At 37.7% G+C, this 118138-nt stretch overlaps 10 protein-coding genes and 2 long non-coding RNA genes across 24 annotated transcripts; 10 read left to right on the top strand and 2 right to left on the bottom strand.

Moving 5' to 3' along the window:
* Positions 1-22821: 22821 nt before the first annotated feature.
* On the bottom strand, positions 22822-46923 carry LOC126620055 (2-oxoglutarate-dependent dioxygenase AOP2-like). Of its 5 annotated transcripts, none has more exons than XM_050288518.1 (4): positions 46677-46921; positions 24998-25200; positions 24443-24776; positions 22822-23251 (listed from the first exon to the last, which is right to left on the bottom strand). In XM_050288518.1, the coding sequence occupies exons 1-4, from the start codon at positions 46833-46835 to the stop codon at positions 23012-23014; spliced, it is 936 nt and encodes a 311-aa protein (XP_050144475.1). In that variant the 5' UTR covers positions 46836-46921; the 3' UTR covers positions 22822-23011. The 5 variants fall into 5 exon arrangements, with proteins under 5 accessions (XP_050144475.1, XP_050144476.1, XP_050144478.1 ...); XM_050288521.1 differs by lacking the exon at positions 22822-23251 and adding an exon at positions 23575-24177 and having other exon boundaries at positions 46677-46922; XM_050288519.1 differs by lacking the exons at positions 24443-24776; positions 24998-25200 and adding an exon at positions 45919-46252 and having other exon boundaries at positions 46474-46922.
* Positions 28017-29850, top strand: LOC126620057 (uncharacterized). Of its 2 annotated transcripts, XR_007622231.1 has the most exons (5): positions 28017-28206; positions 28626-28737; positions 28839-29064; positions 29473-29734; positions 29770-29850. XR_007622231.1 is itself a non-coding variant. In XM_050288522.1 (4 exons), exons 1-4 carry the CDS (start codon positions 28049-28051, stop codon positions 29649-29651), a joined length of 675 nt encoding a protein of 224 aa, XP_050144479.1. In that variant the 5' UTR covers positions 28017-28048; the 3' UTR covers positions 29652-29850. The 2 variants fall into 2 exon arrangements, 1 of the variants encoding a protein (XP_050144479.1); XM_050288522.1 differs by having other exon boundaries at positions 29473-29850.
* Positions 46924-51146: 4223 nt separating the features above from the next.
* On the top strand, positions 51147-53636 carry LOC126620058 (uncharacterized). The gene is made up of 4 exons (XM_050288523.1): positions 51147-51304; positions 51830-51941; positions 52043-52268; positions 53348-53636. The coding sequence occupies exons 1-4, from the start codon at positions 51147-51149 to the stop codon at positions 53374-53376; spliced, it is 525 nt and encodes a 174-aa protein (XP_050144480.1). The 3' UTR covers positions 53377-53636.
* On the bottom strand, positions 53355-53847 carry LOC126620060 (uncharacterized). The gene is made up of 3 exons (XR_007622232.1): positions 53833-53847; positions 53540-53769; positions 53355-53504 (listed from the first exon to the last, which is right to left on the bottom strand). It is a non-coding gene; the product is annotated as an uncharacterized LOC126620060 (long non-coding RNA).
* Positions 53848-55929: 2082 nt separating this feature from the next.
* Positions 55930-61653, top strand: LOC126620053 (FRIGIDA-like protein 5). Of its 2 annotated transcripts, none has more exons than XM_050288515.1 (4): positions 55930-58147; positions 58988-59530; positions 60543-60715; positions 60800-61653. In XM_050288515.1, exons 1-4 carry the CDS (start codon positions 56146-56148, stop codon positions 61403-61405), a joined length of 3324 nt encoding a protein of 1107 aa, XP_050144472.1. In that variant the 5' UTR covers positions 55930-56145; the 3' UTR covers positions 61406-61653. The 2 variants fall into 2 exon arrangements, with proteins under 2 accessions (XP_050144472.1, XP_050144473.1); XM_050288516.1 differs by having other exon boundaries at positions 55932-58135.
* Positions 61654-64740: 3087 nt separating this feature from the next.
* On the top strand, positions 64741-70364 carry LOC126620051 (FRIGIDA-like protein 5). Of its 2 annotated transcripts, XM_050288513.1 has the most exons (5): positions 64741-66745; positions 67491-68048; positions 68736-68908; positions 69002-69733; positions 69869-70364. In XM_050288513.1, the coding sequence occupies exons 1-5, from the start codon at positions 64918-64920 to the stop codon at positions 70058-70060; spliced, it is 3483 nt and encodes a 1160-aa protein (XP_050144470.1). In that variant the 5' UTR covers positions 64741-64917; the 3' UTR covers positions 70061-70364. The 2 variants fall into 2 exon arrangements, with proteins under 2 accessions (XP_050144470.1, XP_050144469.1); XM_050288512.1 differs by having other exon boundaries at positions 69002-70364.
* Positions 70365-73970: 3606 nt separating this feature from the next.
* Positions 73971-79122, top strand: LOC126617697 (FRIGIDA-like protein 5). The gene is made up of 5 exons (XM_050285738.1): positions 73971-74142; positions 74477-76053; positions 76768-77346; positions 77635-77807; positions 77917-79122. Exons 2-5 carry the CDS (start codon positions 74493-74495, stop codon positions 78592-78594), a joined length of 2991 nt encoding a protein of 996 aa, XP_050141695.1. The 5' UTR covers positions 73971-74142; positions 74477-74492; the 3' UTR covers positions 78595-79122.
* A 1554-nt stretch (positions 79123-80676) lies between these two features.
* On the top strand, positions 80677-84910 carry LOC126617803 (FRIGIDA-like protein 5). 2 transcript variants are annotated; one of them, XM_050285862.1, is made up of 5 exons: positions 80677-80780; positions 81010-82671; positions 83134-83706; positions 84102-84262; positions 84403-84910. In XM_050285862.1, the coding sequence occupies exons 2-5, from the start codon at positions 81030-81032 to the stop codon at positions 84676-84678; spliced, it is 2652 nt and encodes an 883-aa protein (XP_050141819.1). In that variant the 5' UTR covers positions 80677-80780; positions 81010-81029; the 3' UTR covers positions 84679-84910. The 2 variants fall into 2 exon arrangements, with proteins under 2 accessions (XP_050141819.1, XP_050141818.1); XM_050285861.1 differs by having other exon boundaries at positions 84102-84286.
* An 894-nt stretch (positions 84911-85804) lies between these two features.
* On the top strand, positions 85805-89991 carry LOC126618006 (uncharacterized). Of its 2 annotated transcripts, XM_050286081.1 has the most exons (4): positions 85805-85880; positions 86108-88320; positions 88608-89180; positions 89655-89991. In XM_050286081.1, the coding sequence occupies exons 2-4, from the start codon at positions 86118-86120 to the stop codon at positions 89738-89740; spliced, it is 2862 nt and encodes a 953-aa protein (XP_050142038.1). In that variant the 5' UTR covers positions 85805-85880; positions 86108-86117; the 3' UTR covers positions 89741-89991. The 2 variants fall into 2 exon arrangements, with proteins under 2 accessions (XP_050142038.1, XP_050142037.1); XM_050286080.1 differs by lacking the exon at positions 85805-85880 and having other exon boundaries at positions 85981-88320.
* Positions 89992-90832: 841 nt separating this feature from the next.
* Positions 90833-95409, top strand: LOC126619856 (uncharacterized). 4 transcript variants are annotated; one of them, XM_050288273.1, is made up of 6 exons: positions 90833-91016; positions 91258-92475; positions 92614-93058; positions 93329-93853; positions 94629-94801; positions 94916-95409. In XM_050288273.1, the coding sequence occupies exons 2-6, from the start codon at positions 91273-91275 to the stop codon at positions 95195-95197; spliced, it is 2628 nt and encodes an 875-aa protein (XP_050144230.1). In that variant the 5' UTR covers positions 90833-91016; positions 91258-91272; the 3' UTR covers positions 95198-95409. The 4 variants fall into 4 exon arrangements, with proteins under 4 accessions (XP_050144230.1, XP_050144229.1, XP_050144228.1 ...); XM_050288272.1 differs by having other exon boundaries at positions 90833-91009; positions 91253-93058; XM_050288271.1 differs by having other exon boundaries at positions 90833-91009; positions 91250-93058.
* A 1873-nt stretch (positions 95410-97282) lies between these two features.
* LOC126619623 (uncharacterized) lies at positions 97283-98374 on the top strand. Its single transcript, XM_050288037.1, has 2 exons — positions 97283-97586; positions 97815-98374. The coding sequence occupies exons 1-2, from the start codon at positions 97283-97285 to the stop codon at positions 98171-98173; spliced, it is 663 nt and encodes a 220-aa protein (XP_050143994.1). The 3' UTR covers positions 98174-98374.
* A 5639-nt stretch (positions 98375-104013) lies between these two features.
* Positions 104014-105001, top strand: LOC126619744 (uncharacterized). Its single transcript, XR_007622136.1, has 3 exons — positions 104014-104297; positions 104381-104478; positions 104654-105001. It is a non-coding gene; the product is annotated as an uncharacterized LOC126619744 (long non-coding RNA).
* Positions 105002-118138: the final 13137 nt, after the last annotated feature.

Raw genomic sequence — 118138 nt, 5'->3', positions numbered from 1 at the left:
ATGAAATAAAATATCATTAAATTCGGAAAAAAATGTTTAAATCACAGGCTACAATATTAAACAACAATTCCGACTCAAAACGATCTCTTCTATGAAGGCCGCCTTTTCTTGAAACAAAAATGAACGTAACTATTCCAACTGAACTCGCACAGTCAAGTTTCTTTAAGAATTTCAATTATATTCATTGTTACTTTTAACATATTTAAGCAATAGTTCTTTTATGCAATAGTTAGAGATTGGACTATGTCACATAATGAATCAACAATAATAATTACGTATCGAGCTCGTTATCCATGAAAGTCAAACTTAACTTCTCTCACTTCTAAGCGGAGAGAAATAACGGAGTTAATGGCAAATAAGTTCAATTTGAGTGCAAAACAAAAAAAAAAGAAATAGTATACGACGATTGCGTAACCATATAAAATTTGATGGCGAAAATGGTAATAAACATGAATTGGACTATATGCACTGATCCTATAACCCGAACAAAAGGGAAATAAAAATCAATTTAGAAAGGAAAAAATTATGCTACCAAATTAGTTAATGTGCATTTTATTTTTCTTTAAAAAGCGGACCATTTGATTGTGAAGTCCCAGCAGTCCACCATTTTAGAAGCCGAAAAGACACACATAGTCATTTTAGCCTACCAAATTAGTTCATGTGCATTGTGGTTAAAACAAAAATGGTTCATGATTATGACATTTGATTTTTGAAATTATGCGATCATACATATACCATATTATAATAATTGTAAATAGTTTACACTGTACTACATCTAGATGAAATTTTTTCCAATCATTAGACTCGTTGCTATATTTGTTAATAAGAAAATAATGATAATCCTACTATAAATAAGGGTACATCAATCTCCACAATTTTCATCTTGCATCAATCTCCACAATTTTCATCTTGCACTCGAAGTTTCATTACTTAATCACATATTTCGACGCTCAGAAAAAAATAATGAAGAAATCGACACTCGAGTTAACTTTCTTGATGACTCTTCTAGTTTTTATCTCTTTTAAGTCTTTCTCACATTGCATTACGTTAACATATTTACTTGTATAGTTATATGTCGGCAATCCCTACCCGCTTCACAAGCTAGCTATTGATGTCACATTGTTAGTTGATTTTCACACACATTTTCAACCACAAGTGTGTTGACATGATATGGATAACTATATAATTTAAGCATCAATGAAGTGAATAGATGAACACCATGTCGATAGTTGGCAACAAGTTAATATGATTTTTTAATATCTGATGGTCGAAAGTGTTCCGACCCAAGATTTTCCCTATGAATACTCAGAATTATAATATTTATACATTGGCAGGCATTTCAAAAGAAAGTGAAGCAGCAAGAGGCAAAAATGGAGTTGCAAGTTCGCCGTATCAACTGCAAGTGAGGTGCACTTTCTTTTGGGATTGCCGCCACATATGCCCTCCTGGATGCGACGGGGAAAGATTTTTTAGTATGATTGTCACGTGGAACATCACGTGTTTTTATATAAATAGTAGGTTATATGTGTTAAAAGGTTAATAATTTAAAAATTAAAAATTTTCACCACTTGCATAAAAATACGTGGTGAACCGTATTCACGTCACAACTAAAAATTTCTCTACGAGGGAATTTGTTACGACGATGGAGTTTTTGCATGTACTTGTATCTGAACCTATTTGTTTAGGGTTATACTTGTGGAATAAAAAAGATGATATCTGTGGACAAGTATGAATAAATAAAAGAGGCAATTTGATTCACCACCTAACATATCCATTTTACTCTCATGGTGCCTTTTTTTTTCATTTTTCAATTGACCTACGGTTGAGCCAGAATTATAGCTTAGAATGAGTCTAAAAGTTTCAATATGAAATGTTCTTTTGATATGACGAAAATTACTTTGTTGTATGATGAATGTGTCAATATGAAATGTTCTTTTGATTTTACAAAAATTACTTTGTCTTGTGATGACCAATGTCGTTTAGGTCTAGTATGGTGTCGTTCTCATCATTTTCTTTTTTAAACTTAAACCCCCAAGCCTCTCTGACATTTTTTCTCCCTCCACAAGTCACCAGACCAAAGTCTTCCTCAAAACTCACAAGCAACGGATTGTCTGAACTCCATAGGAGGGAGCCATCAACCTCAAATCAAACTCTATGAAAGAAACGTAAAAACGTCGATCGGTATCTTGAGCTTAAAAAAACCCTTGAAAATCATAAGCTTAGCGCTAAACATTTATGTGCGGGAAAAAAGAAGTCAGTGGTCTTTCATGGCTCCGGCGCTGCACTTATCCCCATTTTACGTGGGGTTAAATCTGATTTATTATGACTAATATTATGGATAATCATACAAATTAAATTTTGACAAAAATGAGAAATGCATACTCAAGAAAAAATGAAAATTGTACACGGACCCATGCCAAAAATTGGGTTAAGTCAGCGAACTAATGTCCTGATGTAGTTTTCTTGCTTTTAACGAATACAGCAAACTAAAATCGGAAAAAAACAAAGGAAAACTAATGAAAAGGGCTTGAAAACTTTGAGTTTTAATGATAATGACAAAATAAAGGGTAAAGTGAATAGTACCAAAATTGACTTTTTACTGTAAAAATGTGGTTTTTCGTTAAAGTGAACAGTACTTGGTGTTTTTCATTAAAATTCCCAAGAATAATGATCAAACAATCTTTAGCGAAATAATATCGGGCGTTTCCTTATGAAAATCAAAATGGCCCCGTCTATAACCAAATGTACCAAAATAATATTGGTATGTTTAAAATCAAACGTACTACAAAGACACAGACATACCTAGGGATGGGTTTAAAATATCGAAAACCGAAAAAAATCGAACAGAACACCAAACTATGACCGAAAAAATCGAACTAAATTGAAAAAACCGAACCGAACCGAATTCTTTTGGTTCGATTTCGGTTTCAATGGTCTAGAAACCGAACCGAATTAATTATTAATATTTTTTTATTTAATTATCTTTTTTGGATATTATTTTCTAAACCCAATGTGTTGCCAAACTTTAAGCCCAAAATATTAAAAAAAAAACCTTTAGAAACTCTAAACCCTAACCTATTATTTCTCCCCCTTCTTTTCTTTCACCCTAGCTGCACCTTACCATCTCTCCATCTTCTTTCTTTCCTTTTCTTTTTTGTCGCTCTCTTTTATTTCTTTCTCGTGGACTCCAGCAGCACCTTCATTCTTCTCTCCCTTTTTTTTATCCCCAACCGGACCTTCATTCTGTTTTGCTATCTTATCATCCTCTTCTTTTTTTCTCCCACTTCGTATTTTGCTGCATCAATAGTAGCCCACAAGTCCTGCAAACCCTAAACTTTGCCCACACTTGCCGAGTGAAACCCCAAAGAAAAAGAGTAAGTTAGTTTGCAGATTTTGTTTGATTTTTGTGTTCTGTGGTTGTTAGTTATTTAAATTTCAGCTAAATGAATATAATTGTTGTTGTGATTTGTGTTGTGGGGTTGTTAGTTATTTATTTTTAGTGGTTTTTGTTGTTCCTATGATAGTAATGCTTATGTTGTCAATTAGAAGAGTCTAATTGAAATGTTGTCCTCGATGGGTGGGTCTCTCGACTTATGTTATGATTGTGTTGGAGATGATAAAATTTCATATTTCAATTTTTTTTTCATTTTTTGGAAATAAAAAAAACCAAAATTAAAAAAAAAAAGAACCAAATCAAAATTTCGGTTCGATTTTGATTTTAACAAAAAACCGAACCAATTTAAACCGAACCAGCCTAGATGTACCATAGTTTGTATTTGAGAAAAAATGATGGTAGGGGATTGAAGACCTTATTATGGACTTTATAAATCTAATTTCAATTTTAATTATATGTGCTTATTTGATAGAGAAGTCGATCCCAATGAACTTAGAAGATTTTACTCGATGCATGTTTTTTTTAGATATCTTGTTGGAGAATCAAATTGAGGCTATTCACATATCTTTAACAATCATTGAGTAATATTAGAGAGTTTAAATAAGATTTTGGTTATGATTTGAAGCCAATTCGAGAAAGTTTTCGAAATTCTTATTAAGAAAAAATCCGTGAACAACGTCGACTTGGATTCTAGCGAAGACGATGGAGAAGTCGACGGAGTGTAGAAGGGGAGGAGTTGGTGGCGGAGATGTGGGAATGGGTGTAGGGAGTGGGTGTTTGGCCGGAGGTTTTAGGTACAAGTGGGTGAGTGATTAAGTGTTTGGTGGCTGCATTTTCATGTTTTTACTATTCTTTTTAACTTTTTTTTTTCTGTTTAAATTTTTTATTTTTAAAGTTTTCACTTTTTTTTTTTGTTTTTATAGTTTTTGAAACTTTAACACGTGTGCTTCACAGATGTGCCACGCGAACAAATTAGTAGAAATTATAACATAATTGGGAAACAAAAAACAATTGATTAGTCGGTAGAAGGCAAAATTGATGAGTTTAAAATATAAAAGTCATGAATTTGTGACCTACCTTTAAGTTGGTCACAAAATTTTCATTTCTTCTTTAAACATACATGAATTATGATTTAAACATATAAAGCTTTGAATTTGAGTTATTTTGAGTTCAGGTTTTGCAAAATGGACTACCAAACAAGAAATTTGAATTTGTGATTCAAAACCTGTTTTTGAGTTAGTTTTTTTTTTTTTTTTTTTAACAAATGATATTATCTACACTAACGGGGAGGGGACGGGCTTAGCTTCATAATGGACTAGCAATAATGTGGTTTAAATTCGCCTTTGGCAAGAATTAAACCTAAGACCTCTCACTTACAAGTGAAGACGAATACCACTAGACTATAGTACTAAGTGTCAATTACACGGGAATGAGGTTTGCTCATGTTATTCAAAATTGGTTCCTTAATAACACACATAGTCTTTATATTTGTATTTGTATCTATTAGACTATTACAAGTTGGTCCTAAGTCTGGTGTTATATGGTTAGAGAGAAGTTCAGTTCCTGAATGCAATAGGCTAAACTTATTAGTTTGACTAGATTGTGGATTATGTTATCATGTTGGGCAAAACTTTTAGAAACTTTTGACTTTGCTCGATAAAATCTATTAGTCTTCCTCATTATCGTTGTCTTTGTAGGACTTGAGCAAGTCCAGCGAACCAAGCTGGAGCTCTGCCATAGCTTTCCCTTTTCGGATGATCAGAGGTAGACTTGCTTTCAACTGCTTAAGGGTGACTTCTTTTCGAAGGCAATAAACATGATTGTTTCAGACCCATCTAGAAAATGCGAAGTCTGGACCATCATGTTTGTGGCCCTTACATACTTCCAATGATTTCCTGATAAATGCAATAGTGATTAGTCAAAAAACAGCAAGAAATAAGGCATATTACTCAGAACCTTCATATTACGCGTAACCCAAAAAAAGCCAGAAGCAGGCATAACCCAAAAAAAAGCAAGAATCCCAGAACTTTCAAAAAGGATGAAAAGGAAAGTTTAGGGATTCTTGCTGTTTTTTGGGTTATGCCTATTTCTTGCTATTTTTTTGGGTTATGCGTAATATGAAAGTTATGGGTAATATGCCTGTTTCTTGCTGTTTTTTGACTAATCATTGTTGCATTTATCAGGAAGTCATTATGTAAGGGCCACAAACATGATGGTCCAATCTTCGCTTTTTTTAAACGGGAATTCGAAGAGGGAAAGGTATACATTCTCACTCTAATCACATTAGATACTTAACTTGTTTCTGTTTTGTAGAAACCAACAAATACTTGTTTCTGTTTTGTAGAAACCAGTACTTTGCATCCATGGGCTCCACTATTACATGGTCTATTACGAGGATGGTGACATCACTTGTTCCGATGACGATGACATCACTTGTTTCCTTTTCATTTCCCATGACCCAAACCCTTTTTCCCATTAACCAAACGGTAAAAAATGACGGAAAGGATGAGTAAAACAATTAAAAAAATGACGAAAAGGTGAAGCGAAAGTCTTCCCCATGATCTTCCTTGGTTTTCTTGAAAATCGGGGCATGGTCTTGAAATTGGACTTTTTCAATGCGATGAGTGCAGCAGATAGAGAGCAGATGATTTAAAATGGCCTTACATGTGGGTATTTATAGGACAGAAGACAGATTATACAACTTCTCGCCCCGGACTTAAGTTTTGTTTTAAATTTTTCCCTACAGCAACATAATATTTTTTTTAATTAAACGATAGATTTGTTGGATTAGGGAGTCGATGGGATTAGAACTCACGCTGTGATGCAAGGACAACATTCTTCTCCATCAATGTGGTAGAGGGTCACTTAGCAAAACTAGAAAGTTAGTTCATCGGGAAACAACTAAGTAGTGGTAGATTCAAGACTTTGCCCTCGTTGCATCCCAACGGTAGAGCATCACAAATAAATAAATAAAATTCTAGTTTTTAAAGGTGAGGCATTTCATCGACCTTTTGACCGACCCATATTATTGTATGATTAACGTAAATTCCACCTTTTAGTGCTATTTTAATTGTTTTTTTTCTTTTGTCAATATTGTTATAGTGAAATAAAATAAAGAGTTCAATCATATATGTATAGAGTCGGGAGCTCAAATTGATATGACGATTGAGAGGGGGAAAGTTTAAAGAGGCCTTTATTTTTCTGAGTAATTTTAAACTTTTATAAAAATAAAAAAAAGGGTAGTAATTCGCTAAACGCATATAGACTGGAAACCACTCGCCACACGCTCAGTCCCACCGGCGACAATTCCTCCACTCCTCACCTCCATCCAAGCCTTACTTCATCACTCACTGAAAATTGAAAATAACAACATAATAATGAAACAAAAGAATAAAAACATGTTTCTTCGAGACTATTTATGTCGAAATGATTTTCTTTTTTCCGTCTACGCAAAGAACATAAATTAATAGGGTGCTCAAAAATGGTATAGTAGTATTCCTCTTCACTTATAAGTGATTCGATTATCGTCAAATGTGAATTTGAACCATATTATTGCTAGCTCATTGTAAGGCTTAGCCTACCCCTTATCTCTTAGTGTAAATAATATCGTTTGTTAAAAAAAAAAAAAAAAACCGTTTCACCCAATTGTCACATACCCACAAGCCCATGTTCTATTAAGCCCAATATTCCACTCACAAAATCTATTTTTCTTTCTTCTTTGTTCTGAAAAAAAAATTCAATTTAGAAAGCAAAAATTAGATAATATACGTCATTTGTATGAATGCTGGCATGTCAACTTGCAACTAAGCTCGGTTGGGTGAGTAGAATGGAGGTGGTGGTGGTGTTGAATGCTCTACTAACTTCTGTGCCAAAGCAATTACGCCCGAGAAAGAAAGATGTCTCAGCCTTGGGTTTTAGAACCTGAAGACAATATTACTAGATCATTGCAAAGTTCAACAATTAGTTTCGTTGTGCCTACCAAGGAGTAAACTGGGAACATCTCACTTCGCCAAAGCTGGTGGTTGGATTTTAACTGCCTACCAATTGCTTCGGCATACTACGGACCGCTGCAAGTTGACGGCTCTGATTACTAGAATTCGAAATTAACAAAGATATTCTACAAAACAAATACATCATTAGTAATATAGATAATATTATCAATTTTTTTTAAAGGAGAGCTGGTGGCTTTCCTACAGCAGTCCACTTTTTTGGGGGTCGAAAAGACTCACAAAAGCATTTCAGCCTCCCCTGGCCACCATCGTGCGATTCACCAGTGCTAGAAATCGAACTAAAATGGGCCGTGTAAAATATAGGTCTGAAATTTATCTCCAACCACTGAATCATCCCGTGGTGATTGATATAGAATATTATCACTAGAGTTACTAGAACGTTCAAGAGTTGCGCTGCAATTGTCACTGATACTAGTGGCCCAAGGAGTAAACCACACTACTTTGATATTGTAGTGACTAAAAAAGTAAGCAATGCAAACTGTTCTTTAATTGGTGACAAATAAGTACCTTTGCTTACATTACATGTAGTGCAACTAAATGTTAATTTATTAGAACCAAGGAATAAAAGATCGATGATATCGGAAATATCGGTAGTCCAAAAACAAAAAAATTTCGATGGAAATATCGGGATATTATCGATATCGATAAAAATTGAATAAAAACCACGGAAATTGTAAGAAAAACTTGGAAATTTTTATTGAAACTTTGCAGGATGTTTATTTAGTTAATTATCTATTAGTTTATCACAAAAAAATTGGAAGGAAATGCATTGCATGATAGATATAACTGATTTAAGTTGATTATACAGTAAGCTAACAAACATTGTGAGTGTAGAAAACATGTAGTAATTAATTAAAGAAGTTTAAACACACCATAATCATTTATATATAATGAATTAGTACAATATTTTACATTTTATACATTGCATGGTAAGATACATGAGTGACTTAGCAAGGTCTAAAATATCGATGATATCGGAAATATCGGTAGTCTAAAAAAATATTGGTAGTCCAAAAACACGGAAATTTCGATGGAAATATCGGGATATTATGAATATTTTAGACTATGATTAGAACACTCTAGCTTTGTGTTGTCTCTCATATTATTTTTTGATTAATTATTACTTCTCAACGAAAACAAATTAAATAAAAATATTCATCATTAATTTATTTTTTTAAACAAGTGATATTTCTCTTTTATTGTTTTTAATAAGGGAGCTGATTTTCACACACCTTTTATAGCTTTTTACACACCCATCTTTGTTCCAGGGCATCGGATTGAATAAATCAAACGAAAACAACGGACATGATTAGTCAGGAGTGTGTAGGAAGCAATAAAAGGTGTGTGTTTATCATTTCCCTTTAATAAATGCATTTATGGTTGTGTTTCTTTTATAAGTACTGACTTCAAACCGACTACGTGTAGTTTTTTTTTTTTTTTAACAAATAATATTATCTACACAAAAGGGGTAAGGAAATGGGTTAAGCCTCATAATGAGCTAGCAATAATGTGGTTCAAATTCACTTTTAGTAAAAACTAAATATAAGACGTCTCACTTACAAGTGGAGAATAATACTATTAGCTCGTAATACTAAGTGGCATGAACCACGTGTGGTTAATAATGAACAATCCATTTATGTTTAAATGGATAGAAAATTAAAAAAAGGTTGGCTTATGTTTTCAACTTTACCCTTAAGATCTATTTTCTCTCCAACCCTCTATCATTTACGGAAGTTAGCCCTTAATTTACAAGATAATTAAAGAAGTACAAAACTTATGTCCATTCAATTGTGATTAATGTTTCTTTATTATACAAATATTATAATTAGGACCGTACATTTTCTTTATTATTATCTAAATTAAGACCAAGGAACAACTATAGCACAGACAGAAGTATCATTCAACAAAGAAATATCGTACACAAATTAATTAGTCTCATTTATTGAATCCAAAATATCTTGATTACACAAGGTGATTTGTTACCCGTCTGTTCAGGGTGGGGGCATAAAATATCAATTGTACCACATAACTCCTGGCATGCACAACTCTTATTTACTAATCATGGGAGAAAATACATGTATAAAGATCAATTCATGGTGATTAGATACCACAGTAGGCCTTGATACGATCGGTCATATCCAGGTTGGAGAAAGCAAAAGTAGTATAGCCAAGACCATCACATGGCTTGTAATTAGGGATGAGCAAATACCCATTGGTTATGAATAATCACGGTTACCTGCCCATTTAAATTAAACGGTTACTGTTATGGGTAACCGTTTAAATAAATAAATGGTTATGGGTATAACCGTTTACCCGTGAAATTTAAATGGACGGTTATAGATATTAACCGCGGTTATAAATGGATAACCGTTTAGCCATTTATTTTATATATGTAAAAATAACACAAGTCATGTTCTCGATCCAATAATACTTAGCACTCAATAAATTAGCAAGGAATTCATCGGTCCTTCTCTCAATAACACTATTACAGGAATGATGATTCTTATCATCAAAGAATTGGCCAAATTAATTTAAATTCCTTACGGGTAACCGTGAAATTGAAAGAAATGCTTTGACATAAATATCTTCTAACAATTTTTGTAACCCAATAATACTTAGCAAATATTATATTTACCTTCATTGGTAACAGTTAAAAATATCGTTCGTAAACTATTATTTCAATTATTGGAATGGTATAAGGACTTAAAAATTTAAAATATGGAAATGTATGAGGAATGTACCTATAACCGTATTTAATTGTAAAAAAAAAATTATGACAATTTTTTTTTAATTTTCAAGTTGTTAAAAAACATGTAGACGGGTGAAAAAGGGTAATGGTAAAAAAAAAAGATAAACGGGTTAAAAAGAATAAATGAGTAAACGGGTTAAAAAGAATAAATGAGTAAACGGGTATTAAATGGTTACGGTTAAATAGGTATGCGGTTATGGGTATGGTTAATCGTTTATAAACGGTTATGGGTATGAGTATGTGTATAACCGTTTAGGCAATTACCCAATGGGTAAACGGTTATGCAGGTATGAGCATATACGATTATGAATAAATTAACCATTTTTACCCGCCCGCCATAACAATTGTCTATCCTTACCCGTAACACAATGGGTGCTTCTCATCGGTCACTTCTCATCGGTCACTTCTTCTGGTACTTGTATGGTTCCCCTGTTGAATATGAAAATTCCCACTGAGCACCTTTCTACATTCACGTCCCAAATCCTGACGCGATGGCTGCAAGCTTTTATTTTGTCGTTGCTCCAAATCTGATTATTAACAAATTAATCAATCATTTGTAATTAATTAATGAATAATATACGCTATAAGTTTTAATACTCATGATTTAGGTGTTGAAGTGTGAAGGCGGGGCATGGTTTAGGAGCGTATATATACAAGTTTGCAACATGCGAATTTGAACCACATTATTATTAGTTTATTATGAGGTTTAATCTATTTTTTTCATCCTTAGTATAACTATTATTGTATGTCAAAAAAAAAAATCATATGTCTAAAAAAAAAAAAAGTCTGCAAAACAACATTAGGAAACTTTAAAGTTACCAATTGTTCACCATCAGTGCTTTTAATTAATCTGTAAATTGTCTTTTTTATTTTTTAATTATATTTTGCAGTCGCACCGATGAGGTTAGTTAGTACTCAGTTTCAAGAGAGCAATATACATGGAATGGATTCACCGTCAAGTGAAGTTCCAACCCAATCATACATTGCCAAGTGAAGAAAAACTTGCATACGACAATATCATTGGACATGGACTTAATGTGGTGGTGAACCTATTCCATATAAATTCTTCTCCTTTTTTAGAGGATGTTCTCGTGAGCTAAGCTATTGTTTACATGGATGTCATAATGATATCATCCACGTAGGTCATTTTTCATTCAAAAATATTACTCTTACTACATTTTCCATATCACATTAATATCATCTTTCTAATAGATATGAAACTCACATATGTTGGTGGGCCGTAATTTTATTAGAGAGATTGTACACATGTGATATGAAAAATGGGTAAGTGTAGCATTAGTCTCTTTCAATTGGGGTGTTATCCACACATCCATTTTTACTTATCACACACCCCTTTTAATTTCTGTTATTTGATCTTCTTCAATCCATCCGATCCGACAGCTGAAAATTAGAAGGGTGTGTGAGAAGTAAAAATGAATGTGTGGATATCACACCCCTTTAAGGAAATATCTAATTTGACCCTTATAATGCTAGAGAGACCAAATTTCTAAATCAAGTTTTGTAAACCAAATAATGTGGATGTTGATAATTAGATTATTATTTCAGTGTTGATTAACGTACTTATTTCTTATTGGTGGCACATCACACATCATTTGGTATCTTAATAGGAGTCACCAACCTCAAATCAAACTCTACGAAAGAAAAGTAAAAATGTCAATTGGTATCTTGAGCCTAAAAAAAAACCTTCAAAATCATACGCATAGCGCTAAACATTTATGTGCGAAAAAAGAAGAAGTCAGTGGTCTTTCATGGCTCCGGCGCTGCATTTATCCCCATTTTACGTGGGGTTAAATCTTATTTATTATGACTAATATTATGGATAATCATAGAATTTAAATTTTGACAAAAATGAGAAATACATACACAAGAAAAAATGAAAATTGTACACGGACCCATGCCAAAAAACACAATCAGCAAACTAATGTACTGATGTAGTTTTCTTACTTTTAACGAATACAGCAAACTAAAATCGGAAAAAATGATAAAACAATCTTTAGCAAAATAATATCGTGCGTTTCCTTATGAAAATCAAAATGGCCCCATCTATAACCAAATGTACCAAAATAATATTGGTACGTTTAATATCGAACGTAGCACAAAGACATAAACGTACCTAGAGGTGGGTTAAAAAAATCGAAAAAAACCGAACTGAATACCAAATCGAGACCGAAAAAACCGAACCGAATTCTTTGGGTTCGGTTTCGGTTTCAGTGGTCTAGAAACCGAACCGAATTAATTTTTATTATTTTATTATTATTTTTATTTAATTATCTGTTTTGGGTATTATTTTCTAAACCCAATTTGTAAGCCCAATATGTTGCCAAATTTTAAGCCCAAAATATTAAAAAAAGCCTTTAGAAACTCTAAACCCTAACCTATTATTTCTCCTTTTTTTTTCTCCCCAACCGGACCTGCATTCTGTTTTGCTCTCTAATCATCCTCTTCTTTTTCCCCCTCTTCGTATTTTGCTGCATCAATAGCAGCCCACAAGTCCTGCAAACCCTAAACTTTGCCCACACTTGCCGAGTGAAACCCCAAAGAAAAAGAGTAAGCCAGTTTGCAGATTTTGTTCGATTTTTGTGTTTTGTGGTTGTTAGTTATTTAAATTTCAGCTAAATGAATATAATTGTTGTTGTGATTTGTGTTTTGGGGTTGTTAGTTATTTATTTTTAGTGGTTTTTGTTGTTCCTATGGCAATGCTTATGTTGTCAATTAGAAGAATCTAATTGAAATGTTGTCCTCGATGGGTGGGTCTCTCGACTTATGTTATGATTGTATTGGAGATGATAAAATTTCATATTTCAATTTTTTTTTCATTTTTTGGGAAATAAAAAAAATCAAAATTAAAAAAAAAAGAACCAAATCGAAATTTCGGTTCGATTTTGATTTTAACAAAAAACCGAACCGATTTAAACCGAACCCAGCCTAGATGTACCATAGTTTGTATTTGAGAAAAAAGTGATGGTAGGGGATTGAAGACCTTATTATGGACTTTATAAATCTAATTTCAATTTTAATTATATGTGCTTATTTAATAGAGAAGTCGATCCCAATGAACTTAGAAGATTTTACTCGATGCATTTTTTTTTTAGATATCTTGTTGGAGAATCAAATTGAGGCTATTCACATATCTTTAACAATCATTGAGTAATATTAGAGAGTTTAAACAAGATTTTGGTTATGATTTGAAGCCAATTCGAGAAAGTTTTCGAAATTCTTATTAAGAAAAAAAAACCGTGAACAACGTCGACTTGGATTCTAGCCAAGACGATGGAGAAGTCGACGGAGTGTAGAAGGGGAGGAGTTGGTGGCGGAGATGTGGGAATGGGTGTAGGGAGTGGGTGTTTGGCCGGAGGTTTTAGGTACAAGTGGGTGAGTGATTAAGTGTTTGGTGGCTGCATTTTCATGTTTTTACTATTCTTTTCAACTTTTTTTTTTCTGTTTAAATTTTTTATTTTTAAAGTTTTCACTTTTTTTTTTGTTTTTATAGTTTTTGAAACTTTAACACGTGTGCTTCACAGATGTGCCACGCGAACAAATTAGTAGAAATTATAACATAATTGGGAAACAAAAAACAATTGATTAGTCGGTAGAAGGCAAAATTGATGAGTTTAAAATATAAAAGTCATGAATTTGTGACCTACCTTTAAGTTGGTCACAAATTTTTCATTTCTTCTTTAAACATACATGAATTATGATTTAAACATATAAAGCTTTGAATTTGAGTTATTTTGAGTTCAAGTTTTGCAAAATGGACTACCAAACAAGAAATTTGAATTTGTGATTCAAAACCTGTTTTTGAGTTAGTTTTTTTTTTTTTTGAACAAATGATATTATCTACACTAACGGGGAGGGGACGGGCTTAGCCTCATAATGGACTAGCAATAATGTGGTTTAAATTCGCATTTGGCAAGAATCGAACCTAAGACCTCTCACTTACAAGTGAAAACGAATACCATTAGACCATAGTACTAACTGTCAATTACACGGGAATGAGGTTTGCTCATGTTTTTCAAAATTGGTTCCTTAATAACACACATAGTCTTTGTATTTGTATCTATTAGACTATTACAAGTTGGTCCTAAGTCTGGTGTTCTGTGGTTAGAGAGAAGTTCAGTTCCTGAATGCAATAGGCTAAACTTATTAGTTTGACTAGATTGTGGATTATGTTATCATGTTGGGCAAAACTTTTAGAAACTTTTGACTTTGCTCGATAAAATCTATTAATCTTCCTCATTATCGTTGTCTTTGTAGGACTTGAGCAAGTCCAGCGAACCAAGCTGGAGCTCTGCCATAGCTTTCCCTTTTCGGATGATCAGAGGTAGACTTGCTTTCAACTGCTTGAGGGTGACTTCTTTTCGAAGGCAATAAACATGATTGTTTCAGACCCATCTAGAAAAAGCGAAGTCTGGACCATCATGTTTGTGGCCCTTACATACTTCCAATGATTTCCTGATAAATGCAATAGTGATAAGTCAAAAAACAGCAAGAAATAGGGCATATTACTCAGAACTTTCATATTACGCATAACCCAAAAAAAAGCCAGAAGCAGGCATAACCCAAAAAAAAAAAAGAATCCCAGAACTTTCAAAAAGGATGAAAAGGAAAGTTTAGGGATTCTTGCTGTTTTTTGGGTTATGCCTATTTCTTGCTATTTTTTTGGGTTATGCGTAATATGAAAGTTCTGGGTAATATGCATGTTTCTTGCTGTTTTTTGACTAATCATTGTTGCATTTATCAGGAAGTCATTGGAAGTATGTAATGGCCACAAACATGATGGTTTAGACTTTGCTTTTTCTAGATGGATCTGAAACAAACATGTTTATTGCCTCCAAAAAGAAGTCACCCTCAAGTAGCTGAAGGCAAGTCTACCTTTGATCATCCCAAAAAGGAAAGTTGTGGCACAGCTCCAGCTTGGTTCCTTGGCCTTGCTAAAGTCCTTCAAAGACAACGATGATTAGGAAGATGACTAGATTGTGGATTATGTTATCATGCTCATCGGAACAAGTGATGTCATCTTCCTCGTCATAGACCATGAAATAGTGGAGCCCGTGGATGCAAAGTACTAGTTTCTACAAAACAAAAACAAGTATTTGCTGGTTTCTACAAAACAGAAACAAGTTAAGTATCTAATGTGATTAGAGTGAGAATGTATACCTTTCCCTCTTCGAATTCCCGTTTAGAAAAAGCGAAGTATGGACCATCATGTTTGTTGCCCTTACATACTTCAAATGATTTCCTGATAAATGTAACAATGATTAGTTAAAAAACAGCAAGAAACAGAGCATATTACCCAGAACTTTCATATTACGCATAACCAAAAAACAACAAGAAGCAAACATAACTAAAAAAACAGCAAGAATCCCATAACTTTCAAAAAGGACGAAAAGGAAAGTTTAGGGATTCTTGCTGTTTTTTGGGTTATGCATAAGTCTTGAATCTACCACTACTTAGTTGTTTCCCGATGAACTAACTCTAGTTTTGCTAAGTGACCCTTTACCACATTGATGAAGAAGAATGTTGTCCTCACAACACAGCATAGGTTCTAATCCCATCGACTTCCTAATCCAACAAATCTTTCGTTTAACAAAAAAAAAATTATGTTGCTGTAGGGAAAAATTTAAAACAAAACTTAAGTTCGGGGCGGGAAGTTGTATAATCTGTCTTCTGTCCTATAAATACCCACATATAAGGCCAATTTCAATCATCTGCTCTCTATCTATTGCACTCATTGCATTGAATAAGTCAAATTTCAAGACAATGCCCCGATTTTCAAGAAAACCAAGGAAGATCATGGGGAAGACTTTTGCTTCACCTTTTCGTCATTTTTGAATTGTTTTACTCATCATTTTCGTCATTTTTTACTGTTTGGTTAATGGGAAAAAGGAAAATGACGAAAAGGATGAGTAAACAATTCAAAAATGACGAAAAGGTGAAGCGAAAGTCTTCCCCATGATCTTCCTTGGTTTTCTTGAAAATCAGGGCATCGTCTTGAAATTGTACTTATTCAATGCGATGAGTGCAACAGATAGAGAGTAGATGATTTAAATTGGCCTTATATGTGGGTATTTATATGACATAAGACAGATTATACAACTTCCCGCCCCGGACTTAAGTTTTGTTTTAAATTTTTCCCTACAACAACATAATTTTTTTTTTGTTATACGATAGATTTGTTGGATTAGGGAGTCGACAGGATTAGAACCCACGTTGTGGTGCAAGGACAACATTCTTCTCCATCAATGTGGTAGATGGTCACTTAGCAAAACTAGAAAGTTAGTTCATCGGGAAACGACTAAGTAGTGGTAAATTCAAGACTTTGCCCTCGTTGCATCCCAACGGTAGAGCATCGCGAATAAATAAATAAAATTCTAGTTTTTAAAGGTGAGGCATTTTATCAACCTTTTGACCGACCCATATTATTGTATGATTAACGTAAATTCCACCTTTTAATGCTATTTTACTTGTTTTTTTTTTCTTTTGTCAATATTGTTATAGTGAAAGAAAATAAAGAGTTCAATCATATATGTATAGAGTCGGGAGCTCAAATTGATATGACGATTGAGAGGAGGAGAGTTTAAAGAGGCCTTTATTTTTCTGAGTAATTTTAAACTTTTATAAAAATAAAAAAAGGGTAATATTTCGCTAAACACATATAGACTTTCCCTTGTTCTTCTTAATGATCAGCCGTAACCAAATCTTATGGAATGCGAATTCATGCATGTTTCTTAAATGCAGAGGCTCGAGATCTTATGAAGTCCATATAATAAAAATAATGTGAATTAAAGAAAAAAACTAACTACATTAACAACATTCCAATATAGTGGCATCAATCAATTAAAAATAATTTAGTATCAGTGTAGTTTTTAGATCGCTAGCTAGCTAGTCTTGGTCCATGTCATCGGTGTAGTTGTCTATCAACATCTGCAACGCATTTCTTGTCGTTGGCGTTGGGCATCTTGGCATCGTTGGCATTGGGTATCGGCACAAGGGACACAAATGGCTCCTCTCCAACCATTGAACAATTCAGTCTCCATGATAAAGGTGCTTGCAGGGCATGCGAGCAAGTAGTGGACTTTGATCATCATCAACGTGATCATGACCTTGGCCGTCAACGTTGAAAAATCCCTCCGTGCAAATAACGCAGAACAGCGACGTTGTATCATTAGCTGCTGCTCCTTTTTTTAACAGGCCTTGGAGATCAAGTAATCTCACTTTCTCCAAACCGTCGATGGATGATTTAGTTGCAGGAAGATACTTGATTTTAGTCTCACTAATCCTACTAGGTACAACTGGGTGACGGCGTCTCAAATGCGCAGTGAAGTCCTCCATGTCGACTTCAATAGTCTGGAAGGGGACAACGTCCTGTTCGTCAATCAACTGAAACACTTTGGCGATAATATTTGGTTGTTCTTCTTCTGGGACTTGAAGATCTGTAAGATCCCTAGCAATGCGCTCTGCTGAATATGTTAGTTTGAAAGAGCATAGGCTCACCGTTACTAATTTTTCAGGGCTGTCACGTTGTACAAAACGAAAGCCTCTAACTATCGGTGCACCACCAGTTGTTTCTTCTTCTTCTTCTTCTTCATCTTAGTTGTCTTCTTCTTCTTCATCTTCGTTGTCTTCTTCTCCTTCGTCTTCGTTAATCGGCCAGCCTTCGTCTTCGTTAATCCAACCTCTTCCTGTTGTTTTGTAGTTCCTTAATCTGATCATAACCAAGCCTTCCTGCCCCTTCCTAATCATCATCTCTCTGTGGTATGCATCGTCGTTCACCCACACCCGGCTATCAAAATGGTGTATACATATCTCGCTGGACGATGGCTGCATGATTATTGGATATCAATCAACCAATAATATATGGATCGGAGAATTTAATTGGTTAACGGAGATCGGTATACAAACTCTAGTAACTTGTAATGTACATATATATAGCTAGCTTATGTCCCTAAATTCTAAGTCGAGGAGGCTTAGGTTTCCTAAGCCTGCAAGGAATGGGACTGTATTCTGTTTCTCACAAAAAAAAGGTTTTATATCTCGCTAATTAATTCTACATCCTTCCAATCCTAGTCTGATATGAACTAGGGTTTAGTAAGACTTAGCGGATCGGAAAGTAAGAAAAAAGAGACCTCATCATCTATCTTTATAAAACCAAATTCAATTATAATGTTATATGTGGATGATTTTTTGATAGAAAAGTTGTTCAAATCTTATACATTCAACTTATTGTATGGAGTAGGATTCTTTTCTCTCAAAATTTAATTTCCCTTCAATTTCCTCCTATTTGAACGATCACATTTAAGTCAGTCAACATTTTTTCTTGATTTCTTTATAAAAGGAGAAAAAGAGAAAAATGGTAGTAGGAGACTGGAGGCGGCAAATTTGGAGGAAAATAAATTTCTACTCCCTTACCGTACCACATGTGTGTCAACTTTAATATTAACAAGCTTTAACGAAAAACCATATTTTTATACTAAAAAGTCCATCATGATACTATTCACTTTATTCGTTATTTTGTCCTTATTGTTAAAATTCAAAGTTTTCAAATCTTTTTTTATTAATTTTCCTTAAACGAATATAGACATTTATTTTCAACTTTATTTGCGGCTGACTTGTTATAAAATAAAATAAGTGATACAAACCCCGGCCCAAAAAGGAGCCCAACCACAGCCAGCACTGGAAAACCACTCGCCAGACGCGCAGTCCCACTGGCGACAATTCCTCCACTCCTCACCTCCATCCAAGCCTTACTTCATCACTCACTGAAAATTTTAAATAACAACATAATATTGAAACAAAAGAACAAAACCATGTTTCTTCGAGACTAAATGATTTTCACATCCCCATTTTTTTCAAGGAACATAAATTAATAGGGTGCTAAAAAAATAAGCGTGCATAAATTATTTCAGTTTTTCTTCATCATCAAAATGTCATGTTCGTCACTTAGTACTATGGTCTATTGATATTCTTCTTCACTTATAAGTGAGAGGTCTTAGGTTCGATTCTCGCCAAATGTGAATTTGAACCACATTACTGTTAGCTCATTATGAGGCTTAAGCTTACTCCATCTCTCTTAGTGTAAATAATATTATTTGTTCAAAAAAAAAAAATTGTCGTCACCCAATTGTCACTTACACACAAGCCCATGTTCTTTAGAAAGGGAAAATCAAAGAATATACGTCATTTTTATGAATACGGGCATGTCAACTCACAACTGAGCTCGATTGGGTGAGTAGAATGGAGGTGGTGATGGTGTTGAATGCGCTGCTAACTTATGCGCCAAAGCAATTACGGCCGAGAAAGAAAAAAGTTTCATCCTTGGGTTTTAGAACCTGAAGACAATGTTACTAAATCATTGCAAAGTTCAACAATTAGTTCAACTTTCGTTGTGCCTACGAAGGAGTAAACTGGGAACATTTTAACTGCCTACCAACTGCTTCAACATACTACGGACCGCTGCAAGTTGACGACTCTAATTACCAAAATTCAAAATTAACAAAGATATTCTACAAAACAAATCTATCGTTAGTAAAATAGATAATATTATCATTTTTTTTTTCTTATGAGATTAGCTAATGGCTTTTCCACGGCAGTCCACCCTTTCAGGGATCGAGAAGACTCACAGAGACATTTCAGTCTCTCATGACCACCATCATATGATTCACTAGCGCTAGAAATCGAACCAAAAAGTGTCGTGTGAAATACATACTTGAAATTCATCTCCAACCATTGAATCATCCCATGGTGGTTAATATTAGGGGTGGTTCGATATGGGATCCCATACTGAAACCCTTGTCCCGATTTCCAAACCAAAATTTTTGGGAATCCCAATTTCAATACCGATCCCAAACCAAATTTTCGGAAATCCCGAAATAGTTTCAGGATTTCGGGACAAATCGGGAATCCCGAAATGTTTTGGGCTTTTGGACAAAAAGCCAATATTGGGCCATGCCCAGAATCTGTCCGCCCAGCCCAGTAATGAATATGTCCAATTGTGTAGTCAATTCAACAGCCCATAGCCCATATGGGCTTAACCTGATTCAACAAAAAACAATTTTGAGCAGCTGCTGCTGTAGGATTAAATGAGCAACTGAGTAGATGTAGCAATAGTGAAGTAGAACATGTCAAATCTGTGTACAAATCTATTTTAAAGCAATTTGCCAATCTATGCACAATAGCATCTACCTATTTAATTTCTACCACACATGCATGAATAAAAATAAATTAAGTACCAAATCCAATTGTCTCACTACTTCTACTTCCTCTTCCTCCTCTTCCCCCTCTTCTTCTATTTGTTCTAATGCAATATCCTCCTCCATATCCGGATCATCCTCCCAAGAATCTACATAATAATCATTATGCAAATAATCTTGAGGTGAGGGAGTGCCTAGTTGAAGGGTACCACTAGGTTGGGTTTGTTTTCGTTTTCCTAATACCGAGACCATATGTGTACTAGATTGGCTACTAGACCCGTCTATCCTACCTAACAAATAACATAACAATGCACATCAATATATATCACAACCACAGTTCAGCATATATCCAAATTCCAATCAATAATTTGAGCATAGAAAAATCTGAGCATTCAACATAGAAACATCTGAGCATTCAACATAGCATTCAAAAATCGGAGCATATATCATGTATTTGAACTAGAAAGCAAATAAAATCCAGCTTGTTTCTAAATTAGGAGAGCAAATATGTACGTAGTGTAGGTTCAGGGTGAAAATTTGAAAATCATATACTAACTAATTTTCATAAAACACATACAAAACTTGAAGCATTAAAGCAATCGCGTAGATATGAAAATACTTACACAGTTACACTCCAAGAAGAAACGGCCACACTTCAGCTCGAATACTTGGATCAACACCCTGCATCAGAAAGTAAGTGATTAATATCCAACAGCTGTAAAATATACATCAATTTTAAAGTTAGTTAGACGGAATAATCAGTGAGTTTCCCATCAATTTGTTAGTTTCACAGTGCACAATAAAATCAACCAAAATCCAAACATATACATAAAATACAAAAAATCCAAAAATGATAACCCCAAACAAAACAAAAATTACAAATCTAAGTAAATGCATGATCGGAGAACCAGAGCTGGAGGACCAAATAGCCAAAATAAAGCTTAGAAAATAAGAATTCGAAGAAGGCACGGAGCTAGAATAAAATTACCCAGGATCGCGGGGCAAATTGTAAGTATGCAAAAATTTCAAAAACCTAGAAATGTTGCTAACCAGAGTTAGCTCAGAGATATGGAGATAGAGAGAGCGCTTACTGGTGAATGTATTTTTCGGCTTCTAGAGAGAGAGAGAGCGGGAGCGAAAGTGAGCGAAATATTTGGAGGTAGAGCGGATAGAGAGAGAGAGAGAGAGAGAGAGAGCGCGGTGGCTGTGTGGTGGTAGGCCGGTGGTGGTAGACAGTCAGATTACTTCTAGATGAGAGATGAGGGCCGGTGGTGGTAGATAGTTAGACTCAGATCACTTCGATGGATGGAGGAAACAAATGAAAGGAAAGAAAGAGTACCATTTGGATATGACCTAAAAACAAATCAACGGCACAGATTAAATCCAAAATAATCAACGGTTGAAATAATTCTCTTATAATTAAAAAATAATATATATATATATATATATTTTTTTTCGGTTTGGTATGGGAATACCGAAAAATGAAGATGCAATAACGAATCCCATACCGAAAATTTCGGTTTGGGATCGGGATTTTTTTGGTTTGGTTTGGGATTTTTGGGATTTTTTTTCCAGCCCTAGTTAATATAGATAATATTATCACTAGAGTTGCTATTTGTTTTGTTTAGCAAAAAATAATGTATAATAGTTAAAGAATTGCGCTGCAATTGTCACTGATACTGGTGGCCCAAGGAGTAAACCACACTACTTTGATATTGTGGTGACTAAAAAAGTAAGCAATGCAAACTATTCTTTAATTGGTGACAAAGAAATACTAACCTTTGCTTACATTACTTGTAGTGCAACTAAATGTTAATTTATTAGAACACTCTAACTTTGTGTTGTGTCTCTCAAATCATGTTTTGATTAATTATTACTTCTCAACGAAAACAAATTAAATAAAACTATTCATCATTTTTTTTTTTCAAGAAGTGATATTTCTCTTTTATTGTTTTTAATAAATGCATTTACGGTTGTGTTTCTTTTGATAAGTATTGACTTCAAACCGATCGAGTGTATTTTTTTTTAACAAATGATATTATCTACATAAAAGGGGAATTTGCTTTTAGTGAAAATCAAATATAAGATCTCTCACTTACAAGTAGAAATGAGTACTATTAGCTTGTAATACTAAATGGCATAAACCACGTGTAGTTAATAATGAACAATCCATTTATCTTTAAATGGATAGAAAATTTAAAAAATGTTGGCTTACGTTTTAAACTTTACCCTTAAGATCTATTTTCTCCCCAACCCTCTATCATTTTACGGAAGTTAGCCCTTAATTTACAAGATAATTAAAGAACTACAAAACTTATGTCCATTCAATTGTGACAAATGTTTCTTTATTATACAAATATTATAATTAGGACCGTACATTTCCTTTATTATTATCCAAATTAAGACCAAGGAACAATTATAGCGCAGACAAAATTATCATTCAACAAAGAAATATCGTACACAAATTAATTAGCCTCATTTTTTGAATTCAAAATATCTTAATTACACAAGGTGATTTGTTACCCGTCCGTTCAAGGTGGGGCGTAAAATATCAATTGTATCACATAACTCATGGCATGCACAACTTTTATTTACTAATCATGGGAGAAAATACATATATAAAGATCAATTCATGGTGGCATTAGTATTAGATACCACAGTAGGCCTTGACACGACCGGTCAAATCCAGGTTGGAGAAAGCAAAAGCAATATAGCCAAGACCATCGCATGGTTTGTAGCACAATGGGTTCTTCTCATCAGTTACTTCTTCTGGTACTTGTATCTTTCCCCTGTTGAATATGAAAATTCCCACCGAGCACCTTTCCACATTCACGTCCCAAATCCTGACGCGATGGTTGCAAGCTTTTATTCTGTTATTACTCCAAATCTGATTATTAACAAATTAATCAATCATTTGTAATTAATTAATGAATAATATACGCTATAAGTTTTAATACTCATGATTTAGGATGTTGAAGTGTGAAGGCGGGGCATGGTTTAGGAGCGTATATATATGAGTTTGCTCTGTCTATTAAAAGTTTACAACATGCGAATTTAAATCATATTATTATTAGTTTATTATGAGATTTAGTCTACTTCTTTCATCTCCTTAATATAACGAATATCATATGTCCAAAAAAAAAGTCTACAAAACAACTTTAAGCAACTTTAAAGTTACCAATTGTTCACCATCAGTCCTTTTAATTAATCTGTAAATAGTCTTTTTTATTTATTTTTAATTATATTTTGCAATCACACCGATCTAGTTGGTACTCATTTTTAAGAGGGCAACATACATGGAATGGATTCACCGCCATGTGAAGTTCCGACCCAATCATACATTGTCAAGTGAAGAAAAACTTGCATATGACAATATTATTGGACATGGATGCAATGTGGTGGTGATCCTTTTCCATATAAATTCTTTTCTTTTTTCAAGAGGATGTTCTCGTGAGCTAAGCTCTTACATAGATGTCATAATGATATCATCCACATAGGTCATTTTTATTCAAAAATATTACTCTTACTACTTTTTCCATATCACTTTAATATCATCTTTTAAATAGAGATGAAACTCATATATGTTGGTGAGCCGTACTTTTATTAGAGAGATTGTACAAATGTGATATGACAAATGTGGTAAGTGTAGCGTTAGTCTTTTTCATTCGGGGTGTTATCTGTACTTTTATTAGAGAGATTGTACAAATGTGATATGACAAATGTGGTAAGTGTAGCGTTAGTCTTTTTCATTTGGGGTGTTATCCATATACCATTTTTAATTTCTGTCATTTGATTTTCTTCAATCCATCTGATCTGACAGTTGAAAATTAGAAAGGTGTGTGAGAAATAAAAAAGAGTGTGTGGATATCACACCCTTTAAAGAAATATCTAATTTGGCCCTTATAATGTTAGGGAGATCAAATTTTTAAACCAAGTTTTGTAAACCAAATAATATGGATGTTGATAATTGAATTATTGCTTAAATGTTGATTAACGTGCTTATTTCTTATTTGTGACACATCATTTGAGTTACAAATTTGATCTCCCTAACATTATTCTTCAATCAACTCATGCTTACCTGCAACATATCTCCTGCGAAGACTATGAAGTGGCAAGGTGAGGCGTCAATACCCACAAAGGTTCCATCCTTGGATTCGATTTCTAAACCGCCAATTTGGTGCTGGAAAAGTATTGATATGAAGCTTGCGTCGGTGTGGCTTGGAAACCAAACACTAGTACCAGTGATGTCGATGTCTTTCATTTCTCTATACTTGATTAATCGAAAAATGTGGTCATTGAAAGCAGCAAAGGACTCATAGTGCTTCGCTGCAACACCATAGCTTTCGAACAACAATCGCATCACCCGTTCACCCAACTCTTCTATCAACTTCACATAACTGTGAGTAGTTTCACTGCACATGTACATGCATATATTACACACATTTATTATTAAAAAAAAAAGTAATTAAACCGAAGATAGAAGTCAAACAAATTCAAAACCATATTATGTCACATATACACGAACGAACCAAAATAATTATATATATACACATACATGTTTCACGCGAATGTCTGTAAAATATGTGATAAGAAATTAACACGAACGATAATATATTGATTTGATTAATGTTACCAGAAGTTATCTTTGCCAGCAGGCCACACGAGGTTCATGAAATTCTGCACATCTTGGAAGCTTGTAGCATGACTAATCGCGAAGGTCTCGGAGTAAGGAAGCCTAGGACTTGGTCCAATATATCCACGGAGTACGTCGTCGCCAGTGTGGCTGAGTTTGGTTTCTGTGGGCAGATCAAACAGATCCTTAGACTGGGCCATCACCTTGTCAACAAGTTGAGCCGGAACTCCGTCATACGCCGCCACGAAACAACCGTACTCTTCAAGTGCATGTCTTACTTGGTCGGGCGTGGTGCCACTGCCAGTATTTGTGAAATCAATGATAGGAATTTTTAGCGACGCTGTTTCGGAATCCGATCCCCTACTTGAGTTCCTCGACTGATCGTCACTAACGTGGTGTGTGCGAATGTGAGTGAGTTTAACTGTTTAAGTGAGTCGAATGAGGATGCATGGAGTTGAGATATATATGGATATAGATATATAGTAGCTGGGCAGCGGTATTAGGTATATGAAATTATTAAATAATTAGTTTTATGCTCATCATGATTCACGACACACGATATTTTCTATTACATGTGTGAATCATGTGATATGGCTTTCGGATGTTCAAATGATGGGGAACACGATATTTTCTATTACATGTGTGAATCATGTGATATGGCTTTCGGATGTTCAAATGATGGGGAACGGCGATATGATTTTATTTTTTTATTTTGTTTCTATTTAATAATTTGGAAAATTTGTCTTAGAATTTGGTTTGATTTCTCTCTTTAGGAGAGTTCGCTAGTGTGATTACTTCCAATCAAAATGCCAAAAAAAATAATAATAAATAAAGTCACTTGCTAGTATCATCCAAAACCTACAATTAGGACTTCATGCACGTTACAAGGACCGTAATCATAAACAATCTATCTTCGTTTTTTTTTTTGTTTTTTATAAAAGGGGTTCGCCATGACAATTTATGGCCATCTCCAACCGAAGGCTGGTCAGAAAGTTCGTTTTAACCCTCTAGTTCTCCAATATATTAATATTTTAATGAACAGTATATGGCTATATTTGCCTTCATCTCCAATCGAAGGCCAAAGGGATATATGGCTCATTTTAGCTCTGTCACAAAAAACTGTCTCCAACTGAGGGCCAAACATAATTTATTATTTAGATTTAAAAACTACAACTTAAAATTTAAAAACAACAACTTAAATTTTAAAACTACAACTTATATTTAAAAATGACAACTTATATGTAAAAACTACAAATTAAATTCATAAAAAAAAAAATTGAATCCAACGGTAACTAGCCGTTGTATTTGAAATTTTGGCCTACCATTCTTGTCAGATATAACCGACAGGAATAATGAAAATTCTGGCCCAGCCCGGGGCTGGCTGGCTAGTTGCTTTGGGCCAGCCAGTTGGCCCTTTGATGGGGCCCACAAGCCCTTTGGCCTAGCTCTTGGTTGAAGACGGTTTTCGAACTATTGTCGGTTCTTTGACCCTCCTGACCCTTCGGTTGGAGACGGTATTAGGTATATGAAATTATTGAATAATTAATTTTATGCTCATCATGATTCACCACACGATAATTTCTATTACATGCGTGAATCATGTGATATGGCTTCCGGATATCCAAAGGCTATGGAGCGGCGACATGATTTTATTCTTTTGTTTTGTTTTTATTTAATAATTTTCAAAAATTGTCTTAAAATTTGGTTTGATTTCTCTCTTTAGGAGAATTTGCTAGTTTGATTGCTCTCAATCAAAATGCCAAAAAAAAAAAAAAAAAATTGTCACTCGCTAGTATCATCCAAAACCTACAATTAGCTGTTGGCTTGTTGCTTTCTCCCGAGCATTAAAATAAGAAGTTTGGAGCAGGAATGTAGGACTTCATGCACGTTACAAGGACCGTAATCATAAACAATTTATCTTCTCTTTTTTATTTTTTATAAAAGGGGTTTGCCAGGATAATTTATCCTTTCAAGAGCTAAGAAGATTCACAACTGCATTTTAGCCTTGTTCTGCTACCATCATACAATTCACGAGCAGTAATAATCGAACCTATAACATGTAATGTGAAATATGAGCCTATAATTAAAAGGGAAGACGAGTTGAAGAGAGAGAATTTATTTTGGCCACACGATCTATTATAGACTGTCAAAATTAAGTGATCTGGAAGATCCAATAAAAGTTGGCCTTCAAATCTTATATATCCAACTTGTGAAAAATAGTTTAATTTTTCCTGGAAACTATTTGTATCAAACTTATTTTAACATCTGTCTTTTCGTTTTTTTTCTACACAATCAAATAACATAAATTAACAGGGTGCTAAAAAAATTGAGTGTTTATAATTTTTTTTTTCTTCACCATTAGAACATTTATACACTTGGGAATAAAGCTTAAAAATTTAAGTCATTACCCATAAACTGCTTTTCTTCTCCAATAGTTATGACTTCAAATTTTAGCCCGAGATTATTAAATGATGATTTTAGCCTTATTTTTTTAAAATAAAATTTATGTAGATTATCCTAATTTATCTTTATGAACATTTTAATATAAAATGTTTAAATTTCGGTAAATAAAGTGAATTTTTATTTAAAAAAAATATTTTAGATATTAGATTTGATTTAGGGCTGTCAAATTTTTTTTACTGTTAAATTTGATTTGATTTGATCACATCCGTTGGATTATAAGTAAAAACAAAAGAAAAGTTTGAAATATTACAATTTGGTGGGTCCAGAATAATTTAAGGTAGACTTAATTTCTGAGAGAATCTAACCCAAAGATATATTTTATCTTCAAAGCTTATTTTAGTCCAATAGTTGGAGATGCTTTGAGAAGGGGGTTTAGCGCTTATATTTTAAGTTTTATCTTATGAGATGATCTAATGTTGTATGTTCACCCAATGGGCCAATTATTCCATACCCACAACAAGCCCATATTCTATAAGCCCAATAATCCACTCTCAAAATCTTTTTTCTTTGTTTTTTTTTTTATTTGATGAAAAAAAAATCAATTTACAGAGAAAATACACAGGGAGCGCGAGAGCTGGAGAGAGAGAGATGGGGAGAGAGGTCTCAGAGAGCTGCGTGGATAGTCTACTGACAGAGATGGTCTCTATGTACTGCAATCGGTTATACGCCAACAAGCCCGAGCTCGCCGCCAGTAGGATCGACGCTATTGGCTACCAGGTCGGCCACCAGCTCTCCGAGCGGTACACCTCCCCACACTATTCCTAACCACCCTGCCCTCTCTAGTTCTTCCCTTTATTTCATTGTAATTGAATTGGATTTGTTTGATCTCACAGGTTTTGGGTTTCTAGATCTGAAATGCCTATTTTCGAAATTTGTTCTCTTTTTTCCGTTTGTAATGATTTGGTAGAGTGTTTGGTTGCTGAGAAAATGTGGGATAGTAATTCGAAGTGTTTGATTTCGAAATTTTTTCTCTTTTTTTCGTTTGTAATGATTTGTTAGAGTGTTTGGTTGCTGAGAAAATGTGGGAAAGTAAAGCATATGTGTGTGGCATTGAATCCTATGCTATTCTAGGTCTACTTATAATTTAAAGTTAACAAAATAATGCTCATTGTAAATTGTAGGAATAGGAGTGTGATTATGGATCAATTTCACTTGTTAGGTACACGATGGAGCGGCCTCGGTTTACTGATCATCTGGATGCAATTAAGTTCATCTGCAAGGACTTTTGGTCCGAGCTCTTCAAGAAGCAGATTGACAACTTAAAGACCAATCATAGGGTAATTTGTTTGGAGTCGAGTCAATCGACTAATACTGAATTGGGGTTCTTTGTCAATGTGTGAATTTGATAAGACTAAGATGGGTTTTGTTTGTGTTGTAGGGTACTTTTGTATTGCAAGATAATCGGTTTCGTTGGGTTTCACGCATGTCGCTCGATCCTTCCGAAAATGGAGACTTGTCTAAAGAAAATGCCGAGGCGGCTGAAAACAAGGCAGCAGAAGAACCAAACATGCATCTCCATTTCTCATGTGGAGTCATAAAGGGTGCTCTTCATAACTTGGGGATTGCTTGTGCTGTTTCTGCCGACACGTCCCTCCTTCCTGCGTGTAAGTAGTTCTCTGTTTAGTGCTTTAGAATTATGAATACATTTTCTGTGCCAACACTGTGTATGACATTGTTTTTAACAAATATAAGCTCCTTAATATGTAGAGTTAGAAAATTTGATATACCTGTGATAATTCATTGTTTTTGGAGTAAATCATTCTATAGAATCTATACCCTCCACAATCCACTTATACGTTAAGCATCACTATGCAGTGTTATTACAATGAGTGCAGTGTTTCTTTGCTTCCCATAACCACACAACACATAACCCAATTCACAAAAAGATGAAAAGAAATACCTCATTTGGCTCTCTTTCCATGAATCTGATTAGCAAGTTGTTGTTACTAACTTTAACTAATATCCCGCCACTGACCAACATAATCTTAAATTTATTATTATTTTTCCCACAGTAAACAGACATGTAGAGGAGCTTCAACGAAACAAGAAGGGGGAGGAGAGCAGAAGCAAAGCTAGAAAGTTTGTTCACTGGGGAAACAACCAAGTAATGGCAAATTCAAGACTCTGGCCTCGTTGCACCCTAACGGTAGACAATACATCGCTAAAAAAAAAAATTCTAGTTTTTCGGTGAGGCATTTGTTGATCTTTTGGCTGACCCATATTATTATAGGCTTAGCGTGCATCCCCGTCCTTTATACCATCTCCAACATTTAGGTTAAAACCTAAAATTTTTAACCCAACAAATTTAGGTTTTAACCTAGAAACAACTTTTCTGCTCAAACCCTTCTGGGCTATCATAAATTAATTTTATGAACATTTTAACCTAAAAATATTTAAATTCCGATAAACATTGAAAATTCACTAAATCGACACATGAAAGTCATGAAACACTATGGAAGAATAAGAAATACATGATAGAAATGTATAAATACAAAACACATGAATAAACACATGGTTTTGGAAGATGGTAGAAAGAAAAATTGGAAGAAATGTAAGAGAAAAATGAATTTTGTGTGAATGTTTGAACAAATATATAGGTATTTATAGAGTTTTTCGGTGAATTTTGAGTTAAATAATATTTTAAAATTATTTAGCCGTTAGTTTTAAAATTTGGCCATTAGATTTGTTTTTTCACCGTTAGATTTGATCATGTTCAATCTTAGTCATTGAGTTCACTACATTTATAAATATACAACAACAACAACAACAACAACAACAACAAAGCCTTTTCCCACTAAGTGGGGTCGGCTATATGAATCCTAGAACGCCATTGCGCTCGGTTTTGTGTCATGTCCTCCGTTAGATCCAAGTACTCTAAGTCTTTTCTTAGAGTCTCTTCCAAAGTTTTCCTAGGTCTTCCTCTACCCCTTCGGCCCTGAACCTCTGTCCCGTAGTCACATCTTCGAACCGGAGCGTCATTCGGCCTTCTTTGCACATGTCCAAATCACCGGAGCCGATTTTCTCTCATCTTTCCTACAATTTCGGCTACTCCTACTTTACCTCGGATATCCTCATTCCCAATCTTATCATTTCTCGTGTGCCCACACATCCCACGAAGCATCCTCATCTCCGCTACACCCATTTTGTGTACGTGTTGATGCTTCACCGCCCAACATTCTGTGCCATACAACATCGCTGGCCTTATTGCCGTCCTATAAAATTTTCCCTTGAGCTTCAGTGGCCTACGACGGTCACACAACACGCCGGATGCATTCTTACACTTCATCCATCCAGCTCGTATTCTATGGTTGAGATCTCCATCTAATTCTCCGTTCTCTTGCAAGATCCTAGGTAGCGAAAACGGTCGCTTTGTGATTTTCGCTAGATTGCTCCGGTCATTAGTGTGGATAAATATATAAATGGATAGAGATAGGAAAGCAAACACAAGATGTACGTGGTTCACCCATATTGGCTACGTCCACGAAATAGAAGAGTTCTCATTAATTGTGAAGGGTTTACACAAGTACATAGGTTCAAGCTCTCCTTTAGTGAGTACAAGTGAGTGATTTAGTACAAATGACATTAGGAAATATTGTGGGAGAATGATCTCATAATCACGAAACTTCTAAGTATCGGAGTGTGGGGTCGTCTTGACTTGCCTTATCTGTCTCATAGGTAGATGTGACATCTTCTCTGGAAGTACTCTTCCTCCATCCAGGGGTGGTATCTTTAACTGGTGGAGATGCACAAGGTAATGTATCAATTTCACTTGAAGCTTACTTGTAGTTTCAGGCTTGGTCAAGCGCGATACAAACCATGTAGTAGGAGTCCCCCAAGTCGCCGAGCTAGGGGGTCTGCTGAAAGAGGTGACAGACAAGGTAAGCAATCAGAGCTCCGACTGATTGTTCACCTTCTCCCCATCTTGCAGCAGCATGAAGGATAAAGAGAAGAAAAATGAGAAGAGATGATATGAGATACTTTTGCTTTTGAAGAAGTAACTTTCCACAGGCTTATTCTTGAACTGAGCTGGAGGGTTTTCTGGTTTCCTCCAGAGTATAAGGCCGACTGAAGAATTTGAGGGTCAAAACAAGTCCATCAAATCTAGAGTACGTTCCACCCTGCTGATATGGGATACTTTTGCTTTTGACAGAGTAATGGATGTATCGGCACGTGTGCTGTTACGCTTGTCTCCACATGCTTCCTTGTATCCTTCGCACTTGCCCTATCTGTTCCTCAAGCAAATGCGGAATCTTCCCTGGAAACATAAGATGTTGAAGATGAGTACTCGAGAGCAATGCCAGGTAAGTAATCAGGTAAGGGGTTCCAGGCAGTCAGTTCCTGGCTGGAAGCTTGATTCCAAGTGCTGACTCATTGCTCTCTTTCTCCTTGTCTTGCAGGTAAAAACAAGGCCAAAGGAAAAGACAGGGAAAAAGCATGATATGGGATACTCTTGCTTTTAACCCTGATGATATGAGATATTCTTGCTCTAGTATAGCTTGTTTGCAGAGGTATTATCGGGGGGAAAGAAAGCTGAATATTTCGAAAGGCTTCGTTGGGAGTGCCCTCTCAGATATGATGAAGGGTTGAGCATTTTTGCAGGTCTGCCTGTCCGTTGGGGATGGAGGTCGACATATATAGGAGTCTCCCTAACAAGTAGTAATGCTATTCCTTTACCCTGCTTGGTCATAGCACGGTAGTGGGAGCTGCCAGTTTCACATGTTTTAACTCTGTCAGAGCACTTTGAAAAAGTGGTCTGTGGTATCTGGCTCTCGAGATTCGGAGAACGATGCCTCTTCGATTTTTGAGAAAGCAATCATGCTGGGGGTCTGGCTCTCGAGATTCGGAGAGCAGTGTCTCTTCGATTTTTAAGGAAGTAATCATGTTGGGAGTCTGGCTCTCGAGATTCGGAGGGCGGTGCCTCTTCGATTTTGGAGCAAGCAATCTTGTTGGGAGTGTTGTCTCGAATGTGAGTAAAGGTTGGGCATGTTTGCTAGTCTACCTTGCCACGAAGCACAAAGGTTGACACACAGGGACTTTCTAATTATCCAGCAATGGTATTGTTCCTTTACCCTCTCTTCGATTTTGAGAAAGTAATCATGTTGGGAGTCTGGCTCTCGAGATTCGGAGGACGGTGCCTCTTCGATTTTGGAGCAAGCAATCTTGTTGGGAGTGTTTTCTCGAATGTGAGTAAATGTTGGTCATGTTTGCTAGTCTACCTTGCCACGAAGCACAGAGGTTGACACACAGGGACTTTCCAATTATCCAGCAGTGGTACTGTTCCTTTACCCTTGTGGGTAATAATATGGTAGCTAGACCTTCAAAATTTATGTGTCTAAACTTTGTTAGTGTTGTTTCTTTGCTATTCTTTTACCTTTCTTGGTCAGAGCGATGTAGTGGGAGCTGCAAGCTTCACGTGCTCAACTTTGGCAGAGAACTTTGGCAAAGTTATCTGTGGTACCCATGAGCTATTGTTGCGTGTGCGAAGTGGGTGATTGAACAGTAAGATTCATGTGCTTTCTACTTCACCAGAAGTCTTCGACAGAATGCCCATAATTTCTGCAAAGCTGAGTGTGCGTGTGACAGGTGCTGACAAGGCTAGAAAAGTAGGTGCCTCTTCGATTTCTGAGATCGGCCCTCGTGGTCTCTGAGCAGCCCAGCTTTTGAGAAAGCGAGCGCCTCTTCGATTGATTCGGAGAACGATGCCTCAACGATTTTTGAGAAAGCAATCATGCTGGGGGTCTGGCTCTCGAAGATTCGGGGAGCAGTGTCTCTTCGATTTTTGAGAAAGTAATCATGTTGGGAGTCTGGCTCTCGAGATTCGAAGGGCGGTGCCTCTTCGATTTTGGAGCAAGCAATCTTGTTGGGAGTGTTTTCTCGAATGTGAGTAAAGGTTGGACATGTTTGCTAGTCTACCTTGCCACGAAGCACAGAGGTTGACACACAGGGACTTTCCAATTATCCAGCAATGGTACTGTTCCTTTACCCTCTCTTTGATTTTTAAGAAAGTAGTCATGTTGGGAGTCTGGCTCTCGAGATTCGGAGGACGGTGCCTCTTCGATTTTGGAGCAAGCAATCTTATTGGGAGTGTTTTCTCGAATGTGAGTAAAGGTTGGGCATGTTTGCTAGTCTACCTTGCCACGAAGCACAGAGGTTGACACACAGGGACTTTCCAATTATCCAGCAGTGGTACTGTTCCTTTACCCTTGTGGGTAATAATATGGTAGCTAGACCTTCAAAATTTATGGGTCTAAACTTTGTTAGTGCTGTTTCTTTGCTATTCTTTTACCCTTCTTGGTCAGAGCGATGTAGTGGGAGCTGCAAGCTTCACGTGCTCAACTTTGGCAGAGAACTTTGGCAAAGTTTTCTGTGGTACCCATGAGCTATTGTTGCGTGTGGGAAGTGGGTGATTGAACAGTAAGATTCATGTGTTTTCTACTTCCCCAGAAGTCTTCGACAGAATGCCCATAATTTCCGCAAAGCTGAGTGTGCGTGTGACAGGTGCTGACAAGGCTGGAAAAGTAGGTGCCTCTTCGATTTCTGAGATCGGCCCTCGTGGTCTATAGGGAGCCCAGCTTTTGAGAAAGCGAGCGCCTCTTCGATTTCTGAGATCAGCCTTCGTGGTCTTTGAACAGCCCAACTTTTGAGAAAGCAAACGCCTCTTCGATTTCTGAGATCAACCTTCGTGATCTCTAAGTAGCCCAGCTTTTGAGAAAGCAAACGCCTCTTCGATTTCTGAAGCTCCGTCGAGTGCAGATTTTTATAAGGGCTGGCATTAAGTTCCAAAGCACACTTGAATCTCCACCAGTAGAAGCTTCATTCTTGCACTTCTAAGATCTTGATTTGTCCGACCTCTTCTCTCTTCAACACCTTTGAAAATGTCTGGCCCCTCCGACCGTCGTTTTGACTTGAACCTTGTTGAAGAGGCAGCCCCGCCTTCTCCAGACAACATATGGCGTCCATCCTTCGTCTCCCCTACTGGTCCTCTTACCGTTGGGGATTCCGTGATGAAGAATGATATGACCGCTGCGGTGGTGGCCAGGAACCTTCTCACTCCCAAAGATAACAGACTACTTTCCAAACGGTCTGATGAGTTAGCTGTTAAGGATTCGCTGGCTTTCAGTGTTCAGTGTGCAGGTTCTGTGTCTAATATGGCCCAACGCCTATTTGCTCGAACCCGCCAAGTTGAATCATTGGCGGCTGAAGTGATGAGTCTCAAACATGAGATTAGAGGGCTCAAGCATGAGAATAAACAGTTGCACCGGCTCGCACATGATTATGCTACAAACATGAAGAGGAAGCTTGACCAGATGAAGGAAACTGATGGTCAGGTTTTACTTGATCATCAGAGATTTGTGGGTTTGTTCCAAAGGCATTTATTGCCTTCGTCTTCTGGGGCTGTACCGCGTAATGAAGCTCCAAATGATCAACCTCTGATGTCTCCTCCTTCTAGGGTTCTGTCCAGTACTGAGGCTCCAAATGATCCCCCTCCGGTGCCTTCTCTTTCTGGGGCTCTACCGACTGCTGAGACTTCTCCTAAGCAACCTTTGTGAAGGCTCCCTCTTGTGTGTTTATTTTGACTCATGTATATGTACATATTTGTAGCTTATCGGGGATATCAATAAATAAGCTTTCCTTCATTTCAACGTATTGTGTTAAATACACCAAAGCCTTCTTCGCTAAGTTCTTTGAATTTTCTTTTGTTGAAGCTTATATGTTGAAGCTTTCTGAGTGGAGCATGTAGGTTGGGGTAGTGTTCCCTTAATTTTCTGAGTGAGGAAAACTTCTCGGTTGGAGACTTGGAAAATCCAAGTCACTGAGTGGGATCGGCTATATGAATCTTAGAACGCCATTGTGCTCGATCCTGTGTCATGTCCTTCGTTAGATCCAAGTACTCTAAGTCTTTTCTTAGAGTCTCTTCCAAAGTTTTCCTAGGTCTTCCTCTACCCCTTCGGCCCTGAACCTCTGTCCCATAGTCGCATCTTCTAATCGGAGCCTCAGTAGGCCTTCTTTGCACATGTCCAAACCACCGTAACCGATTTTCTCTCATCTTTCCTTCAATTTTGGCTACTCCTACTTTACCCCGGATATCTTCATTCCTAATCTTATCCTTTCTCGTGTGCCCACACATCCAACGAAGCATCCTCATCTCCGCTACACCCATTTTGTGTACGTGTTGATGTTTCACCGCCCAACATTCTGTGCCATACAGCATCGCCGGCCTTATTGCCGTCCTATAAAATTTTCCCTTGAGCTTCAGTGGCATACGGCGGTCACATAACACGCCGGATGCACTCTTCCACTTCATCCATCCAGCTTGTATTCTATGGTTGAGATCTCCATCCAATTCTCCGTTCTTTTGCAAGATAAATCCTAGGTAACGAAAACGGTTGCTCTTTGGTATTTCTTGATCTCCGATCCTCACCCCTAACTCGTTTTGGCCTCCATTTGCACTGAACTTGCACTCCATATATTCTGTCTTTGATCGGCTTAGGCGAAGACCTTTAGATTCCAACACTTCTCTCCAAAGGTTAAGCTTTGCATTTACCCCTTCCTGAGTTTCATCTATCAACACTATATCGTCTGCGAAAAGCATACACCAAGGAATATCATCTTGAATATGTCTTGTTAACTCATCCATTACCAACACAAAAAGGTAAGGACTTAAGGATGAGCCTTGATGTAATCCTACAGTTATGGGAAAGCTTTCGGTTTGTCCTTCATGAGTTCTTACGGCAGTCTTTGCTCCTTCATACATATCCTTTATAGCTTGGATATATGCTACTCGTACTCCTTTCTTCTCTAAAATCCTCCAAAGAATGTCTCTTGGGACCCTATCATACGCTTTTTCCAAATCTATAAAGACCATGTGTAAATCCTTTTTCCCATCTCTATATCTTTCTATCAATCTTCGTAAGAGATAGATTGCCTCCATGGTTGAGCGCCCTGGCATGAACCCGAATTGGTTGTCCGAAACCCGTGTCTCTTGCCTCAATCTATGTTCAATGACTCTCTCCCAGAGCTTCATTGTATGACTCATTAGCTTAATACCCCTATAGTTCATGCAATTTTGTACGTCGCCCTTATTCTTGTAGATAGGCACCAAAGTGCTCGTTCGCCACTCATTTGGCATCTTCTTCGTTTTCAAAATCCTATTGAAAAGGTCAGTGAGCCATGTTATACCTGTCTCTCCCAAAAGTTTCCACACTTCGATTGGTATATCGTCTGGGCCTATTGCTTTTTTATGCTTCATCTTCTTCAAAGCTACAACCACTTCTTCCTTCCGGATTCGACGATAAAAAGAGTAGTTTCTATACTCTTCTGAGTTACTCAACTCCCCTAAAGAAGCACTCATTTCATGTCCTTCATTGAAAAGATTATGAAAATAACCTCTCCATCTGTCTTTAACCGCGTTCTCTGTAGCAAGAACCTTTCCATCCTCATCCTTGATGCACCTCACTTGGTTTAGGTCCCTTGTCTTCTTTTCCCTTGCTCTAGATAGTTTATAGATATCCAACTCTCCTTCTTTGGTATCTAGTCGTTTATACATATCATCGTAAGCCGCTAACTTAGCTTCTCTGACAGCTTTCTTCGCCTCTTGCTTCGCTTTTCTATACCTTTCACCATTTTCATCGGTCCTCTCCTTGTATAAGGCTTTACAACATTCCTTCTTAGCCTTCACCTTTGTTTGTACCTCCTCATTCCACCACCAAGATTCCTTTTGGTGTGGGGCAAAGCCCTTGGACTCTCCTAATACCTCTTTTGCTACTTTTCAGATACAACTAGCCATGGAATCCCACATTTGGCTAGCTTCCCCCTCTCTATCCCACACACATTGGGTGATTACCTTCTCTTTGAAAATGGCTTGTTTTTCTTCTTTTAGATTCCACCATCTAGTCCTTGGGCACTTCCAAGTCTTGTTCTTTTGTCTTACTCTTTTGATATGTACATCCATCACCAACAAGCGATGTTGATTAGCCACGCTCTCTCCTGGTATAACTTTGCAATCCTTACAAGTTATACGATCCCCTTTCCTCATTAGAAGAAAATCTATTTGTGTTTTTGACGACCCACTCTTGTAGGTGATCACATGTTCTTCTCTCTTCTTAAAGAAGGTGTTGGCTAAGAAGAGATCATATGCCATTGCAAAATCCAAGATAGATTCCCCACCCTCGTTTCTCTCCCCAAAACCATGGCCACCATAAAAACCTCCATAGTTGCCTGTCTCCCTGCCCACGTGTCCATTTAAATCTCCTCCTATAAATAACTTCTCCGTCTGAGCAATTCCTTGCACCAAGTCTCCAAGATCTTCCCAAAATTTCTCCTTCGAACTCGTATCCAACCCTACTTGAGGTGCGTACGCACTAATCACATTGATAAGTTCTTGTCCTATTACAATCTTGATTGCCATGATTCTATCTCCTACCCTCTTGACATCTACAACATCTTGTACCAAGGTCTTGTCCACGATGATGCCAACACCGTTTCTCGTTCTATTTGTGCCCGAATACCAAAGTTTAAACCCTGAGTTTTCTAGATCCTTTGCCTAACTACCAACCCACTTAGTTTCTTGTAGGCACATAATATTTATCCTTCTCCTCACCATAACTTCCACTACTTCTATAGATTTTCCCGTTAAGGTTCCTATATTCCACGTTCCTAAACGCATTTTGCTCTCTTGAACTCTACCCTTCTGTCCTAGCTTCTTCACCCTCCCCCGTCTAATAGGATCAAAGTACTTCTTTTGTGTGTCCCGGGTAAAGTTGATAGGAGCATATGCTCCCAAACAACTTTGAGTGGAGTCGTTCGAAAAGAAGTTTCTATGGCCCCCTTGCTCATTTAACACTGCATCCGGGTGCTGATGGAGATACAGCGACCCTTGCTCACTTATCACTGTGCTCGGGCCACACAGCGCGCCACTTACGGGTGACGCCCTAGCTTTAGCGCGATTTTGTTCTGGATTCATTTTCATAAGGATTCGACGTGATCATGGAGTGCCGGCTGTCGACTACCTGACGCCCTCCCCCTCCTCCTTTATCCGGGCTTGGGACCGGCCATGTAAGACATAGGCGGAGTTTACATTTATAAATATAAAACAAAAATATTTCCTAAATTAAACATGGACCGTTGGATAACCAACGGCCCATTGAATTTCCTCCGTTGATCAACCAAAAGAGCCATTGGGCTCACTTTCCATTGCCAACATGTCATTGACATACCCACCGTGGGTGGGGCTGCACTTTGCAGCAATCTTTAATGTTGCAGCGCGTTCATTTTTTGGGCGCGAGTGATTTTGGGCAATTGTCGCGCACCTCCCTTTCTTCCATTTGCACAAGTATGGAGGCCATATAGAGAGAGGGAGTGCGGCATAGAGAGAGAAGAGAGAGATATGTAATTGTAGGTGTGTGTTATTCCACCCCATTGTGCTTTTATTTATAGTAATATGGAAGGTTAATTCCTTACCCTTTAGTATTACTACATTTTATAGGTAATCTATTCCTAATAGGAATATAAGATTCATTCTTATATCTACTAGGATTTACACAATCACATTCCTAATCTAATAGGACTGCAACATTACTCATTTTAATTACAATGAAAATATAATTATTGCACATATTATTACCCCTAACACACACATATATACGTTCAAATGTATGTATTACTGCCATAAGCTCAATATATGTATGTGTATATATATACACACACACATATATAGTTTACCTATATATACACACACATATAGAGTTTACCTATATAAACGTATAGTAGTTTACTTATATATATAGTACTACTATAAGTTCATATATATATATATACACACACACATGCACAGTACTACATATATGATCAAACATGCTAAACAAATTAATCTACCTATATTTAAATTTATGATGAGCAAATAACATAAATTTTGTAAGTAAATTAATATTGAATCAAATAACATTCTTTTATTTTGTAGGTAATTTATTTTCCATGTATTATTACATATATTTGGCACATTTTATTATTATAAGATATACGTACAATAAAACAAGTAAATTAATCTTGAATAAAATACCATTTCTTTATTTTGTAAGTAAATTACTTTTGTATCAAATAACATTTCTTCATAATGTAGGTATTTTATTTTTTATGTATCATCGTGTATATTGGGCACATTTTATTATTATATGTACAAATAATAGGTAAACTAGTATTGAATAAAATAATAACATTTTTTTATGTAGGTATATTACTTTGCATGTATTTTGCATATATTGGGTTCGCTTTATTATGTAGATAAATTTTTTTGTATATCAGGCTTTTTTTTTTGTTGTTATATATACATATATGTGTGTGTGTGCGCGCGTGCGCGCGAAATAATTTACCTACATTTATATGTAAAATATAATTTTATTGACTTAACTAAGCATGTATTACTACATTTATTAGGCATGTTTTATTGTTATTATATAAGGAAAATTAATGAAAATGGCTTGAAAACTTTGAGTTTTAACAATAAAGACAAAATAAAAGGTAAAATGAATAGTACCAGGTTTGACTTTTTAGTGTAAAAATGTGGTTTTTCGTTAAAGTGAATAGTACCGTGAGCTTTTCGTTAAAGCTCTCTATTATATATTAGGCAACAAATTTATTATTATTTTTTATTTTTGTAAAATCATTAATTCTCCCTTACAATTTGTATGGAATTAATTGTGTAAATCAAACATTCAAATAGGGGTGTTTTGGGCATCGAAATTTTTTAAATGTGTAAAGTCAAATATAATTAATGAATTTGTTGATGTGGAATCCAATCAATGGGTTTTATTCGAGTAAAAAATTTATGTCGGGTTTTATGTGAAAAAAATTAAGTTTCAGGGGCTAAAGTTATATTTTCAGTAAAAAACAAAAAAAGTGAATTAAAGAAAAAAACTAGCTGCATATTAACAACATTCCAATATAATGACATCAATCAATTAAATATAAAAATAATTTAGTATCAGTGTAGTTTTAGATCGCTAGCTAGCTAGTCTTGGTCCATGTCATCGGTGTAGTTGTCTATCAACATCTGCAACGCATTTCTTGTCGTTTGCATTGGGTACCTTGGCGTCGTTGGCATTGGGTATCGGCACAAGGGACACAAATGGCTCCTCTCCAACCATTGAACAATGCAGTCTCCATGATAAAGGTGCTTGCAGGGCATGCGAGCAAGTAGTGGACTTTGATCATCATCAACGTGATCATGACCTTGGCCGTCAACGTTGAAAAATCCCTCCATGCAAATAACGCAGAACAGCGACGTTGTATCATTAGCTGCTGCTCCTTTTTTTAACAGGCCTTGGAGATCAAGTAATCTCACTTTCTCCAAACCGTCGATGGATGATTTAGTTGCAGGAATATACTTGACTTTAGTCTCACTAATCCTACTACGCACAACTGGGTGACCGCGTCTCACATGCGCAGTGAAGTCATCCATGTCGACTTCAATAGTCTGGAAGGGGACGACGTCCTGTTCGTCAATCAACCGAAACACTTTGGCGATAATATTTGGTTGTTCTTCTTCTGGGACTTGAAGATCTGTAAGATCCCTTGCAATGCGCTCTGCTGAATATGTTAGTTTGAAAGAGCATAGGCTCACCGTTACTAATTTTTCAGGTCTGTCACTTTGTACAAAACGAAAGCCTCTAACTGTCGGTGGACCACGAGTTGTTTCTTCTTCTTCTTCTTCTTCATCTTCGTTGTCTTCTTCTTCTTCAACTTCGTTGTCTTCTTCGTCTTCGTCTTCGTCTTCGTTAATTGGCCAGCCTTCGTCGTCGTTCATCCAACCTCTTCCTGTTGTTTTGTAGTTCCTTAATCTGATCATAACCAAGCCTTCCTGCCCCTTCTTAATCATCATCTCTTTGTGGTATGCATCGTCGTTCACCCACACCCGGCTAAGAAAATGGTGTATACATATCTCGCTGGACGATGACCGCATGATTATTGGATATCAATCAACCAATAATATATGGTTCGGAGAATTTAATTGATTAACGGAGATCGGTATACAAACTCTAGTAACTTGTAATGTACATATATATAGCTAGCTTATGTCCCTAAATTCTAAGTCGAGGAGGCTTAGGTTTCCTAAGCCTGCAAGGAATGGGACTGTATTCTGTTTCTCACAAAAAAAAGGTTTTAGATCTCACTAATTAATTCTACATCCCTCCAGTCCTAGTCTGATATGAACTAGGGTTTAGTAAGACTTAGCGGATCGGAAAGTAAGAAAAAAGAGACCTCATCATCTATCTTTATAAAACCAATTTCAATTATAATGTTATATGTGGATGCTTTTTTGATAGAAAAGTTGTTCAAATCTTATACATTCAACTTATTGTATGGAGTAGGATTGTTTTCTCTCAAAATTTAATTTCCCTTCAATCTGCTCCTATTTGAACGATTACATTTAAGTCGGTCAACATTTTTTCTTGATTTCTTTATAGAAGGAGAAAAAGAGAAAAGTGGTAGTAGGAGACTGGAGGCGGCAAATTTGGAGGAAAATAAATTTCTACTCCCTTACCGTACCACATGTGTGTCAACTTTAATATTAACAAGGGAACTTTAACGAAAAATCATATTTTTACACTAAAAAGTCAATCCTTGTACTATTCACTTTACTCGTTATTTTTTCTTTATTGTTAAAATTCAAAGTTTTTAAATCTTTTTTATTAATTTTCCTTAAACGAATATAGACATTTATTTTCAACTTTATTTGCGGTTAACTTGTTATAAAATAAAATAAGTGATACAAACCCCGGCCCAAAAGGGAGCCCAACCACAGCCAGCATTGGAAAACCACTCGCCAGACGCGCAGTCCCACTGGCGACAATTCCTCCGCTCCTCACCTCCATCCAAGCCTTACTTCATCACTCACTGAAAATTTTAAATAACAACATAATAATGAAACAAAAGAACAAAAACATGTTTCTTCGAGACTAAATGATTTTCACATCCCCATTTTTTTCAAAGAACGTAAATTAATAGGGTGCTAAAAAAATAAGCGTGCATAAATTATTTCAGTTTTTCTTCATCATCAAAATGTCATATGTTTGTCACTTAGTACTATAGTCTAGTGATATTCCTCTTCACTTGTAAGTGAGAGGTCTTAGGTTCGATTCTCGCCAAAGGTGAATTTGAACCACATTACTGTTAGCTCATTATGAGGCTTAAGCTTACTCCCTCTCTCTTAATGTAAATAATATTATTTGTTAAAAAAAAAAAAATTGTCATCACCCAATTGTCACTTACACACAAGCCCATGTTCTGTAAGCCCAATATTCCACCCACAAAATCTATTTTTCTTTGTTCTTTTTTTTTCTGAAGAAAAAAAATTCAATTTAGAAAGGGAAAATCAAAGAATATACGTCATTTTTATGAATACGGGCATGTCAACTCGCAACTGAGCTCAATTGGGTGAGTAGAATGGAGGTGGTGGTGGTGTTGAATGTGCTGCTAACTTATGTGCCAAAGCAATTACGGCCGAGAAAGAAAGAAGTTTCATCCTTGGGTTTTAGAACCTGAAGACAATGTTACTAGATCACTGCAAAGTTCAACAATTAGTTCAACTTTCGTTGTGCCTACGAAGGAGTAAACTGGGAACATTTTAACTGCCTACCAACTGCTTCAACATAATACGGACCGCTGCAAGTTGACAGCTCTAATTACCAAAATTCAAAATTAACAAAGATATTCTACAAAACAAATCTATCGTTAGTAAAATAGATAATATTATCATTTTTTTTCTTATGAGATTAGCTGATGGCTTTCTCACGGCAGTCCACCCTTTCAGGGATCGGGAAGACTCACAGAGACATTTTAGCATCTCCTGGCCACGATCATGTGATTCACTAGCGCTAGAAATCAAACCAGAAAGTGTCGTGTGAAATACATACTTGAAATTCATCTCCACCCATTGAATCATCCCGTGGTGGTTAATATAGATAATATTATCACTAGAGTTGCTATTTGTTTTATTTAGCAAAAAATAATGTATAATAGTTGAAGAGTTGCGCTGCAATTGTCACTGATACTGGTGGCCCAAGGAGTAAACCACACTACTTTGATATTGTGGTGACTAAAAAAGTAAGCAATGCAAACTATTCTTTAATTGGTGACAAAGAAGTACTAACCTTTGCTTACATTACTTGTAGTGCAACTAAATGTTAATTTATTAGAACACTCTAACTTTGTGTTGTGTCTCTCAATTCATGTTTTGATTAATTATTACTTCTCAACGAAAACAAATTAAATAAAACTATTCATCATTATTTCTTTTTTTTTTAAACAAGTGATATTTCTCTTTTATTGTTTTTAATAAATGCATTTACGGTTGTGTTTCTTTTGATAAGTATTGACTTCAAACCGATCGTGTGTAATTTTTTTTTTTAACAAATGATATTATCTACACAAAGGGGAAATTTGCTTTTAGTGAAAATCAAATATAAGATCTCTCACTTACAAGTAGAAAGAAGTACTATTAGCTTGTAATACTAAATGGCATAAACCACGTGTAGTTAATAATGAACAATCCATTTATGTTTAAATGGATAGAAAATTTAAAAAATGTTGGCTTACATTTTAAACTTTACCCTTAAGATCTATTTTCTCCCCAACCCTCTATCATTTTACGGAAGTTAGCCCTTAATTTACAAGATAATTAAAGAAGTACAAAACTTATGTCCATTCAATTGTGATAAATGTTTCTTTATTATACAAATATTATAATTAGGACCGTACATTTCCTTTATTATTATCCAAATTAAGACCAATGAACAATTATAGCGTAGACAAAAGTATCATTCAACAAAGAAATATCGTACACAAATTAATTAGCCTCATTTTTTGAATTCAAAATATCTTAATTACACAAGGTGATTTGTTACCCGTCCGTTCAAGGTGGGGCGTAAAATATCAATTGTATCACATAACTCATGGCATGCACAACTTTTATTTACTAATCATGGGAGAAAATACATATATAAAGATCAATTCATGGTGGCATTAGTATTAGATACCACAGTAGGCCTTGACACGACCGGTCAAATCCAGGTTGGAGAAAGCAAAAGCAATATAGCCAAGACCATCGCATGGTTTGTAGCACAATGGGTTCTTCTCATCAGTTACTTCTTCTGGTACTTGTATCTTTCCCCTGTTGAATATGAAAATTCCCACCGAGCACCTTTCCACATTCACGTCCCAAATCCTGACGCGATGGTTGCAAGCTTTTATTCTGTTATTACTCCAAATCTGATTATTAACAAATTAATCAATCATTTGTAATTAATTAATGAATAATATACGCTATAAGTTTTAATACTCATGATTTAGGATGTTGAAGTGTGAAGGCGGGGCATGGTTTGGGAGCGTATATATATGAGTTTGCTCTGTCTATTAAAAGTTTACAACTTCCGAATTTGAACCATATTATTATTAGTTTATTGTGATATTTAGTTTACTTCTTTCATCTCCTTAATATAACTAATATCGTATGTCCAAAAAAAAAGTCTGCAAAACAACTTTAAGCAACTTTAAAGTTACCAATTGTTCACCATCAGTCCTTTTAATTAATCTGTAAATTGTCTTTTTTATTTATTTTTAATTATATTTGCAATCACACCGATCTAGTTGGTACTCAGTTTTAAGAGGGCAACATACATGGAATGGATTCACCGCCATGTGAAGTTCCGACCCAATCATACATTGTCAAGTGAAGAAAAACTTGCATATGACAATATTATTGGACATGGATGCAATGTGGTGGTGATCCTGTTCCATATAAATTCTTTTCTTTTTTCAAGAGGATGTTCTCGTGAGCTAAGCTCTTACATAGATGTCATTATGATATCATCCACATAGGTCATTTTTTATTCAAAAATATTACTCTTACTACATTTTCCATATCACTTTAATATCATCTTGCTAATAGAGATGAAACTCACATATGTTGGTGAGCCGTATTTTTATTAGAGAGATTGTACAAATGTGATATGACAAATGTGGTAAGTGTAGCGTTAGTCTTTTTCATTTGGGGGGTGTTATCCGTACTTTTATTAGAGAGATTGTACAAATGTGATATGACAAATGTGGTAAGTGTAGCGTTAGTCTTTTTCATTTTGGGTGTTATCCATACACCATTTTTAATTTCTGTCATTTGATCTTCTTTAATCCATCTGATCTCACAGTTGAAAATTAGAAATGTGTGTGAGAAATAAAAAAGAGTGTGTGGATATCACACCCTTTAAAGAAATATGTAATTTGGCCCTTATAATGCTAGGGATATCAAATTTCTAAACCAAGTTTTGTAAACCAAATAATATGGATGTTGATAATTGAATTATTGCTTAAATGTTGATTAACGTGCTTATTTCTTATTTGTAACACATCATTTGAGTTACAAATTTGGTCACCCTAACATTATTCTTCAATCAACTCATGCTTACCTGCAACATATCTCCTGCGAAGACTATGAAGTGGCAAGGGGAGGCGTCAATACCCACAAAGGTTCCATCCTTGGATTCGATTTCTAAACCGCCAATTTGGTGCTGGAAAAGTATTGATATGAAGCTTGCGTCGGTGTGGCTTGGAAACCATACACTAGTACCAGTGATGTCGATGTCTTTCATTTCTCTATACTTGATTAATCGAAAAATGTGGTCATTGAAAGCAGCAAAGGACTCATAGTGCTTCGCTGCAACACCATAGCTTTCGAACAACAATCGCATCACCCGTTCACCCAACTCTTCTATCAACTTCACATAACTGTGAGTAGTTTCACTGCACATGTACATGCATATATTACACACATTTATTATTAAAAAAAGTAATTAAACTGAAGATAGAAGTCAAACAAATTCAAAACCATATTATGTCACATATACACGAACGAACCAAAAAAAAAAATATATATATATATATACATGTTCCACTCGAATGTCTGTAAAATATGTGATAAGAAATTAACACGAACGATAATATATTAATTTGATTAATATTACCAGAAGTTATCTTTGCCAGCAGGCCACACGAGGTTCATGAAATTCTGCACATCTTGGAAGCTTGTAGCATGACTAATCGCGAAGGTCTCGGAGTAAGGAAGCCTAGGACTTGGTCCAATATATCCGCGGAGTACGTCGTCGCCAGTGTGGCTGAGTTTGGTTTCTGTGGGCAAATCAAACAGATCCTTCGACTGGGCCATCACCTTGTCAACAAGTTGAGCCGGAACTCTGTCATACGCCGCCACGAAACAACCGTACTCTTCAAGTGCATGTCTTACTTGGTCGGGCGTGGTGTCACTGCCACTATTTGTGAAATCAATGATAGGAATTTTTAGCGACGCTGTTTCGGAATCCGATCCCATACTTGAGTTCCTCGACTGATCGTCACTAACGTGGTGTGTGCGAATGTGAGTGAGTTTAACTGTTTAAGTGAGTCGAATGAGGATGCATGGAGTTGAGATATATATGGATATAGATATATAGTAGCTGGGCAGTGGTATTAGGCATATGAAATTATTAAATAATTAATTTTATGCTCATCATGATTCACCACACACAATATTTTCTATTACATGCGTGAATCATGTGATATGGCTTTCGGATGTCCAAAGGATGTGGAGTGGGGACATGATTTTATTCTTTTATTTTGTTTCTGTTTAATAATTTTCAAAATTTGTCTTAGAATTTGGTTTGATTTCTCTCTTTAGGAGAGTTTGCTAGATTGATTGCTCTCAATCAAAATGACAAAACAAAACAAAAAAGTCACTTGCTAGTATCATCCAAAACCTACAATTAGCTGTTGGCTTGTTGCTTTCTCCCGCGCATTAAAATAAGAAGTTTGGAGCAGGAATGTAGGACTTCATGCACGTTACAAGGACCGTAATCATAAACAATCTATCTTCGGTTTTTTTTTTTTTTTTTTTTTTTTTTTATAATTAGCTGTTGGCTTGTTGCCATGACAATTTACGGCCATCTCCAACTGAAGGCTGGTCAGAATGTTTGTTTTAACCTTCTGGTCCTCCAAGATATTAATATTTTAATGAACAATACATGATCATATTTGTCTCCATCTCCAACCAAGGGCCAAAGGAACAAAGGGCTCGTTTTAGCCCTGTCACAAAAAACTGTCTCCAACCAAGAGCCAAAGGGTTCATAGGGCTAAATATAATTTATTATTTAGATTAAAAACTACAACAACTTAAATTTAAAAACAACAACAACTTAAATTTAAAAACTACAACTTATATTTAAAAATTACAACTTAAATTTAAAAACCAAAAATTAAATTCATTAAAAAAAAAATTGGCCCAAAAAAAAAATTGAATCCAACAGTAACTAGACGTTGTATTTGAAATTTTGGCCAACCATGCTTGTCGGATATAACTGACAGGAATAAGTGCAATGTTGTCGGATATAACTGATAGGAATAATGAAAATTCAGACTCAGCCCAGGGTTGATTGCTTTGGGCCAGCCGGTTGGCCCTTTGGCCCTCTGGACCCTTCGGTTGGAGACAATATTAGGAATATGAAATTATTAAATAATTAATTTTATGCTCATCATGATTCACCACACACGATATTTTCTATTACATGCGTGAATCATGTGATATGGCTTTCGGATGTCCAAAGCATGTGGAGCGGCAACATTATTGGTTTTGTTTTTATTTAATAATTTTCAAAAATTGTCTTAAAATTTGGATTGATTTCTCTCTTTAATAGAATTTGCTAGTTTGATTGCTCTCAATCAAAATGCCACCAAAAAAAAATATATTGTCACTCGCTAGTATCATCCAAAGCCTACAATTAGCTGTTGGCTTGTTGCTTTCTCCCGAGCATTAAAATAAGAAGTTTGGAGCAAGAATGTAGGACTTCATGCACGTTACAAGGACCATAATCATAAACAATTTATCTTCTTTTTATTTTTTATAAAGGGGGTTTGCCAGGATAATTTATCATTCCAAGAGTTAGGAAGATTCATAACTGCATTTTAACCTTGCTTTGGCTACCATCATACAATTCACAAACGGCAATAATCGAGCCTATAACATGCATTGCGAAATATGAGCCTATAATTAAAAGGGAAGACGAGTTGAAGAGAGAGAATTTATTTTGGCCACACAATCTATTATGGACGGTAAAACTTAAGTGATCTGGAAGATCCAAGAAAAGTTGGTTTTCAAATCTTATATATCCAACTTGTGAAAAATAGTTTAATTTTTCTTGGAAACTATTTATATCAAAATTATTTTAACATCCGTTTTTTCGTTTTTCTGTCTACACAATCAAATAACATAAATTAACATGGTGCTAAAAAAAATGAGTGTTTATAAAAAAAAAAAATTCTTCACCATTAGAACATTTATAACACTTGGGAATAAAGCTTAAAAATTTATGTCCTAAGGAATTAAATATCGATATTATCGGCGAAATATCGTTTTTTTGACCCGGCGATATTTTTTTTTGTAAAAATAAAATATCTTTAAAATATCGCGATAATATCGATAATATCGTGATATTACCGATATTAGCGATATTATCGCGACATTCGTCGTCGTCGCCGCCGCCGAGAGGTGAGAAAGGGATCCAGAAACCAGATCGAAGAAGATGGATCCAGAAACCAGATCGAAGAAGAAGGATCCAGATCGAAGGAGAGACGAAGATGGAGAGACCGAGGGAGAGACGGAGACGGAGAGACCGAGGCAGAGATGGAGACGGAGAGACCGAGGGAGAGACGGAGACGGAGAGACCGAGGCAGAGACGGAGACGGAGAGACCGAGGCAGAGACAGAGACGTAGAGACGGAGATGGCGATGAGGTGGTGTCGCCGTTGATGTGGTGTGGAAGTGAGGGTGTGGGTTGCTCACGGGGAGAAGGAGAGAGTGCAGAGATGCAGAGAGTGCAGAGAGTGCAGAGAGGGCGAAGAGGGAGAATGAGGGTTGTTCACGGGGAGAAGGAGAGAGTGCAGAGAGCGATGAGGAGGTGTCGCCGTTGAAGTGGTGTGGAAGTGAGGGTGTGGCGTGTGGGTTGGTTCACGGGGAGAAGGAGAGAGTGCAGAGAGTGCAGAGAGAGAGCACGGTAGAGATGAGAGAGTGAGGGAAAAGAGAGATCTGAGAGAAAAGAGAGACGGGGACACAAAAGCAAGGTGGGCCCCCTGGGCACACCTATTAAGATCTAAAAATAATTTTAAAAGCAAGATAAACTCAAACTTAGTGAAAATACAATTTAAATTGGGGGTGGGTGTAACAATCTACCCCTCTTAAAAGAATTTCGTCTCAGAAATTTAAAATCACTTACTAAACTGAAATACTAGAAAATAGGAAGAAGAATATATGTATAAAGAGAAATCAAGTCCAAATAATTACATCATATTAAAATTTGATTAATTTTTTTTCAGTTACATATATTCTATATGATAAATTTCTATTTTAAATCAAGTCCAAATAATTACATCATATTAAAATTTGATTATTTTTTTTTTCAGTTACATATATTATATATGATAAATTTCTATTTTAAACCAAGTCCAAATAATTACATCATACTAAAATTTGATTAATTTCTTTTCAAGTATCTACTTTTGAACTACTCACCATGTTCACTCTATGTGATACTAAGTCACTCATGTATCTTACCATACAATGTATAAAGTGTAAAATATTGTACTAATTCATTATATATAAATGATTATGGTGTGTTTAAACTTATTTCATTAATTACTACATATTTTCTACACTTACAATGTTTGCCAGCTCGTTATATAATCAACTTAAATCAGTTAAATCCATCATGCAATGCATTTCCTTCCAATTTTTTGTGATAAACTAATAGATAATTGACTAAATAAACATCCTGCAAAGTTTCAATAAAAATTTCCAAGTTTTTCTTACAATTTCCATTGTTTCCATGTAATTTTTATCGATATCGATATTATCCCGATATTTCCATCGATATTTCCGTGTTTTCGGACTACCAATATTTCCGATATTACCGATATTTTCTTCCTTGGTCCTAACCCATAGACTGCTTTTCTTCTCCAATAGTTATGACTTCAAATTTTAGTCCGAGATTATTAAATGATGATTTTAGCCTTATTTTTTTTGAAAATAAAATTTATGTAGATTATCATAATTTATCGTTATGAACATTTTAATATAAAAATATTTAAATTTCGGTAAATAAAGTGTATTTTGATTTAAAAAAAAATATTTTAGACATTAGATTTGATTTTGGGCTGTCAAATTTTCTTTACCGTTAAATTTGATCTGATTTGATCACATCTGTTGGATTATAAGTAAAAACAAAAGAAAAGTTTGAAATATGACAATTTGGTGGGTCCAGAATAATTTAAGCTAAACTTAATTTCTGAACGAATCTAACCCAAAAATATATTTTCTCTTCAAAGCTTATTTTAGTCCAATAGTTGGAAATGATTTGGGAAGGGGGTTTAACGCTTATATTTTAAGTTTTATTTTATGAGATGATCTAATGTTATATGTTCACCCAATGGGCCAATTATTCCATACCCACAACAAGCCCATATTCTATAAGCCCAATAATCCACTCTCAAAATCTATTTTCTTTGTAATTTTTTTTTTGATGAAAAACAAAATCAATTTACAGAGAAAAATCTGAGAAAATACACAGGGAGCGCGAGAGCTAGAGAGAGAGAGAGAGATGGGGAGAGAGGTCTCAGAGAGCTGCGTGGATAGTCTACTGACAGAGATGGTCTCTATGTACTGCAATCGGTTATACGCCAACAAGCCCGAGCTCGCCGCCAGTAGGATCGACGCTATTGGCTACCAGGTCGGCCACCAGCTCTCCGAGCGGTACACCTCCCCACACTATTCCTAACCACCCTGCCCTCTCTAGTTCTTCCCTTTATTTCATTGTAATTGAATTGGATTTGTTTGATCTCACAGGTTTGGGGTTTTTAGATCTGAAATGCCTATTTTCGAAGTGTTTGATTTCGAAATTTGTTCTCTTTTTTCCGTTTGTAATGATTTGGTAGAGTGTTTAGTTGCTGAGAAAATGTGGAATAGTAATTCGAAGTGTTTGATTTCGAAATTTTTTTCTCTTTTTTCGTTTGTAATGATTTGTTAGAGTGTTTGGTTGCTGAGAAATGTGGAATAGTAATTCGAAGTGTTTGATTTCGAAATTTTTTCTCTTTTTTCGTTTGTAATGATTTGTTAAGAGTGTTTGGTTGCTGAGAAAACGTGGGAAAGTAAAGCATATGTGTGTGGCATTGAATCCTATGCTATTCTAGGTCTACTTATAATTTAAAGTTAACAAAATAATGCTCATTGTAAATTGTAGGAATAGGAGTGTGATTATGGATAAATTTCACTTGTTAGGTACACGATGGAGCGGCCTCGGTTTACTGATCATCTGGATGCAATTAAGTTCATCTGCAAGGACTTTTGGTCCGAGCTCTTCAAGAAGCAGATTGACAACTTAAAGACCAATCATAGGGTAATTTGTTTAGAATCGAGTCAATCGACTAATACTGAATCGGGGTTCTTTGTCAATGTGTGAATTTGATAAGACTAAGATGGTTTTTGTTTGTGTTGTAGGGTACTTTTGTATTGCAAGATAATTGGTTTCGTTGGGTTTCACGCATGTCGCTTGATCCTTCCGAAAATGGAGACTTGTCTAAAGAAAATGCCGAGGCGGCTGAAAACAAGGCAGCAGAAGAACCAAACATGCATCTCCATTTCTCATGTGGAGTCATAAAAGGTGCTCTTCATAACTTGGGGATTGCTTGTGCTGTTTCTGCCGACACGTCCCACCTTCCTGCGTGTAAGTAGTTCTCTGTTTAGTGCTTTAGAATTATGAGTACATTTTCTGTGCCAACACTGTATATGACATTGTTTTTAACAAATATAAGCTCCTTAACATGTAAAGTTAGAAAATTTGATACACCTGCGATAATTCATTGTTTTTGGAGTAAATCATTATATAGAATCTATACCCTCCACAATCCACTTATACGCTAAGCATCACTTTGCAGTGTTATCTGCCTATATCCTCTTCGTAATCTTACCAAAAGTGAGTTACGATATTTTGGGCTACTGAATAACTGTCCGTCTGTATCCCACTAGTCATGAGATGATTCTCACCTATGCTAGTTGCTTTAATGTTTTTCGGCATATTTGAGGTGGTTCATGTTTAGTTAGAGCAGTGTATCACGTTGAAGTGTAGTAATCGGTAAGAGGACAATTCTTGGGAATTTTTGTTGTCCATCCATGCTTAGAATTCCGTATTTCCTGGATAAATGTGACAAAGTCAATCATAATCTGCCCGGATAGTATCACCTTCGAACCCTGTATTTTCTTCTCGTGGGCTCAGGTATCTGTTTCCTAGAATGTTTACTGGGTGGATCATGGGTTTCACTTTGACTACCTAACACTTGGAATATAAATGCCGTCAGTTGATCCAATAGCTCGTCATGAGAACTTGTATTATCCTATATAGCATCAAAAGCCTCAACCTCTTTGTGATTCAAATTTTTTTATAAATTAAACGGCAAGGGGTGAAGCATTTTACTTTGTTGTGCTTGCAGCTTGCTCCTTCATCGCAATTTGACACCGATAAGAATCTGTTTATTTCCTTACATGCGTATCTGTGTTTATTTTCTTACATTGGTATCTGTCTCATTATTATTTCATGCACTGAAAGACTGAATCTGACATGATCTCACAACATTCTCGACAAATATTCCATTCATCCTCGTTATCTCGTGTACAGACAGTTGCCATCATTCATAAATGAACTGTAGTTGGCAGGTTGGCTTGAGATCTAAAAGATTATCTCACCTTGGTTTGCCGGCATCCTTGTTGCAATACCGATTGATTCTTTTAGCTGAAATTGTTTAACAGGTTCATTCGTGGTTCGTATAAAGCCCTGATGAACGCATCTCCAAGGAACTTTCAGAAAAAAGTTGGGGTTTACTTCATCGGCCTATTGAGATTTGTAGTCTTTCTCCTTCTCTCGTGTACAAGAATTTTTACTTCGATTTCAGAATTTAGTTTTAACCTTCAAACTGAGAAGATTCAGAATTTAGTTTTAACCTTCAAACTGAGAAGATTCATGTCGGAGAAATCACAAGATTGTACTTACCAGTGTTGTGAGGGTGAGGAGAATGTTGAGAAACATGAATTGTATTTATCCTGAACTACTAACATAGGACGTAGAGCCCACAATATTTACTTGTACCTTGTTACTAAATCACCCGATCGATCAACCTTGACACCTATTTTTATCGTTAAACTACTTGACAATACGAAAAATTATTGTTCAACTATTTGACACCAATTTGTTCTGAAAACAAAAAAACAAAAAAAACAAAACAAAAAAAAAAAACCTATTTGACACCAACAAACTAAACAATCATTCTTTGAAGATCAATTGACATTGAACGGGTTTAATGACTCGTGGTGCAAGGCTTCAAAAGGTGCTAGTCAAGCAGTGTATTGAAAACATTAACAGTTGAAAACATTGGCAATGTTGAAATCGTTGGCAGTTTAATGAATGCCCGCATAAGTTTTTCAATACCCACACAAAGTGATGTAGACTTTGGAAATAAAGGTGATCATATTTTCAAAGTCATGTGATGTAAATTTCAAACTATAAGAACTTGTTTGAATGGAGCCGCTCTATAAATAGAGCGCTCTGACTGCAGTTAAAGGATATAGAAAGAATACAGAGAAGAGAGAAGAAAGAAAAGATTAATAACTTCAGTATCTTTTCTTCCCTCTTTTATTTGTCATCCTTTTGTGCTATAGTTTCAGTGTGATATTTTACACCTGCTTAACTTCTGTCACTAGTAAAGGTTATCTCTTTAACCTTTACATATTTATAACACAGTGGAATTTTTATTTATTTTTAAGTAAATTTATTGTATTACGTATAAATAAGTGTGTTTATACTGAAAAAAAAGATTATACTGATTCAGAAAATCAGAAAAAAAAAACAAAATAAAAATAAAAAATACATAAAATAAAAATTTTCATAAAAAAAGTTAGAATATAATTGGGTTAGGAGAAAAGGAAAATTTAAAGGAATATAAAAATGAGAAGAGCCACTTAGTACGATGAGATTCTCGATTTGATCGAATTACTTAAAGCCTTTCTCATTATGTTGAATCTTTTATTACGCCTTAAACAACCGAAATGTGTGGAGGATGAAAAAGGGGATGACCTCAATTGAAAGGGAAATGCTAACCAAAAGAGATCTCCAGAGATTCTTGTCTCATTTTATTTTTTCGTAGAAATAATTTTTTCTTTTCATTGATTTGTGAATCTCAAGCCAATGGCTACACAGTATAGGCGGAGAGCCATGGGTCTTGAAATTACCCGTCTGAATGGATTGGTGATGGTAACAAGTCCCAAGGAGAGCCAAAAAGAGATTAACCCGCTTCATTCACCAAGTGAATGATCTTCGCTTCACATGAACAACAAAAACCACCATTGTGGTATTCTTTTGTCTTAGGTTTGATTTTTGTCAAAATCGATAATTTAGACTATATTATTGCTAGATTATTGTAAAGTTAAGTTCACCCCTTCTTTTTTAGTGTATATAATATCATTTGTTAAAAAAAAAAAACGAAAAGACGATGGTTAAGATGGTTGGGTCGGTGAGGAAAAGATGATAGGGATAAGATGGTGGGATTTGGATCCCAGTCGAATTCAAATTGTGAGAATCCTAAGAATCTTCATATCTTAACCGTTCATCGTATATTATGCGGTTAAAAGTTATTTTGAATTTTTTATTTAATACTAGCATTTATCTGCACACTTTGTGTGTATGTACACAGTTTTTTAGAAAATGAGAACGAGAGAGGGAGAAAGGGATTACGTGGGGTGTGTGTGGGGGGGGGGAGTGGGACATTTTTGTTTTTGATTTTTTTTTTGTTTTCAATTTTAAATATTATAGATATTTTAACATCACCTGTAGTTGAGGTTTCAGTAAAAAATAGTAAAATTTAGACCTATGAAATTACATTATTGCCCATCATTTTTTGTGTGATAGAAGACTAAGTTATCTTTTCATCATCTTTTAATTAACAAAAAAGATTTAATTAATTAATAAAAATAATATAAATTAAACACAAATAATATTTAAGAAAAATTAACTTCACATATACAATGAACGCCTAAAAGATAAAGATTCATATGTTTTTTCCAAACAGAATTCAGAAAAGATATCTCAGATGAGATGGTGGGCCGATGAGAAAAAGACAAAGACGGCGGAGAGGAAAGGAGAAGATATTTACTAGAGTAAATTTACGAAATTACCATCGCCGACGAATTTGCAGCAGTTCAACATCCATGGTTTCACAATCCAACAATTGTCGTCCAAAAGGGGTCCACACAAAGCTAAAGTCAAACAGTAAAGCAATTCAATTCAATTGGGCCCAAGGACTCAATCGTCCAGATTATCACACGTGGCGACCTGTATGCATTCGTGGCCCCACCACTCGCTCCACTATCCGTCCGTGGCCACTCCACTCATTCCACTAGCCCACTACCGCTTCCGGCTACTGTGTTGAACGGTAAGCAGTCTTGCTTTGACCAGAGATTCCGATCACGACGATCTTCTCGTTTTCTTGTTTTTATTGGCTTCTCCGGCACGACGACGACGACGTTTCACTTGGGTTTGTGCGGCGGCGGAGACAATGGAGTTGGAGAAGATAGAGGCGGAACTGAAGGAGGCGGAGACGAAGCAGAGGAGTCTGAGCAAGGCGTACGAGTGCGTACACGCGCAGGCGACCGCGCTTATTATCTTCGCCGTGCAATGGAAGGATCTGGAGGAGCACTTCGAGTCGACTCGGTACTCGCTCGAGTTGCAATTCGGGGAACTCGCCCGCCGCGAGACGGCGGTCCGGCTGCGGTACGGGGAGTTGGAGGCGAAGGAGATGAAGTACAACTCTGAAATCGAATCGAAAGCGGACGAGTTGGGGGGGCTTCAGAGGTTGATCGACGAGAAGGTTGAGGAGGTTATACAGAGTAAGAACCAGGTTATAGAGGCTAAGAACCACTTGCACTCTCTCCAGTCATTGATTCAGGAACGTAGCAATGAGGTTATGGTGCAAGAGAAGAGATTGACGGAGGCTGAGGGTTTTGTTGTGGAGAAGAAGAGGGAGTGCGATTCGATTGAGAAGCGGGTTGAGCGGAGGCAGAAAAAATTGGATTGGGTTGAGAGAAGGGTGGAGGAGAAGTCGAAATTGGCTGAGGTGAAGGCGGAGGAAGTGAGGGGGTTTGGAGAGGCGTTGGAGAAGTGTGTCGAAGAGATTGAGTTGAAGAAGAGGGAGTTGAATGAGATTATCGGGTCGATTGAGAAGCGCAAGAAGGAGTTCAATTCGATAGGGGAGCAGATTATGGAGGCGGAAAAGTTGATGAAGGTCCAGGAGGAGCAGCTGGGTTTTAAAGAAGAGAGAATTAAGGAGGCGCAAAGGGCGGTTGAACAATGTGACAAAGAGTTGAAATGGAGAGAGAAGCTGAAAACGGAGGCGGAAAGGGCGGTTGAAGAATGTGACAAGGAGTTGAAATGGAGAGAGAAGCTGAAAACGGAGGCGGAAAGGGCGGTTGAAGAACGAGACAAGGAGTTGAAGCTGAAAAAGGAGAAACTTGTTGTGATTGATAAGTCTTTAGCGGAGTGCTCGAATGCGCTGGAATCAAGAGAGAAAAGGATTAGGGAAATAGACTCGAAAAAAGATAAAGATTTGAGCTTGCGTGAGAAATCATTGGAGGAGTGGTCCTGTAGGCTTGAGGTTAAAGAGAGGGAAGTTAGATTGGGAGAGAGAATTGTCGAGTTAAAAGCTGGGGAACTCCAAAAGTTGAAAGAAGGCGAAAGGTGTTTGGAATCTATCTCGCAGGTACTTGAACAGAAAGAGAACCGACTTCAAGACCTTGACGAAGAGCTCAAATTGAAGCAGAAAGAACTTGATTTGATAAAAAAATCCACTGAAGAACGCGCCAAAAACTTGGAATTGAAAGAGAGGCAACTTGAAGATCAGGCCAAAGAGCTTGAACTGAAGCAGAAAGGATTTGATTCGATAAAAAAAATCTCCGAGGAACGCACCCAAAACCTGAAATCGAAAGAGAATACTAGTATTCTTGTTTCTCAAGTGAAAATTGAGCAATTGGAACATATCCCTGCCAACAATGCTGTTGTTCCTTCTACCTCAAGTAACCAGTCCGGCGTCAATATGGATGGTAGAGGCTTGCTGTTGTTCATAAATGAGCATTTGAAGAGATATGTTGTATTGGGTAGTGAAATCTCAGCTGTTCTTCAGGCGTCACCAGACCCGGCAAAATTAGTTTTGGATGCTATGCAAGGGTTTTACCATGCAAATTCAAGTGTGGACGAAAGCGAGTGTGATTTTGAGAGCATTACTAGGATGACTTGTAGCCTTCTGTTGGAGAATTTAAAGAGTGTCTCCCCCCAAATTAACCCTGAGGTGAGAGAGGAAGCAATTAAGTTGGCAGGTGATTGGAAGGTTAAAATGAGGACGGACAATTGCTTGGAGGTTTTGGGTTTTCTGCGGCTTGTTAGTACATATGGAATCACCTCGTTTTATGATGCGAAGGAGCTTCAAAGTCTTTGTGCGATTGTTGCTAAGGATGAACGTACAACTGAATTATCCTGGGCTTTTGGTATGACTGGTGAGGCACCTGGTAAAATCTTTTTGCTTGTTCATATTTATATCTAACTTTCTAATTTGCTTATGTTGTCTTTTTATTTTATTGCATACATATATGAATGGTTTCCTGATTTACTTTGAAAAGTCGAATGTTCCTATTATGTTTCTCACTGTTGTTCAGTCAATAAGTAGAACTGTGTATCAGCAGCAATGATGCCTTTTAAGGGCTCGTTTGTTGTCCATAGAAGATGAATTTTTCACTAAGGAAACTTATCTCTTCCGATTAAGAATGGAAAATTTTCCTATTCGACATGCCTTATAGTGTCTGCAGTTTAGAGCAGGATTGTTTACTAGTCCCTTCAGAAATTTTTGCAACGGTTGTCATATTTTGCAAAGATGACAAATTATCTTGCAATTACGTAGTGTATCTAGTTCTCTTCACATATCTCAGAAGAATCTCTTCTTCTTTTTTTTGGAAATTAATCTTATTGCAATTTTTTCATGTACTTCTTAATTGGTTTTTCATAACATGCTTCAAGTTTTCTTCTCATTTATCTCATCTTCTTTTGATGCCATTTCATCTTAGATCCTCTTATTGCACATTTTACATATACTTCTGAATTGGTCTTTTAGGCCATCGTGATGTCCAATTTGCCCATAATACCATCTTATGCTCTCAAGTTTGCAAAACAAGTACGTTTTGCTTTGATAGGATTCTGAAGTGAGAGCTTATGACCACCACACCCACACCACACCTTATTGATTGACTCAAAGCACAACGGGACACAATGCTCTAGATACATTTGATATGTTACATTTGGAACTATTCACTCTCTAACCTGCCAACTGCATTTTCTTTGTTTCTTACCCACAGCCACAATTGAGGCCCCGGAATCTTCACTGGCAAACAATGCAGGAACTTGTTCTTCTCCGAATCTTCAACTAACTGCCACCACAGATGCTACTCATTCGCAGGGGTTTTTAAATGAGCTTTTCAGTAGGGATTGTTTGATACAGACTGAAACTTGGGCTGCTTTTCAATCGTCATCAGAACCAGAAAAGTTTGTGATGGATGTGATGCAAACTTCTTTTTATAAATACTGCACAATAGAGGATGCTGGTTTTAAAGAAATTGTCATGGCAAAATACATTTCACTACTCGACATGCTGATGAAAATTAAACCGCATGTTGGACCTCATGTTAACATAGATGCTCTAAAGCTAGCAGTCAATTGGAAATCAAAAATTGGTGCCAGTACCCAACCCCTTGAGCTTTTGGGTTTTTTGCAGTTCATAGCTACATATGGACTGCTTTCCATGTTTAATAGAGAGACTTTAGTGTTTCTTGGAAGGATTTCTCATCAGAAGCAGGCGCTAGAAATATGTCAGACACTTGGTTTAGCTGATAAGATCCCTGGTAAGTTTATTAAATTAATTTCTGTGTGGTAGTTACTCAAATTAGTTTATCGGCATGCTATTTAAATTCTCTTTGAAAATTCGCAAAATTTGGCCATAGGTATTTTTTTTTGAGAAGAATTTGGCCATAGGTATCAGTCACTATAAGTGTCCTAGATTCCCTTTTTGTGCCCCTTAGTGTGATAGTTACTTCTTTGTTGGTTTTATACTGCCTGAAGGAGCTGATGGCTCGGGCGTTATTTAATGCTTTATAGGTGATTGAGATGGTAGTGGCTTCTATCCTAAATTCCTAATCCATCCTCACTTAACCAAACTAAGCTTTTAATATCACCATGCAATGTGTCAAATACAAAATAGTGGCTTAAAACTATTTTCAGTCTTTCTTATTTCTTTCCAATTGAAACATAAATGAAAGAACTTCATCTGTTCATCCCTGTTCTTCAATGTCAAGAGTGAAGCTTTCTCAACCTTCTATAATCTTTCTTCCTCAAGATGTTAGACCCCATCCTACTCTCCAGCCCTTTTTTTATTGGAAAGTAGGGTGTAGATCATAATTTTGAAAAGAATGCTGCAATTACAAGCTCGAAAGACGGCTTTATTGAGAGACACATGTTGGACTGGTAGCTGTTTGATTCACTGATAAATTTTGCAATCTTGGTGGATTAATCTGATAGGTAGTTTTCTGTTTCTGTTCAAATCCTTTTGTGAAAAGTGCAGGGTTACAAATTTCCGGAGTATGATGATGCTTGTTCTCAAAACAAAGGGATTCCAAGTTGCTCAATTTTTTTTTTTTTCCAGTGAACAAATAATAATTTCTCAATTTACTAACAATTGCATAATTTTGATTCTGTTTTAACTTGCATCTTTTTCCATCTTAAATTTTCTTCCTCTTGTCAATGCATTTGTCAACGTTACCTTCTTTATGTTTGGGTGGCGCTACTATGATATTTTCGTCTTGAAACTTCTTTGGAGCAGTTTTGATAAATTCTGCAATTCCGTTTTATATGTAACAGATATCATTCGGGATCTTGTTGAAAAGAACCAACTAATTGAGGCTGTTCGATTAATTTGCCCGTTTAAGTTAATTGACAAGTTCCCACCAGTACCACTCTTGAAAGAATTTGTGGAGAATGCAAAGTTGTCGTGCATTCAAATGAGCAAGGGACATAAATTATTTTCTGAAAAGGTACCGTTGTATTTTCTTTCGACATCCGATATCTTCAATGTAAATATACATTTACTGACTCATACTTTTTACCTTTGTTCACAGGATAAGTGTGTAAACAACCAGATTGCTGCTCTTAGAGTTGTGATTCAATGTATCAAAGATAGCAACCTCGAGTCCGAGTACCCTTCCAGGTTCATTGAAACACAAATAGCTTTTCTGGAAAAAATGAATAATCATCGCAGACGCCAAATGACATCTCCTCCCTCCAAGGTTGAACAACGATGGAAGAAAAATTCTCCGGTCTCCAAGGTTGAGGGACAAGAGCAGAAACAGTCTCCTGCCTCCAAAGTTGAGGGACGGGAGCAGAAAAAGTCTCCTTCCCCTAGAATTGAGGGACGAGAGCAGATCAAACCTCTTGCCTCCAATGTTGAACAAGGGGCGGAAAAGCCTTTTGCTTATACTGTTGAGGGACAAGAGCAGAAAAGATCTGTTCCCTCCCACGCTGAACCAGAAGAACACAGTAGAGGCAAGAAACGTAGACCCAACACTTTGCCTTGCTCGATTCAACCACCACAACAGCGTCGAAATATGTATCATCAGACATCTGCTTCCGTACATTCTATTCATCGCCACCAATCACCCCAGGCTATCGGAAGCCAGGTCCGTTGCCTGGGGAGAGTTTTTAAAGCCATGCCGAATCCTGATTAGACCGAGTATGAACCTGCTATACGTACTAACCACGAAAGACCGCTGCACAACTCTGAAGTCCCGTCCTAGCGCGCAATGCTGCTTACGGATACCTTCCTCGTAATGTACCCTTAGTTTTTATGGTGGCACAATAGGTTGGCAGCTCGCTGTCTTCTGTAAGTTGCACTACAACTATTTAGGAGAAGCAACATAATCTGACCTGACTATTGTAAATAGCCTTTGTTTTTATAGTGTTGGTTTTTTTTGTTTTTTTGTTTTTGGGTCCAAACTTGATTTAGAGTTGCTTCTCCTAAATTCACAACCTTATATAGCTTGATTGAAAGTGCTTTTAAAATAACTGAAAATGTTTTGATGAAATTGATCAAAGCACCATATCTTTGATTCTTTCAGAAAGCACCTAAAGTGTTTTTTATGATCCACTTTGGATTTTTACGAATGATTGGTTCCAAAAACATTTTTACAAAAAACGCTTTCAGTTATTTTAAAAGCACTTCCAAACAAGTCTTAATGTTTTCTCACACTGGACTAGCCATGGTTCAATTTCATCCCGAAGATCTCTCACTTACAAGTGAAGAGGAATATTATTAAACCATAGTAATAAGTGACGTGTTTTGTTAACACATGAACAACTTCTTTCTTTCTCACGTGCACAAAATGTGACTTTGATTTAGTTCTAAAATATCGATATTATCCCGATATTTTCATCAAAATTTTCGTGTTTTTGGACTACCGATATTTTCGATATCATCGATATTTTAGACCTTGATAGGAACTTTATGTGGTACTAAATCACTCATCTATCTTACCATGCAATGTATAAAGTGTAAAATATTGTACTAATTTATTATATATAAATGATTATGGTGTGTTTAAACTTCTTTCATTAATTACTACATATTTTCTACACTCACAATGCTTACCACCTCGCTATATAATCAACTTATATCAGTTAAATTCATCATGCAATGCATTTCCTTCCAATTTTTTGTGATAAACTAATAGATAATTGACTAAATAAATATCCTGCAAAGTTTTAATAAAAATTTCCAAATTTGTCTTACAATTTCGATGGTTTTTATTCAATTTTTATTGATATCGATAATATCCCGATATTTCCATCGAAATTTCCGTGTTTTTGGACTACTGATATTTCCGATATCCTCGATATTTTAGACCTTGGTTGTGATTAACAAAAACCAAAATCATTGAAATGCATTCATGTTGTGCACCACAACTTAAAACACCAAATTAAGAGAAAAACTTTAACGAAAAACTTCATGTACTTGTTCACTTTAACGAAAAATCACATTTTTACACTAAAATGTCAATACTTGTACTATTCACTTTAGCCTTTATTTTATCCTTATCATTAAAACTCAAAGTTTTCTAACATTTTTCATTATTTTTCCTAAAAATATAAAGATTTTTAGGAATGAGATTAAAATGACTGAAAGTATTTTGGAAATCAAAAATAATTTCACCAAAATTTTTTTAATCATTTTAAATAACTTTTAAATAAGCCCTGGGCTTTCTTCAAGTGTTGTTCAGAGGATAAAAATTCGTTTATCGAGCGTGCGAATATGAAATACAAGATTTTTTATCCTTAAGATTGGGTTGAGCAAAATCGACATTTTAATTTGTCAACAATATTCAAATTATTATTATGAGATTTATTAAAATTTTGAGATTGATATCAATCCATTATCCATTTACAAATTTTAAAATTTAAATCCGTTCAACAGGATAAATAGTAGCGTGGTGGGAAAAATGCAGTCAATTAAATGACTAAATATCCTTTAAAAAAAAAAAGACTAAATATGAAAGAAAACAATTCGAGAGATTTTTTAGTGTGATTGATATACGGGATGGTATATCACATGTCACTAAATAAATGGTGGGATATGTGTGTGTTTGGACCCAAATTTACACCATCGGCCCATGTAATCAAGGCCGTTGAGTGAGCATAGTTCTCGACCGTCAGATGGAAAAGTGAAGATATTTTTGTTAAGGGATAATATTATGATTTTCTATCATAATAATTATTTTTTAATGATGAATTATCTTGATTTTTTCCTGGTACAAGATGGATGAGATGTAAATGTAGTTCAATTTGATTTGGGATTCTTGGAGTTAAGACGCGTGGTGGATTGGGAGCATCAGAGCACGTTATTAAGAGTCCTAATACACTATTGCATTGTTGGCAAATGGAAATTGGCAGAGATATTAATGCTTGCATAAAGATGAAGATGTTAAATTGGAGATGGATAGCCACGTGTGAGTGGATTTGGTGGAGCCATGCATGCATATCATTATTTCAAGTCAAGATGCTTATCGGCACTAATTGGTATATGCTAATATGCTATTAATTAGCAAGAGGTGGTTACATGTTGGTAAGTGATAACAATCTTTTTGCATGAGATTGTTATGAAGGAGGACTTTGATGTTGGCGGCAGCTTTACAACGCGAGCCGTCAGGATGAGGATGATACTTATAAATACAGAGTCGCAAACAACGGGTAGAGCCCCGACAAAAATCAATACAAAATTGCCCTGCGCAAACTCTCACAACTTGAGATCTTTTTCTTTTCCTTTTTCGCTGACACATCTTCCGTTGGCATCAACAGCACTGTGGAAGCAACCGGTGATATCTTAAGTCGGCATAGATAGCTCTGTCACCGTAGAGTCGGTCGGTCTCGCAGTATCTTCCGTTGGCATCAACAGCACTGCGGCGAGAACGGTCGACTGCCTATCCAAGTCTCGGTCGAGAAGGGTTTTCGAATCCTTGTTGGTCGAGGTCATCTCATTAGCCTTCTCGGCGAGGTGGGGTGTTACAGTTATTACATTCGGCACATTGTAAGCCGAATTCGGTTCGTGAACTTCGCAAATTAGCAGCCTTGTCTTCAGGCTCGAGAGCCCAAGAGGCCGAGAATTGTTCCTTCCTCGGCCGCAATCGCAAGACACAGAAGTCAGCAGCGCGCTCAACGCAACATCAACAAATTTACTCCTCGGCCGAGCCTCGGCCGACGAGTTGGCACGCCCCGCAATCACCGAAGGACGTAGTTAGCTTAGAATATATTCGGCCTGCGCGCCACGTAGGTTTTGTAATTTCTAGGGTCAACAGTGTGTTAAAAATTTAATAACTTAAAATATAAAATTTCCCACCATTCATATTAAAACATGTGGTGTACCACTTGTGTTCCCGTTACATTTAAAAATTTCTCTACGACTAGGACGAAATAGTTGGACACGTGGCAAATTGCATGCTTTGGGTGTCCCTCCCTTAATCTATATAGCAAAATACGTGAACATAGTAGTTGAACAATACACAAACGCTCTCTTTTCTCTGCACTCTCGTTACTCTGTTAGGGTTTTTAAGAAACCGAACCGTCACAAAGGCGGGAAAATCTCCACACGGCGCTAGGGTTTCTCTTCGCCTTCTTCTTCCAGCTCCGCCACTTCGTCCGCCAACTGCGGCTGCGTCCGCGCGGTTAAATTTTGCAACTAGCGCAAAGAATGGAGAAGATTCAGTCGGATTTGAGAATCTCGGAGGAGAGGCAGAGCAGCCTCTGCAGAGCGTACGAGAGCTTGCATACCGAAGCGAACTCCGTCGTTCTGTTTTCTGTGCAGTGGAAGGAGCTCGAGGAGCACTTCGAGTCGACCCGTAGCGAGATCCGGACCCGATTACAAGAACTCGAGAACCGCGAGAAGGAGATGGACGATCTTGGGAAGCGGCTGGAGGCGTCGGAGTTGAGGTTTGACTTGGAGATGGCGGCCAAAGCTTTGGAATTGCGCGGAATCGAGAAGTCGATTGCGGAGAAAGTGAAGGAGTATGAATCAGGTAAGCTCCGCTTGAAATCGGTTGATTTGTCGATTGATGTTAAAAAGAGGCAAGTTTCGGAAGTTGAGAGCTTGGTTAGAGAGAAGGAGAGGGAGCGGGATTCGATTGATAGATGTATCGAAGAGCGGAAAAAGATATTGAATTGGTTTGTGAAAAATGCGGAAGAGAGGTCTGTAGAGATTGAGGCTAAAGAGAAGGAAGTGGAAGAGGTCAGGACGGTGTTGAGCAAGTACGGAGATGATATTGAGTTGAAAGAGAGGCGGTTAAATTCGATTGTGGAGTCGATTGAGGAGCGGAAGAAAGTGTATGATTTGAGAGAGGAGGAGATTAGAAGGGCGGAAAGATCGATTGAAGAATGTGACAAGAAGATGAAATTGAGAAAGGAGAAACTCGGTTTGATTGAGAAATCGATCAAAGGATGTGAGGAAGAGATGAAATCGAAAGAGGAGAAACTTAGTTTGATTCGGAAGTCATTGGCCGAATGCTCTAATACACTGGAATCCAGAGAGAATGCAATTAGGGAATTGGAGTTGAAAGAGAGGGATTTTTGTTTGCTCAAGAAACTGATGGGGGAATGGTCCTGTAAACTTGAATATAAAGAAAGGGAACTCGGCGGATGGTTAGAGAAGCTTGAACTGAAAGAAAAAGGATTTGAGCAGAAACTAGAGGAACTTCATTTGATAGATATGAGGGTTAATGAATTCCTCGATGAGGTTCGGTTGAAAGAAAAGCATTTGGATTCACTCCAACAAACGATACATGAACATGAAAAGCGTTTGGATTTACTCTCCAATGGACTTCAAGTTAAAGAAAGGAAACTTGAACTACAGGCCAGAACGCTTGAATTTAAGCAGAAAAAGTTTGATTCTATTCGTAAATCCGCTGAAGAACGTTCCAAGAAAATGACATTGGAGAAGAAGACTAATATCCTCAATTCTCAAGTGAAGATTGAGCAATTGGAACATAATCCTGCTAACAATCCCTCTGTTCCTTTGCCCGCAAGTATCCAATCCCGCATCAACTTGAGTGGTAAAGACTTGCAGTTGTTTCTGAACGAGCATTTGAAGAGACATGATTTATTGGGTACTGAAATCTCAGGGATTCTTCAAGCGTCATCAGACCCAGCCAAATTAGTTTTGGATGCAATGCAAGGGTTTTACCCTTCAAGTTTGGTTGTGGAAAATAAGGAGTGTGATTTTGACTTGAGCGTTATTAGGAGGAGTTGTATTCTTTTGTTACAGGAGTTAAAGAGAGTCTCACCGCAAATTAATCCTCCGGTGAGAGAAGAAGCAAGAAAGTTGGCAGGTGACTGGAAGGACAAGATGACGGTGGCAGTAGAAAATGGGTTGGAGGTTCTGGGTTTTTTGCTGCTTATTACTACATTTGACTTGACCTCCACTTATCCTGAGAGTGAGCTTCAAAGTCTTCTTCTTGTGGCTGGTCGGCAAGCACACGTTGCACAGGCTACTGGATTGAGCCTTGGCATCTCAGATAAGGCACCTGGTAAGCTTTTTTCTTTTATTCATATTTATATCTGAATTCTAACTTGTATAATTCTCTTTCCCTTATTTGAATATGTTTCCGCGTTAGATGTAAAAAGGGGAAATTGAATGCTTATAGTTCTTGCGTTGTAGATTTGCTTTATACTTACACATTTTCGAGTACCACCGTAGAGTGTTCATTTACTTTAAGAAGTTAATAAGCAATGAGTTTTAAGCATATCTCTAAACAAGAGATCCTTTTAGGCCTAGTTGTATTCTGCAAAGAAGTGTTTTTATTTGATTTTTCCTAAATACTTTATCCCGTCTCCTAGTCAGAAAATCGTATAGTTGCTGTGTGGTCATTTTATAACTATGTTGTTAGAGGCTCCTAGCATCTCTTGTCCATGCTTTTTTTTTTTTTTTTTTTTTGTGATTTATTTCACCGTGACCTCAGTGCTGGTGCCAAACACATGGTGCTCATCAGGTATCATTTCATGATTTTCATCCTTGATGCTAAATTATATTTTTAGGCAGTCACTTTCTCCAGTTTCCGCATAAATACCATCTGATGCTTTGGCATTTATGCAAAATAAGATTTCTGCCTAATTGGTATGCTACCACCACCGCACCTCATCTCTTCACTCAAAGCACAAGTGCCACGGAACTGGTCCGGAATGATATAAATATTTCAGTAAAATCTTAAATTCAGAATTACACTCAGTAACCTATCTACTGCCATTTTTTTGTACCTTATTGTAATTGCATAGAGTGCAGCATAACCTCTGTCAAAATTGTGGAACCGGAATCTTCACTGGCCAAAAGTGAAGCAACTTTATCTTCTCCAAATTTTCAACCAAGTGCCACCATTGATGCAAGGACTTTGCAGGGGATTTTAATTGAGCATATGAAGCAAAATCATTCAATGCAAAAAGACATGATGGCAGCTCTTCAATTGTCAACGGACCCAGCAAAACTTGTGTTGGATGTGATTCAAACATCTTTTGCTGGATACTGGGGTAGAGGAGAGGTTGCTTTAGATGAAACTTTCATGTCAAGCACGATCAACCTTTTGGAGGAGCTAATGAGAGTCTCTCCGAATGTTGGACCTCATGAGAAAGAGGATGCAATCAAGCTAGCATACACGTGGGAAGCAAAAATGAAAGGCAACACTGAAAATTCATTGGAGAGTTTGGGATATTTGCAGTTTTTAGCTACATACGGATTGCTTTATCGCTTAAAGAAAGATGAGATCAAAAAGATTCTTGGGATGATTTGTCAGCATAAGCAGGCCCTAAAAATATGCCAGACACTTGGTTTTGTCCCAGGTAAATTTCTTGAAAATTGGCTTTCATAGTGTTCTGTTTGTGCTCCACTTACTATTGGTCATTTATTTCTTGGAATGGTATTTAATTTCTTCTGAACTACGCAATATTTTGGCTAAAGTTTTTAACTACAGTGTCCTAGATGTCATAGACTCATAGTTATATTGTGCTCTTAAAAATAGTTATATTTGGGTTCTTGAATAGTTATCTTCGGGTTCTTAAACCTAGTTATCGTGGATTGGTTTTACACTGCCGCCAGGAGCTACTGGGTATTATCAAATGGCTGGATAATGAGTTAGAAACCGAAGAGTAGACGAGATGAGAGATAGGAAAATGCATGACAAAGTTAAGTAAAATCTTGTTTAGAGATTGCTTTTGGCTGGTTTTGTCTGGATTTGTTCTACATTGTAAGCTCATGTTTTTCGGGAGCTCTGTAAATTTTTGCAGAAATGTGTCTTTTGATTGGTTCGGAATTTAGTTTGTGGAAATATCCTCTCCTAGATGAGAGTATCGTTTAAACATGTGTTTTCTCACGGAACTGTGTTTTCCGGCATAGTTATGATTGTTATTTCTTTTCCATCTTAAATATGATTTCTTTTGTTAATGCATTTGCTCATTGAGTGCAGTTCTTTTTTTGAAACGTCTCTTGAACAGTTTGATGATCACGCAATTCCGTTTTACGTGTAACAGAATTTGTTAAGAAGCTAATTGAGAGGAAGCAACTTTTAGAGGCTGCTAGACTTATTTGCACCTTCAAGATAGCTGAAAAGTTACCCCCGGTACCGCTTCTAAAAGAATATGTGGAGGGTGCAAGGAAGTCTTGCAGGACAATGTGGAGGAAAAAGAAATCACTTGATGAAAAGGTACTTTCACTCTTTTTTGGACCATTTGATATCTGCTTCCTGAATCTAAGCCATCCAATTTAAATGCTGATCCGGCATGGCTTTTGCTCACAGGAGGAGGTTGTAGACCACTTAATAGCTGATCTAAGAGCTGTGACTCAATGCTTCCAAGATTACAACCTCGAGTCTGATTACCCATCCAAGGGCATCGATATACTGATAGTTGAGCTGGTAAAAATGAAGGAGAACTGGAGACGTTGTGAGCAATCTCTTGTGTCCAAGGTTAAGCAAGAGGTGAATGAACCGTCTCCTGCCTCCAACGTCGGACAAGAGGGGGAAAAAGCGGACCAGTCTCCTTCCCCCAAGGTTGGACTAGAGGAGAGAAAAGCTTCTCCTTCCTCCAAGGTCGGACAGAAAGAGAAGAAATCCCCTCCTTCCAAGGTCGGACAGGAGGAGAAGAAACCGTCTCCTGCCTCCGAGGTCGGACAAGAGGGGAAAAAAGAGAAGGCACCTTCTCCTGGACAAGAGGGGGAAAAAGAGAAGAACCAGTCTCCTTCCTCCACGGTTGGACAAGAAGAGAAGAAAGCCTCTCCTTCCTTCAAGGTCGGACAGGAAGTGAAGAAATCCCCTCCTTCCTCCAAGGTCGGCCAGGAGGAGAAGAAACCGTCTCCTGCCTCCGAGGTCAGAAAAGAGGTGAATAAAGTGAAGAAACTGGTGAAAAAGGCGAAGAAACCCTCTCTTGCCTCCAAGGTTGGACCAGATGATACAGCGGAGAAGAAACCGTCTCTTGCCTCCACAGTTGAACAAGAGGAGAAAACAGAGAAGAACCCATCTCATGCCTCCACGGTCAAACAAGAGGAGAAAACGGAGAACCCCTCTCTTGCATCCACGGTCGAACAAGAGAGCAAAACGGAGAAGAAACCATCACCCTCCAAGGTCGAGCAAGAGGAGAAATCCGAGAAGAAATCTCTTGCCTCCAAGGTCGAACAAGAGGAGAAAAACGGGAAGAAGCGCGGTGCCAGCGCTTCCGGCTCTACATTTCAACGGCAACAACGTCAAAGTAAACGTCCTCGGACACATGTATCCGCAGTTACACCGTACGGAATGTCGACCATCCCTCCTGCCTATATGTACATGTTCTGGCCCAACCCTCGGACATATGGCTATTATTAAACCTAGTACGAAGAACCAGCCATGCATGCTAACCTTGAAGGACCAATGCGTGCGGTGCTAATTTTGATTTTTGCCACCCTCTTGTGGCTCAGTTGTAGAAATCTTCGCTTGGCTTTTTTGGATCCAAGAGTTTTAGAAATCTCTGACGTAGTTGGACTAGTATTTTGAAAACATTAATATAGATGTTCGATGTTTATAGACGAGGTCTTGGTGGCGGTATTTCAAGTTACTCACGTACATGAATACGTGAGAAAAAGTTAAAACGGCGGAAGTATGTGATTAGTTTGGAATATTGCTTCAATAACTTCCTGGTATACATACTATACAATGATGTATTGTCTTCGAGGATGGTCACACAACCTTAAATTTGATATTAAGAGTTCGGATTAAAGCATTTAATTCTTCAACATTGATATCAAATCACAGCATTTAACTCTCCAACATTGATATCAAATCACAAATTTAAGGATGCGGGCCCATATGGATTAACTAAGAGAAAAACTAATGAAAAGGGTTTGAAAACTTTGAGTTTTAATGATAAAGACAAAATAAAGGGTAAAGTGAATAGTATCAGGATTGGCTTTTTAGTGTAAAAATGTGGTTTTTCGTTAAAGTGAACAGTACCGAGTGCTTTTCGTTAAAGTTCCCTTAACTAAGAGCTTATTTGAAGGTGTTTTTAAAATAGCTGAAAGGGGTTTATGGTAAAAATGTTTTTGAAATAAATTCTTAATAAAAATGCAAGTAAATACTGAAAAACAGTTAAAGTGCTTAAGTGATTCCTAGAAGAAACACATAACTGGTGCTTCTTGCAGAAAACACTTGAAGTGTTTTTGGAACCCAAAAATATTTTTATCTAAAAACCATTTCAATCATTTTAAAAATACTTACACAAGCTCTAAACCTCGGATATAAGTAAGTTTCTTTCCATACGTTCTCCTCGTAATCGTTTGTTATCAACTGATCATCATTAGCCCTCATGTTTAACTAATTAGAGAGTGGTGGATTATTGTTAATTTTTTATTCAGGATAGACTTGCATGGCACAACCATCGTCATGTTAGCATTTTGCACTAATGAAATAAGAACGTTTAAGTTTTTATCCAATTTTTTTTCTTTATTTCATTAGTACAAAACGTCATGCTTTAATATATTGATTTCATATAGAGTAAATTGTAACAATAGTCTTTTAACTTTAACTCAATTAGAGCAATAGTCCCTCAATTAAAAATTCATTACCATTGATCCCTCAACTCATCAAAACATGTAGCTATGGTTCCTTATCAAAACATATAGTTATGGTCCCTCAACTAAAAATATATTACCATTGGTCCCTCAACTTCAATCCAACTGGAGAAATTGACTTTAACCCAATTAGAGCAATAGTCTATCAACTTTAACCTAATTGTAGCAATGGTCATTCCAACATAATTTATTTTAACAAAATTCTGATGAAACTAACGAAAAAGATCATAGCTACACATTTTGATAAGTTGAAGAACTAATGGTTATGCATTTTTAATTAAACGATCATTACTCTAATTTAATTAAACGATCATTACTCTAATAATAAGTTGAAGAACTAATGGTTATTTTCATAACTCATTCATTGACAAGAGACAAAAATTTCCTGTTTTGGTGAATGCTGAGTCAGCCCTGCAAACCGAAAAGAAAAAAGAAGACAATATATATTATCTCGCTGAAGATTTCCAGAAAAGCTGGCAATCGGATACAAACAATTTCGAATAAGGATTTGGTGCCGGACCCACCAATGTCAGATCTCTCTTGTGTTTTTTTCCCTTAAATGTAGTACTAGGCTACTAGCTACTAGTACCCTCTCTCTTTCTTTCTTTTTTTCCATTTTTGTGCAATGTAGTACCATCTTCACATGGGATGCAAATCGCATTTCTGGCAATGAGTTTACTTTTTGGATTAATATTTTTAATGTTTTAATCTCAATTATCGATAGTAAAATTACGAGTGAATGACTATTCTTTCGTCGCCAGACAAACAAGATAACATTTATGCATATGATAGCCTTCCTATTCTTCGATCGTCGGATCGAATGAATTGAAAAATATCAAGTAAAAAATTTACAAGAATGTGCTGGAGGTAAAAATGAGTGTGTGATAGCACTTTTGTATGCCTAAAACGTTAGATCTAACAATTTTTCATCTTTAACGTTGATAATATAGTTACGTGTGTTATTGTTTTTAGTATTTAAATAAATATTTATTTGTTAGGTTATGACTCAAATGAGAATGATTAATAGGCGATCAAAATCAAATCTAAGTGTTTTATAATGCGCGAGTTTATAATTATGCACCAAACTACTTGTTTAATGTTTTCAAGTGTGACTTAAATGCTATGAAACACTAAGTGCTAAGTGTGTTTTAGTTGTTAAATTTTATTTCAAAAGTCATTAAATTTTCTATTTTCAATTTATTTTTGTACCACTTAGTTTTACATACTATCAAAGAAAAATTGAATGTTTTGACCCACTTTATATTTATTTGTCATTTATATTTTAGTTATAAGGTTGTTGGAAAGGCAAGACGAGTATGTGGGTATTGGCAATAATAACACTATGTATAATTCATTAAATGTGAATTAAAATGTTCGTTACTTTTAAGAGCATCTCCAACGTACACATCAGCTATAATAATAAAAAAAGAACATATTAATATTCTCCAACCGAAGTGTTAAATTCTATGTGGCGATAACATGGATTGGCAGAAAAAGACGTTGCTGTCAAATTTGACAGCAGCTTCAAATGTTTTTTTTATTAATTTTTAATTAGTTTAATCATTTATTATAATTAATGTTGAATTGACCGATGCAATTATCCTACTTTTTTATTCTTTTCAGTCAAAGAAGGTGAACATATTACTGATAAGGTGAACATATTACTAATTAAACTTTAAATGTCATTTATTAAATTTTAATTAGTTGAATAATTTATTTTATAAAATAATAAAATAATAATTTAATTTGACATATCGGTTGGAGAACAAAACTTTACAAGATGTCAAAGTGCCACATAAGCTGTCAAAATTTAAATTTTATGTTCAAAAATTGACATCTCCTTTGGAGATGGTCTGAGAAACCTTTTCTTTATACAAGCTATTTTGAGGAGAGAAAATTGAATCTGAAATCTCAAGTACAATAATAAACCAACTAAGGACATCTCCAAGGGAGATACAAATTTTAAACATAAAATTTAAATATACCAGTCTATGTAGTACTTTGACATCTTTTAAAATATTGCTCTCCACCCTATATGTCAAATTTAAACATTAAATAAAAATTCATATTTATCTTTTTTGCATTGGTTATGAAAGGCAAGGAATTATAAGGTATAAAAATATTTAAACATTGCATTGATAATGAAAGAAGATGAAAAGGCAATGTTTTAACCAATAAAAAATTAATAAAAAGTATTTAATAATTAAACAAAAAAAATTTGAAGCTACTAACAGCAACCATCTCTGCTGCCATTTTACGTCATACCATATAAGAATTAAAATTTCGGTTGAAAAACATTAGTGTCTTCTTTTTTTATCATTATTACTTATGTGAGCTTTTTGATATCTTTTTAAAGACGCTCTAAGCTACAAACTCTTGCAAGTCAATAAAACTTCCAAAAGTCAAGATCACTGATGACTAAAATATATTTTCCAACAAAAGCACTTCAAAACGAGATCTTTTCAATAAATGAAAGAAAGAAAATGAGTGTTTGATTAAATGTTTCCATAACTGTGGTTGCTTGGTTAAACAGTAAATTCCCATTTAAAGAAATACAAAACAAAAGAAAATTTGAAAATGCAGGACACGTGTCAAATTTTAAAACTCTATCCGACTGTCATTTCAGATGTATGATCTTTGAGCAGAGCATTGTATAGAATCACCTGCATGGTTCAGAAGCGTTGAACGACAGTGCCTCCTCACATCTCCAGAGCTCCACACAGGGCTTGGAGAAAAGTGATGGAAACTTGCGGGCGCTGGTTGGAGGTTGAAGACGAAGAAGTTTGCCCTAGTTTTTCCACAAAATCCACTGCTTGAAAATCTTAAAACCCCAACTCAAAGGTATGTCCAATGGCTTCCTTTCTCTCTTTCAGTTTCTGAGAAAATGAATAGGTTTTCTAGGGTTTGGAGAAGATGAACAGTCCTTTTAGGGGTTTTATGCTTTAGGGTTTTGGGAATTGTACCTTCCATCCCATGGCAGTGATACCAACTACCAAGCACAAAGCTTTTTTCTGCTCTTTTCTGTTACTACTCTGTTTGTAGGGTTTTGGGTTCCATGGCAGGAGAGTTTTTCAGAGGCAACCTGGATTTTTGTGTTTATTTTTCATTTGCTTGAGCTTTTTCATCGGCTCTTCTTCGTGGCCGTGTCGTCTGTAACAAGTTAGGGTTTTTACAGGGGAAGGAAAGCTAGAATGGAAGATAAAGGTTTGAAGTTGGAAGAATCTGAGTTGAGGCAGGGAAAGCTGGCCCTGCAATTTGAGGGCCTTTTGGACTGTATTGATTCCGCCCGGAACGAGATCCTTGGCCTATTTCAAGAGGTCCAGGATAAGGTTAAGAAAATTGGAGTTTTACAGAGCCAAGTCGAAGTCAAATCTGAGGAATTGCGTGGAATTGAGAGGTTGATTGAAAAGAAATCAAATGAGCTCGAATCACTCGAGTCCTCCTTGTGGGACTGTCAGTCATCGATTGAAGAGCACAATGAGGAGCTTTCTGCTAAGGTGAAGCGGCTGGAAGAAGTTCAGAGATGGGTTAGGGAGAATGAGAGGGAGTATGATTCGATCAAAAAAGGGATTGAACATGGAAGAAGTAAATTGAATTGGTATGAGTCCAAGGAGGAAAAATTGAAAGGGGTTCTACGAACATTAGAGATATACAATGAGGAAATTGAGTTTCAAAAGAAGCGATTAAATGAGATTCGGGGGTCAATTGAGGAGCAGAAGGAAGAACTTGCTTTGAAAAAGGAGCAGACTAAAGAGGCGGAAAGAATGGTTGATCAATGTGACAGAGAGATGAAGGATAAAGAGAAGAAACTTAGTGCGATCAAGAAGTCGATTGAGGAATCCTCTAAGAAAATTGAATCAAGAGAGAAAATTATTGATGAAATGGATTTGAAAGTGAAAGATTTTTTCTTGCTGAAGAAATCCATGGAGGAGTGGTCTACCAAACTCGAATTGAAAGAGAGAGAATTCGAGTCCAAAGTTGAGGATCTTACTTTGATTCATAAGAGAGTGGATGAATGCGTCAAAGAGGTTCAGTTGAAGGAACAACATTTGGATTCACTTGAAAAATTGATTCGAGAAGGAAAAATGAATTTGGATTCACAAGAAAGGTTGTTAAAAGAATTCTCCAATGGTCTTGAATTAAAAGAAAGGCAACTTGAGCTTCGGGATAAAGAACTTGAATCAAAACGACAAGATATTGATTCGATCCGAAATTCTACCCATGCTAACAATGTCATTGTTTCTTCTTCCACAAGTAATCACTTCAGCATCGATAGGGATGGTGGAGGCTTGCAGTTACTCATGAAAGAGAGTGTAAAGAGAAATGATTTATTGAGTAGTGAATTGGCAGCTTTTCTTCAAGCGTCATCAGACCCAGCAAAATTGGTTTTGGATGCAATGCAAGGGTTTTACCATTCAAATTCGATTCAGGACAACAAGGGGTTTGATTATGATCTGACAGTTATAAGAAGAAGTTGTGTTCTTTTGTTACAGGAGTTGAAGAGGTTATCACCACCGATTAATCCTCCGGTGAGAGAACAAGCAATTAAGTTGGTGGATGACTGGAAGGAAAAGATGACAGTGGTGGTGGAAAATAGTTTGGAGGTTTTGGGTCTTTTGTGGCTTCTTACAGCATTTGAGTTGACCTCAACTTATGATGCGAGGGAGCTTCAAAGTCTTCTTGCTTTAGTTTCTCACCCAGAACATGCACCTCAACTGCGCCAGGCCCTTGGCATCACATACAATGCATCTGGTAAGAACTGTCATTTTCTTCTCAACTAAAAACATATGTGTGTCTGTTACATGCGAGGGATTTTCTTCTCAACTAAAACATATATTTATATCTGAATTTCTTTAGAATGATATGCGAGCGTTTCGCAGTCTCATTCTGATTCTGATTGGAATAATAACTGATGGGATGTCAAAGTTGCAATGTTTATAATGATTGCATTGCGTATATAGATACGATTTGAAGCTGACCCTTCTTAACCAATATGTTGGCTCCTCCACTGCATAGAAGTGATCCCTGCATTAGCTGGTATTTGTAAAGGGCATGTTTTTAGCTATGCATCACACACCTCCTTTGGATCTAACTTTTATGAGAGTCTAATAATAAGGTACACTCTGGGGCAGGATACTCGTTCTCTGATATTGGCCAGTGGGGTAGATTTTCCGTATGGTTCAAATTTGACTTTGAGGCTGTGCCTTTCTAATTTACACACTATACCATCTGATATCTGAACTAACATTTTCTTATTTATGTCTGGGTTTTTTGTTTATATATATTTAGTGTTTCTCGGTATAATTTGACCCAAAAAGCTATGCCCACCGCCACCTATTGGTTATACTTGAGTAGAAGCACAAATGGCACATAATGTTGTAGATATCTTTTGATACATTACATTCAGAATTATTCAGGTACTGACCTGTGTGCTGCCTCGTTTTGTTTCCTATTACAATTCCATAGTATATGGCGCCCTGTCAGTCCCTGTCAAAATTGAGGAACCAGAACCTTCAACAGTCAGAAATGTAGCTACTTCTCCTTCTCCAATTCTTCAACTAAGTGCAACTGCCACCACAGATGCAAGGAATTCGCAGGACTGTCTAGATGAGCATTTAAGTGGGAATGACTCAGCTAATAACAAATTGCTTGATGTTCTACGACTGCCAGTAGACCGAGAAAAAGTAGTTTTGAAGCTGATGCAAAAGTCTCTTGATCACTACTGGAGCAATAGAAATGTTGGTTTCATAGCCAATCTCAAGAAGACCTACATTCCCATGTTGAATGAGCTGATGAAAATCTCAACAAATGTTGCCCTTGATGTGAAAGAAGATGCAGTCAAGCTAGCAGTCCAGTGGCAAGCAAAAATGAGAACCGATACAGAAAACTCGTGGGAGATTTTGGGTTTTTTGCAATTTGTGGCTGCATATGGATTGCTTTCTACCTTGAGTGTAGATGAAACTGTGATGCTTCTTGGAAACATATGTCAGAATAAACCGGTCCTACAATTATGTCAGATACTTAGTTTTGCAGATAAGATCCCCGGTAAGTTTCTCAACAACATGGCATTGATAGTGTGATGTTTGTATTCCATTACATTTCTTTTCAGTTTACAATATTTTGGCTATCGATGTTTGTAACTGTGAATACCTAGATGTCATTTCTGTGTCCATAGTGCCAGGGTGATAGCTAGGGGTTGCTTACTGACTTGAAAAATCGTCTTTTTTGTTAACACCTTTGTTAACAGTAACTTCAGGTTTGGGTGATGAAACTGTCATTTATTTCCGAAACTGATCTGAAGCAGTTTGATGAACCTGCAATTTTGTTTTGCAGGCTTTATTCGGGATCTGATTGAAAGGAAACAGATGATTAAGGCTGTTAGATTGATTTGCACCTTCAAGTTAACTGACAGGTTCCCGCCAGTAGTACTCTTAAATAATTATGTGGAGGATCTAAGGAAGTCTTTCCGTGCAATATTGCCGGGAAAGAAAAGAATTTATGAAAAGGTACCTTTACTTCTTTACATCCAATAGCGATGCTTCTTGAATAGTTAAACCGAGGACTCCTCAGTGTATATGTAATATATATTTACCATGGCTTATATTTTTCTCACAGGATAATGTAATGAACAACCTAATAGCTGATCTGAGAGGTGTACTTCAGTGCATAAAGGATCACAATCTTGAGTCCGAATACCCATATAAGGACATTGAATTGGAAATAGTTCAGCTGGAAAGACTAAAGGAGAACTTGAGATTCTTGCCGACGGGGACTGCATCCAGGTGTGAACAGCAAGAACAGGAAAGAAGGAAGAGATGCAGTACTAGTTCTACCGCCCAGTTTCAACCACCAGAGAAACGTCAAAATAGAAGTCATCCAACAGCTCTAGCAGCTGCTGCTAGATCCTACACAACTTTCCGTTCGCAGTTAAATCCATCATCTCAGCTATTTGGAAATAATGGACACCCTGGGCAGTTTAGCATGTTTGCCAACCACCATGAAACTGGTTGCAGTTTTGTTTCCGAGCAGTTAACTTCATCGTCTCAGCTGTATGAAAACTATGGACACCCTTTGCAGTTTGCTATGGACCATGAAATCGGTGCTAATTTTGGTCCCATGCAGTTAAGGTCGTCCTCTCAGCTGGCTGAAAATTTTGGATTACCTGCGCCGCTTCCTTTGGCTTCCAACGAGCATGAGATTGGCACTGATTTCAGTTGTATGCAGGATGCCGGATTATATAACTCTAATCAGTTCTTGCCCGGCACTCATCGTTTTGGCCGTAGAGAAACCTAGCAGGAAACCCTCCACACAAGTAAACTTTGATGAACCACTTTCAACCCCAGTGTGTAGTTCTGATTGTAGTTTACACCGTCCTTATACGATTATAACGTCATCCTTGTGTCGCACGTAATTGTATCTACGACACGAATACGGTAGGGAGCCAGCCTGCTTTCTGTTTGTGGGTTGCACTACTTCCATTTGACTGACTCTTGTAGTATAGAAACCTGGAGATGGAATACAGTCCTTGACATGTTTAGAAAACATTATTGTGTGGCTTAGGATGTTGTACAAATTCTAGCTGGTGTAAGTTCAAAGCATTTGGGTGAATTCCTACGGTGCTCTGGAGTATCCTAGACTCCGGAGTTTTTAACTGTTAGAATACTATTAAAAAAAATTACACTGACCAAGATTTAACGGTTATAAACTCAGAGTATAAGATACTTCGAAGCACTGTAGAAATTTTTACTATTTGGATAGCAAATAAAAACATGTCTTTCCTATTTTGAAGCCGAAGTATAGGCTCTGTTTTGTCTATGCAAAAGACAACCAATGAACTTTTTCAGCTGATAGCTCAATATATGTCCCTTTCTATTTTCGTATAAGCCATATTGGAATAGGGAGAATTGAACGCTTGACTACCAGCGTAGAGCTAAAAAACTCGTAACTTATTGAGTTATAAGCCCTTGTTTTTAGCTCTTGCTTATTTCTTCTTGGTTTAATGCACATTTGAAATAATTTATCTGGTTGAGGTAAAATAATATTTGATTGCTCATATGATTTTTAAGTGAAAGATGAGATTGTAGAAGTTTCATGGAATGGATTATTTGATATTTATAAAAATTATTATGTTTTTTGAGCCTATTATGAACGTTATGTATTACTATTATATAGTGTAGTTGCATGTGGTCTAATATTTTAGTGAAAAGGATGTTAAGTTTTTAACGGTGCATTTCAGTTTGGAACTCCCTCATTCCCTAAATTATTGTAATAGTTTTGAACTCTTTTTCTCCCGTTAATAATAAATGAAAAAAAAATGTATTCTATGGTGCAAGTCGTGCAACACTCTTAATTTTCAGTTGGTTTGAAAGCTTTGACAAAGTTTTAGCGACTCTGGAGTAGAATTATCTCCCCTCAAATTCCTTTCTCATTTCCTCCTCACTTTTTTCTTTGTCTCTCTCTGTAAGAAATCAATACAAAATATTAACATGATTTAACTATAATCGTTCAAATATAAAAAGAATTTAGAAGAAAGAGAATATCACAAATCACTGCGGTAATGAATATCGTACTTTATCAGTCTTTTCTCCTAAAGAAAATTATCAATTTTTTTCATAGAAAGAAATATATTAATAATTTTTTAATTATTTAAATAGGTTGCAGTCCCACCAAATATTGACACAAATACGGATCTGTTTCTCTCCCTGCAGCAAAAAGGTATTTCTAACATAAGACCAAACTTTGACCGATCAGAGGCCGATGCGGGAAAAATCTAGACACGTGGCGTTTGACAATAGGGAAATGCCAAATTGGATTGTTCATCCCTTCGATCATAAGACACTTGCATGATTACCCATGTGGTGAAAAAACTAGGAATTAAACCCCTGTAGTCTAGAATGTTAGCAAATTTAATCCAAAAGTAAGATTTCTGTTAAAGGACTGTTAAAAGTTAGGGTAAAACTGTATTTTCAGTTCCAATTGACATTGAATTGGGTTTTTTTTTTATTTAAAAAATTAAGCATTATTTTTTTTGTTAATTGTTATAAAAAATTATTTATTTTAAATGTCAATTGGAACTGAAAATACAGTTTTACCCATACTTTTAACAGTCATTTAACAAAAATCTTACTTTTGGACTAAATTTGCTAACATTATTGACCACAGGGGTTTAATTCCTAGTTTTTTCACCACATGGGTCATCATGCAAGTTTCCTGTGACCACGGGATGAATAATCCAATTTGGCCATAGGGAAACAAAACTCGTTTCTGATTGGCCTAATGGCCTGACCCGGTTAGACTGAATCCCATCCGTTCATTCACCACACATCTAAACCAACGGCCCAGATGCATCGTGCAATTAATTAAGCCACTGAGTACTGCATGTGAGGGACTGAGAACGTCGAGCTGAAGAAGAAAGCTTGAAGCTTCCGCCATAGCCGATACGTCGTCGTATTGCAGCAAAACTGAAAGCCGCAACTCAGGTACGTCGATACGGTGTCGTATTTTAGCTCTCTCTCTCTCTCTCTCTCGCATTCTGGTTCAACATTTCACCTCCTCTGTTTTGGGGGTTTTTGTTTCTGAGAAAATTGGAAATGTACCTTCTCTGATCGCCAAGGCACTTTAGGGTTTTATCGTTTTTCGCTCTGCATTTTCATACGGCGTCGTATTTCAGAGATTAGGGTTTCTATTTCTATATTTTTTTTTTTGCAGAAGTTGCAGAGACGCCAGCGATGAAAACGATGGTGTCCGGTTCGGATGAACCGAAGTTGAAGCAGGGGAATCTGGCCCTGCAGTGGAAACACTTCTTGGACCACTTTGACTCGCTCAAGACCCGGTTCGAGGAGCTCCAGGACCGTTTTTACTCGGAGCGGAACTCGCTCCAGACACGGCAGCGGGAGGTTGAGGAGCGCGAGAAGGGGTTGGAGGCCAAAGTTTTGAACTTTAACTCGGAAATGGCGTCTAAAGCTCAGGAATTGTATGAAATCGAGAGATTGGCGAAAGAGAAAAGAAGAGAGGTTGGTAGTAAGGAAAAATGGTTGTTGGAAAACGAGGAATCGGTTAGGGAGAAGGAGAGGGAACGTGATTTGATAAAAAATGATATCGAAGAGCGAACGGAGAAATTGAATTCGGTTGTGAAAAGTTTGGATGAGAAGTCGAGAGAGCTGAAGATGAAGAAGGAGGTGGCTGAGTTGAACGGAAGGCGATTAAATGCGATTAAGGGGTCTATTGACGATGTCATGAAAGATTTTGTTTCGAAACAAGAGCAGGTTAAAGCGGCGCATAAATCTCTCGAAGAATGTCATAAGGAGATTCAATCGAAAAGGACGATACTTGGTGCCGTTGAAAAATCGATAAGGGAATGTTACCGTACACTCGAATCCAAAGAGAAAAGCATCAGGGCAGTGGAGTTGAAACAACAACAATTTGAGTTGATGGTTCAAGAGTGCCAGAAGCATTTGGATTCACAAGAAAAGTTGTTGCAACAACGTTGCCATGGACTCGAAATGAAAGAGAGGCAACTCGAAGAGCAGGTCAGAGTGTTTGAATCTAAACAACGAGAATTTGATTTGATGGTTAAAGAACGCCAAAAATGTTTGGATTTGCAAGAAAAGTTGTTACAAGAAGGTTGCCACGGACTTGAAAAGAAAGAAAGGCGACTTGAAGAAAAGGTCAGAGAGTTTGAATCGAACAAAAAAGAATTTGATTCGATGATTCAAGAACGCCAACAACATTTGGATTCTGAAGAGAAGTTGTTACAAGAAGGTTCCCATGGACTTAAAATGAAAGAGAGGCAGCTTGAAGAACAGGTCAGAAAGCTCGAATCAGAACAAAAACAATTTGAAGCGCTGCAAAAATCCAAGGAAGACATCCAAAACCTGAAATCCAAGGAGAAGACTAATTGTTCCAGGGATGGCAAATGCTTGCAGGTTCTTATGAATGAGAATTGGACGAGAACTGATCTTGTATGTGGCGAAATCGCAGCTTGTCTTCAGGCGTCATCTGACCCAGCAAAGCTCGTTTTGGATGCAATGCAAGGGTTTTATCCTTCAAATCAGACAGTGGACACCACTGAGTTTGCCTTTGATTTGACAGTTATTAGGAGGAGTTGTATTTTTTTGTTACAGCAGTTGAACAGATTCTCACCACAAATCAACCCTCAGGTGAGAAAAGAAGCAAGGGCTTTGGCAGCTGAATGGAAGGGTAAGATGACTGCGGCGACTGGAAATGGATTGGAGATTTTGGGTTTTTTGGAGCTTGTTGCTGTGTATGAAATCACAACTGTTTATGATTCAAAGGAGCTTCAGAGTCTTCTTGGTACAGTGGCTGAGCATGAGCAAGGAACTGAGCTATGCCAGGCCCTTGGTATCACAAGTAAGGCACCTGGTTTTCGGTTTTATTTACGTTATCTGTTTATTCATTTAATATAACAAGTGGTTGTTATATCATGTAGAGGATAGAGCCTTAAAGTTTTCGAAGTAATTACTTAATCCTTTTTGCTGGCCTGAAAAAAACGTAATCAGTTTTACTCGTCCCACTTTTATAACTGTGTTATCTAAGGATTTCGATCTGCTGTGTCATGTTGTCTTCTCATTTATCGTTTAAGTATCTTAGTGAAGGTGTCTGGTGCCGCACATACTCTTGCTTTGAACCGTTTCATCCCAGATCTTGTTATTGGAGTTTTGCAAATTCTTCTTGTTTGATCGTTTAGGCAGCCTCTGTCTCCAATTTGCACATAACACGATTTGGTGTCTGACATACCACTTAAGTCTTCAGTCTTCAGTAAAGCACAATTGTCAAATAATCCATTTCTTTGTTCTTCTTGCGATTGCACAGCGAGCAACAGCGTTTCTTTCCCCATCAAAATTGAGGAACAAGAATCTCCACAACTTATAAATGTCGCAGCTTTATCTCCTCTGGATCTTCAACCGAGTGCAACCACAGATACAAGGAATTTGCAGGGCTCTACAGATGAGCATTTAAGTGAGAAAGAGTCCGTACAGAACGAAATGCTTCTTGATCTACAAATGTCAATGGACCCAGCAGAACTTGTTTTAAAGTTGATTAAAGAATCTTTGGCTCAATGCTGGAGAAAAAGAGATGTTGGCTGTGAATCAGCTGTCATGGAGAATAGCATTTCCCTGTTGAATGATCTAACGGAAGTCTCCATGAAAATTGGGCCAGATGTTAAAAAAAATGCAATAGAGCTAGCAGTCCAGTGGAAAGCAAAAATGAGAGTTGATTCTGAAAATTCAATTGAGATTTTGGGGTTTTTGCACTTTATAGCTACATATGGATTGGTTTCTACCTTTAACAGAGATGAGATTGTAAAGCTTCTTGGGACGATTTGTCTGCACAAAAAGGCTTTGGAATCATGCCAGGCAATTGGTTTTGCAGATATGATCCCTGGTAAGTCTCTTGATTCATAGTGTGGTGTTTTGTTCCAGAACCAAAGCTCTTATCTGTTTCTGTTGGTAGTTTACCAATTTTGGCTATATTTGATTGTATCTGAGTGTCCTAGATGCGATTCCTGTGTCCATTGTGCTAGGGCGATAGGTTTGAGCCGGTTTTATACTGCCTTTGGGATTTAATTGGTCTAACATTTGCAAATGGCTTGAAGATGATCGATGGAAAACTTCATGGGTCAATATAACTTATCATGAAAGAGTACATGAAGCTTAGAAAGAGATTATTTACAGGCTAGACTGAATTTTCATTGAGGATGGATTATAATTTGCAATTCTCGTTACGGAGCTTCTCTGGAGCTGTTTGATGAATCCGTCAATTTTGTTTAAATGCTGCAGATTTTGTTCAAGATCTCATTGAAAGGAAGCAACTGATTGAAGCTGTTAGATTGATTTGCGGCTTCAACTTATCTGCCAGGTTCCCTCTGGTACCACTCTTAAAAGAATACTTAAAAGAATATGTGGAAGGTGCAAGGCAGTCTTACTGCACAAAATGGCTGGTAAAAAGATCACTTGATGAAAGGGTACATACATCTTCTTTGGACTTCCAATAGCTGCTGCTTCATAAAAAGTTAATTTCGGGATCATTTACCCTCTTCGATACAAATATACAAATTTCAAGCCTTAATTTTGTTCACAGAATGTGGTGGTAGACAACCAAATAGCTGATCTGAGCGCTGCGATTCATTGCATCAAAGACAATCACCGCGAGTCAGAATTCCCATACAAGGACATCGAAAAAGAGATAGTTAAGCTGGAAAAGCACAAGTTGGATTGGAGACGTTCGGTTCCAGTTGTTGGCTCCAAGGGTGAAGGAGAGCAGGAGAAAGGGAAGAAACCAAATACCAACCTTGTATCCTTCAAGATCAAACCGCCTGAAGAGCGTAACTGCAAGCGCCTCAAACGGCTTGCCTGATGGACTCGTGTGCATAGTAAAACCGAAAACCTCGACCGTAGTATTAGCCTCTAGTTACCTGCTAATTGCGAAGTTTGATAGGTTGTTGTCAGCTGCCTTCTTTTGAGTTGCATTGCCTTGCATTTGGGAGGAGCAGTTTGTTTAACTGACTTCAAGGTAGAATTGTTTCTCTGTGGAAACAGATTATGTTGCAAAACCTTGAGAGATACATGAAAGGAAATGTCTTGACTAATTCTTATATACATACATACATATATATAGATATATATATATACACACACACACACTCTTTTAGCTAAATATTTGATTGCTGATATGAAATTCTAAATCAATTTCTATGTACTTTAAAACTTAAATATGAGGATTCTTCAAAAAAAAAAAGGGGGATTTTTTTTCTATACAACCGATATTCAACACCAAATTCATCTAATTACAAAATATGGAGATTTAAACTTGAATGTAGAAATAGGAGGAACATAATGTTCTAATCCAAATTTGGTATATATATATATATATATAAGACCATTATTATATCATTTTTTTCCTTTTAAGTAAAGACCAAGTAATCCCACTAAATAGAAAGAGGTTAATTAAGCCCAAATTCAAAACAGATCAAATTAAACCATCTTAGGAGATAATTTTTTTCCACAAGCACGACGAGCCCACCTGGCATCAGATACAAACAAGCAGGCATTTCTACGTTGGTATTAGTTAGAGCAGGTCGGTGTGGATTATGAACTAAGTAATTCGAACCATTTATTTCAAATTTTACGGCACCCATTAATCTATCGTACTAGCTCACTTTACAAAATTGAAGGGTCTGGATCCTCGTCTCTCTTGAACGGTGCGAATCTCACGGTTGATTGGCTTTGTTTGTGGTTGTGGTAGCGTGGTCCGCACGGACGATTTTTCTGATTGCAGGCCAAAGCGGGAAAAACCTAGACACGTGGCAACTAGCCGTACGGACATAAGACTCATTCATATTGGCATGATCCGGGTTAGCTTGAATCTTGTCCGTTGCTTTGTGCAATCATTAAACTAACGGCCCAGATGTAATTTGTATGAAACAAATGCGTAGAGCACCTGTGCGTGCTACTGAACGTTGGAGTGTTGAAGAAGAAGAAGCTCAAAGCTCCAAGCTTTGGCGGCCTCCTTCCGCCATAGCCGTCGATTCAAGAGCAAATTCGAAATCCCCAACACAGGTATGTCACTACGCCGTCGTATTATACCTCCCGCTCACATTCTCTTCCAGTATCTCAGTATCCGTTCAGGTTTTTTTTTTTTTTTTTTCTGATAATTTTTTTTAGGAAATTTGCAAATGCACCTTCTATGTTTTAGGGTTTCTCATTTTTTTTCTTCAAATTTCATCCGCCATGGAGGTCGTAACAGTTGGGGTTTTTGTTTTGTTTCTTTTCTTTGTTTGGGACAGAAGCGCAACAATGGAGAAAAGGGAGTTGAAGCAGAGCCATCTTGCCCAGCAATGGAAGGAGGTTTTGGGTTCTGACGGTTCGACCCGGAATGTGCAGCTCCTGACCCGATTCCAAGAGCTCCAGGACTACTTTGACTCGGAACGGAACTCGCTTCTGACCCGAAACCGAGAGATTGAGGACCGGGAGAAGGAATGGGAAGCTAAAGTTTTAAACTTTAACTTGGAAGTGGAAGCGAAAGCCCGAAAATTGCAGGAAATCGAGAGTTTGGCAGAGGAGAAAGGAAAAGAGGTTGAGTTTAAAACTATAAAACTTGGTCTCATTCAGAAATCAATGGTGGAATGCTGTAATACACTCGAATCGAAAGAAGAAGTCATCGGGGCAATGGAGAAGAGGACCCGTAAACTCGCAGCGAAAAAGAGGGAACTTGAAGGATTGGTTGATAAGCTCGAATTTAGATGGAGACAAGTTGAGAAACTCGGTTTGGTTGATAGCATGGTCACTGAATGCCTGAATGAGGTTCAATTGGAAGGAAAGCAATTGCATTCGCGTGAAAGGTCGTTGCAAGGATGTTCCGGTGGAGTTGAAAAGAAAGAGAGAATTGAAGAACTGGCCAAAGAGCTTGAGTTGGAACGAAAACAAATTGATTCGGTGATTCAAGAACGCCGACAACATTTTGATTCACAAGAAAAGATGTTAACAGAAGGCTCCCATGGACTTGAAATGAAAAAGAGGCAACTTGAAGAAAAGGCCAAAGAGCTTGACTTGAAACAAAAACAGTTTGATTCGGTGATTCAGGAACGCCAAAAGCATTTGGATTCACAAGAAAGTTCGTTACAAGAGCGTTCCTGTGCACTTGAAGTGAAGGATAGGCTACTTGAGGATCAGATCAGAGAGTTTGAATCAAAGCAAAAACAGTTAGATTTGATGATTCAAGGACGACAACAACGTTTGGATTCCCAAGAAAAGATGTTACTAGTAAGTTCCCACGGACTTGAAATGAAAGAGAAGCAACTTGAAAAACAGGCCAAAGAGCTTGAGTTGAAACAAAAACAGTTTGATTTGATGGTTCATGAACACAAGAAGCATTTGGATTCACAAGGAAAGTTGTTACAAGACTGTTTCCATGAACTTCAAATGAAATGGTGGCAAGTTGAAGAACAGGCCAAAGAGCTCGAGTTGAAACGAAAACAATTTGATGCAATGGCTCAAGAAAGCCAGAAGCAATTCATTTCACAGGAAAAGTTGTTACATGAATTCTCCAATGGACTTGAAATGAAAGAGAGGAACCTTGAAGAACATGTCAAAGAGTTTGAGTCAAATCAAAATGTTTTTGTTTTGATGATTCAAGAAGACCAACGACATTTGGATTCCCAGAAAAAATGGTTGCAAGAACGTTCCCATGGACTCCAAATGAAAGAGAGGCAATTTGAAGAACAAGTCAAAGAGTTTGAATCAAAACAAAAACAATCGTATTCACTGATTCAAGAACGCCAACAACATTTGGATTCACAAGAAAAGTTGTTACAGGAAAGTTCACATGGACTTGAAAGGAGAGAGATGCAACTCCAAGAACAGGTCAAAGAGCTTGAATCGAAACATAAAGAATTTGATTCGATTAGAAAATCCACGGAGGAACACATCCAAAACCTGAAATCCAAGGAGAAGACTAATGTCCATCCTGAAGTGGATAATGATCAGCAATTGCTATGTACCCCTGCTACCATTATCAATAGGGATGGAAGAGGCTTGCAGTTGCTCATGAATGAGCATTTGAAAAGAATTGATTTAGTTGGCACTGAAATCTCAACTGTTCTCCAGGTGTCATCTGACCCAGCAAAACTAGTTTTGAATGCAATGCAAGGGTTTTATCCTTCAAATTTGACTGGAGACAACTCAGAGACGTCTGATTATGATTTGAGAGTTATTAGGAGGAGTTGTATTCTTTTGTTACAGGAGTTGAAGATATTCTCCCCACAAATAAGTCCTCAGGTGAGAGAAGATGCAATGAATTTGGCAGCTGATTGGAAGGCTAAGATGACGATGGCAAGCGAGAATGGTATGGAGGTTTTGGGCTTTTTGAAGCTTGTTACTGTGTATGACATCACAACTACTTGTGATCCAAAGGAGCTTCAAAGTCTTCTCACTATCGTGGCTCAGCATGGACAAGCAACTGAGTTATGCCAGGCACTTAAGACCACAAAAAAGGCACCCGGTAAGCTCTCTATACCTTTTTCATTTGGAGTTGTAGATTACCAGATTACTTATTTACGTTAAGATGTTGTTTCAAGAAATGGTTTATAAAGAAATTTTAAAAATGTTATATTCTGCAAAGATTTTTTGGAGCTTTAAAGTTATGTAAGTAAATACTCTCTCCCTTTTGTTGGCCTAAAAAATGTGAATAGTTTTATTTGTCCCTATTTTGTTATTGTGTTGTTAAAGGTTTTTAGCAAGTTTTCTTCTTATTTATCCTTTTCTTGGTTTCTTCTTGCAATCACATAGCGAGCAACAGCATTTCTTTCCCCGTCAAAGTTGAGGAACCAGAATCTTCACCGGTTAGAAATGTACTTACTTCATCTTCTCCAAATCTTCAACCTGGTGCCACTACAGATGCAACAAATATGCAGGGCTCTCTAAACGAGCATTCAAGTGGTAACCCACCAATGCAGAATGAAATGTTTGTTGCCCTACAAATGTCATTGCACCCGGAAAAACTTGCTTTCAAGTTGATAAAAACTCATTTGGATCAATGCTGGGGGAACAGAGATGTTGGTCTTGGAGCAGTTGTCATGGAGAATACCATTTCCCTGTTGATTGATCTAGCAAAAGTCACACCTCTTGTTGGATCTGATGTGAAAAAAGATGCTAAAGAGCTAGCAGTCCAGTGGAAGGCAAAATTGAGAGCTGATTCTGAAAATTCCTTTGAGATTTTGGGGTTTTTGCAGTTTATATCTACATATGAATTGCTTTCTGCCTTTAACAAAGATGAGATTGTGAAGCTTTTTGGGATGATTTATCTGGATGAAATGGCTCTAAACTCACACCGGACACTTGGTCTTTCGGATAAGATCCCTGGTAAGTTTCTTGAAAATCGACATTCATACATATCGTTATGCTCATGTTCCACTACCATTGCTCTGGAAGAGGTCGCACTTGGTGCGATGGCAAGTGCCTTCGCCCATGAGCGGTAGGTCTCGGGTTCGAGACTTGGGAGCAGCCTCTCCATAAATAGGGGTAAGGCTAGCCGACATTCACCTCTCCCAAACCCTGCGTAAAGCGGGAGCCTTGTGCACTGGGTACGACCTTTAAGTTTGGTTTGGTTGTTACTAGTGTAACTTCTGACTGGTTTTGTAGTTAGTTTTTCGAGAGCATTTGCTATCTCCTAGGAATAAAGTGTTTAGCTTGCGTAATTAGGATTCCGTTCCATCTGAAATACGAGTTCTTCGGTTCATGTTTGCTTATAGTAATAGTGAGTTCTACAAGTTCGAGTTGTTATATACGCTCATGCTATTCTCCTTATGGCAACCTTCTTGTCGTAAAATGTTGCAGATTTGATTCAGAATCTTGGCATCAAGATTCAACCGCCGGAACGGCGCAAATGTAAGCGTCTCAGACGGCTGAGTGAGCTGCCGTGATTGCAGAAAATTTTGAGTGGCTTTACTTCCATGCAGGAGAAGCAGCTATTCAGAATTTGCTTGTGTGGAAGTGGAAACATGTTCAGAATTTGCTTGAACTATCATGTTTAAAATATAGTTTATAAAGTTTTACTAAGAAGAAATGACATGTTTACTTATTCGGAAGGGCAAGTTTGAGGACGAAAAAAATAATATGAATGGGATTAACTAATTTTTTAGTTGTTGAGGTTCTCTCTTCAACTAATTTATTGTCTCAATGGCATTAGCCGATCATAAATTTGTGTCCCGTATTAAAAAATAAACCGTACTCTAATATGGGTTTGTTATGTGGTGAATTTGTCACAACTAACAAGTGAGTTATTTTTTTAATCTCACTGAATTGAGAAGATTAATTAAGCGTCAAATTTAAAAAACAAAAACCCCGTTTTTTCGTTTTTTTTTTTTTTTTGGTCAAACGAATTTGTGTTGAAATGTTTGCATCTTCAACAGGGATATAAAACAACCATTCGAAAAATAACATGCCTTGATAAACGTCGAAATAATATTATCTGTAAGTAATAATCTGTACTATTATTAAGAGAACCCTCCTTGTCAAATTTTTGCCCCATTTTTTCCTATTTTGCCCTCACTTTTAATACACAATACTTACATGATGAGGGCAAAATAGTAATTTTGTATCTTTTGAGAAAATAACAATCATATCCCTATTTTTTCGATTTTACTCTCACTTTTGATATACAATATTTACATAAGAAGGACAAAACAGTAATTATGTAATATTAAGATAAAATATGCACTTATTAAAAGAAATTATCTCACTATCATTTTTTCATAATCATTTTAAAATTTTAAAAACTAATCACACTCCTTAATAAAAAAATAAAATAAAATAAAATTGTTCAAACACACAGAGGATGGGCTCATCGGCCAGTGATGACAAACAGGAAAGACCAAAAATTGGCCGACTAAAGGCCAAAACAGTACGTCTGGACACGTGGCCGCCGACCGTGCGGTACTAAGACAGTCCCCATAAATCCTAGCCGTTGCTTTGTCAGAGACAGTCCCCATAAATCCTAGCCGTTGCTTTGTCCGTATGATCTGCATGATCGTTTACTCCTAACAACCGAGCTGGTGGAGCTTCACTGCTTCAGAGAGCTCGAAGAAGAAGAAGAAGAAGAAGAAGCGGTAGCTAAAGCGTCAAGGTTTGCGCCGTCCTTCCTCCATAGCCGTCGATTTCAAGGCCAGAGCCGAGAAATCTCAACTCAAAAGGTACGCAGTTTCTTTCATTTCATCAGCAATGGCGGCCTTTCGTTCTCTTTCAGTAATCTCACGTTCTCTGTTTTTAGGGTTTTGTTTTTTCAGAAACTGAATATGCACCTTCTTTGATCACTGAACACACTAGGCACATTAGGGTTTTTTTTTTCTTCATGTTTAACCGAATCGTGTTCGTAACAGTTCGATTCTTAATTTTTTGGATTTTTTTAATTTAATTTAATTTTTAATTTTTAGAAGAAAAGCAAACTTGATCAACAATGGCGAAGATGGTTACCCGTTTGAAACAATCGGAGTTGATGCAGTGCAATGGTTCCTTGCAACTGAAGGGTCTTTTGGAGAAGATGGGCTCCGCTCGGAATATGCTTCAGAGCCAATTCCAGGAGATCCAGGACGGCATTAACTCGGATCGGAACTCGCTCCGGACCCGAATCAAGGAAGTTGAGGACCGGGAAACGGAGCTGGAAGCCAAAGTTGTGAACTTTAACTCGGAAATGGAATCGAAAGCTAAGGAATTGCGCGAAATCGAGAGGTTGGCAGAGGAGAAAAGAAAAGAGGTTGATGGTAAAGAGAAACGGTTACTGGAAGTTGAGAAATGCATTGAGGAAGGGACAGAGAAAGTGAGCAAGTACAATGAAGATATTGAGTTGAAACGGAGGCAATTGGAAGGGTTTAAGGGGTCTATTGATGAGGGGAAGAGAGTGTTTGATTTGATGGATGAGCAGATTAAGGAAGCGAAGAAATCACTCGAAGAACGTCAGGAAGAGATGAAATCGAAAAATGAGAGACTTCGGCTGATTCAGATATCAATGGTGGAATGCTCTAAGACACTTGAATCGAGAGAGAAAATGATCAGGGAAATAGAGGTGAAGGCGAAAGGTTTTGACATGCTTAAGAAGTCCATGGAGAAGTGGTTTTGTAAACTTGAATTGAAAGAGAGGGAACTCGAAGGATGGGTGGGGAAGCTTGAACTGAGAGAAAAAGAAGTTGAGTCAAAAGTTGAAGAACTCAGTTTGATTGAGAGTAGGGTTAGTGAATGCCTTGGTGAGGTTCGGTTGCAAGGAGAGCAGTGTCATTCACTCAGGAAGTTGATGCAAGAACGGCAAAAACAATTGGAATTACAAGAAAAGTCGTTACAAGAATGTTCTCGTGGACTTGAAACGAAAGAGAGGCAACTTGAACAACAGGTCAAGGAGCTCAAATTGAAACAAAAAGAATTTGATTCCATGAATCAAGAGTGCCAAAAACATATGAATTTACAAGAAAATTCATTGCAAGAACGTTCCCATCGACTTGAAATGAGAGAGAGGCAACTTGAAGAACATGTCAAGGATCTGGAATTGAAACAAAAAAAATTTGATTCCATGAATCAAGAACGCCGAAAGCATATGGATTTACAAGAAAATTTGTTGCAAGAACGTTCCCATGGACTTGAAATGAGAGAGAGGCAACTTGAAGAACAGGTCAAGGAGCTTGAACTGACACAAAAGAAATTTGATTCATTGAATCAAGAGCGCCAAAAGCATATGGATTTACATGAAAATTCATTGCAAGAACGTTCCCAGGGACTTGAAATGAGAGAGAGGCAACTTGAAGAAAAGGTCGAGGATCTGGAATTGGAACAAAAAGTAATTGATTCCATGAATCAAGAGCACCGGAAGCATATAGATTTACAAGAAAATTTGTTGCAAGAACGTTCCCATGGACTTGAAATGAGAGAGAGGCAACTTGAAGAACAAGTCAGGGAGCTCAAATCGAAACAAAAAGAAGTTGATTCCATGAATCAAGAGTGCCAAAAGCATATGAAGTTACATGAAAACTCATTGCAAGAACGATCCCATGGACTTGAAATTAGAGAGAGGCAACTTGAAAAACAGGTCAAGGATCTCAAATTGAAACAAAAAGAATTTTATTTGATTCAAAAATCCACGGAGGAATACATCCAAAATCAAAAGTGTAAGGAGAAGACTATCAAAGCTATAGTTGCTATGCAAGAACAGGCTACTGAACTACTCCAGGCCTTTGGTATCACAAATCAGGCACCTGGTAAGCTCTTCTAATTTTTATTTGGTTATGTAATATATCTCTCTCATATTTTGAAGTTGTAGGGGAGGCATTTACTTTAACAAAAGCAATGATTTCTAAACATATTTCATAGCAATTGTCCCCTATTTTGCCTTGTGGTTATATTCTGCAAAGGTTTGCATTTTGTGTATACTTCTGAATCGATCTTTTGTTTTGCCACAATAATACCATAAACTCAAACCTTGTCACTCACCGCACTATCTTTCTTTGTTTCCTTTTGCAATTACATAGCGGAAATCTACAATTCTTTCCCTGTTAAACTTGAGCAACCAGAATCTTCACATGTCAGAAATGCAGCAACTTCATCTTCTCCAAATCTTTCACTAATTGAGAACCAGCCAATGCAAAACAGAATGCTTGCTGTTTTAAAAAGGTCAACTGACCCAGCAAATCTTTTTTTGAAGCTGATGCAAGAATCTTTTAATGAGCACTGGGGAAAAGGAGGTGTTGGTTTTGAAGAATATTTCATGAAGAATCATATTTCCATGTTGAATGATCTAATGAAAGTTAGACCGGATGTTGGACCTATTGTGAAAGAAGATGCAGTAAAGCTAGCAGTCCAGTGGCAAGCAAAAATGAGAGCTGATATTGGAAATTCACTGGAGATTTTGGGTTTTCTGCAGTTTATAGCTACATATGGAATCCTTTCTACTTTAAATGGAGATGATATTGTAAAGCTTCTTGGGGTGTTATGTCAGCATAAACAGGCTACAAAGTTATGTCGGACACTTGATTTTGCGGATAAGATATTACCTGGCAAGTTTCTTGAATATTAACTTTGAGAGTGTGACATTTGTGTTCCAGTACCCTTCTCTTACCTATTTCTTTGTATGTTAATTAATTTCTTTCTGCAACTTACAAAATTTTGGCTATATGCATTTGTAACTATGAGTATCCTCAATGCCATTCTTATGTCTATTGTGCTAGGGTGATAGGTTTATGTTGGTTTTAGACCATCTTCAGGAGTTGATTACTAGTCGAATATTAGCAAATAGCTTAAACATGACCGATAAGCCTGTGATCAATTTCATGAGTCAATCATCTTGTTGAGATACTGATTTTGTTGGGATTTATTTTATTTTATATATATATAGGGTTGTTCGGAAGCTTAACAAATTTCCACACAAGTGTATCTTTTGATGGTTGATATTTAGTTTGTCGGGGAACTGTTGTCCTCTCCTCGGATGAGAGTTTCATGAATCGTGTTGTCATCACTGGGATTCTCCGTTTGATCACTTAGAGGAACAGGCAAATGGAAATGGAAAAGGCAAATGAATCAAAAGAATATAAAAATATAAAGAGAAAAAGGCAAATGGAAAAAAGCGATCGATGGAATAGAATCTTTTTTGTTTTGAGTCTCCGAAACAAAAGCTAACTGGGAAAATAGCGTACAACGCAGCAACAGAATAAATTGTCAACGCTATTTATTTTTAATGCTTTTGCTAATGATAACTTCTTTAAGTGTGCAATTGTCCTTTTGAAACTTCTGTGGAGCAGTCTAATGATTCCAACTTTGTGTTAAACATAACAGATGTTGTTCAGAATCTCATTGAAAGGAAGCAGGTCATCGACGCTGTTAAATTCATGTGTGCCTTCAAGTTAAATGGCAAGTTCTCGCCCGCACTACTCTTGAAAGATTATGTGGAGGATGCACGAAAGTCATACCGCACAATATGGCTGGAAGAAGAATCACTTGATGAAAAGGTAGCTTTACTCTTCTTGACATCCCATAGCTATTTGCTTAAATACTTAAATCGGAACCACGCTCAGTGTAATAACAGAAATTGTACATCTTTCATGGCTTAATTTTGCTCACAGGATGAAATTTTAGGCAACCAAATAGCCGAGCTGAGAGATCTGATTCGATACATCAAAGACCACAACCTCGAGTCTGCGTTCCCGTTCAAGGACATTGAATCAGAGATCGTTAAGCTGGAACAACTTAAGGAGAATTCAGGAAGTTCAATGCCATCTGTTGTACCCAAGGATGAACCAGAGCACGAAAAAGGGAAGCGTAGAAGCAGCCGTTCATCCATCAGGACTGAACCGGAACAATGCCGTAAAAGTAAACGTCTCAGGCAGATGAAAGAGGAGCCATGATGGACAGTGTACAATGTACATCCTAGTTCCGAAAACCATACCTGTACTGTGAACCTTGAATCACCCCTTACTTTCGGTGACGGAAAATTGACAGTTTGTCGTGATATGTATCTAATATGACCAAATTTTAGGCTCTTAGCTGGAGCAGGGCCACTTTGTCAATTGTCATCTTTTATATAAAATATCAACCACGCCTTGTCTGCATTTAAGTACGACATTCGAATTGGGAATGCTATTCGCACTCCGTTTTTCCTTCTGCACTCCTCTTTTTGTTTCCGTTCCACTCCCCCCTTTGTTTCCTTTCTTCGATTCTCTCATTTTATTTATTAAGATCCAACTGCTAGAAACGAATCAAAGAATGCAGAAATGAAAACGGGAATGCGAAAATCATTTTCCGAAGAAAAAAAAAACAGATGGAATCTTGATGTATGATAATTTTTATGAAATAAGGGTAACCAAACAGACATGGAACTCGTAATTTTATCAGGGAAAAAGAAATGCATGATCATTAAATTTTTATTTTTATTTTTATCCCAAATTCCTTTTTGCGACGGCATTTGGTCCGTCTCCATCAACTTACACTATGTTTGGATGAGGGAAATAAACTTGGAATTTGAATTAAAGACAGATTTTATAAAGTGACATGCACCAATTCCTTTGTTTGGATTCATAAACATAGAAATTTAGAATTTCCGCATGGAAAAAAACTTGGAATTTGGGACCTCCAATTTCCAAGTTAAAATTTCATGTAAATAGGTGTCATTTTCCAATTTCTATGATTGAGAGTTTAAAAACAACAAATTCCGTATTCAATTCCATTGTTCTTTTAGGTTACTCAAACAAGAAAATTCACAAATTCTATAAAATAAAATTCCATCATTTTAAAATTTCATAGTATTCTTAAATTTCTTCATCCAAATATAGTGTTAATGAAATATGTAAAAAGGCGACCCTACCGATTAGGCTTGGTTTATTTTGTCACAAAATAAAGTAGTTTTCGAGGGCCCGTTGATTAGTATACCTTTGGTGCTTATAAGGTTGGGATTGAATGAATCCAAGGACATATTCAAAAAGAAATGCATGATCATTAAAATTTTTTTTAATCCCAAATTCCTTTTTGCAACGGCATTTGCCCCGTCTTCATCAACTTAATGAAATATGTAAAAAGGCGACCCCACCGACTAGGCTTGGTTTATTTTGTCACAAAAGAAAGTAGTTTTCAAGGGCCCGTTGATTAGGATACCTTTGGTGCTAATAAGGTTGGGATCGAACGAATCCAAGGACATATTCATAAAAATTATAGCCGTCAAGATTGTTGGCAGCTGTCCACAGTCGCTTTCTATTTTGATGCCATATTTGCCATCGTTCCGCAATAGCAAATGCATTTTGTGACGGCACGTAACTACAAACTCGTGTAAAATTTTTGAATTTATGTTTAACACATACGATCTAAAACACAAATAGACACTTTTAATTGTCATCCAAATCACTCAAGACCCATAAGGTGGTGGTGGGCCAACTCTACTCGAAACTCGGGGCGGAATATCACATGTAATTATACAATTGGAATGATACTTGAAAAAAAAAAAACCTTTTCCCAATTGTATTATAAGTAACATATAGCCAGTGGCGATGCCAGGATTTGCCAAGGGGAGGGGAGAAATTCAAAAGCGTGCAAGATTCAATCGAAGTGGTTGCTTTTACATTAGAGAGTGCAAAGTTTTGAGTCAATATTCATACTAGAAAATAGTCTCTCTACCAAAACAGTTGTAAGCAATAGTATCAAAGCCAATGTAAGAAACTTAGATTGGTTAAGATTACATCCTAAAAATTGTTAGGCGCTAGTCAAACAACGAATTGGGACCTAACAGCTAGGAGCCTAGATGGATTTAAATTAAGGAAAACTAATGAAAAAGGCTTCAATATTTTGAATTTTAACCAAAAACCAGCTAATAGTTTTATTTAATGGTTAGGACAAAACCTAATGTCAAACCAGCCCATTAAGATTAGCCCAAACAAAATAATTTATCGAACTACCGGTTTTACCCCGTAACATCAGTCTTGCTCCAACGTTAGGTTTGACGAATGTCGTTGCTAAGCTCTACGCGATTGCGCCCATGGAGGTCGTTTCCATACTATGCCCATTCAAAAGAAGTATGTAATGGATATACATCTGATCCTCCATTTCAAATTTCTCCAAGTACTACGCGATTGCGCCCATGGAGGTCGTTTCCCGTACAAATTGATCCAATTGCTATCTATTTTCACACTCGACAACCTAATTCCCGTCCACCCCCTCTCTCCCTCTCTCTCCGCTCACCTTCTTCCCTCTCTAAAATCCCCAATTCAAAGTCTGATTCCGATCGAAGCCTCATCAATCAACAAAAAGGTACTCAAAATTCTCAAACCGTTGCTAAATTAGGATTGATATTATGTAATTCTTCTTCCTCTCTGTTTTTTTTTAATTTATTTTTCAAGAATTATTCTGTAAAAACATTTTCCATTTTAGTTGATATTATGTAATCCAACTAAATTAGGATACTAAATATGTTCCATCTTCGTGTAAAAACCTGTTCCATCTTCGTGTTCATGGATACTAAATCTGTTTTTGTATTAGTGGATTGTTTCACGAATAAAAATGGGGAAGCTGAGTTATATCAAGTATCACAACCCAACGGCGGTGGTGATTGTGGCAAGCATGGTGATCAAGACAATGGTAGATACAGTTGGATTTTCCCCTCAGGTCGTGTCTTGTTAAGTCATTGGTTCAAGTGGAAGTTATATATGTTGTTGCCTGTATGGGAAAGCGATTTGGGAACAGGCACCTCCACCAAGTGGTTGTCTATGGGACGTACTTTTGACCCTCATCACAAGTTAACAGGTAAATTCAAGGCCCCCGATTCACTGGAACCATATGGAGAAATTCAAGGCCCCCGATTCACTGGAACCATGTGGAGCTCTCATTTCTGCCTATGACAACCGTTATTACCTTGCACAGCCAAGGGTCCATGGGGAGCTGTCGAGCCCCTTTCAGTGTTATCATCTCGGTTCTGACACTTGGAAAGATCTGCCAAGAATTCCCCCCGATCTTCGTCATAATCTACATGACACTGTAGCTGGTTATGCAGTCTGCAGCGGTCATATTTTGGTTTCGATTAGCAACAGATTATTTGCCTATCATGTGCATGAGAAAAAGTGGCATTGTGTATCTAAACCCAACAAGTTTTTTGGTATTTCCGGTAGGGCAGTGGTTTTAGGCGACTATATCTATGATCAGGGCCGGCCCAAGCCCAGTGCAAGCAGGGCAACCGTCCGGGGCCCAAAAATATTGGGGGCACCAAAATTATTAGGGCGGTATATTTATATATGTTTTCATAAGAGTATAAATTTATAAAACTTGGTTCAATGACACAGAAATTTAAGTAGAAGAGGTGGTTTGGTCATTTGAAAATAATGAGAGGTCTTGAGTTCAAAACATCACATGTGCTTATTTACTTTCTAATTTTTACAAATTTCTTTTTATAAGAGTATAAATTTATAAAATTTGGTTAAAGGATCAAGAAGTTTAATTAAAAGCAATGGTTTTTGTTGTTTAAAATTAACAACAGGTCCTAAGTTCGAAATGCTATGTGCATTTTTATTTTTTTCAATTTTTACACATTTTTGTTTGGTTGTTAATTTATTTTTAGTTACTAGCTAGTAGCTATGTGAGTTGTTATTTTTAAATATTTGTTTCAATTCAAGTCTAATCTTCAACAATGAGTAATACGTAGACCAAATTTTTTGCGCAAATTTGTAAATTATATGACGTGTTATCAAAATATTTAATTTAATGCCCATTCATTACTAATACATATCAATTAAAGACTCGAAAACATCATTATGTTTTTAGTCCCATATTGACAAGGTTAGTAAATAAGAAAAAACACCTCATGATTTATGCAAAAACACTTTCAAAGTTCAAATGGAAAACAAAACTCATCATCTATCTACTTATAAGCGCAGAGTTGTTTGGTTTTCTTCTCTCAATACAAAATAAATTAGTCTTTTTGTGTTTCTAAATTATTGAGTTTGAAGTGTTTTTCTAAGTATAATTTTATCAATGTCTTACGTGTGAAAATAAATAATTTTCTTATATGAAGTTAGGGCACTTTTTTGGGCGTCACCCCGGGCCTCAAAAATCTCTGGACCGGCCCTGTCTATGATGTAGATTCAATGTCTAGTCTGGTTTGAGAAATTACATTTGACTGCACTGACTATAATCTGAGCACACATGTGTTTTTGGAAGGTTTGACATCTTTTTGTGAATGAAAATCATGGATTTGTGCATGAAAATTTATGTGGTGTTATTGTTGTATCTGTAGGTGCCCTGTAATTGTGTTTTTGTTTCATGCATGTTCAGTTTAAGAAATAATGATAGTACTCGTGCTCAGTTCTAGGTTCAGTTTAAGAAATAGTAATAATATAATGTTCAGTTTAAGAATAGTATATTCGAGAACCCTCTCAATGATGCATGCGCACATTTTATCTTTTAACTATCTTGGAAAATTGCAAGGGTGAAGTGCTTTCCTTGTAGCTCAATTCATCTCAACTTTGGTTTTTGTTCCTTGTCAATTATTCTTAGTATTATGTTTTCGTTTTGTAAATTTTCTTTTCATATTGCCACTATTTCGGTGGTCTCTTCTTTGCAGCCCTTTACAGCTTGAGTATGGAGTGCTTTCGTATCACAAGTTGAATTGTTCGTTGCTTCCTAATCTCTATTTTCATTTTCAATTCCATTCGTGTTGATGCACAAAATCAGCGAAGACTTTGGTACAACAGAAAGTGTCAGGTTTTGTGACCTTCGCTTGGTTGCTTGGTTGCTTCAGTCACTAGTGAGGATAAGTACATAAATGAATAGAGACAGAGAAGCAAACACATGATGTACGTGGTTCACCCAGATTGGCTACGTCCACGGAGTAGAGGAGTTCTTATTAGTAGTGAAGGGCTTACACAAGTACAAAGGATCAAGCTCTCAATTTAGTGAGTTCTTGTGAATGATTTAACACAAAATGGCATTAGGCAATATTGTGGGGGAATGACCCCTATTTATAGAAAAACTTGTAGCTTTGTCACATTGACATGTGTCATGTTATGATTGGTTCTTGATGTCGACACGTGCTGCGCTCTGATTGGCTTCTAATCTTGACACGTGTCGAGTAGTGATTGGCCTCCTGGTCGGAGGGGAACTCTTCTGGGTCCTTGACAGTATAGCGTTGGCCGGTGCTCGGTAGTTTCGGGATTGGTCAAGTATGGTACAAACAGTGCTCCCCTAAGTTCCCGAGTGAGGGAAACTCCTCGGTTGGGGACTTGCAAGATCCAATCCCTTGAGTAATCACGAAACTTCTAAGTACCGAAGTGTGGTCTGATCTTCATCTGCCCTTCTCTGGAAGTACCTTTCCTCCATCCGGGAATGGTGTATTTAGCTGATGTTGACGCACAAGGTAATGTATCAATTTCACTTGAAGCTTAGTTGTAGTTTCGGGCTTAGTCAAGTGTGATACAAACCCTATAGTAGGAGTCCCCCAAGTCGCCGAGCTAGGAGATCTGCCGAAAGAGGTGACAGACAAGGTAAGCAGTCAAACTTCCAAGTAAGCAACCCAGGATCAGAGGTTTGACTTCGGCTTCCGGTTGATTGTTCTCCTTCTCCTTGTCTCTCATTCAACTGCCAGGATAAGGAGAAGCAAATGGATAAGAGATGATATGAGATACTTTTGCTTTTGAAGAAGTAACTTTCCACAGGCTTATTCTTGAACTGTGCTGGAGGGTTTTCTGGTGCCCTTCAGAGTATAAGGCCAACTCAAAAATTTGAGGGTCAAAACAAGTCCATCAAATCTAGAGTACGTTCGACCTTGATGATATGGGATACTTTTGCTGTTGACGGAATAATGAATGTGGTATGGAAAGGTGTCGTGCTGTAGTGATCTGTTTCAGCCCACCGTTGAACCTTCTGCTTCAATCTTTTGCATGGCAGAAGTGGTGTGCAACCTTTGCATTTAAATGGTCCTTCAGAACATTCCTTCGTAGTGACTCATCCCCGCTTGGCAGCTTCAGTGTAAAGAGCCAATATCTGATCAACTGTCATGAGGTATTTGCCGGTGGAATTCGTGACCTTGACAGCAGTTGAGGATGAGTACTCGAGAGCAATGCTAAGTAAGCAACCAGGCAAAGGCTCCAGGCAGTCAGTTCCAAATTGGAGGTTTGATTTCAGGTTCCGACTAACTGCTCTCTTTCTCCTTGTCCTGCAGGTGTGGACAAGGACAAAGACAAAGATAGGGAGAAAGCATGATATGGGATACTCTTGCTTTCGACCCTGATGATATGAGATACTCTTGTTCTTGGTGTGGCTTATTTGCTGAGGTATTATCGGGGGGAAATAAAGCTGAGTATTTCGAGAGGTTATGTTGAGGGTGCCTTTTCGAATGCGAGAAAGGGTTGAGCATTTTTGCAGGTTTGCCTGTCCGTTGAGGAGGGAGGTCAATGTATATAGGGATTTCCCAATAACAAGTAGTAATGCTATTCCTTTACCCTTCTTGGTCACAGCAATGTAGTGGGAGCTGCCAGTTTCACGTGTTTTAATTTTGTCAGAGCACTTTGAAAAAGTGGTATGTGGTATCTGGAAAGCTGATATTACGTGTGAAGATTACAGACAAGCTTTATCTAAGGAAATCTGGCTCTCGAAGTTCTGAGAGTTGTGCCTCTTCGGTTTTCGAACAAGCAATCCCGTCGAGGATCTGACTCTCGAGATTCGGAAAGCGGTGCTACTCCGGTTTTTGAGAAAGTAATTATGTTGGGAGTCTTTTCTCGAATGTGAGTAAAGGTTGGACGTTCTTGCCAACCTGTCTTGCCGCAAAACACGGAGGTCGACACACATAGGGACTTTCTAGTTGTCAAGCAGTGATGCTGTTCCTTTACCCTTATGGGTAATAGTAGGGTAGCTGGAACTTCGAAATTCTCGTGCCTAAACTTTGTCAGAGATCTTTGACAAAGTTATATGTGGTACCCGAGGAGTTGATGGTGCATATGGAGAGCGGTGATTGAACAGTAAGATTCACGTGCTTTCTACTTCACCAGAAATCTTCGACAGAGTGCCCGTAATTTCCGCAAAGCTGATTGTGCATGTGACAGGTGCTGACGAGGCTGAAAAAGCAGGTGCTTCTTCGATTTCTGAGATCGGCCCTCGTGGTCTCTGAGCAGTCCAGCTTTTGAGAAAGCAAACGCCTCTTCGATTTCTGAGATCGGCCCTCGTGGTCTCTGAGCAGCCCAGCTTTTGAGAAAGCAAACGCCTCTTCGATTTCTGAGATCGGCCCTCGTGGTCTCTGAGCAGCCCAGCTTTTGAGAAAGCAAACGCCTCTTCGATTTCTGAAGCTCCGTCGAGTGCAGATTTTTATAGAGGCTGGCATTAAGTTCCACAGCACACTTGAATCTCTACCAGTAGAAGCTCATTTCTTGCACTTCTAAGATCTTGATTTGTCTGACCTCTTCCTTCTTCAACACATTTGAAAATGTCTGGACCCTCCGACCGTCGTTTTGACTTGAACCTTGGAGAAGAGACAGCCACGCCTTCTCCAGACAACATATGGCGCCCATCCTTCATATCCCCTACTGGTCCTCTTACCGTTGGGGATTCTGTGATGAAGAATGATATGACCGCTGCAGTGGTGGCCAGGAACCTTCTCACTCCCAAAGATAATAGACTACTTTCCAAACGGTCTGATGAGTTGGCTGTTAAGGACTCTCTGGCTCTTAGTGTTCAGTGTGCAGGTTCTGTGTCTAATATGGCCCAACGCCTATTTTCTAGAACCCGCCAAGTTGAATCATTGGCTGCTGAAGTGATGAGTCTCAAACAGGAGATTAGAGGGCTCAAGCATGAGAATAAGCAGTTGCACCGGCTCGCCCATGACTATGCTACAAACATGAAGAGGAAGCTTGACCAGATGAAGGAATCTGATGGTAAGGTTTTACTTGATCATCAGCGGTTTGTGGGTTTGTTCCAAAAGCATTTATTGCCTTCGTCCTCTAGGGTTGTACCTGGTAATGAAGCTTCAAATGATGAACCTTCAATGCCTCCTCCTTCTGGGGTTTTGTCAAGTATTGAGGCTCCGGATAACCACCCTCCGGTGCTTTCTCTTTCTGGGGCTCTACCGACTGCTGAGACTTCCCCTAAGCAACCTTTGTGAAGGCTCCCTTTTGTTTGTTTATTTTGACTCATATATATGTACATATTTGTGGCTTATCGAAAATATTAATAAATAAGCTTTGCTTCATTTCAACATATTGTGTTAAATACACCAAAGCCTTCTTCATAAAGTTCTTTGAATTTTTGCTTTTGTTGAAACCTGTATTGTTGAAGCTTTGTGAGTGAAGCATGTAGTTTGAGGTAGTGTTCCCTTAATTTCCCGAGTGAGGAAAACTTCTCGGTTGGAGACTTGAAAAATCCAAGTCACTGAGTGGTTGTGAGACTGCCGAGTATCAAGGTGCAGTAGCATATGGTGGGAGTCCCCCAAGTCTTCAGGCGAAGAGAGTTGTCGAATGAGGTGTCTCGCGTGTTACTAATTTGTCAAAGTAACGAATTCTTGTTTCGATGTCACACATTCGTATATGCTTTATCTTAAAATATTTCCAACTTTTGTGTGTTTGATGCTGCATGCTATTGACTAGACAAGATCAAGTGCAATTAGTAGCTTTTCTCTCTTTTTCATCTTTTCTTTGGTGGAATTGCTTTTCGTTTCCACTAATCAGCCTGAGTGGATGCAAGATAACACCTTTCTCTATAGCTCAGATTGCAAAGTTGTCTTCATGAAAGTTTTTCCTTATCTTGTGAACTACAACATATCCAAATTTGAGATCCATCGGAGTAGTACAACTTCAGAAATTCAAGTATGATGAGTAACTGTTCATCAATGTTCTGTTAATCCGTCAGACTTGTTGTGAGCTTCGAAACTCCATTTTCTCTTGTTCAGATCAACATACTTTCTTCATCGAAGTTGTTCCTCAGCTTGTGAACTACAACATATCCAAATTTGAGATCCCTCGGAGCAGTATAACTCCAGAAATCCAGGTATGATGAATGACTGGTTATTATTTTTCTGTCAACCCGTCAGATTTGTTGTGAGCTTCGAAACTCCATTTTCTCTTGTTCAGATCGGTATGCTTTCTTCATTGAAGTTGTTCCTCAGCTCGTGAACTACAACATATCCAAATTTGAGATCCCTCGGAGCAGTATAACTCCAGAAATCCAGGTATGATGAATGACTGGTTATTATTTTTCTGTCAACCCGTCAGATTTGTTGTGAGCTTCGAAACTCCATTTTCTATTGTTCAGATCGGCATGCTTTCTTCATTGAAGTTGTTCCTCATCGTCTCTTTCATAACATATCAAAAATTCAGAATGAACTAATGGTTAAATATTTCCAGATCTTCGAAACATCACAGCAGCTTCGAAATCTGCAAGAATCCGACTGTCATGTTTGGAGCTTCAACACTTTAATTTCCGTCGCTCAAACAGAAATGGTTCCTTCTTGAAAGTTGTTCATATGCTCAAGAACTATAGGGTGTCCAAAATTCAGCTCCATTGGAGAAGAGCAGAGGTTGCAGAAATTTGATAGATGAAAGGAGGCGGAAGAGGGAGAGAGAGAAAAAGTCTCTTGGGTTGGATTTCTATTTTGGGGCAGATTCCAATTTTTGTAGCACCTTCATTATTGATGAATTGCTTGTACTTTTGTCCATTATGAAACTTGGGACTTTGGCTTGTTGTTGGATCTATTATAATATGTTTGGGAACATATATAAGTGAATAAATAAGAAGGAAAATTTTGGGCCCTTGTGGGTGTAAAACAAAAAATGTTTATGTTTACCCAAGTGTTTTTGTACAAGTTCAAGGGCATCTTGGGTTTTGTGAACAAAATTTGTTTATTTGGAGCAAGGTTTTGTGTTGAAGCTTTGTAGGTGAAGCTTTGGTGTTGAAGCTTTGTAGATGAAGCTTTCAAGGTGAAGCTTTGATGGTGAAGCTTTGTAGATGAAGCTTTTTTAAGTGAAGCTTTTCGGGTGAAGTTTTTTTTTGGGTGAAGCTTTGTGGGTGAAGCTTTTTAGGTGAAACTTTGTGGGTGAAGCTTTGGAGGTGAAGCTTTTCGGGTGAAGCTTTTTGGGTGAAGCTTTTTAGGTGAAGTTTTGTGGGTGAAGCTTTGGAGGTGAAGCTTTTCGGGTGAAGCTTTTTGGATGAAGCTGTTTTTTTTTTTTTTTTTTTTTTTTTTTTTTTTTGGCGCTTGACACGGTCTTCATTTGCTTGTTTTGTAGTGACTGTGGAAGACGGATTGCTTTCTGATTGAGAAGGGTTCCGGCATCGCTTGCTATGAATGTAAAAGAGTGAGGGCTGAGTTGGCTAAATTACCTCTTTATTGAATTCATTGCCAAATGACCTTCATTACATAGGATGCCGAACGGCTATAGCTCAACACTTGTACATCGTGAGTCTATTTGTAGTAGTACTTCAAGTGATCAGCGTTCCATGGATGGCCAAGGGTCTTGCCATCGGAGCTTCTAAGTGTGTAAGAGCCAGGGCGACTGATGCCAATGACTTCATACGGTCCATCCCAGTTTGGACTAAGTGTGCCTTCACTCGGGACTCTGTCGTAGAGTAATCTTTTCTTTAAGACCCAGTCTCCTATTTTGAAAGAACGAGGCTTGACCCTAGAGTCATAATAGTTGGAGATGCGCTGCTTGTAGGCGACATTCCTCAAGTGAGCTTGGTTTCTGTGTTCCTCGACTAAATCCAAGTTGAGGGTGAGTTGTTTGTCATTTTCACTTTGAATGTAGTTCTGGACTCGGAATGTTGCTTGCTCGAGCTCAACAGGGACAACCGCCTCTGTGCCAAAGGCAAGTGAGAATGGAGTTTCTCCTGTTGAAGTCCGATATGAAGTGCGATATGACCAAAGAACTTGGGGTACAAATTCTGGCTAACAGCCTTTAGCTTTGTCCAAGCTGGTTTTCAAAGTGCGCTTGATTATTTTGTTGATGGCCTCAACTTGTCCATTAGACTGGGGATGAGCTGGAGAGGCAAAGCATAAGTTGATGTTGAACTTAGAGCAGAACAACCTGAACTTCTTGTTGTCAAACTGTCGCCCATTGTCAGTGACTATCGCATTGGGAATGCCGAATCTACAAAGGATGTTCTTCCACACGAAGTCTTCTATCTTTGCCTCAGTAATGGTTGCCAAGGGTTCTACTTCGGCCCACTTTGTGAAGTAGTCCACTGCAACGACAGCGTAACAGACTTTGCCCTTCCCTGCCGGCATTGGGCCGATCAAATCAAGTCCCCACTGGGCGAAGGGCCAAGGGCTGATCATAGGAGTAAGAGGCTCTGGAGGGGAATGAGGAATAGTTGCATATCGTTGACATTTGTCACATGAGCGGGATACTTTGATGGCATCCTGGTGGAGTGTTGGCTAGTAATATCCTTGGCGAAAAGTCTTGTGTGCTAGGGACCGAGATCCAGCATGATCTCCACAGACTCCCTCATGTATTTCCCGAAGGACGATTTCCGCCTCGGCAGGCGTAAGACACCTTAAGTATGGCAGGCTAAAACCTCGCTTATAGAGTTGATCATTGAGGATCAGGTAGCGGGTAGACTTGTATCGAATTTGCTTAGCCTGGACTTTATCATTTGGGAGGGTGCCATGAGCAAGGAAATTATAGATTGGGGTGATCCAACTATCCCCCTGTTGTAAGTTGCATACTTCTGCGGCCATGGTGCTTGGTGTTGCCAACAGTTCGACATGAATTTTTCTTCCAATCTTGTCTTCCACAGCTGAGGCGAGGCGAGCCAGGGCGTCTGCATGACTGTTTGCCGCTCGAGGAACTTGGGTGATCTGGTAGTGGAAGTGCTTGAGCAAAAGTTGTGTTTGCGCAAGATATGCTGCCATGGAGCTGTCCTTAGCATCAAAGTTGTTGGTAACCTGGTTGACCACTAATTGGGAGTCACTGAAAATATCAATTTGTTTAACCCCGAGGTGTTTGGCCAAACGTAATCCTGCTAGAAGGGCTTCATACTCGGCCTCATTGTTTGATGCCTTGAATTTGAAACGAAGAGCATACTCCATTGCTACTTTGTCGGGCGTAGTCAAGACTAGTCCCGCTCCACAGCCCTGTTGGTTGGATGAGCCATCAACATACAGACTCCATGCTGGGGTTGTTGGTTCTATCTTCTGAGCTTCCGGGGGTAATGAAGCCACTGCTTCAGGTGTAGAAGCAATGTCAACCGGATATGTGAAGTCGGCAATGAAGTCTGCCACTGCTTGGCCCTTCTCAGCTGGCTTTGGTTGGTAGGAGATGTCAAACTCACCCAACGCTATTGCCCATTTGATCATTCGCCCTGAAGTGTCAGGACTTTGGAGTATCTGTCGAAGAGGATAATTGGTAAGCACGATGATGGAGTGCGCTTGGAAGTAAGGGCGGAGTTTTCGAGTAGACATGACCAATGCCAGAGCCAATTTCTCAATGTTAGAGTACCGTGTCTCCGCATCTTGTAAGGCTTTGCTAGCGTAGTAGACAGGTCGCTAAATATTCCCATCCTTTCGAATGAGAACGGAACTTACGGCTGAAGCTGATACCAATAGGTAGATAATGAGAATGTCTCCTACCTCGGGCTTGGAGAGTAGAGGGGCTTTACTCATGTACTCCTTGAGGTTTTTGAATGCCTCGGCACATTCATCAGTCCATGTAATGTACTTCCTACTTCCCTTAAGTGCTTTAAAAAAGGGAGCACATTTGTCTGTGGCCTTAGAAATGAACCTGGTTAAGGCTGCCACCTTGCCAGTAAGGCTCTGGATGTCCTTTAAAGTTACCGGTTCCTTCATGTCGAGGATTGCTTTGATCTTCTCGGGATTAGCTTCAATGCCTCGTTGGCTAATCATGAAACCTAAGAATTTGCCAGAGCCTACGCCGAAGGCACATTTGTTGGGGTTTAACCTCATTCGATACCTCTTCAAAATAGTGAAAGTTTCAGATAGGTTGGTGATGTGTTGGTCAGCATGTTTGCTCTTGACTAACATATCATCAACGTAAACTTCCATGCTCTTCCCAATCTGCTCGGCGAACATTGAGTTGACTAGTCTCTGATAAGTCGCTCCTGCATTCTTTAGGCCGAAAGGCATGACTTTATAGCAGTATAGTCTTCTGTCGGTAGTGAAGGCTGTGTGTTCTTGATCCGAAGGGTTCATGAGGATTTGGTTGTATCCTGAGTAAGCATCCATGAAGCTCAGGAGTTCACACCCGGCCGTAGAGTCTATAAGTCTGTCAATAAGAGGAAGAGGGAAGCTATCTTTCGGACACCCTTTGTTTAGGTCGGTGTAGTCAACACACATTCTCCACAAGACCTTTTGAAGCAAAAGACTTTCTTTGGTCGGATTTTTCTTAACAAGGACCACATTTGCTACCCATGTCGGGTAATTGACTTCGCGGACAAAGCCTATGCCTTTGAGTTTTTCAACTTCTGCTTTCATTGCCTCGTATTGTTCAGCGTCATAAGATCTTCGCTTCTGTCTCACTGGCTTGATCTTGGGGTCAATACTCAAACGATGACAGATGACATCGGGAGAGATGCCTGGCATGTCCTCGTATGACCAGGCGAAGACTTCAGTGTTCTCTTTCAAAAAAGATATCAATGCTAACCGAAGAGGTGGTGACAATGTGGTGCCAATCTTCACCATGCGATCTGGATAATCTCTTGAGATAGGTACCTTCTCCAACTCTTCAGCAGGTTGGGCTTGCTGGGTGAAAGAGTCATCTCGAGGATCATCGGGTTGATTGTTGCTATCAGGAAGATCCAAGTTCGCTTCATCTAGGCTGGTCTTTGTGACTTGGTCATGTACAGACAGGGTTTCCTTGGGTCCGGGCAAGTGTTGTTGCTTAACTGAAGTGTTGTAACATGATCGTGCACTAAGCTGATCTCCTCTGATGTAGCCGTTGCCATGGGGGGTTGGAAATTTCATCAACAGCATATGCGTGGATACCATAGCCTTGAGATCATTGATGCCTGTGCGCCCAAAGATGACATTGTATGCCGTTGGGCAGTCAACCACTAGGAAGTTAGTGGTAATGGTAGCCGTGTAAGGGCCTGTACCAATAGTAAAGGGTAAATGTATGCTCCCTAAGGGTTGCACGATATCACCGGAGAAGCTTATCAGAGGAGAAATCGAGCGATCGAGCAAGTGTTCAGCTACACTGAGTGCCCTGAAAGCTTCGGCAAACATGATATTGACCGAAGCCCCTGTGTCTACGAGGATTCGTCGAACATCAAAGTTGGCTATGTGAGCCTCCACGATCAATGGGTCGTTATGAGGGTAGATGATGCCTCTTTCTTCCTCAGGGTAGAAACATATCGGATCCCAGTTAGGCTTTTGATACTTCCATCCCCTGATGTCTTCCACGTGAAACACTTGGTGACCAGGCCTCAGAATTCGTTCACTGTTTTTCATGGCCCTATTGGAAGATTCAGATATGGGTGTGCCGCCACTTATGGAATATATGACATTCACCTGGCGTTGGTTACGGTTATCCCTTTGAGGGTGAAGGAGGAATTGATCAATTTTTCCTTCTCGTGCCAAAGCTTCAATACGATCACGGAGGATGATACATTTCTCGCTATCATGGCCGTTATGCTCATGGTAGCAACAAAACATGCCCGCGTTATTCGGGGGCGTGTAATCTGGGTGCCTCGGCTTTGGCTTTGGTATCAGGTGAGCTATGCTGGGGTAAATGGCCGCGCATGTGGCATTCAAGGGCGTGTATGTCTCATACCTTGGGGTAGGGGGTATCTTGACGCGGGTTTGACCCACTGCATTGACTGCCTGGGGGCGAGCGTTATTGTGGCGATACCCTTGGTTATCGGGATAGTGTCCCTTACTCTTTTTACTGAAAGGAGAGTGGTGAGGATGGAAATCCTTCCTCTTGCCTTGAAATTGATATGTCTGTTGATTCGGTGAAGCATTATGCAAGGCATGGGGAGGTGCCACTGCTGTTTGGAAAGTCGAGGTCTTCTCATTTAGGTGAGTCTGGCTTCCACCTCCCACTTGTTGATAAAAGATGGTTGTAGGGGGTTTCTCCTGATATGTCTTTGCCTCGGCGGAGGCATGGTTATAAGCCTGCGCCATCACCTCAGAGTAAGTCTTCCAAGTATTGGCATTGATCATGTATTTAAAGAAACAATCACGTAGGCCTGCCGTGAAGGCTTTGAGGGCAGTCTTGTCGTCTGCCTCGGCACACCGGGAGTATTCATGGCTGAAGCGGCCAACATACATACGTAATGACTCGTCTGGCTTCTGGCGGATAGTGTACAAGTCATCTGCAGAGTGCAAGCGATCGGTTTGGAAAATGTGTTGGGAAACAAATAGTTTCCTCAATTCCTCAAATGAGTCTACCGTCTCAGGTGTAAGACGACAATACCAATTTAGAGCTCCACTAGAGAGGGTGGAGGGGAAGAGAAGACATCGCTCTTCGTCGGTGTGCATCCGGTATGCCATGGTGGATTCAAAGAGGTTAAGGTGCTCAATCGGGTCCTATTTTCCAGTATAAAGTTGCAAGCCAAGCTTTTGCTTTGTCTTTGCTTGAAGGGGGGTGTTGAGGATCCTCCTTGTAAGAGGGCCAGGCCTGGGTTGGTTCCAGTCAGGTATTTCAGCCTGACGTTCAGCCTTCAACTTGTTTACTTCCTCAAGAAGTTGTAGGACAAGGGGGTCCTGAGCGGAGTTATGTGTCACTGGAGCTTTCTTTCGTAAATCTCCATCTCCTCTTGGAATTAGGAAGGTTTGATCAAGGGCATGTGATTTTTCCCTGGACTCGCTGTACTGGCTTCCAGGGTATGTCTGTCGGAACACCTCTGAGTCCCCTGTACCCTCATGTCTCTCTGGGACTTGTTGCCCCTTCCCCAAATTGGTGGCCGGCTTGGGCCGTGGCAGGGGACCGAGTCTCTCAGAAATCCTTGGGTCATTAATCTTTGAGCTTATATGGATGGAATTCTCTCGACGTTGCTTCAGGAAATCCCGACAATCGCGAAAGACGGCTTTCGATCCTTCTGCCCCTTCAGCAAAGAGGTGTCTCCCTCCACTTCTCATGGTTCGGGTCGAAGCAACTGGGTTAAGAGAAGCCTCATGTTGATTATCAAGTCGAGGGGTAATCTGTTCCCTATCAGGGATATCTATGTCGAATGCATGTGACCCTCCATGTTAGAGGGCACCCAGTTGATGGTTGACTTCCACGGGGGCAACAAGCTCGCGTGTCTGAGCTTGCCTAGCTTCGTGGAGTGTCTCGAAGAGCTTCTCATATTGCTCCTGGAGGACCTCATTCCTCATTGCTATCTTGTTGTTCTGAGCTTCCAACTCATCGACTTTAGCTTGAAGAAGAACTCGTTTTCCTTCCTTCTTTCGTTGTTTCGCACTATGTGCAAGGGGGGTGTCATTCTGTGTGCTGTGGCTTCCTTCGCTTCCCATGCTGGAGAGGGATGCCTGATCAAAAGAAAGTGTACGAATGATAGAAACCAGCTTGACACAGCTGAAGAGAGTAGGAATAAGTGTCGTTTCCCACAGACGGCGCCAAATGTTGATGCACAAAATCAGCGAAGACTTTGGTACAACAGAAAGTGTCAGGTTTTGTGACCTTCGCTTGGTTGCTTGGTTGCTTCAGTCACTAGTGAGGATAAGTACATAAATGAATAGAGACAGAGAAGCAAACACATGATGTACGTGGTTCACCCAGATTGGCTACGTCCACGGAGTAGAGGAGTTCTTATTAGTAGTGAAGGGCTTACACAAGTACAAAGGATCAAGCTCTCAATTTAGTGAGTTCTTGTGAATGATTTAACACAAAATGGCATTAGGCAATATTGTGGGGGAATGACCCCTATTTATAGAAAAACTTGTAGCTTTGTCACATTGACATGTGTCATGTTATGATTGGTTCTTGATGTCGACACGTGCTGCGCTCTGATTGGCTTCTAATCTTGACACGTGTCGAGTAGTGATTGGCCTCCTGGTCGGAGGGGAACTCTTCTGGGTCCTTGACAGTATAGCGTTGGCCGGTGCTCGGTAGTTTCGGGATTGGTCAAGTATGGTACAAACAATTCGAATTCACCATTTTTTCGTATCACCATATTAAAAGTCTTTGATTCACTAGTACTATCACTGTTTCGTAAACTAAACACTTACTATTTATTAAACGGAACTAGTACTATCACTATTTCGTAAACTAAACACTGACTATTTCTTAAACGGAACACTAGTACTATCATTGTTTCGTAAACTAAACACTGACTATTTATTAAACGAACAATAGTACTATCACTGTTTCGTAAACTAAACATTGACTAATTCTTAAACAGAACACTAGTACTATCACTGTTTCGTAAATTAAACACTGACTATTTATTAAACGGAACACTAGTACTATCACTGTTTCGTAAACAAAACACTGATTATTTCTCAAACAGAACACTAGTATTATCATTGTTTCGTAAACTAAACACTGACTATTTCTTAAACGGAACACTAGTACTATCATTGTTTCGTAAACTAAACATTGACTATTGATCAAACGAACAATAGTACTATCACTGTTTCGTAAACTAAAAACTGACTATTTCTTAAACGGAACAATAGTACTATCACTATTTCGTAAACTAAACACTGACTATTTATCAAACGAACAACAGTACTATCACTGTTTCGTATACTAAACACTGACTATTTCTAAAACTGAACACTAGTAAACTAAACACTGACTATTTCTAAAACCGAACACTAGTAAACTAAGCACTGACTATTTCTAAAACCGAACACTAGTACTATCACTGTTTCGTAAACTAAACACTGATTATTTCTTAAACGGAACATTAGTACTATCACTGTTTCGTAAACTAAACATTGATTATTTATCAAATGAACACTAGTATTATCACTGTTTTGTAAACTAAACACTAACTATTTATCAAACGGAACACTAGTACTATCACTGTTTCGTAAACTAAACATTGACTATTTATTAAACGGAACACTAGTACTATCACTCTAACACTGACTATTTATTAAACAGAACACTAGTACTATCACTGTTTTGTAAAACTAAACACTGATTATTTCTCAAACGGAACACTATACACACACACACACACACACACACGAGAGTTCAATTTTATAATGAGATAGATCCAAGGCAATTGCATGAGACTTCCAAATATAATTCAGACCAAACATAATCATAAACTAATTTCCAAACATAATTCAGACCAAACATAATAAAAAAAAAACATAATCATAAATGTTGATGTGAGTCTCGCACTTTAAGTTTCACTGATCCAAGAAATCTTCCTTTAACCTTCATTATTTTGTAGTGATTTGTGTAGAAGTTTGGATTATACAAGTGAATGTGCAATGTGATACACTCCGTGAAATTATGTCATTTTCCAATCTAAAGTTCATTATTGTGTAGTGATTTGTGGAATTTAAATTTTTTTTGAATTTATTTGATGAGAGGCGAGGCTAGGAATTGGAGATACTTAATTATGTTGGGGGTTAATTGGTATCGACTGGCAAAAGTTTTTTTTATTTTTTTATTTTTGACGAATCCTCTAGAAAATTGCATATTTGTAAATAAATGAAAATTTAATTCTAACAAAAGTGGGCTGACGGAAGGCAGGGGCATGGATGCAAAATGAATTTCTTATTTTGCACGTGAGGCTTCCTTGTTTTGGTTGTTCTTTCTAGTTTTTGTCATTTTTCATTAAAGTTTAAGTCCTTTTTATTAAATAAAGTTAGTAAATGATTTTTGGTTAATAAAAAGTCTGAAAAAACCTTTTTCATTAAAGCTCGGGTCAAAGGTGAATAAATATTTGGAATAAACAACATGGCAATTTTTATTCCTAAAGAATGTTAAACATGACCTGTAAATAAAAAAAGTTAATTATAGATCTATGGCAGTTATGGTCTAGTGAATGGTTATTTTGTTCTAGCTATTCTCAAGTAACAAAAGTGGGTTGCCAGCTTTAGAGCAAATGTTAAAATAAATTATCAAATTGGGAATAAAAATTGTCATGATATGGGTTTTCAATTGGTGGAATGATTGCAACCGTTTCAGGAAAAAAAAAAGTTGAAAATGAATTAGTTTTTGTTTTATTTGACTTTTGGGTTCGATGGCAATTTCGTAAATAATATAAAGTTATATTAACAGATTTTGGTTAACATCTGTCAGGGACAAAGCTGGAAGAAAAAATTGATGTTGCATGCTGGGCTTTGCTTCAGCCCGTGGGACTTTTGTTTTTTTTTTTGCCTGTTGTATGACTTGTGTCATTTTCATTAAATGTCAAGCCCTTTTCATTAAATAAAAGTTGTTAATGGTTTTTTATTAAGAAAAAGTTGCCCCAAGCCCTTTTCATTAAAACTCCCTTTAAATTATCATAAGATAAACATTAAACAATATTTACATTATTTTAAAAAAGTGATACAATATTTATAAATAATGTGAGAGTTTAAGATAAATACGGTAGGAATCTTAAAAGAGAAAATAAAAATACATACAAGAATAAAAAGAAAGAAAAAAAGAAGAGAGATATGGGTTAATAAATCACAAAAAAAGGTGGGGTCAGAAGAGATAAAAAAAGGGGGAGAAATAGGTAAACAAACAAGTGGGGGAGAAAGATGAAGACCGGAAGAGAAGTAGTGATCAACACAATATTTTAAGAGAGAAAAAAAAAAGTAAACAAACGGTCAGTAGGATAATACTAGGGTAAGGCATCATTACCCAATTTTTACTAACTTAGGTGGCCCAATAATTGTCCAACACCTGTCTTTAAAACTCACACCCAAATTCTTGCTATCCTGATAACCAAACGGATAATACTTGCCTACTGATAGGTCGGTAAACCATTTTTACTGACCATTATATAGCTTAATAGAAATGATACACCTGTCCATTTGATTGCTCCAAGCTCCTGCTATTTTGATAACCAAACATCCTACTTGCTCCCATAACTTGATAACCAAACAACATTCTTCTTCCTCCCATAAACCCCACCAGACATGGCTGACCAACCCTCACCTCTTCAACCTCTGCCGTCCTACAACCTCACTCTCGTCTTCTTTTCCAGCCTCTTTCCGTCAGTCCCACCTCATCTCATCCTCAAAGCTCTCCCCTCCGGTCTGGAAGGGTTGAACCAGTTAGGTTTTTCGGCGAGGGGAGGGGTTGAACCAGAGCTCCAGTCATGTTTTTTGACAAGGGAAGTGGCGGCCGCCACTCCTCACCCTCACATGACTTCGCCACTGCATATAGCGCATCATCTCGTGTTCAAAACACACTGAAAATTTTCTCCATCGAATAAAAAGTATGGACTCTCATTTGATCACATGTAAACCATTAGTAAATAAACAAAATAAAATTACATAAAACGTCTATACAAAATAGACCTTGTGGTGGTTGCCTCAATTCACAATTTCGTTATATGTGTCGCCTTATCGAAGTTCGAGTTTACCTGCCAACAGTCGTCGAAGGTGCGAAATCTATAAATTCTAAAATAAATCATACCGATGTCAATTGACAATTAAGTGTCACGCCTAAGTAATTCTAATTTAAAGTTGTGAATATTCTTTAGTTGGTGGTGAAGTTATTAGAAAATAACTCTGATATTTTCATTTCTTAATGAATAAGGAAATTACAACTGGTTTATATACATTTGTGAAAAATAGCTTAGTGACTAATTACCCTTGGTTAACTGACTAATCTAGTAATTAGTTACATAGACAGTTGTAACAGACTTGTAACCAAAATACAACAAACTATATATGTGACTCTTTACACCCCCTCAAGCTGAACGGAGGAGAGCCGAGAGAAAGCTTGGATTGAAGGTATTGAAACCGAGCCTTAGAAAGAGATTTGGTGTGAATATCAGCAACTTGAAACTGAGTATTGATATACTGCACTTGAAGTAGCTTAGCAAGAACGAGTTCACGGATGTAATGATAATCAATTTCCACGTGCTTGGTACGAGCATGGAAAACCGGATTAGAGGCCAGAGAAATAGCTGAAACATATCACACCAAAGAGTGGGAATGGTAGTGAGTGAAAAAGCGACATCTCTGAAAATTTTACATATCCATGTAAGTTCAGCGGCTGTGTGCGCAAGAGAACGATATTCAGCCTCGGTAGAGGAACGAGCAACTGTAGGTTGCTTTTTAGCACTCCAACTAATCAAGTTGCTGCCCAAATATATACAATAGCCACTGGTGGACCTTCGATCAAACACACAACCTGCCCAATCCGCATCAGAGTAGGCAGTAAGATGCAAGGGACACTTCTTAAACCACATCCCCTGATCAAAAGAACCTTTTAAAAACCTTAATATTCTTTTGACAGCTTGAAAATGGGAATCCCGGGGACAGTGAAGGAACTGGCATACTTGATTCACAGCAAAGGAAAGATCAGGTCTTGTCCAAGTGAGATACTGTAAAGCCCCTACAATAGACCGATATTCCTTAGGATCAGCTAAAAGAGCTCCAGTATGATCAAGCTTCTGAGTGCCCAGAGGAGTAGGACAGGGCTTGCAACCTGCCATGGAAGTCTTGACTAAAAGATCTAAAGCATACTTGCTTTGAGACAGGAAAATACCATCATCAGATCGGTGGACCTCTAAGCCAAGAAAATAGTGTAAAGGCCCCAAGTCCTTAACTGGAAATAAGGAACTGAGTTGCTGAATAAACCGTTGACAGAGAGAGGTATTAGGACCAGTCACCAAGATGTCATCCACATATACAAGGACGAGCACAGGGAATGGTTGAAGTTTCACAAACAGAGAACAATCAGATTGGGAGTTTGTGAAACCAAGAGAGACCAAAGCTTGAAACAACTTATCATACCAAGCCCGAGGGGCTTGCTTCAATCCATATAGAGACTTCTGGAGTTGACAGACATAAGAAGGTTTGGAAGGATCAATGAAACCTGGGGGTTGTTGCATAAAAACATCTTCTTGGAGATTGCCATGGAGGAAAGCATTGCTGATGTCAAGTTGATGTAAAAACCAATCATATTGCACTGCCATTGTAAGAAGGATGCGAATAGTGACAGGTTTGGCAACCGGACTGAAAGTCTCCTTGAAATCAATACCCTCTTGTTGATGGAAACCCTTAGCAACAAGACGGGCTTTATACCGATCAATAGAACCATCAGGTTTCCTTTTGATCCTGAAAACCCATTTGCATCCAACCAAGTTTTGATGAGGAGATGAGGGTACAAGAGTCCAAGTGCCGGTGGATTGAAGAGCTTGAAATTCGTCAAGCATGGCCTTATTCCAGTGATCATACTTGGAGGCTTGCAGATAAGTAGTAGGGACAAATGAACTGGAATCAATAGGATGCTTCGTGGCTGCTAACACTTTAGGCTTGAAAATTCCTGCTTTAGATCGAGTGATCATTGGATGAGTGTTGGTAGGGACTGAGATTGTTGAAAGTGAAGAAGGAGAAGGCACCGGAGATGAAATAGAGGCTTGAGGTTGCTGGGGAGGTTGAGAGTGCCGTGTAGATGGTGAAGGTTGAAGATGTTGTGGAGGTGGAGGTTGCAGTGGAGAATGCACCCGAGAAGAGCTTGAGCATTGACCTTGAGAGAAAACTGAAAGAGGCGGTGGTGCAGGGGGACATGATTGAGGAAATGGTAGGGAGAACTCAAGGGATGTAGGGGAGGGGACAGAGAAAGAACACTGTGACGAGCTACTGTGATGAAATGGAAAATGATCTTCATTAAAGACAACATGCCTCGAAATGTAGACCCTGTTAGAAGACACGTCCAAACACCGATAACCTTTGTGTTGAAGGCTATAACCAAGAAATACACATGGTTTGCTTTTACCATCCAATTTGGATTGCATATATGGCT

The sequence above is a fragment of the Malus sylvestris genome, chromosome 4 (assembly GCF_916048215.2).
Source record: "Malus sylvestris chromosome 4, drMalSylv7.2, whole genome shotgun sequence".
In the NCBI taxonomy this organism is placed as follows: Eukaryota; Viridiplantae; Streptophyta; class Magnoliopsida; order Rosales; family Rosaceae; genus Malus; species Malus sylvestris.
The sequence above is the reverse complement of the archived record's forward strand: the minus strand, read 5'-3'. Positions and strand labels throughout refer to the sequence as shown.

What these genes read in the sequence shown, in the direction of transcription:
- LOC126620053 (XM_050288515.1), top strand. Translation starts at nt 56,146, where the DNA reads ATGGAGTTGGAGAAGATAGAGGCGGAACTGAAGGAGGCGGAGACGAAG. An exon ending in TATGACTGGTGAGGCACCTG is followed by an intron (nt 58,148 to 58,987) that starts GTAAAATCTTTT and finishes TCTTACCCACAG; the next exon opens with CCACAATTGAGGCCCCGGAA. An exon ending in ATAAATTATTTTCTGAAAAG is followed by an intron (nt 60,716 to 60,799) that starts GTACCGTTGTAT and finishes CTTTGTTCACAG; the next exon opens with GATAAGTGTGTAAACAACCA.
- LOC126620058 (XM_050288523.1), top strand. Translation starts at nt 51,147, where the DNA reads ATGGGGAGAGAGGTCTCAGAGAGCTGCGTGGATAGTCTACTGACAGAG. An exon ending in ACTTAAAGACCAATCATAGG is followed by an intron (nt 51,942 to 52,042) that starts GTAATTTGTTTA and finishes TTTGTGTTGTAG; the next exon opens with GGTACTTTTGTATTGCAAGA. An exon ending in CACGTCCCACCTTCCTGCGT is followed by an intron (nt 52,269 to 53,347) that starts GTAAGTAGTTCT and finishes ATTGTTTAACAG; the next exon opens with GTTCATTCGTGGTTCGTATA.
- LOC126617803 (XM_050285861.1), top strand. Translation starts at nt 81,030, where the DNA reads ATGAAAACGATGGTGTCCGGTTCGGATGAACCGAAGTTGAAGCAGGGG. An exon ending in TTTTGCAGATATGATCCCTG is followed by an intron (nt 83,707 to 84,101) that starts GTAAGTCTCTTG and finishes TAAATGCTGCAG; the next exon opens with ATTTTGTTCAAGATCTCATT. An exon ending in AAAGATCACTTGATGAAAGG is followed by an intron (nt 84,287 to 84,402) that starts GTACATACATCT and finishes TTTTGTTCACAG; the next exon opens with AATGTGGTGGTAGACAACCA.
- LOC126620051 (XM_050288512.1), top strand. Translation starts at nt 64,918, where the DNA reads ATGGAGAAGATTCAGTCGGATTTGAGAATCTCGGAGGAGAGGCAGAGC. An exon ending in GACACTTGGTTTTGTCCCAG is followed by an intron (nt 68,049 to 68,735) that starts GTAAATTTCTTG and finishes TACGTGTAACAG; the next exon opens with AATTTGTTAAGAAGCTAATT. An exon ending in AGAAATCACTTGATGAAAAG is followed by an intron (nt 68,909 to 69,001) that starts GTACTTTCACTC and finishes TTTTGCTCACAG; the next exon opens with GAGGAGGTTGTAGACCACTT.
- LOC126620055 (XM_050288520.1), bottom strand. Translation starts at nt 46,835, where the DNA reads ATGGGATCGGATTCCGAAACAGCGTCGCTAAAAATTCCTATCATTGAT. An exon ending in GCTGGCAAAGATAACTTCTG is followed by an intron (nt 46,253 to 46,473) that starts GTAATATTAATC and finishes GTACATGTGCAG; the next exon opens with TGAAACTACTCACAGTTATG. An exon ending in TCGCAGGAGATATGTTGCAG is followed by an intron (nt 45,654 to 45,918) that starts GTAAGCATGAGT and finishes TTCAACTGTGAG; the next exon opens with ATCAGATGGATTAAAGAAGA.
- LOC126617697 (XM_050285738.1), top strand. Translation starts at nt 74,493, where the DNA reads ATGGAAGATAAAGGTTTGAAGTTGGAAGAATCTGAGTTGAGGCAGGGA. An exon ending in TTTTGCAGATAAGATCCCCG is followed by an intron (nt 77,347 to 77,634) that starts GTAAGTTTCTCA and finishes TTTGTTTTGCAG; the next exon opens with GCTTTATTCGGGATCTGATT. An exon ending in AGAAAAGAATTTATGAAAAG is followed by an intron (nt 77,808 to 77,916) that starts GTACCTTTACTT and finishes TTTTTCTCACAG; the next exon opens with GATAATGTAATGAACAACCT.
- LOC126619623 (XM_050288037.1), top strand. Translation starts at nt 97,283, where the DNA reads ATGTCGTTGCTAAGCTCTACGCGATTGCGCCCATGGAGGTCGTTTCCA. An exon ending in CCTCATCAATCAACAAAAAG is followed by an intron (nt 97,587 to 97,814) that starts GTACTCAAAATT and finishes TTTTTGTATTAG; the next exon opens with TGGATTGTTTCACGAATAAA.
- LOC126618006 (XM_050286080.1), top strand. Translation starts at nt 86,052, where the DNA reads ATGGAGGTCGTAACAGTTGGGGTTTTTGTTTTGTTTCTTTTCTTTGTT. An exon ending in GACCACAAAAAAGGCACCCG is followed by an intron (nt 88,321 to 88,607) that starts GTAAGCTCTCTA and finishes GCAATCACATAG; the next exon opens with CGAGCAACAGCATTTCTTTC. An exon ending in TCTTTCGGATAAGATCCCTG is followed by an intron (nt 89,181 to 89,654) that starts GTAAGTTTCTTG and finishes AAAATGTTGCAG; the next exon opens with ATTTGATTCAGAATCTTGGC.
- LOC126619856 (XM_050288272.1), top strand. Translation starts at nt 91,273, where the DNA reads ATGGCGAAGATGGTTACCCGTTTGAAACAATCGGAGTTGATGCAGTGC. An exon ending in TATCACAAATCAGGCACCTG is followed by an intron (nt 93,059 to 93,328) that starts GTAAGCTCTTCT and finishes GCAATTACATAG; the next exon opens with CGGAAATCTACAATTCTTTC. An exon ending in AAGAATCACTTGATGAAAAG is followed by an intron (nt 94,802 to 94,915) that starts GTAGCTTTACTC and finishes TTTTGCTCACAG; the next exon opens with GATGAAATTTTAGGCAACCA.
- LOC126620057 (XM_050288522.1), top strand. Translation starts at nt 28,049, where the DNA reads ATGGGGAGAGAGGTCTCAGAGAGCTGCGTGGATAGTCTACTGACAGAG. An exon ending in CAGCTCTCCGAGCGGTACAC is followed by an intron (nt 28,207 to 28,625) that starts CTCCCCACACTA and finishes TGTTAGGTACAC; the next exon opens with GATGGAGCGGCCTCGGTTTA. An exon ending in ACTTAAAGACCAATCATAGG is followed by an intron (nt 28,738 to 28,838) that starts GTAATTTGTTTG and finishes TTTGTGTTGTAG; the next exon opens with GGTACTTTTGTATTGCAAGA.